Genomic DNA, 141,786 nt, shown 5'->3' on the forward strand with positions numbered 1-141,786 from the left:
AAATCTATCTTAAAGGTATAGTTGTGGCACTTACCCGATTGTCTAGTGGTTAAGACTACACCTCCAATGCAGGGGGTGCAGATTTGATCCCTGGTCTGGGAGGGAACCAAGGGGTTTCCCAGGTGGTGCTAGTGGTAAAGAACCTGCCTGCCAGTGCAGGAGACATAAGAGATGTGGGTTTGATCCTTGGGTTGGGAAGACTCCCTAGAGGAGGACATGGCAACCCACTCAGTATTCTTGCCTGGAGAATCCCACAGACAGAGGAGCTTGGTGGGTTACAGGTCATGGGGTTGCAGAGTCGGACAAGACTGAAGCAACTTCCCATGTACACCAGGGAACTAAGATCCAACATGATGCATAGTGCAAAAAAAAAAAGATATAGTTGCCATATGCACAAAGTAATGTGTATAAGGATACTCTCAGCAGTGGAAAAACTGAGAATAACCCAAATGTCTACTAAAGGATGAATTCAAGGCACATGGAATAGTATGTAATAATATAAAAGAATGAGATGGAGCTGTATATATAAAATGGAAAATTCTCTAAGATGTGAAGCAAAAAAAGTCAGTTGTGTATCAGTGCCAGTTAGTTTATTGCTCCTTAGCTCCGAATCTACCCTTCTTCATCGTGTCTTGTGATCCTGGACGTTGTAAACCTTTTTCCTTTGCCCTCTGATATGATTTTAAGCTCTACCAGTAGAGGGCGCTGGAGGAGCACCGATGAGGAAGGGGTAGTCTTCCCGGTGCCTGGGTGCTTGCCTCCTGTAAAGTTTCAACAACACCCCACCTAGCAGCTTCCTGTTGTGTTCCCTCAGCATCCTGGTACCAGCTTCCCAGAATCTCAGTGGCTTCCTGGTGAGTTTCATCAGCCCCCCGACTCAGCATTCCAGCGCATCCAGTTACCTGCCTGCCAGCCCTTCAGGGGGCAGCACCTCAGCAAACTTTGAAGAAGACTGCTTTTTAAATCTTGCTCAAGGCATGCCTGTGAACTTGTAATTCAATATATATGGAAGATTGTCAGGTGATTTTTTTTTTCCAAGAAAGAGACAAATGACATAGTAGAAGATATAGAAGTTAAGTCTCAAAAATATTCCTTAAGGAAAAAAACAAAACAAAACAGATGAGCAGGTATTATTTAGTGAAGAGGGAGAGGAAGGGCATCCTGGACCGGCATTTGCAAAGAAGAAGCATGAGGACTTCCCTGGTGGCTCAGACGGTAGAGTGTCTGCCTACTGAGGGAGACCCAGGTTCAGTCCCTGGGTTGGGAAGATCTCTTGGAGTAGGAAACGGCCACTCACTCCAGTATTCTGGCCTGGAAAATCCCACGGACGGAGGAGCCTGGTAGGCTACAGTCCATGGGGTCACAGAGTTGGACACGACTGAGCGACTTCACTTTCTGAGACAGATGGCAGCCTCTTGCGTTTGAGGAGGTCTTGTAGCACTTGAAACGCAACATGAGGACAGTCTAACTCAATGTTTTCTCCCTTAAAGCCAGTTTTTCTGTATTTTCAGCATGTTACTGTCGCAATCAGAAATCCTGGTATCACTTTAGGTATTTGGGGTGGCCAGAGGAACTCACCAGGACTCCCTCTCTGCTCTGCTTCCAGTTTGAGGGGCTGCTTAGGGAGAAGTAGTCGCTTTGAACATCCCCGTGCCTTCTTTTGGTTATTAGCCCAAACGCTGATTCACATACTGTGCTGATTCACATACTGTTGGGAAGGGATCTTGCAGAAGTAATTAAAGTCCCTAATTGACTGGCTTTGAGTTAATGTGAAGGGAGATTATCCTGGGTGGCCTGACTTAATCAGATGGAATCCCTTTAAAAAAGGGCTGGGCCCCCTCCTACCTGAGGTTAGGAATTCTAAGAGGTAGGTAGACAGACAGGTAGGTAGATCTTCTATTGATTCTGTTTCTGTTGAGCCCTGACTGATAGAATTCCTGCTATACCCAACCACTTGGCACATCCTCAGATCTGGCTACTTTAAAACCTTCTCTTCTTTTGGTCTTCCTTCCAGTTCTGGTGCATCTGGGTTCACTTGAGCCCCATTTCTTCTTGCCTGGATTATTGGGGGTTCCCTTCCAGCTGGTCTCTGTGTCCCCTGAGGTCTTGCCACACCCTGTTTACTTCCATGTAATTGCCTAGACTGATCTATCTAAACTACACATCTAATCTTATCACTCTTCCTAAAATTTGTTAGTGGCTTCCTGAAACTTTCAGGCAGAAGTTCAAAAGCCATAGCTTTTTTACATGACTCTACTTTTTTCTCCTCTCTGGCATATAGATCATATGTCTTCTGAAAATTTTTTTTAGCGGTTGCCCAAAAGTTTGCCGTATATATTTACAACTAATCCAAGCCCACTTTCAAATTATACTGTCCCACATCACGGGTAGTCCAAGTACCTTAGAGTCTTCCCACCTTCTCCATCCCATCTATATAGCATTGTTGTCATTCCTTCATTTTTTTTTTTTTTTAGGTAAAGATTTATTTATTTTATTTTTGGCTGCACTGGGTCTTTATTGCTGTGTACAGGCTTTCTCTGGTTGTGACAAGCAGGGGCTACTCTCTAGCTGTGGTGCACTGACTTCTTATTGCCGTGCCATTGTGGAGCACGGGCCGTAAGGCATGTGGGCTCAGTAGTTAACAGCGCATGGGCTTAGTTGCCCCACAGCATATGAGGTCTTCCCTTAGCAGGGATTGAACCTGTATCCTCTGCATTGTCAGGGGGACTTTTAACCACTGGACCACCAGGGAAACCATTCAGTTTTTCAAAATACGTGTTTATTTGTTTATTCAGCTGTGCTGGGTCTTCATTGTGGCATGTGGATCTTTGCACCATGTGGGATCTTCAGTTGTGGCATTCAGGACTTTTCATTGTGAAATACAAACTCTTCGTGGCATGTGGGATCCAATTCCTGACCAGGAAACAAACACGGACTCCCTGCCTTGGGAGCACAGGAGTCTTAGTCACTGGACCACCAGGGAAGACCCCATTTCTGTCTTTATCTGTGACTGTTTCTACTTCTGATGTGACCCCATGCCTCTTCTCCTGCAGATAGATCTCTCCTACCTTCTGGGGCTTCACCCACATTCCACCTCTTTTGGGAAGCACCCCCTTGATTTTTGTGATCCCGCCCCCAACTCAGCCTCCTCTCATCTTGTGTTTATTGTAGCCCTCCGTGTTATCTGCTGTTCCACAGGTGGGCTCTTGTTCCCCAGTCAAACTCAGCTCCCCAAGGACAGACCCTGTATTGTCCCTTCCCCCTGTCTTGCCCCCAGCTTGGTCATGCCCTGGGCTGGCCACTGGCAGGCACTCAGGAAACATTTGGTGTCTAGTGGCCCAGATGGGTGAAAGTTCACTGGACTCTTCCTGACCTGAGTGGGATGATGCTAGCGGCTGGGGTGAGCTGTCCATCTCCTATAGTGGGAGGTGCTAAGGGCCTCGGGAAGGTTTTGATTCTGGGGACAGTCCTCCTTTTCCTCTGTTCTGAAGTTCACAATTTTGTGTATGGGCAGGATGGAGGCTGATCTGTCTGACTTTAACATCGATGCCCCGCGTTGGGACCAGTGCACTTTCCTGGGGCGGGTGAAGCACTTCTTCAATATCACGGACCCCCGCACGGTCCTGGTACCAGAACGGGAGCTAGACTGGGCCAAAGTGATGGTGGAGCAGAGCAGGTGAGCGGCTGGGGGACAGGCCGGGTGCACTGGGGCAGCATCGGTGGGTGCCCTAGGGGAGAGGTGGAAATGGAAGATGAGGAGATAGTCAGAGAGCTCAGGGAGGCGGGGGAGCCAAGAGCAGGATGACTCAGGGTGGAGGTTGGGAGGTAACACCGGCCTGTTGTCTTTGGGTGACAGGATGGGGTCTGTGCCCCCGGGCACCCAGGTGGAGCAGCTTTTCTATGCTAAGAAGCTGTACGACTCAGCCTTCCACCCTGACACTGGGGACAAGATGAACGTCATTGGGCGGATGTCCTTCCAGGTCCCCGGTGGCATGATCATCACGGGCTTCATGCTCCAGTTCTACAGGTGCGACTGGGGAGCAAGGCAGCGCCAGGGGCACCACTTAGACCTGCTAGGGAGGGAGCCATAGTAGGATCATAGTTATAGCCACCTTTATTGATTCCTTACCAGATACCAGACACTGTGTTCAATTGTTTGCATATATCACCTCATTTAGTCTCAGCAGCCCTACAGAGAGGTACTGTTTTCATCTTCATTTTACAGATGAAGACCTGCAGTTCTACAGAGGTTATGTAACTTGCCCAAGTGCACCAGCCAGGAAATAGTGGTGCCTGGTTATATGAACTGAGGCAGTTTTCTCTAGGACTTAATGACTGAACTCTTCTGCTCCTTTAAAAAGAACTTATTCAACAATGAATTTAGTGTATTTTTATAACATAATATCCAAAAAATTAAAAAATGGGAAGACACTTTCAGTCCAGTTGGAGAAAGAACACTTTCTCTGCTCCCCTTCCTCTTTTCCCTGCCCCTCTTCCCTCCCTAACACATTCGGTTAGCCAATTGTCGAGCCAGACCTTGGACCAGATAGAAAGTGAAAATGTTAGTCTCTCAGTTGTGTCCGACTCTTTGTGACACCATGAACTGTAGGTCACCAGGCTCCTCTGTCCATAGAATTCTCAAGGCAAGAATACTGGAGTGGGTTGCCATGCCCTCTTCCAGGGGATCTTCCTGATCCAGGGATAGAACCTGGGGCTCCCGGACGGCAGACAGATTCTTTACTGTCTGAGCTACCAGGGAAGCCCACCCCTCAAGGAGCACCCAGTTTTGTTGAGACCAAGAAGGAAACAGTTAGTCTAGCTTGCCAAGTGGTAGGCTGGGGGCAGGATATGGGATGGTGGGATCAGACATCATAGAATGACTAACTGTGTCTCAGAAAGGACAGGGGAAGGGTCAGGAAGGTTCCAAGGAAGAAGAGATCTCTCCAGAGAGCAGGATTTGGCCATATACCAAGAGGCTGGGGGTGTGGATGTTCCAGGCAGAGGGGCAGCCAGTGCAGAAGAGCAGGAAACAGCATGGGAATGGCCTGGGGAGTGGCAGGTTTGATTGGTGTCCCCAAGCCCTCCCACCTCTTTGCCTCTCCCGGCCTCTCTCCTGGTAGGACGATGCCGGCAGTGATCTTCTGGCAGTGGGTGAACCAGTCCTTCAATGCCTTAGTCAACTATACCAACAGGAATGCGGCTTCCCCCACATCGGTCAGGTAGGAGGCCTGAACCCCTGGCTGTCTGTGTGGGCCTGGAGCTGCCTTCTTGCCTTGAGGGGGAGCAGCCCTTCTTAAGGGGTTCCGGGGCTGTCTGTCCTCCCTGGGTGGGGCCTGCCCTGGTTTGGATGACCAGGTTTCTTTTCAGGGTTTGGAAGTATTAGGCGGACTAGGAGAGTATCTTCTTCCTAGATGAATTCAACATTCACTCATTCATTCATGCTACAATTATGTCTAGAGTGTGTATTAGGTGTTGGATAGGGCTCTAGGGGCGGGGGATACATTTGAGTAAGATGTGTGGTCTCTGGAGTTTAAGGTCTTTTTAGGAAAATAAGCATAATGATCTCAGTCTGTGATAGCTGCCATTAAGGAAATAAATAGATGACATGCTGGAGAACAGCAGAAGGGCCTCTGTACAGATAGGCCGGTCAGGGAAGTCCTTTCTGCAGAGCTGACATTTCAGCTGAGTTTTGAAAGGTAAGGATTTAGCCATGCAAGAGCCCGGGGAAAGATTCCCAGGAGAGGGAGTGGCAGCGTGCTGAGGTTCTGAGCAGGCAGGCACTTGGTGTGTTTAACATACTGAAAGGAGCATCTGAATGAGTTGGAGGGAGATCCCAAGCTGAAGCCGAGGTTTTCAGGCAAGAAGCCACAATTCCAGCCTTTATCACTCAAGCTTTGGTCCTGCCCTCAGGCACCTGGAGTCCCCACTCCCAAACATCTCTCTCCTCCACTAGGCAAATGGGTGTTTCCTACATCACAGCCACCACCACTGCAGTGGCCACTGCTGTGGGCATGAACATGTTGACAAAGGTATGGTCTGGGGCGGCTATGGACATGGTGGTCACAAGGGGGCAGCAAAGTCCTAGGGAAAACTCTTTTTCCCCAGGTATGGGTGTTTTCCCAGACTTGAAGAGCTGAGTTTGGGTCAGAGCCTAGCCAAGCAGTGGGAAGTTCAGCAGGGCTGTCCCACACTGGTTTTTCTCGGGCCTTTGAGGGACTTTGGGTGCCCTGGCTGGGTGTCAGGATATGTGGCGGTAGTGAGGTCTGATTTCTTATTTTATCGTCCTAAAGCCCCTTCCACCCCCATCTTCCAGGGACCTGACCTACTCCCCTTGTCCTCTTCCCCCACAGAGAGCTCCGCCCCTGGTGGGCCGCTGGGTGCCCTTTGCTGCTGTGGCTGCAGCCAACTGTGTCAACATCCCCATGATGCGCCAGCAGTGAGTACAGGGAGCCCTTTTCCTCCCTGTAAGCCGCAAGGGCCAGCAGGGAAAGGGCAGGAGACCAAGGCGGAAGGTGGCTTTGGTGGCTGAGGTGGGGGTGGGCAGGGCTGCACTTCCAAAGGTTCTCCGAGGACGGGAGGCTCCAACAGTGATGGCTGCAGGAGGGACGGGTGACCTGGGTTTCGTCTGTGATGAATGCTGTGGGAGTCATTCTCTGAATGGATCTGGAGGTTTCGTGTGGACCTGCGGGGTTTGGCACTAGCTCACGTCCTTTCAACTACAACTGTATTTAAGTCGTGAACTTGGCCTACTTTCAGAGCCCTGGGGATGGCTCACAGAATGAAACGCAGCAGAGCAAGGTATCCAAAGATAAAACAGAACCAAGAGGCTCTGAGGGAAGCCAGAGGGGTAGATAGATATTTTCCAGCTGCCAGACTCTAAACTTCACAGCAGGAAAGGGGAAAGGAGAAACCCACTATGTCTCACAGCTTTTGTTCCTTGACTAGAGAAAGCGAAGATGTTCCCCTACTCTAAAATTTAATGATGTAATAGATGTAAAACGCTCAAAATAGCGCCTGGAAGGTAATATTAAGCGTTAGCTACTGTTGCCACAGTGGCCATCGATGCCTTCCTGGTCATCACTGATGTCATAAGGCACATTTTCTTAGGACTAGTAGTCAATGGAAAGTGATCACAATCACCCTTGCCGAAAGAGCACACCACAGAAGAGCCACGCATACCCTCTACTTGACTCCTCTTCCCCTCCCCCATCCAGTTGCTCCTTCCAACGAATGAATGAGTCCCCACCACCCACCTGGTCTTGGATGGAGTGCTGGCCTGAATATAACAGCCTGAGTGGCTCCTGTTTCTGGGTGGGTCATGGAGTCAGGCACTGGACCCAGCACTTGGCAGGCATCATCCCGTTTAATCCTCACTGAGTCCTATGAAGTGGCGCCATGATTATCCCCATTTTGCAGATGAGGGTAGCTGTTTCTTCAGAAGGACTAGGGAACTTGCTCAGGAGCATACACTTGCTCTGCAGCTTCCAGATCCAACCTAGGCAGCTGGGACCTGGCGCTCGCTCTCTGAACCTCTCCCCTAGATATCAGTATCACTCTCTGGAGTGGGGAAGGCTGCTCCAAGGGCCAGGCTGCAGGAGGTGGCTCCCTAGAGCTAGAATGGCCTGGCCCCGGTCCTCTCGGGTATCATATCACTGGCGGGCTTCCAACACACCCCTTTCCCGCATCCAGCACCTCCTGTCTGTGTTTAGGGAACTCATCCAGGGAATCTGTGTGAAGGACAGGAACCACAGTGAGATCGGTCATTCCCGGGTGAGCAGAGGCCTGCCCTGGGGGTGGGAGGAGGGAGTTCCCTCTCAGACCCTGTCCTGTTCTTAGCGCTCAGAGCAGGCCTGGGCTAAAAACCTTTTCCCTGGAGCCATCCTCCTTCTTCATCGATTTTCCCTCTATATCTCTGCTCGTATCATTTCTGGTCCTGAAGCCGTAAGAACTTGGCTGGGTGGGAGAGGGTCAGGTATGGTCACTTAACCCCTGACAGGTCCATCCCTTCCCCTTTACCAGCTCAGACTTGACCGTGACTCTGACCCTGGCCCAGCCCTCTGGTACAGCCTGTGGACCCCGCATAAAGTCATAACTGACAACTAACCTTTTTCTGTCCTCAGAGAGCTGCAGCCATAGGGATCACTCAAGTGGTTATTTCTCGGATCACCATGGCAGCCCCTGGCATGAGTAAGACGGGGAAGCCCTCCCATCCTGGGGGACCCTGGCTCATGTGATGGAGACCTCAGCCACACTTGGGGTGGGGGGTGGGACCCCAGCCTCTATAGGCATTCTTCTCAGACTGGTTTGCTTGAGTGTCGAGAGCCACTGGAGAGTCACACCATAAATCCTGGAATGTCAGTTAATCAAGATTTGATGGAGAAAGTTGTTTTCATTTAACAAATATTCCTTAAGTTCCTTCAATGTGTTGGGGAGATAGTGGTAGAGAAGATGAGTTCCCTGTCCTGGTTTTGCCTCCAGCAGGAACAGGTTACTGAGCAGGATACAAAACTTGCTTGAAAGATGGTTGATTGTAAGAAGGGTGCTCTGGGCCCATGATACCCATCCTCCTGTGGTTATAGGGCTGCAGGTTGAGGAGTCTGGGAAGCACCTTCTTCTGGGACTTGAGGAAGAAGTGGGTGTGGCCATGCCTATACATCCTTCTCCCCAGTGAAAACTATTTTCTGGAACTTCTGGGTGAGGAGGGGGAACCACTCAGTCTGTGATCCGACTTCAGAAGGGCAAGCATCACAGCCTTTCCTCTGCCTCTTCTAGTTCTGCTGCCGGTCCTCATGGAAAGACTGGAGAAGCTGCGCTTCGTGCAGGTGAGTGGACTCTGCTTTGCACCTTCACTGCCCGGTGGCCCCAACCACACCTGTGCTGGGGGTTCCTGACCCTCTCACCCTTCTATCTCGTTCCCATCCCCGCACTGCACTCCGGGAAGGCCCCTCCCAGTACCCTGGCTGTCTGATTCTCAGCCTTGTCTGCTAAGAGCAAGGAGACTCCCACCTCCGCTGCAGAGCCAGGGTTTCCTGCCTGTGGGTTTCTAGCTGGCTTGCCGATGGGGTTCACCTCTAAGTATGTAAGTCACGTGGGTCTCTCTTTCGTTTTGTTTCTGCACAGAGAATCCGGGTTCTGCACGCGCCTTTGCAGGTTCTGCTGTCCGGATGCTTGTGAGTAACGTGTTTTCTCAGTAGGCATCTGTGGTGGGGCACTCAAAATCTGTCTTCCTGTGTCACCCATGTGGGAAGACATGTACTCCTTTACCTGACTTCAAAAGCACCCAGGCTTGAACACCTGTGGCCCCTCTGACTTGTCCCATCTTTCCAAGGGCACTGGGCTGGCCCTGTGCACACACTGGGGTGGAAAGGAGAACCCTTGGATGTCCTCCTGTCCCCGGGGTCTCCCCTCCAACCTTAGGTCTGCAGTAGTTTTAGAGGAGAGACAACAATGATAAGATCATCCCACCACAAAAGGGAAATAAGAATTATGTGAGGTGACAGAAGGGTCAGCTCACACCAGTGGTGAATTTAGGTGACCCCAGTGGTGAAGGACTTGCCCGCCAGTGCAGGAGACATAAGAGATGCGGGTTCAATCCCTGGGTTGGGAAGGGCCCCTGGAGGGGAAGGCATGGTAACCCACTCCAGTATTCTTGCCTTGAGAATCCCATGGACAGAGGAGCCTGGTGGGCTACAGTCCATAGGATCGCAAAAAGTTGCACATGACTGAAGTGACTTAGCATGCACGCATGCACATGCCAGTTATATCTCAATACATCCGAATACGGTGAGACGTGAAAAATGACACAGCCTGGGCCCGTCACGTGTCCCAGGCTCGCACGGGCAGAAAGCACCATGACTCCCGGCAGTGGTCTTAGGTGCCTGCCCTGGACTGGACAAGTCCCAGCATTCATCGTGCTTTGTGAGGCCGTGAGCTAATGACCACAACCTAAGCTCATGTGTATTGGATGTTTCCTGTGTGCCCCCACTGTGCTGATGTTTCACGTCTATAGTTTCACCTGATTCCCTGAGCCCTCGAGGTATACATACTGTCAGCGTCTCCTTTCCCAGATGAAGAGACTTGCCCAAGCATCTCTAGTTGGTAATTTCTAGAGCTGAGATTGGATCCTTAGTAAGTCTAACGTTATGGCAGACTGTCTTCTTTTTTTTTTTCCCGCTGTGCAGGCTTTTCTCTAGTTGCAGTGAGCAGGGGCTACTCTCTAGTTGCAGTGCACGAGCTTCTCATGGCGGTGGCTCCTCTTGTCACGGAGCACGGGCTCGAGGGTGAGCGGGCTCAGTAGTTGTGACTCCCGGGCTCTAGAGCACAGGTTCGGTAGTCAGAGGTGCCTGGGCTTAGTCGTTCCAAGGCATGTGGGATCTTCCTGGATCGAGGATCAAACCCATGTCTCCTACGCTGGCTGGCAGATTCTTTACCACTGAACCACCAGAGAAGTCCCCGCCAGAGTTTCTTCTGCGAATTGATTTGCCACTGAGGGAGCGGTTACATACCATGGGCTGAATGTGTCCCATGTGTTACCTTGTTTAACCCTTGCAGTAACCCTGCCGAGTAGGGACTCTTGCCCTCCCTCCGCTGGCTCAGAGGGGGCTTGCCCCAGATGGCACAGCTAAGAAGTGGCAGAGCTGGGACTCGAACCCAGGTCTGTTAGAATCCCAGATTCTGTAAAATACAGTCCTGGGCTCACATCCTCTGAGAACTTGTGAGAATAAAGATTCAAGCCCTTTCCTGGACCTGCTGAATTAGCACTGTGTTTGAACAAGCTCCTAGAATTCCTTGTGTGCCCCATGAAGTTCCAGAGGCTCTGCCCTCACTGTTCTCCAACAACCTGGGGTTCAGCAAGTACAGGAGCCTGACCCCGAGTTCACACCCCTCCTGCTTTCCCTGAACACCAGAGGGCGCCTGTGGCTATGAGCGCCGCTGCTCACACTCTCCTGGTGTCTCCATTCCCATCTTCATCTGTGAGAATGATGGATGGATGGGGGTGAGGGGTGCAGGGGGCTGGTTTTATCCTGTGCTGGAGTGAGTCTCCAGGCGCCAAGAGACCAGGAACAGGGTTGGAGGGAGAGGAACTTCGGGTTCAGCTCCCCCATCCTATGGGGAATCTCAGCCACGGGGTGTGGATGAGTCTGTGAGATGCCAGACACTCCCTAATGCTTTGGTTTCTCCTTTCTTCCAGTCTCATCTTCATGGTGCCAGTGGCGTGTGGGCTGTTCCCGCAGCAATGGTATCAGCTGTTCATTACCCACTTGTTTTTACTGAATTGCCTGTCCCTGCTCTTCCTGACCTGCCCACTCTCCTGAAGGAGAGGGAGTGGCAGGCAGGGCAGCATCTGTTCGGGGACAAGTGTGAACTCTGTCTGTGTGAACTCTGGGCCTCTTGCCTCCAGTTGAATGGGAAACCAAAGCAGAGCTCCAAGGGGCAGAGGGATGTCGCTCACTCCCAGTGGAGCACAGGCTGCCTTGGAAAGATGGTAGGGGAACAGAGACTTCCTGTCCCTGCTGGTTGAGTTGTTAGACCCATCTCCCCTGGCTGGATCTGGTCTTTGAAATTGAACAAGAGGGTAGGTACTTACTCTGGCTGATGTTTGCTGAAGGATGGATGCCTTGGACCTCTCAGCTTCCCTTGTGTGTCCTGGGAAGGGTGCAGGGGCTGGGTGAGAAGAGATGATGGCAAAGGGACAGGGAAGCATTAGACAGGTGGCAGGGGCAGGGGGCAGGGTGGCGGAGAGGACTGACTCCAGGAGACCAGACGTAGCCTGAATGGATACAGAGAAGGTGCCCGTCTCCCTTCTCCTAGTACTCCCAGCTCAGTAGTCACCTACACCTCTCCTGTGTTCTGATCACCATGCTTGCAGTCTTTGAGAAGGTAGATGTTTGGCACTAGGGAGAATGAAGTCAGAGCTCAACAGAAGTAAAAAGCAAAAAAAAAAAGTAAAAAGCAACATACTGTGCTGTATAGAAACCATTTGTAATTCTGATGGAAAAAATGGGCAAGGGCTTCTTAGAGGTGGCAACTATGTTGGATTTTATCTCAGGGTAATTTGCTGTTTGTCCAGGTGGCAGGCTCATAACACCCTTCTCTCTTCTCAGTGAATTGCCGGTTTCCTATCTGGAACCTGAGCTCCAGGACACCATCAAGGCCAAGTATAGAGAACCTGTGCCTTATGTCTACTTCAATAAGGGCCTCTGAAGGCCTTACCCCAGCACGGACCAGTCCATACACCAGCTCCTCCTCAACTGCTGTGGATTCCTGTACCTCATTCCTCTTTGCCGACAGGGCCTGCAGGCCAGCGTGGATTCGGGGGGGAGGGTGGCAGTGGGAGGATGCCTCATGCTTCTACCCAGGTACCTGGGTTTATTGGACTCCAGGGGATAAAAGCAACCAAGAGGAGAGAGGCCAAGGCTTCCATCTGTTCTCCCCGAACCCCCATCTCCTGGAGACCAGGAGCTAAGACCCCTGCTCAGGGAGAAGGTATTAGGTCCTGAGGGTGACACTCAAGTAAACCATTTGGAAAAATTAGGAAACCTGGGATTCTGGTTCCAGCTGGGGTTGAGGAAGGGCCCCCTTTCTCTTCTTCCTTGTCTGTTCTCAGTCAAGGGCACCCTTCCTGCCAGGAGTGGGTGTGTGGTTCTGGCTCCCTCAGGAAGAAGGAGGGGAGAGGCTGGGCCACCTTGGACCTCCTCTTTGCTCTTGCCCACTTTCCTCCCCAGGGTCCCCTGGGCAGAAAGCTTCTTTAGGAGTCTTGCTAAACTTGAGAGTTTTTATCAGGCACCCAGGAGTTTTTAGTGTAAAGCACCGCCCTCCCCACCCCACCCCCCAAAAAAAAACAGGACATAGTGAGGCAACAGAGTTTTCATGGTGCTTCAAACCCTGTCTGTTGACACTGGCTTTGTTCTCCTAAAATCGTATCTGATTCTGCTTCTCTGTGTCTGAAAGATAAAACCACTGACTGTGAGTAAAAAGGACGTAGGTAAGCATTAACTGCATGTTTTAGTGGGTATAATTTCCTGGCTGCCTCCCTTCCTCAGCCTATTTGGTTAAACACCAAAGAAAGACTGGTGTGGACTGAATAGGAAAGGGAAGTTTTATTTGGACGCCTCTGAGAGGAAACCAACCAGGACCAAAGAGCCTTAAAGGACACACAGCTAAGTGCAGCCACTCACCCTTCCCTGCCAGGGTGCTCTAGGTTATTTTGGAAGCGTTTGAGGGAGAGGGGGCTGCTGTAGCCAACCTGGGGCCAATGTCTATGAGTTTTGTCTAGTAGAATTTACTGATTGATCAGAGGGTATCACTGTCAATCGAATACATTTCTTGAAAGAGCACAATGAACTGTCTGCACACTGAGTTAATAAAACCCAGACGGAAAGCAAGATCTGTTCTTACTTTGGCCTTGGCATGGAGGAGGGTATCACAACTCTAAGGGGAACCTGTCTGGTGCCCAGAGGCCATTGTTTGTCTCTGTTATTATGGAGGAAAAATCTACCTGCCTTTGCTGGAGGCTCTAGAGTGTTCGCTGGACTGGAGGTGTTGCTTGAGGGTGAGAGCTGGCAAACCATGGCTTGAGGGGCCAGATCTGCCTGTTTTTATGTTCCTGGGAGCTGAGAATGGCTTTTAAATTTTTGAAAGGTTGTGAAAAAAGAAGAATGTGTAAGACCCTGAGGGGGTGGCATACAAAACCGAAAATATTTACTATTTGGGCCCCTACACAGTGTCCCCCACTCTGGAGGAATGGTTCCAAAGAAACATGTCTGAGATTCACCCGCAGGGCTTCTCAAAACACAGGTTATAGGGCACCCTCCCTAGACTTTCTAATTCTGTGGGGCTGGGACAGAGCCTGTGGCTTTGTGTGTCTGGTAATTGTGATGCTGATGCTGTTAGTTTGCAGACCACTTTGAAGGACCACTGCTCTGAAGAGAAAGGGCCTTCTCCTTGAGGTCAAAGTACTGACAGCAGTTTGATTTTTCCCCTATTAAAAAAAATTAAAATACAATTCACAAAACATGAAATTCATCCTTTGAAAGATACAGTTAGTGGTTTTTAGCATACTCATAATGTCATGCAACTGTCATTACTCTCTAATTCCAGAGTATTTTCGTTATTCCTGAAGGAAGCTCTGTACTCATTAGTAGTCATTCATTATATCCTCATCCCCTAGTCCCTGGCAACCTCTCATCTATCTTCTGTCACTATGGATTAACCTATTCTGGACATTTCATATAGATGGACTCATACAGTATGTGGTCTTCTGTGTCTGACTTCTTTCACTCAGTATTTTCAAAGGTCAGCTTTTCTGTAACATGTGCAACTTAATTTGGGCTGATAGCTGAGCAGAAAAGCCTATGTCTTTGGAGCTGGCTTCCTTGGGACAGGAGATTTGCTTTCAGCTTTGCTCAGTTCCAAAGGCAAATAGGAAAAACATTACCAGAGCTGGCCGGAACTCGGCAGCAATTCTGAGCTGAGGTTCTTTCAAGAATCTGCAACCGTCTTACTTTTCGAGCTCCTTAAGCCTCCTGGCATTCCTCCTTTCTTCATAGATGATTACTCTTGGAAAAGTCTGGAGTAGAGAGTGACTGCTGTTTAGAGGCAGATTAGAAAGTTCATTCAAACCGCATCTCAGTTCTATCTTGTAAAAGCCTCCCATTTCTTTGAGTTGACTCCTATAGGTGTGGAACGAGGTGATGAGGGTGACTAAAATGTCTCAGGGTGAGAAGTTCTAGTTCGAATTGGGCAGGGTGTCATGTTTGTCCTGTCCTGGAGCTCAGTTCAAGCTCAGGTAAAGAGAGAAAAGGAAGTTGAGAAAGGACAGAATTCCTTTCTGTTTGTCAAACTGGAACCTTTGGAGTTGCCTATTGATAATGATATTTGGCCTTTTTTCTTTTTTTAATTAAAATTTTGTTGAAGTATAGTTGATTTATAGTGTTGTGTTAGTTTCAGGAGTCCAGCAAAGCCAATCAGTCATACATGTATCTACTCTTTTTTAAGGTTCTTTTCCCATGTAGGTCATTACAGAGTATTGAGTCGAGTTGCCTCTGCTATACAGTGGGACCTTATTAGTTATCTGTTTTATATATACTAATATGTATATGTCAATCCCAATCCCCCAATTTATCCCTTCCCCTGCATGTTCCCTATTGATCATAAGTTTGTTTCTGCGTCTGTCATTCTACTTCTGTTTTGTGAATAAGTATTTGGACCCTTTTTTTTTTTTTTTAAGATTCTACTATAAGTGACATCATATGGTATTTGTCTTTCTGTGTCTGACTTATTTCACTGCATATGACAATCTCTCGATCCATCCATGTTGCTGCAAGTGGCATTATTTTGTTCTAGTTTTTTAAGGAACCTTCATGTTGTTCTCCATAACAGCTGTACAAATTTACATTCCCACCAACAGTATAGGAGGGTTCCCTTTTCTCCACATCTTCTCCATCATTTTTTGTTTGTAAATTTTTTGGTTTTTTTTTTTTTGGATGATCATTCTGACTGGTGTGAGGGAATACCTCATTGTAGTTTTGATTTGCATTTCTCTAACAATTAGTGATGTCAGGCGTCTTTTTGTGTGCTTTTTGGCCACCCGTGATATCTGACTTTTTTGTGGAGGACTTAAAACTCCTCGAGGCTGGGATTGAGACTCTGTGCTAAGAGAATAATATGGCCCCTGCCTGTTATTCGATCTTTTCTTCTCCTCTAGGGAGTTTGATTGTGGAATGGATGCATTTCTAAGAAATTTAAGATTGGCAAAAATACTTGTCACTCTTTGCAGCACTTGGGAAAGTAGGATCAACATAGAGACAGAACCAGTTTCTTCACTTACTTGTTTCCTGCTTTGCCACCATTTAAGCCAAGAACAAACTCCCTTGGGCTCAGCTGTGGGCTAGACGCAGCCAGGCTCTAAAATGCTTTGGCAGGCTTTTGAGAGGAAGTTGTCAGCTAAAGGAAGCTGGCTTGTCTGCTGTGAGTCTTCATTTGTTTATTTTCCCAATATTGATTGAGCTCATGGTTGGGCCCTGTACATGGTTGTAGAGATTTCTTTTTAAAAAAAAAGGAAAATGAGAAAAGGAAATGTACATGGTATGGCCATACAAAAAGCTATAAATTTAGTGGGATGGGTCAGGCAGGTAGAAACTGTAGATACACTGTGTGGTGTTTTGTGAATTCAGAAGAAACAAGAGGGCGGGAACTGGGAATTTATAAAGGGGAAACTGTATGTGTATTTGGGCTTCCCTGGTGGCTCAGATAGTAAAGAATGAGCCCACAACACAGGAGACCTGGCTTCCATCCCTGAGTTGGGAAGATGCCCTGGAGGAAGGCATGGCAACCCAGTCCACTATTCTTGCCTGGAGAATCCTCATGGACAAAGGAGCCTGGCGGGCTACAGTCCATGGGGTCCCAAAGAGGGGGACACCACTGAGCTAATAAGCACAGCAAGTGAAAGTGGAGAGTGAAAAAGTTGGCTTAAAGCTCAACATTCAGAAAACAAAGATCATGGCATCCTGTCCCATCACTTTATGGGAAATAGATGGAGAAACAGTGGAAACAGTGTCAGACTTTATTTTTGGGGGCTCCAAAATCACTTCAGATGGTGACTGCAGCCATGAAATTAAAAGACGCTTACTCCTTGGAAGAAAAGTTATGACCAACCTAGATAGCATATTCAAAAGCAGAGACATGACTTTGCCAACTAAGGTCCGTCTAGTCAAGGCTATGGTTTTTCCAGTAGTCATGTATGGATGTGAGAGTTGGACTGTGAAGAAGGCTGAGCGCTGAAGAATTGATGCATTTGAACTGTGGTGTTGGAGAAGACTCTTGAGGGTCCCTTGGACTTCAAGGAGATCAGCCCAGGGATTTCTTTGGAAGGAATGATGCTAAAGCTGAAACTCCAGTACTTTGGCCACCTCATGCGAAGAGTTGACTCATTGGAAAAGACTCTGATGCTGGGAGGGATTGGGGTCAGGAGGAGAAGGGGACGACAGAGGATGAGATGGCTGGATGGCATCGCTGACTTGATGGACGTGAGTCTGAGTGAACTCTGGCAGTTGGTGATGGACAGGGAGGCCTGGCGTGCTGCGATTCCTGGGGTCGCGAAGAGTCGGACACGACTGAGCGACTGAACTGAACTGAATGTGCAAATGAAGTTAAGTGTACTGTCTAGCACAGTACGCTGAGGATCTCTTACCTGTGAGGAGTGAGCAGAGCGTGCAGAAAACGCAATGGCAGTAGGTGAGATAAAGAAGTATGCAGGGGCCAGGACACAGAAAGGACCATACTGATAAGTTTGGATGATAAATTCTGTAGGTAGTTGAAATATTTTGAGAGGGGAAGCCCTGAGACAATGGCTTTTAGGTAGTAGAGCACCCGTGTTCTGACCTGTGAAAGATATTCAAGAGGGAAGATTTAGCAACTGGCTGGGCAGCAGGAAGCCTGTCTGTATTTAGCCAGAAAATGAGAAAACAGGTTGAAACACTGGAGCTATTTCTGAGGTAGAGTGAATAGAATTTCCTCCCTCGAGAACTTGGGTTGACAAAGCACTGTGCCTTAGGTAAAGATACTATCTGACGTGGAATTAAAATTGACCCAAGCTGCTGCTTGAGCAATTTGAGACCAAGAGAGAGACCGACCCTGGTACTGGGGCTGTGCTTAAAGACAAAAGACATCAAGACATTTTTAGATTACAGCAGCCTTCTTCGAGAGCACCAGGTTACTTTCTAAAAGTAACTTATTTTCCAACACCCTTTAGAATTACCAAACCTCTTCTCTTTGCTAAACCGTGGAAATCTAGTACTTCCGCCACACTCAAGATGGTAAACACCAGACTTAGACTTTTCAACCCACGTTTTGGACGGTCCCGCCCCCCGTCGGAGGTACTTCCGCCACGCTCTGCGGAGCGGACGCATTTATACCGCCTCCCAGCCCTCAAGATGGCCCGGCTTCCTCCTACTTTCCATTGGCTGAATTTCTCCGATTTTCCGTCTTCATAAGGAGGCGGAACTTCGATTTGATCGACAGCTTTTTTAACCAATGGGCGAAGGGCAAGGGCCAATGACGCGTAGGAACTGGAGAACCACCCCAGTGTCTGGGAGGGCGTTTGGGCTGGGGCGGGGTGAAGCGGAGCCGGAAACGGGAGGGGAGAGTGAAACAGGAAAAGAAGGGAAGAAGGAAGACCAGGGAAGAGGAGAGGGAGGAGGAGGGAGGTGGCGGCGCCGTGGCGGAGGAGCAGGAGCAGGAGGGGGATGGCGAGGAGAAGGCTCCTGGGTGGCATGGCGCTCCTGCTCCTCCAGGCGCTGCCCGGCCCCCTGTCAGTCAGGGCTGAACCCCCGCAGGTAAGGGGGAGGGTCGTGTGGCGGCCGGAGGGGCCAGGCTGGGGGCCTCGGGGTCGTCGAGGCGTGGCTGGAGAGGGCCTGAAGGAACATTGTCACCAAGAGTTGCAGGCTCCTGAGACGGTCACCCATGCTTGAGTGGACAGGATCTGAGGGGGCGTCGGTGTTTAGCCGAGGAGCACCTGTGACGGTTTTGGTATCGGGGAGGCGGCAGAGGCATGGTGCCAAGTGAGTTGAGGGGCGTTTGAGGCGGCAGTTCAGTCAGGTGGGCCGGGAATGATTGTGAATGGATAGTAGTATCAAGCGGGGCGTGTGTGGGGTGCGCATTCGTGTCCTCCAGTGGAGCAGGTCTGTGAGGCAGCGGTGCCGCGTGTCCGTCGGTGCGGGTAGGGGTCCGTGGGTTATTGAGCCGGCCTGAGAGGGGCTGAGAGGATATCTATTTCCAGCTGGATCGGGGTATGTTCTAGGGGCCTCTTAGCCCATTTTAAGTGGTGTTGGAGGCGGGACTCTCGGAAGGCAGGTGGGATGAAGCAGCCTGGGACCCCTCAGCAGCAGCGCACACCTGAGCTGTAACAAGTTCTTACTATTAGGTTGACTGGACCGGGGAAGCCAGTGACTGATGTTGTCCTGGGCCAGCTCAGAGTTTTGAGCAAAGGGTGGTGCTGATGCCAATATGGTCAACAAATGGAGCACCTTAGATTTTCTTGCTAGGTGGCTTGTGCAGATTTCAGCCGCTGCTGGCATTTCGAAACTCTTAATGGGAGCGTTACTCTTGGTGCCAAGTTGGGTGGGGTGCAGTGGGGGGAATCACCCTCCTTCCCTTCTTTGCATTTGGCAAGGCTTTACCGTTCTGTTTTCTCTGTCTCTTCAGAAAGGCCTACACACACCCAGCAAGATGACAGAATCTATATAGTATAGCTTAGCACTTGAACTTGGTGTGGTCAAGAGTAGAAGCAGAATGCCAGCAAAAATACTTATCATTTTTCCTAGGAATTTATGAGCATCCTGTTATGCCCATTAGTATCCTCTATTTAAAACATTAATTTTTTAAAATTTATATAACATAAATCGTTTAAAACCATTTGACCATTTTAAGATGAACAATTCAGTGGTATTTAGTATGTTCACAGTGTTAAGCAACCACTGCCTCGATCTAGTTCCAGAGTATTTTCATCACCTGGGAAGAAAACCTTCTATCATTAAGCAGTTCCTCCCTGTTTTGCCTCCCGGCAGCCCCTGGAAAACATCAGTCTACTTTGTGTATCTATAGATTTATCTATTCAGGATATTCCATGTAAATGGAATCTTACAATATATGACCTTTTGTATCTGGCTTCTTTCCCTTAGCATAAAATTTTCAAGGATTATTCACATTGTAGCATGTATTTCTTTCCTTTTTTATGGGTGAATAATACTCCATTCTGTGGCTTTTCCGGAATTTGTTGTTTCATCTGTCTGTGGAAATATCATCTGCTCTTCTCAAAGGCTATATTTTGTATATTAGAAATAACATATGAAAGGAGTAGAGCTCATTTTCTGGCCCAGCACATTCCCTTTTCTTGGGCTGGGACTCTTCTGTTCTAGGCTTTGTTGGGGTTCTTTGTTTTCTCAGTTAAAATCATAAACTGGCAGGAGAAATAAGTTTTCTTTATTAGAAAAGTTACTGCCCTTAGGACTGGTCAAGAAATGTAGATATTGAGAGAGCAAAATATAGAACAAACTGTTGCTTTTCCTTTACACCTGCACTTAAATATCGCTAAAGACTGTTCCCAATAACCAGTAATTAGCATTACTAGGGGGTTGATTTAGGAACAGTGCAGACTTTGGAGCTGGGTTCCCTGGGCCTGTGAACTGCATCTCCCTAGTGGAGAGCAGTGATTGGCATCTGGTGGGAACCAGATCCATTTCTTTAACCGGATGGAAAATGAAGGTTCCTTCCCAGGTCATGGAAGCCTAGGAGGTGGAGAGAAGACGTGGGAGGGATCCTTAGTGTAATGTCCTAGTTGCCATTTGTGGATCACAGCCTGTTTGCTTATCATCTCTCTGGCACTTCCGATACTTACTTGAGGGACAGGGCGGCTTTTGTACTTTGTTCTGTTTGGATGGATGCTAACACTGGACGGCAGCTACTAGGTTGTTACAGGTCCTGCAGAGAAGGGGAAATTTCTGAAATGAGTAGTCTATCCCCCTGACCCTTTCCCCCTAACACTCCTGCCTTCATCTTATAGACTCTCTTTCTCAGTATCTATGGTGAGAATTGTTTTGTGAATTTTAACCTTTGAAATGGAAGTTACTCTATAATAATTAACTCTGAATCCCCCACAATTTAGTTTTTGGGTTTTGTTGATTTTTTTTTTTTGGTTTACAGAAATCAGTGAAGAAAAAAAAATTAGAGACCACTTGGTATAGAATGTACTTCAGGTACTCGCTGTCCTTGTTTCAACAAGTAGCTTCTGGCTAGCTCTGAATTGAGGAGGACTCTCTGTACTCTTTCCGTATTGAAAGTGGTATGGGTACCTCATGGCATTTTTTTTCTCTTGACATGGCTTTATCAGATACAATCTTTTTAATTGAAGTCCATTCTAAAGGAGGTCAGTCCTGGGTGTTCACTGGAAGGACTGATACTAAAGCTGAAACTCCAATACTTTGGCCACCTCATGCAAAGAGTTGACTCATTGGAAAAAACTCTGATGCTGGGAGGGATTGGCGGCAGGAGGAGAAGGGGTCGACAGAGGATGAGATGGCTGGATGGCATCACCGACTGGATCGATGGACATGAGTTTGAGTGAACTCCGGGAGTTGGTGATGGACAGGGAGGCCTGGTGTGCTGTGATTCATGGGGTCGCAAAGAGTCGGACATAACTGAGCTGAACTTATTTACAATGTTGTGTTAGTTTCTGGTGTACAGCAAAGTGATTCAATTATGTATATATGTGTGTGTATCTCAGTTCCCTGGTTGCTCAGACAGTAAAGAATCTGCCTGCAATGCAGGAGACCCAAGTCCCTGGATCAGGAAGATCCCTGGAGAAGGAAATGGCCACCCACTCCAGTATTCTTGCCTGGAGAATTCCATGGACAGAGGAGCCTGGTGGGCTACAGTTCATAGGATCGCAGAGAATCAGACAAGACTGAGTGATTAACACACACACGTATGTGTGTATAGAAACGTGCATATATACACACACATAAACGTGTATGTACATTTGTGTGTACACGTGTGTGTATATACCTATGTGTATATAAACATACATGCATATATGTATATACAGATAAATTGTTTTTCATAATACAATCTTTTTTAAAAACTTGCATTTCATATCAGATAATATTTAGCAGCTTTCTTTCTCTGGTTCCAGCTCTGCACTGGAACAATTATCCTGGCCCAGATAAGTTCATCAGTTTAAGTCCCTCTGTGATTAGGAACTTAGACTTAATTCTCCTGTAGATCCTTGCAATTCAGATGTGATTCTGTGAATCTATAAAGGATAAAAAAAGCCATGGAGTCTTCAAACAGAAAGGCCTTGACATTTGTCTTTTTCAGTTGAATTATGATGGAGATACAGACTTTCTTTCTTTCTCTTGTTGGTTAGATTCAGCTGGAAAAATCTGACTGTAGTATTTAAAGTTTTAGTAGAAATGTCTTTTTCCATAAAGTGATCCAGCTGATGGATTGGGCACAAATCTGTAGAGATGTGGTCCTTACCTTCCCTCTGCCATGCTTCAGACTTTGAGTTGGACAGGGGCCCTAGCTCATGATTTGTTTTTTCCCACCACACCCCGCAATAATGTATCCCTTCCCCCCACCTTTACTTATCTCTGCTGCCCTAGTTCTCAGTACAGAAGCCCTGCTCCACTCTTCTTTCCTAACTACAGCATTATAGTGTGACCACACTCATTCCTTCTTGTAGAATAGTGAGTTATGAGACTTTCAAATTCTTAATCCTCTTTCTTTTTCTTTCTTAGCCTATTTTATACACCAAAGTGAGCAGTTGTCTAAAATCAACACCATGAGTTGCTTATGTAAATCCTTTCAGTAGACTCCAGCAAACATTTACTGAAACGTTCGCTCTTTGCAGCAGGCTATTATTATTCCTAGGCACTGCTGCTGCCGCTAAGTTGCTTCAGTCGTGTCCGACTCTGTGCGACCCCATGGACTGCAGCCCACCAGGCTCCCCCGTCCGTGGGATTCTCCAGGCAAGAGTACAGGAGTGGGGTGCCATTTCCTTTTCCAGTGCATGAAAGTGAAAAGTGAAAGTGAAGTTGCTCAGTCGTGTCTGACTCTTAGCGACCCCATTGACTGCAGCCTACCAGGCTCCCCTGCCCATGGGATTTTCCAGGCAAGAGTACTGGAGTGGGGTGCCGCTCGGCACTGGGAACCCTCAAATGAGTAACCAGCGCCCTGTCCTCAAGGAGATGATAATCTTGTGAGAAAGACAGATAACAAACACTGATTTGTAATCTGGAGGGATCAGTGCTGTAATGGTTGTTCAGTTGCTCAGTCATATCCGACTCTGCAACCCCGTGGACTGCAGCATGCTAGGCTTCCCTGTCCTTCGCTGTCTCCCAGAATTGGCTCCAACTCATGTCCATTGAATCAGTGATGCCATCCAGCCATCTCATCCTCTGTCATCCCCTTCTCTTCCTGCCTTCAGTTTTTCCCAGCATCAGGGTCTTTTCCAATGAAAAGCTCTTTGCATCAGGTGGCCAAAGTATTGGAGCTTCAGCCTCAGTCCTTCCAGTGACTATTCAGGACTGATTTCCTTTAGGATCAACTGGTTTGATCTCCTTGCTGTCCAGGGGTCTTAAGGAATGTAACAAGTCCTTATAATGGGAGTACATGCAAAGGACTATGGGACCATGGCTAGGACTGGGCGAAGGTGGGGATTTAGGGAGTGCTTCATAGAGGGAGAGGCATTTGGACAGGGCTTTCTAGGTTGATAACATTAAGTAGGATGTCTGTGGACCAGGAGGTGGGGGCTGGTGGTGGTTATTCCAGTATGAAAGAGTGGGAATGGAGTTTTTTGAAGAGGCACACAGTCTGTGGTGGAAGCTTTGCCTGTGGGTGTACAGAGGACTGTGAGAGTAGGTTGAGACTTGTGGGCTGCAGTTAGATGGTAAGGAGGCCTTTTATCCATTGTTGAAGCAGTGCTGTCCAATAGAACTTATATGATGTTGGAAATCATCTGTATCTGTGCTGTCCATGTGTGGCTACTAAACACTTAAAATGTGACTAGGATAACTGAGAAACTGAATTTTTAAAGACATTTAATTTTTTCATATCAACTTTATTGAGAGATAATTCACTTGGCAAAGGATTCCATCCTTTTAAAGGGTACAGAAAATATATTTTTTTCAGTAAGTCACAGGGTTGTGTAAGCATCTCTACTATGTAATTTTAGAACATTTTCATCGCTCCACACAAAAACTCCATAACCATTAGCACCCCTTCCCCATTACACCCCTTCCTCCTCCGGCCCCTGCAACTGCTAATCTACCTTCTGTCTGTTGGATTTGCCCATTGTGGACATTCTGTATAAATACAGTCATATACCATGTGGTCCTTTGTAACTGGCTTCTTTCACTTGGCATCATGTTTTCAAGTTTCTTCCACGTTGATGTATTGGTATTTCTTTGCATGTATCTGCATTTCATTCCCTTTTGTATGGCCAATAGTCAGTTGTATGAATGTACCACATTTTATTTGTCCATTCATCAGTTGATGGACATTTGGGCTGTTTCCCCTTTTGGGCTATTATGAATAATGCTGCTGTGTACATGCATGTACACGTTTTTATGTAGATATGTTTTCATTTCTCTTTGGTATATACCTAATAGTGAAATTGCTGGGTTTAATAAGTCTTTATGTAACCTTTTGAGGAACTGCCAGACTGTTTTCCAGAACTCTGGATTGATATGGTATATTGTGGCCACTGACCACCTATTAGATAATGCAGATCTAACAGTTTTCCAGTGTGGAGCTGGAATATGGTCTAATGTAGTGGTGGAGTCATGGGCTGTGGGGGCAGACTACCTGAGTTCCAGACTTGATTCTTCCACTTACTATGCTTGAGCAAAGTATTTAACTTCTTTGTGCCTTAGTTTCCTCATCTGTAAAATGGGGATAGTAATAGCATATACCTTATAGATTTGTTGGGAGGTGAAAAGACATACTGTATGTAAAGCTTTTGGAGTATACTTAATGGTTATTAAATATAATAATACTTATCCCATGGACAGAGGACCCTGATAGGCTACAGTCCATGGGGTTGCAAAGAGTCGGACACGACTGAGTGACTTCACTTCACCACTACTATTATTTTTGAGGGTCCTCAGAGTTCATTGTGATTGGTAAGTTGGTGTTACCTCTCAAACTAGGTTTAGAAACTGAGATTTGGGGAGTTTGAAGTGACTTCCTTGATCCTGTTCTTTATCTGAATTTAAGTTTGATTCTGATCTTTTACTTGTGTAGGTAACTTTTCATGGTGAACCTGTGTAGAGTAGTATTCTCAATTGGGAACAATTTTTCCTGAGGACATTTGTCAGTGTTTGGAATCTTTTTTTTTTTTTTAAAGTATTTATTTTTGGCTGCATCGAGCCATAGTTGTGGCACTCTGGCTTTCTTGTTGAAGTACTCAGACTCAGTTATTGTGGTATGTGGGCTTGCTCCAGGGCATGTGGGATCTTAGTTCCCTGACCAGGAATGGAACCCACAAACCCAGCACTGCATGAGTTTCTTAACCGCTGAACCACCAGGAAAGTCCCTGGAAGCATGTGATTGTCATAACTCAGGAGCGCTACTGGCATCTGTTGTGTGAAGGCCAGGGGTGCTGCTAAACGTTGAGGGTAGTCCCCCCACAACAGAGAATTGTCTGGCCCAAAATGTCAGTAGTGCCAAGGTGGAGGGACCCTTGTGTGGTACCTGCTGTCCCCTTACCGGCTCCTGTTCAGAATCTTGGGATTTTTGAGGTCAGTTTTCCTATGAAGAGATGTGTGTGAAATCACCTCTGACAAATTTCAGGTGGGACAGTTTAAAGCTTTGATGTCCTGAATCTTGATTACTCTGTCGTGTTGACGTGCCTTACCAGTCAGCTTCGCTTTATCAGCCAACATCAACAGTTTTGACAGAAGCACATTTTTTTCAGTCTGTGGTTCAGTAAGCAGGTGAGCCTCCCTCAGTCACCCCATCTTGAACTTTCTTTCCTCTCACTTTGGTCTACCCTTGTGGTTTCACTTTAAGAACATGTTTGTTTTCGCCCCAGTGAAAGCGGGATGGCCAGTTACTTCCTTTTCTGTGTCCTCCATGGTCCCGTAATCACTCTGAACTGAGTCATGTTCTTAGAACTTTTTCCTTTGCTCATTCCAAGTCTTCGCTTTCCTCTCTCATTTTTGGCCTCACAAATATTAGTTCTCACACACGCTCAGCCTGCAGAAACCATTAGATGTCCTCCGGTCGCCACAGTGGAAGCTCACGGTCCTGGACCTCAGCAGGGCTGTGTCTGGAGGAGAGTCCTTTTTGCCAGGCCCCAGGACGCAGCTCATCTGTGGATACCGGGCACAGGCTGACTACTCTGTGGGTGCTGTGGGGAACTTAGATGGGTTTGGATTTAAAATTCCAACTCCGATAGAAAGCCTGACCAGGTCACGCACCTCTTTCTTTCTTGCCTAAGCAGCTGGACTGATGTTTGAGGGACCGTGAAGACTGGGTAGTCCAGTGACGCGGGTTCATTCCTTGCCCTGCAGCCTCAATGGTAGGCTTTGTTGGGGCCACCGAGCCTACTCTGACCACACAGCGTGGCCACTGGGGGACGAGGAGTGGTGACAGTGGATCTGGGTGGCCTGTCTGCTCAGCAGCAGACAACAGACAGCCGTGGGCACCGCCCTTTTGGCCCATCCTTTACAGATCCACTAGGTGGAGCAAAGTCTGGCCAAAAACCCACATGCAATATGGAAACCACAAACAAAGAAATACAAATAAATCCAGAATACTGCAACCTGGGAGGTAAGGAAAAGGGAAACAAATCTCATTCTATTGAATTCTGCAGCTTGTTGATACAATTCTGGGCTTTCCCAGTGTGGGAATTAAAGTCCGTCATCCTCTCATATTGTGAGTCTTGCCTGGATGGGGTTTTTTTGGATCCTCTCACTCACTCAGCTGCATTCCCATAGCCGGATTTATTTACTTTTGGTTTTCATCTTTCCATACTTTCGTCTGTGGGACAGCAGATGAGCTGTGTATCTTCTATTCCTGGTGCCGTCGTCACTCTCATAGTGTCACGGCTCAGTTTTGATTCACGATCTTAGGTGTTTTAAAGAATTTAAATTTGTGTTTGAAGAGATGAGAGTGAGTGTAAAATGTTGTAAGAATATTTGTGGCTTGGAAGCGTGGATCTTAGAGTGAAGTTATGAAAAAATATCTGTTTTGATTTTTAAATATGGAGCAAGACAGATTGTGTTGTAACACTATTTTATACATTCTTATAGAATGTAAAGTATACATTCTTATACATGCCTTTCATGGAGAAAATAATCATTTTTCATAACTGTTCTTTGTTCGCCATTTAAAAATTATATTCTTCACCTAAGATTTCACCTGGCGATTTCACTCTGGTTGTGTTAAAAACCAATCAAACACAGAATGAAAGCACCATAGCTTAGTTTGGATTTACATATTTGTGGTTTATTTGGGAGAGAAAGTTAATATGTGGCTTTCTGCACTGGGATGTTGGAGCACTGTAGCTCTTTGGGACTTAAATATAGAGTTAAATAGTGTAAGAATACTTCCTATTTTCTTAGGTCCCTGGTTTGTAAATATGCAAATCCCCTTGCTGCTGCTGCGGTGGATGGGGCAAGGAGCAGAAAACCTGCTCTGGCCTGATGTGGCAGAAGGTCCACTCTGGCTGTCTCTCCGTTGCCTTTCTTAGACCTGATTGCTGCTTTTCTTTGGGCTTTAAGTTACCTTTTCATTTCAGTTTTTAATTATACAAAAATAACAATGGCTCATAACAATGGTAAGTAACAGAGAAATACAAAAATACTTGGAGGAGAAATTGAAAGTTTGTGTTTTGGTGTGTATTTTTGGTGGTTTTTCTGCTTATGCTGCATATTTATAGATACAGTAATGTAACTCCTATGTATAAAGTTACATACACATAAAATACATGAAATGGTTGGTATGGGTAGCATTCTTTGTTTTCTTTCATTTGTTTTTTAAATTTTATTGGAGTATGTAATTTTATTGAATTTACAATATTGTGTTAGTTTCAGGTGTATAGCAGAGCAAATCAGTTTTACAAATACATATATCCATTATTTTTTAGACTCTTTTCCCATGTGAGCCATTAGAGTATTGAATAGAATCTTTCATTTGTTTTTGAAACAAAAATGGATACTTTACATATAGTATTTTAACAATATGCACTTCTTTCAAACCTTCATATATTATAGACTTATTTATGCCTTGTGATTTTTTTTTTAATACCTGTATGTTACAGCTTGAGAGCATAAGTTATTTAACCACGCCTCCATTAATGAACATACATTGTGTCCAAGGTTCTGCATTTTCACACTGTGCTATAGTGACCATTGTTGCACTTATTTCTGTCTGCAGTTTGCTAGATTCCTAGAAGTGGAATTGGGGGTTATCGGGTTATAACATGTGGACATTTGGAATTCAGGGCCAAGAGTGCCAAGTTGCTTCCCAACATGGTTTTATCAGTTCACATTCCCATTAGTAGGGCTTACTTCCCCACACACATGAGTATCATTTCTTCACCTGCACCTGCTGCTTATCCTTGAAGATATGTCTTCTGATTCTTAACACAGGCTCCTGGAGAACATTTCAGTTTACTTCCTCAAAGGTGTAGAGGTCTCCTCCCTGTCTGCAAACTGGTTGCTCCTTTTGCTGTGTAGCAGAATTCACCCAAGGGCAGTGAGCCTGTAGCCAGAGGAGGGTAGAAATGCCTGCCCATCTGCTAAAAGAAGTGGTTTGTGGTCCCCTCCAGAATGTCAGGCAGGTGGCCTGGAGCTGTTGGCCAGTTGCTGTGAGGCACACAGGTTTAATTTCAAGCCCAAACTACCACCCTTCCCTGGTAGTATCCCAGAAGAAGAGATGCTTGAAACTAGCATTGTTGAAGAGTGCAGACTCTAGAACCAGATTACTTCCATATAACCTTGGGCTAGTTAGTTAACTCGGTATCCTCATCTGTAAAATGGGATATTAGCACCTAGCCTATAGGCAGTACCTGCCACATAGTAATTACTAGGCAAATATTAACCTTTGTTGTTGTTATTATTAATTATTTTAGCTCTGGTGAACATTAAGGCTTCCCTATTCCCTTACTGACCCAAGACTTATTTTCGGTGGAGGGATTTAAGAATACATTTTGATTTACTCCTTGTCCAAAATGAACATGAATCACTTTACATATCATCCCCCTTGGCAATCAGGTGAGAGGTGTTTTTTCGCAGTTTTATTTTGGACAGGGAAGTAGGACTTACTGGTGGGTATGAGTAAGGAGGAGACAGTGCCATGGCTCTCACAAGCGCAGGGGCTGCCATTTGTCCAGGGGGCCATGATTAGGGATGTATTTGACCCCACAGCCATCTGGGGTGAGCCGCTCTTCTGTGCGCGTGTTTTCATCCTCATTAAACTTAGTGAATCCCCACTTCTTGGAGATGTGGATCTTCTGATGGCCAGGGAGCTTGAACTTGGCCCCGAGGAGGGCTTCAGTCACATGCTCCTTGTTCTGCTGCTTGGTGCTGATAGACGTTATAATTTGGCCAACGTGGACCCTGACCACTGTGCCCTTTGGAAGGCCACTGGGGCCTTCCAAAGACACTGAGCATACCTGTCTGGAACCTTGATTGCAGACAGCATGCCAGTCTTGAAGGTCTTGGAAAGGGCTGTCTCCAGGATCCCTTTGAGCAACCTGCACAGACAACAGGCTGCATACACTGCTGAGGAGGCTGCTGTTTGCAGCCATTGCACCAGGCCCCCATGATCAGCTTAATTGGCTGCAGAACAATTGGTTTCCAGTAGTAAAGTGTGAAATTATTTATTCTTAGAGCAGGTAAGTTAGGATATATGCTGTTATTCTGATATACACACCATTGTACCCCCTTACTCCTTGGAAGAAAAGTTACGGCCAACCTAGATAGCATATTGAAAAGCAGAGACATTACTTTGCCAACAAAGGTCCGTCTAGTCAAGGCTATGGTTTTTCCATTGGTCATGTATGGATGTGAGAGTTGGACTGTGAAGAAAGCTGAACGCCGAAGAATTGATGCTTTTGAACTGTGGTATTGGAGAAGACTCTTGAGAGTCCCTTGGACTGCAAGGAGATCCAACAAGTCCATTCTGAAGGAGATCAGCCCTGGGATTTCTTTGGAGGGAATGATGCTAAAGCTGAAACTCCAGTACTTTGGCCACCTCATGCAAAGAGTTGACTCATTGGAAAAGACTCTGATGCTGGGAGGGATTGAGGGCAGGAGGAGAAGGGGACGACAGAGGATGAGATGGCTGGGTGGCATCACTGACTCGATGGACGGGAGTCTGAGTGAACTCCAGGAGTTGGTGATGGACAGGGAGGCCTGGCATGCTGCGATTCATGGGGTCGCAAAGAGTCAGACACGACTGAGCGACTGAACTGAACTGTACCCTCTTGGGCAAGGAAGAGAGTGGGGGGTTTTGGATCATCGTTCATTCTGTCCCCAGCACTGCCACTTGCAGATCTGGCTGCTCTCAGCTCACAGTGTACTATACTGAGCTGAGGGGCTCCCTGAAGCTTCTTGACACCAGTCCCCAACCTCCATTTGGTACTTCCTGTTCTGAGCTGAGAATGCTTTCTGAGGCTTGCTTTTATTTTATTTCTGTAATACAGCTTTTGTTGTTGAGTCACTCAGTCGCGTCCAACTCTTTACGACCCCATGGACTGCAGGATGCCAGACCTAATACAGCTTTATTGAGATGTAATTCACATACCATACAATTCACTCTTTTGGAATATACAATTCAGTGAGATAATTCTAGTATATTCACAAGTTTGGGCCACCATCACCACTATCTAATTTCAGAACATTTTCATCAATCACAAAAGAAGTGCTGTTACAAGCAGTCATTCCCACCCCTCCTTCCAAGATCCCCCAAATCCCTGACAACCACTAATTGACCTTCTGTCTCTGTGGACTTGTCCATTCTGATCAGTTCATGTAAATGGAATCTTATACCATGTACTATTTTATGACTGGCTTCTTTCACTTGGCATCATGTTTTCAAGGTTCATCTGTTGTAACGTGTCAATAAGTCACTCCTTTTAAAAAAATTTTTATTGGAGTATAGTTGATTTACAATGTTGTGTTTCTCCGTGTGTGTGTGCTTAGTTGCTCAGTTGTGTCTGACTCTTTGTGACCCCATGGACTGCCAGGCTCCTCTGTCTGTGGCATTTTTCTAGGCAAGAATACTGGAGTGGGTTGCCATTTCCTCCTCCAGGGGAGCTTCCTGATCCAGGGATTGAACCCATGACTCCTGCATTGCAGATGGATTCGTTACTGCTGAGCCATCAGGGAAGCTGGTGTTCATTTCTGCTGTACAGCAAAGCAAACCAGTTATACAGATACCTATATCCACTCCTTTTTTAGATTTTTTTCCCATGTAGGTCATTACAGAATATTGAGACAATTTCCCTGTACTATACAGTAGGTCCTTATTAGCTATCTATTTTATATATAGTAGTGTGTATTTGCCAGTCCTAATCTTCCAGTGTATTTCCTGCTGGTAACCATAAGTTTGTTTTCTGCATCTGTGACTATTTCTGTTTTGCAAATAAGTTCATTTGTACCAATTTTTTAGATTCCGCATATAAGTGATGTATGATATTTGCCTCTGACTTCACTCAGTATGACGATCTTTAGCTCCATCCATGTTGCTGCCATATGTCATTCCTTTTTTATGGCCAATTGATATTCCATTGTATGTATGTAACACATTTAGTTCTTAACTGATGGACATTTGGGCTCTTTCCACTTTGATTTGTTATGAATAATGCTGCTTTGAACATGAATATACAAGTTTTGAGTGGACATATGTTTTCTTTCTCTTGGTTATATACCTTGAAGTGGAATTGCTAAGTCATATGATCACTCTCTTTAACTTTTGAGGAACTGTTTTTCATAGCGGCTGCACCATTATATATCCCTACTACCAGTTTGTGAGGATTTTAGCTTCTCCACATACTCTTTAACACTGTTGCCTTTTTTTTTTTTAATAATCATAACCATCCTGGTGGGCACATCCCACTGTGGTTCTCATTTGCGTTTCCCTAATAACTAGTGATGCTGAGCATCTCTTTGTGTTGTTATTGGTCATTTGCTTATATTCTTTGGAGAAATGCCTGTTCAGTCCTTTGCTTATTTTAAAATAAGCAGTCTTAATCTGACTGAAGGGACAGCAGTCTTCCCATGGAATCCCAGTGAGTGACTGCTCAAGGAGAGATTTTCCTTTAAAACCAGACTTTGTTAGGTTTCTGGCACTCTACACCTAGCTATATTACCTCTGATTCTCATGACCCGGGGCCAATTACTTGAGCTCGCTTAGAGCTGGCTCTGAGACAGTCATTTCTACTGTAAGAGGCCCACAGAGTGTGCCTTCCTCTTGGTCAGAGTCTTCTACCATCTCTTGTGGAGATTCATGATGCATGTGTTCTACAGTTAAGCCTCTGAAGAATCCCACAGTTAACACTTATCAGATATCATTATCTAATATCTTATCAGATAAATGGTTTGCAAATATTTCCCCGCTCCCCCGTTGATTTTTTTTTTTCCCCACTTTGTTGATGGTGTCCTTTAAAATACAGCTGTTTTAAATTTTGATCAATGTCACTTTATGTTCTTCTTTTGTTACTTAAGCTTTTGGTGTTCCCTAGTTCTTTTAGGGCTTTCTAAACAATATTTTTAGGGTAAAAAATGGACATTATTCAGAATAAGATCCTTTATTTATTTTACTGTGGAGCATTTTAAACATTTACAAAAATAATGCTAAAGAGAATGGTATAATATAATGAAGTGCCTATGTACCTACCTCCTAACTTCAGCAGTTTAGCATTTTGGCCAGTCTTGTTTTTACCTATATCTACTTTCACTTCCATTCATCCCCACTGCAATTATTTTGAAGCAAGTTGCAGACTTCTGTCATCTCAACCATAAATAGTTCCGTTTGAATCTCTAAAAGGTAAAAGGACTTTGTTCCAGAACATAACCGCTCTCCCATACCACACCCTAAAAACTTGACAATAATTCCTTAACATTACAGGAGAGGATCTTGCATGTGAAAATTTAATTTGGATCTAGAGGTAAAAATCCAGTGAGAAAATTCAGCTAATTGTGACAGTTCTTCTGTTTTCATAAGGAATTATCCAGAAGAGTTATACCACTTTAAAAAAGTTATATTACCCAGTGACACCCTTCAGTCCTATGAGTATCAAAAAGTGCTCTTCCAACCACAGGTCTTTCTTTTTTGACTTGAACAGCTCTAGTGGTAAGTTTTAATCATGGCAGTCCTCTCCTTTATCCCTCTGAAATCTTTGTCTTTTTTTTAGGGGGTGGGGGACACATGCATCCATTTCTAGCCTCTGCCCAGTATATAAAGTGAAAGATTAACTTCTGATTAACTTTTGCCCTCAATTTCTAGTGTAGGGAGAGGTTTTGGGGAAATCCTGTTCTTATCAGAGGTTGCACAGAGGTTCAGAGAAACCCGGGGAATAGAGGAGACCAGCCCGCATGGCTTGTCTTTCAGCTGTCCAGAGCACAGTGTCCCCCATCCAGAGCCTGACTGACTACGCCTGCCCTCAGGGTACAGTATGGGGGGGGCAGTTCACGACTGATGAGCAGAGATGGAAAATAGAATTTGGAGGCTGAAAGACGCGATAAGATAATGATTCTATGAACAGATGTTCAGTAAGAAAGGCTGTGCTGTTTGAAGTGTAGGAGGCTTAGGGTTAAAGAAGCTGCTTAACTGTGGGACCCTTCAGAGGCTTAACTGTGAAGCACATGCACCGTGAATCTCTAAAAGAGACCATAAACGTCTTCAACCATGTGAGCATCTTATCACAGAAATAGCTGCCTTGGAGCGGCCTCTGGGTGATGCTGATAGAAGTAATGAAGGCTCAGAGAGGTGAAGTAACTGGCCCAGGGTCATGAGGATGAGTGGTAGAGTCCCAGATCCCTGACAGTCTAGCTTGCAGGGAAATCTGCTTGTATAGGCGGTCACTCACTGGGATTCTACGGGAAGACCTCTGCCCCTTCAGTTAGAAACCGTCGGTCTAGCCCTAAGTCACCTGGCATTTTCAGACCTTCGGTGTACGGTCCGGCAAGCGGGAGCGGTAATAACTGCCTGGCCCCATCATCAGCTGATGTAAGGAACAATGAAAAGATGTGAAAGTAGTTTATAAACCTTGAATTCTTTGCAAGAATGATGCTTTATTGTGTCTCTTAGTGGTCAGTGCCTCCTTTTCTATAATACTGAGCGCCCCTTGCCAAGGATATGCATCTTGAGCAAAGTGAAGGACTTTGGAATGGTGAATATAAAATAGGATATTGGTACCTGCTGCTTTTTTTCCCCGAGAGGTACAGTAGCCTGCACTGACTTCTTGCTGTGATGGGATGCTTTCTCAAAGGCCCTTCCAGCATTTTCTCCGCTAGTCATTAGGCATAGAGAGTAGGGCCTGCCTGCCCACCTTTGCTTTGCTCTCATGCTTGCTTCATGATTTGGGCCCATGGTCAAAATGTCTTTGAAGTCGGTTTACATACTGCTGTCATCCTGTGTTGCTTCATCCTTTGTGGCCTGGGAATCCATAGGGTTCAGGTGTGGCCTTGGTTGGCCATAATGTGATGAAAGGTCCAGCATCCTTGGCATCTAGTGTGATTCCCCCTCCAGTTTCACCACCTTGAGTCATCATCTTACTTGGGCTATGGATGTGCGTGTTCCAGAAGTTTCTGCACTCCCTACATCTTCTGGGAAGGTCTTAAAGTTTTCTGCTGGTGTTTTTGACCATGAAATCTTAGACCTGAAGAAAGTTTGGTTACCGAATAGCCTAAGGAAGGAGGAAGTAATATTTGATTTACATAAGATCTAGGAAATGAGAAAAGGCTTGGTGCCAGGAGCTGTGTTTCCAGCTAGGCCTTATTAAGTCTCATAGTCCTTTAAGCAGAAAAGGTGACTTCCTGGTGTTGCTAATGGAATTTCTGGTGAATGGGAGACAAAACCAGGACCCGCTTCATCCCATTCCCCATAACTGAAAAACTGTTGCTGGGGCGTTCAGTCATGTGCCAGCTGTACCTTGAGAAAGGGAGTTTGGCTTTTGAGGTGGCTTAAGTGCTTTAAATTCCTCAGCTGAGAAAATTGGAGGTGGATAACCAGAGGGTTTCCCAATCCCTTCATCAAGCCTTATGAGCTCAGAGTACCGTCCAGGTGCTCTCCTTATGTCTCAGCTGTTTTTCAGGTTTCTATGACCAGGAAAAAGTCACCTGCCCTAATGTTTCAGGTTTAGCTGTATTAACTTCATTTTTACCATTTTCTCTGTAGTTGTCAATTCCTTCATCCATGTGACCATCTTTTCTTGAAGGCCTGCTTTGTGCGATGCATTGCTTGGTACTGTGAGGGACACAGAAATGAACGTTATATACCTTGGCCTTTCGTTGCTTATACTATACAAGAGGACATAGGCCTGAGAATAAATGACTTTGCTGACACATAGACAAGGGAGCGGATCTTCTTATAAAGCACAACCAAGATCTTACTTTGGAGAGTCTGCACAGTTGCTCTTATGACTTTGCACCCAGAGAGCCCAGAGCTGCTTGCAGGTCCTCAGAGTTGAGGTATCGTGAGTAAAATGACATGCTGTTGGCCCTTCCAGGGGCCTGCCACCATTTCACCAAAAGTGGGTTGAGTCTCTCTTTGTCCTACCCCTAAGTGGAAGCTGAAATCAGATTTAGTGGAGGCCTTGAGGACTAATTTTCCTAAATGAGGTTCTCTTTCCAGGTCACATGTGTGTGTGTATCATGTATTTGGTGTGACCTAGGTCCCCCCTTTTTTCTTATTCTGATCTTTGGTTTAGAGAGCAGTTTGTGAGGAGACATGAAATCTTTCTGGGGACAGCCCTGAGTTGTAGCTTGCTGATTTTCATGTAATTCTTGGCTACTTGCCAGTTTGGTTGAGGTTGAACTGTTTTCAGGGCAGGAAGAATGAACCTAGCATTTTGGTATAAAAACAAACAAGGCTGCTGTTGTACTTGATAAAGCTAAAACTGTAGACCCAGCAGCAGCTCATTAACCATCAGTGACAGCTCCTGGTTAGTGGTGAGTTTCAGAGACCCCTAGACTCTCCAGAGGAGGCAGTAAATATTTATCCACGAAGGTAATAAATACCAACAGAGTGATTGATTGTCAACAGAAACGGATTTTCTTGTTAAGGGGCAGATAAGCAGGAGGCAGAAACCTTAGGAAGCTGTTGTAAACCAGTTTCAGCTTCTGCTACTTTGACTTCTCTATTTAAAAGATTAAGGCTGTACCATTGCATGGATGTCTTCCATGCACCTTCCACATCCCCCCACAAAATCAGATTCAAGATTTATCATATTTTAGGAGTAAATATAATTAAACAGCAAGAGAACCAAGATACTTAACAAAATAAAAATTCCTGCCCTTGACATTTATAGTGCTACCATAATCATCAGAAAGAAAAAATGTGCCACTTACAGGTATTCAGTAAACAAACACATATGTGCTGGCCTCTGCACTATACTGCCAGCTGATCTTTGCTTCATCTTCAGCCTTTCTTGAATGCCCCGTGTGCCCTTGTTTTCATGCTTTTGGTTGCGCTTGGCCTTGCTTAGCGCTTTCATCTTCTCCCCCAAACCCTACTTTTTTTTTTAGTTAGCTATCTCACAGTGACACTTTTTTGGCCAGTCTGTCCCTCAACAGCTTCCTTTCTTCAAGCTCTTCTTACACTTCTGGCTCTACCCCTTCCCTCGCTTTTATTATAGGGTGCCATTTGTTTCTCTCTGAGGTCTTTGCTCCCTCACTGTGTAACTGAGTAAGTCACTCCTTCAGGGCAAGGCCAGTTCATCCAGTAGTGATCTTTCTCATCCCCGTGGTCTATCCTGGTGGCTGGGCGTGACTGTGACTATCATGTCACAGAAGAGGGGGAAGTGACGGGTGTAATATCAAAACACTGTGTCCATGCTTGTTCAAGCCATTTTGTCCAACCACACAGGTCTGGCTGAAATGCTGGCTCCAACTGCCTACTAGGTGTGTGTTTTTGAATGAATTACCTAACTACACTGAAGCGCATGTTTTTCATCTGTAAAATATGAGATAGCAATATAGGTTCGGGTTCTCCCTCTCTGAAATATATCATCTGATGTTTAACAAGTGAGTGTGTACTGCAGTTGAGGGCTGTTTACCCAGCCAGTTTCTGGGAAGATTCAGGAAAGTAGTAGGAGAGCATCCCCAGGTTTTCATGGAGGCCTTGTAGAAGAAACAAGCCCTGTGCCTTGTAGAACTCCGTGTCCCTTTTGGAACCCAGGAGAGGTGTGTTACCTTGCCTCAGCAGGCTTGCTCCTCGTCTGCCTTTGTCCAGCCCCAGGACACAGATAAGTTAGTATTCTTGGTTTCTGGCAGCTGAGCAGTCTTTAACATTTCTACTTGGCAAGGTTCTGCCAATCTTTGTTCTGGGCTTGGAATTCTTCCTATGGCATTCCCCAAAATAATTACTTCAGGATCCTTTTATTGATGCCCAGCCTTGCATTTGTGACATGATGTCTTGGTTTGACTTTGATTGTGGCGCTCCTGTCAATCTGGGGTTTGGGTTAGTATTCATGTCTGCATTTTTTGAGTCAGAACACGAAGGCATTTAAATGTGCTTGTGCACAGCCTGCGAGTGATAAGAAAGGTCTTTTATTTTTATCTTAGATGTTCTGTGTCTGTGTTGAAGCCTCTACTCAAAGCATCTGGAAATAAAAGGCTTTAGGTCTGGAGATTACCTCTTGCCCTGGAAGCTGGCAGTTGCTATCCTGTTCTGACAAAACCTTCTTTCTTCAGATTCTTTGATTGCGAAATAAGAAACTCAGAGCCCTCAGCCCTAGTCTCCTTTAGCCTCTGCTGGCCGATGAACACTTCACCAGATTACCTGAGATCCAAGGCATGGAAGACTTTCCATGCCACCTTGCTCCTTGTGTGGGGACCAGTTCCATGTTGGGAACTTTTGAGAACTTTAGGACTGTCCTAGTCTTTTACTTCATGGAGCTCAGGCCCCAAAGTTGGTCAGAATGAGAGGCCCTGACCCTATCCTTGGGAACACCACTGTCAGATTCAGTGTTAAGTGACAGTCTTACAGACAGGGTTCTGGAGCACTGACTAAGGACATGAGTGTCTGCTTAGCGTTTAGCTGACCGTCAGTTCCAGTTTTTGCTTTACCGGTAACTTCTGGTTTAATATCATGACTCCTGTATTATTGTAAAGGAAAGAGTCTTTGGAGCCAGAGACGTCATTCAGATCCTTGCTCTTACTCTGCCTGCTCTGTGACCTTGGGCAGGTCTCCATATGCCTCAGTTTCTACAGCTGAGCAGTAAGGATATTAATACCTACATGATGATCATGAGATGTTGGTTAAATGAAAGTTCTTAACATAAAGGCTGGTTTCATTGTCAGTACTAGCAAATAACTTCTCTCACTCTGCCTCTTTCCCAGACTTTCTTTTTAATATTTATTTTTAAAGTTTTATTTATTTGGTTTCGGCTGTGCTGGGTCTTGGTTGCTGTGCAGGCATTCTCTAGTTGCAGTGAGCAGGGGCTGCTCTATAGCTGCTGTACATGAGCTGCTCATTGAGGAAACTTCTCTTGATGAGCACACACTTTTAGCATGCAGACCTCAGTAGCTGCAGCTCATGGGTTCAGTGTCTGCGGCTCCCAGGCTCTAGAGCACAGGCTCAGTAGTTGTGGTGCACAGGCTTAGTTGCCCCTTGGCATGTGGAATCTTCCTGGAGCAGGGATCGAACCTGTGTCTGCTACATTGACAGGTGGATTCTTTACCACTGAACAACCAGGGAAGCCCTTCCTCGGAATTTAAGGATTATAAATGCATAGGCTGCCTAGGAAAATGTTGCCAAAAGATTCTTAAATCAACTATAGTAAAGGAATGAATTTCACTAGCTTTGAACATGTATTATGTTGCAAGGAGTGAGTGAGTGAAAGTCGCTCAGTTGTGTCCAACTCTTTGTGACCGCATGGATTATACAGTCCGTGGAATTCTCCAGGCCAGAATACTGGAGTGGGTAGCCGTTCCCTTCCCCAGGGGATCCTCTCAACCCAGGGATTGAACCCAGGTCTCCCACATTGCGGGTGGATTCTTCACCAGCTGAGCCACAAGGGAAGCCCAAGAATACTGGAGTGAGTAGCCTATCCCTCCTCCAGCGGATCTTCCCAACCCATGACTCGAACCAGGGTCTCCTGCATTGCAGGCAGATTCTTTACCAACTGAGCTATCAGGGAAGTATAGCTGTTGCAGTGTGTCTTCTTTAATAAATTAATCCAAACGGTTTCAGCATTATCTTTGTCACTACTCAGGGCCATAAACAGTTATTAAACTAGAACATTTTGACAGCATAATCCTGGTCAGTTCTGGTTTAGTGTGATTTGCAGCATGTAGGATCTTAGTTCCCTGACCAGGGATGGAACCCATACCCCTTGGCAGTGGAAGCACAGAATCCTAACCACTGGACCACCAGAGAATTCCCCCTCCCCACCTTTTTTTAAGTTGGTGAATTCAGCATTGAATCAAATTCTACATTGTGTCAGGGAGATGACTAAAATGGTTTGAAGATGGATTTGACTTAGCTTTGGTCTACCGTGTATGAACCTGGATCATTTATATAAAAGAATCTTTTTTTCAGACTAGTAGAAACTACTGATTATCATTTTGCTTCTTAAATCCCCAGACTGACTACTTTGTCCCTGGGTTGTGGTAATATTTGTAAGTCATGGCAAAAAGTGAACTTGCCTTCCTGGGAATGCTTGCATTTGCCGTTTCAGCTGCTCTTTCTCCTCATCCTCCAAATTTTAGAGCTCAGTGAGGGTTGGTCAGGGACTAGGGGCAAGGAAAAGTAGATCAGTGAGGAAGATACCATTCTTAGTAGTCACTTTGTTAGAGTATATGATGTTGTTTTCGGTTTAATGCTGCCTTGTACACAGAATCTTATAATCTTGTAAGAAGATAAAAGTTGACAAATGCTGATTAGAAACACTGTCTTGAGTAGCATCCTTAATAGAATGATTTATTAGGTTGCAAGGAAATTGGGAAGCCTGTGTTGCAATTTTGATCATTTAGACTGAACTTTGACAAAATTATTTTTGAATTTCTAGTAATCTTGTGGCAGTTCCACTTAATCAGAGATGACTGCTGATAAATATTATTTAGAAATGTGGAAAGTTTCCTTTGTCCATTAGAGCAAGGATTCTTGACTGTCTTGCTCACAGAGGTACCTCCAGCTCCTATACCAGTGCCTGGCATACTGTGGGCGTTCAGTAGGTGTGGAATGAATGAATGAATAGTATGCTTACGCCATGTACCCTTTCCATAGAGCTGTGGGTGTCATGCTGTCTTGTCAGGTAGGTTCAGAGCGGAGTTGCCCAGGAGGAGTTGAGGATGCCTTTTCCACTAGTTTTATTGTCAAAGTTAATAATGCTGGGTGTGTTTGAGGATGGTCTACGTTTGAAGAAATGAAAAGAGGGTGTAGAAAGCTGTCTCTTCTCTCTTGCCCAGAGGGATGTGTCTGAGTGTCCAGGCCTGCCTGCCTGGCTGGCAGTTCATCCTATGTGTGAGGGTAGAAGCAAGGCATGGGCTAGACTAGATGACCGCGTCTTGAGGGGACATATTCGCTGACGAATGGCTTCCTAGTCCCCAAACACCTGCAGTGGCAGAAGCCACTTCACCCCTCTTCCCTTCTCCATAGCAGTGGGGCTGCTAGTCATTTCTTTGTGAGACTCCAGGAAATGGCCCAGCTGGCTTGGCTTATTCATTTCCTTGTCAGGAAAGTCGATGTGACCTTGACCGTCAGTGGGAGACCTGTAGCAAGTACATTGTGTGTCTGGCTGGATTCGCTAATGATTGAAAAGTACTTTTGGCAAGTCACCTTGCTGTAAGTGTTATATACTGCTAATTTATTGTCCTCAGTAGAGGTGAAAGATAATAGAGGTGAAAAATAATTTGCAAGAATCATTTCTGATTTACCTGGGCCTGCCCAGCACAGTGCCAGTCCCACAGGGGCCTTTGCTGAGTATCACTGAAAGAAAACTGTTGCAGAAAATAAAAAGATGAGATATACTTGCTTTGAGTGATGGAAATATCATTAATCTGCAGCCTAGGAAGTTATTAGAAAGTAACTTTGGGTTTACAATGTTCCTCTGAAGATTGTTCTCATTGTGAGTCATTTCTGCAAGTCCAAATCCAAACACAAATGCTTGCTACTGTTGTCTTTGCTAAAGGTTTCATGGCTGGAGGGAGGGAGTGTGACCTGCTGTTAAGGGAACACTAGCCAGACAAGAGCTGGCTTACACCGCTGACTGGGAAAAGTCAGGTGAGGACGCCAACCCCATGGCCTTTGCTTCCTGTACAAAAGCTTACCTTAGAGAGCCATTTCTCCATAAACTGCACTTAGAGAAGAAAGTCTGACAAACCTAAGGTAGTGAACTTTTCAGAAGCAAGAGTCGGTTTAAATATAGAGATCTGCTTCACTGGCAACTTGGAGGCTGCGGTGGGACTTGTTGTACCTTTTGTAAGACAAGTGAGGAAAGATGTTGGCACCTGTACATGCAGTCTGTTTATGAAACATAAACTCTCCTGTCAGAGCGAGGGCTCGAGAGGTCAGCACCCAAGGTAACATGTCCTACCTTCGCTGGGAAAGAGGTGCCTCTCCCAGCCCTCTCTGAATTGCATCCGTCCCTTGAGAAAGTTGGAACAGCCAGGCGCGGAGCACTGTCGGTTCTGGCAGAGGTGGGGTGGGAAAATTTCTGTGAAATTGACAGCTCCTGGGCCCTGTTTTCTTAACTAAGGAGGAGAAACAATTCCCTGGGAGCTCTTAGAATCCCATCATTATTCAGAGAAATGTAGCTCTTTGCAGCATTAAAGCCTTGATTTATGTACAGTCCAGCCTGCTCAGAGCCGAGGGGAGCAAAGGGGAGCAGGCAGCCGCCTTGTCCCCCCTCACTGTCGGCTCCAGCCCTAGGTGGGTCCAGGGCTGGACTTCATGGGTTTGCAGCACATCCTTCTCAGTATTCTACAGCAGCTGTCTGGAGTTTTTTCTGCCGTGCCTGAACTGATGTCATTTCCCCCTTGGCAGACAGCTTCAGCTTTGCTGCGTCTGAGATATGTCACGAGAAGGTGGGGGTGGGTCAGAGCCAGGCTCGGGGAGCAGCCAGGAGAGCAGGAGGAAGAGTGCCCGCTTGGTCCCAGGACTCTGTTTACTTTTTCTTCTTTGCTAAGGAAGGCCGGGTAACCGGGAACGCTGAGCACCAGACCCGCCAGGGGAAATGCTCCTTCCAAGACCTTAACTTTTCAAAAGCGCTTTGTTCCCAGCGTTAGTGTGGACGATGCTCTTGCAGGATGCCTTTCCTTTTGGGTCTTAGACAGGTAATGGAACGGGTGGTCCGGATACTGGGTTTTGAAAGGGAAGAGGGTGGGAGCTTACTTATCCTACTCCTGCTTTGGGTGGAGGGAGCCTTTTAGAAAATGTCTCGCAGTTGCAGCAGGCCAGCTCCCTCACAGAATTTTCCAGGCTTTTCTTCCTGCTTTCTAGTTGCTCCTTACTCCCCTGGCCACGGGGTTCTTAACCCCCCTGTATCCCTGAGATCTTGCTGGGGTGTCTGTTCTGATTTTCCATTAGACACCGTAAAACCATTGCCAAGCCCTTAGTGAAGAAACAGTTGAGGGGTGAGGCCTGGAGGGGGAGAGGCGGAGCAGGATTCCTGATCAAAACCCCTTTTATTCCTTCTCCATTTTGATTGGGTTAGTTAGCAGAGACTTCTTCACAGTTCTCTGCTTCTGAAGAGATTCTGAGTTGGGGTGGGGGACCTTCTTTTAAAGAGAAGGGCTCCTTTTAGAGACTTTCTCCTTTTAAGCCTGTGGTCAGGGCTGTGGGTCCGAGGGACGTCCTGAATGTCTCAGGGGTGGGGGTGGGACTGACCACATTCTGGTCTTCCTGATGGAATTTTCCAAGCCAGCAGACCCCTGTGGCAGAGACTTGATTACTTTGCGAGCTGCCGTTTGAAGTAGGGGCACTTGAATTATAGCCGGGAACCTAGTGTGGAATGAGAAAACAGTAGCGACCAACTGCGGTCTTCTGAGAACACAGCTGTTGCCAACTATTTGTTCCAGGGCTTCAGAGCTCAGGCCACCCCCACCCCCTCTTTGGTCTGAGAGGCATGTCTGTATCGGAATGTGTAGCTGTAATCAGCAGCGGCTGTAAGCGGGGGTGGGGACAGACAGACACCCTTCTGCTGCCTGTTCCTGGGTGAGAAAAAGCCACAGATGTGATCAAACCAGAAGTCTTACAAAAGAAATATATATGCTTCTAGGGACTGCTGGTTTAACCGCACGCTTAGAAAAGGGCTAGAGTGTCCCTTGGGTGGCCTGAAATTCTTCTAAAAGTAAGCTTTTCTGAAAAGCTCCCCATGTTCTAGTACTGCTTTTGTTACTGTTCAGAGTTCCTTTGATGCAGAGATAGGCAGAGAGAGTGGGGACCCTACTGGAGCACCTCCTCTGTCCCTCAGGAAAGGCTGTCCTTTTGACTTGTGGGCAGAGTAAGCCCTGGCGAGGATTTTGAGCAGTGTTGGAAATAGGAAGCATCTCATGCTATGTCAGCAGGTGGGGAATAGCAGCTGGAAACTGCCTGGTACAGTGGAAAGAGTGGGACTGGGGAGCCAGAAGACCTGCCTCTGTATCTTGGCTCCCCCGCAGGATCTCAGAGGCTGCATAACTGCTCTGAACCTGGTCTTAAAAATAATAGAATCTACTGGAAGAGTTATTGGGAGAATTTGATGGAAACATGTATTTAAAACACTAGCACTTTGGCTAAATTAGAATAGGCATTTAGTAAAAATGTTAGGAAACTAGAAGCTAGAGGACTGGTTTCTAGACAGAGGTGGAGGCTATAATGGCAGGAGCTCTTGCCCTGGGATTTGGACATTGTTTGTTGACTGCGACTTGGGAGGCCATTGCTTACTGTCATCTGTACTATAGTAATTACTATAATCCGTGCTCACGTCCAGTAACCTCCGCACAGTTGAGTGAGAGGATGCAGCACTGGGTGGCGTGGCGTGAAGGACTGGGTTGGTTGGGGGGAGTATCTCAGAGGCTGCACAGCAGGGGTGAATCTACGTTCTTCTTTCTGAATGGGTTCCTGCTGGAGGGCTGGACTTGAGGACCTCCTGAGGCCCTTTCTGCCCCAGCCTTCTGTGATTCAAACCTTGCCTGTGAAAACCCTGGGTATCTTTGGTAACATAATTTTGTATATTTTCAGTATTTCTGTGTCTGACAGTGAAGCTGTGTTCTTTATTGGAGCTATTGTAAAAGCCAGCCTTCTAAAAATTACTTGGTGATAATTCTGTTTTTAAGAAAATGACACAAAACAGATATGCTGTTAGTCTTTATCATACATTTTATATGTGTGTGTATATATATATATATATATATATATGCGCTGCTGCTAAGTCGCTTCAGTCGTGTCCGACTCTGTGCGACCCCATAGACAGCAGCCACCAGTCTCCCCTGTCCCTGGGTTTCTCCAGGCAAGAACACTAGAGTGGGTTGCCATTTCTTTCTCCAATACATGAAAGTAAAGTCGCTCAGTCGTGTCCGACTCGTAGCGACCCCATGCACTGTAGCGTACCAGGCTCCTCCGCCTATGGGATTTTCCAGGCAAGAGTCCTGGAGTGGGGTACCATTGCCTTCTCCGACACACACACACACACACACACACACACACACACACACACACACACACACACACACGCTTTCATATATTATTTCCCTCTTAATACACGTAACACACCTATCTTATGTGGATTGTGATTCTGTTTCTCTGATAGTTGTGCTGAGGCTTACAGAAGGTAAGCCGCTTGTCCAAGGTTGATCAACTAGCTAGAGAAACTAGCTAGGTCATTAATGTTTATTTGTTTTTGACTTCTTTTGTTTGGTTGGTTGACTGGTTTGTTTTGTTTTAAAATTTTCAAACCGAGGCATTTTGATTCCAAAGCCTGGTGTTTTCCTCGCTATCTACCGGTGTCTATGAAAGTGGCGTTGGATTAACACATTGCTCGCGCCGAGGCATGTATTCTGAAGTTTATTTCTAAGTGGCCCAGGTACCAGATGAGACACGTGTCTCTGAGTGCCCGTTTGCATTTTTACTCTGTGGAAGATCTCATGCATGTTGCATCTACTGAATAATGCCACTGCACTTAATGAATGTGGACCTGGCACAGAGGAGAAATAAAGCACCGTGCTTATTCCTAGAAATCACTCTAGTGCAGTAGTTCTCAAATGCATAAAAGTCACCTAGGAGTGGAGTGATTAGAATATAGATTCAGTAGGTGTGGGTCCAGGGCCCAGAATCATTTCTGTTAAGTTCCCCAGGTGGTTCAGACCTGGTAATATCTGGCCACACTTCGAGAGATTCCGCCTCAACTTGGCTCACACCCCTCACCCCCTTCCCTGCACTTTAGTAGCTTGGATATAATTATAAGACAGTGTGCTAAGCCTGAAACAGAGGATCCCCAGGGACTAGGACCGCAGAGGGTGGGAAAGCATCAGGCTTGGGGAGTGGGATGGGCATGGAAGGCTTTCGTGAGAAGTGATACTTGACCTGAGTCTCGAAGGATGAGTAGGAGTTTACCAGACATATGAGCTGGGAAGGAGCATTCCAGACAGATCAGGTTGGGAGTGTTGTTTTTGTTTTCTCCTGCAGATGAGAAACTGTCATCTATGAGTCTTGGTGTTAGGTATGCCTGAGATAAGACAAGGCCCTTGCTTCAGCAAGTATTGGTGTCCTTTGTGACACAGAGAAGGAAGGAAAGCATGAGGGGCCTCAATCTAATAACGAGTGTGGCATGACTTCAGTGTCTGTAAAGGGCAGCTAGGCCTTGTTGTTGTTTAGTTGCCAAGTTTTATCCTGCACCTCTGACTCTTGCAGCCCTAATGGACTGTAGCCCACTAGGCTCCTCTATCCATGGGATTTCCCAGGTGAGAACACTGGAGTGGGTAGCCATTGCCTTCTGCAGGGGATCTTCCCAACCCAGGGATTGAACCCATGTCTCCTGCATGGCAAGCAGATTCTTTACCACTGAGCCACCAGGGAAGCCTTAGGCTGTGTTAGTTCCTCCAGTTAAAGGACAGCTAAGACAACCCCTGGAAGCTACAGGGTTGACTAGAGAATAGTGGTTTTGTGCTTACTGGGGCTGAAGTTCTGAAGAGAATCACCTGCTGTACTTGGGGACTGTGGCACCACATGGCACATTTTAGGTATAACATGTAGTGGAGCATGCCATCCCTTCCTTCTCTGGCAAGATCAGAAAATGAGTTTTCTGGTTAAGAGGGAATCTATCCTGTATACCTAGCAGATGGATTACTGATTTTCAAAGAACAAGATTACAACAGAATGATCTTGGTCTGCTGATTTGAAGGAATTCTATTTCATGTTTAATTCAGAAGGTATTGATTGTATAATGCTGGAACTTCTTGTGACCAACATCTCTACCTGAAAAGTATTGAGCGCCTGTTCTACTCAAAGCATGTTGTGGATACAAAGGGGTAGAAACTTTATCTCCGTCCTCACAGGTAGGGGGCATAGAACGAGCTCACAGATGATGGAACTTTACGCAGGTGGCGGCGAGTGACATTAGGAGCGGAGTGGCACGGTTCACGGGTGGAAAGGTGGCTTTTGCAGGTGGTCCTTTCCACAGTCCGGTGGTCTCTGTTGTGGCACAGTAGGTGTGTGGAAGGACCAGTGCAAGTTCTAATTGCTAGAATGCAGCCTGGATCCATCAAGACTTATAATTTATGTTCTGTACCTCGAATGTTGCCTTTCTCTAGGAACATTATCCCCTGAGATGTCCTCATTGATGAAGTGTGATGATCCCTGGTACTGAAATAAGTCATCTCCAGTGAAGCTGTGGTGGGTCTGGGGCTCTTTCGGGCAATGTGCCCTTCCCAGGTTGGAATGTATGGGGTAGAGGCACAGGGGCCGTTTACTTGTTTTTCTTTTTTTTTTGAAGATTTATTTGTTTATTAGCTGCACTGGGTCTTGGTTGCTGCGCGGGCTTTCTCCAGTGGGGCCGAGCAGGGGCTACTCTTCGCTGTGGTGCGTGGCTTTCTAGAGCACAGGCTCAATAGTTGTGGTGCAGGGACTTAGCTGCCCCGCATCATGTGAGACCTTCCTGGAACAGGGATCAAACCCATGTCTCCTGCACTGGCAGGTGGATTCTTAACCACTAGACCACAGCGATGTTCTGTGTTAGGCCCTTGCGTGGCCTGATGCTGAATATGACAGAGTAGCCAGAGTGTTGAAGCCTAGTTACTCCCTGGACACAGTCAGAAATCCTCGGGACTCCCAGGACAACACTGAAAGTGCTGTGAGGGAGCCGCAAGTGGGGAGGGCATGCCCAGGGAGAGGCTGAGGGAATTTGCTCACTTCTAATTTAACCCCTACACTGCCGGACGTGATACTTGGATTATTTCATCATGACAGCCACCCATGAGGTAGGAGTTCTTATCTCCTTTCTCCTATGACGCAACTGAAACTAAGAAGTTAACTCTTGGAGATCACAGAGCTCTGGTGCAGCGGTGGCAACTCTGGAGGCAGACGTCCTCAGTGTTGTCCTGCTCTTGCATGTCATAGCGGGAGTTTCTGCAGCAGATCTGCTGTCAGACTGCCTCCCCACGGCCGTCTTCCTCGTCTAGGATTGAGTTTCCCAGTCACCATTACTCTCCTGTATGGGCTTTTTATCCTTGAAAGTTATGACCAACCTAGATAGCATATTAAAAGGCAGAGATATTACTTTTCCAACAAAGGTCCATCTAGTCAAGGCTATGGTTTTTCCAGTGGTCATGTATGGATGTGAGAGTTGGACTGTGAAGAAAGCTGAGCGCTGAAGAATTGATGCTTTTGAACTGTGGTGCTGGAGAAATCTCTTGAGAGTCCCTTGGACTCCACGGAGATCCAACCAGTCCATCCTAAAGGAGACCAGTCCTGGGTGTTCATTGGAAGGACTGAAACTCCAATCCTTTGGCCACCTCATGTGAAGAGTTGACTCATTGGAAAAGACTCTGATGCTGGGAGGGATTGGGGGCAGGAGGAGAAGGGGATGACAGAGGATGAGATGGCTGGATGGCATCACCAACTCGATGGACATGAGTTTGAGTGAACTCCGGGAGTTGGTGATGGACAGGGAGGCCTGGCGTGCTGCAATTCATGGGGTCGCAAAGAGTTGGACCCGACTGAGCGACTGAACTGAACCGAACCAGGTTTAGCACATAGTAAGCGAGACCCTGCTGGAAGGTAACTGGCTTTATATAATGCAGCAGACACCAGGGTAGCACTTGTTTGTACTACTAGAGGTGGAAGCTGAAATTCGTATTGGAACCGATTTGTAAAAATCTGTGAATACTACAAGCGAGAGCTCCATAGAACACCTCACTTCCCTGCTGTCACCTAACAGAAAGGGTGGTTCTCATCCAAGCCTTTCAGGTGACTTTTTTAAAGCACACCCCACTCCCCCCAACGACCGTCTCTGTTGCAAGAAGCTGCTTTTTTAGAGAAATGGGTTTTTTTTTTTTTTTTTTTTATCACATTGCTGTTATCAAAGCAAAGAGAAACCAGCAGACTGGACAGTAACTCAGTGGAAAGGAAGACTGTATCTGCTGATTTTGAAACTTTTATCCAGAATGGGGCCAAAGAAAACGTTCACTTCCTCCATAATATCCCAGGAGTTTGATCCACTGCTCCCCTCCTTTTCCTTGAAGAGGTAAATTTTAGTCTAGGAAGAGAGTAATATGCGGCTACTTGGGAATAAAAACCAAACTGTGCTATAAAATTCATTCCCCTGCCCTGACTCCCTAACGCCTGGGTGACAGTTCGTCCTTGACACTAATCTTGATTCTGTTTGTTGATTTGTAACAACAGTGAGTTGAAACGCCCTGCAAATATGACCTGGTTTAGCCATTTCTGTGCTTGCTCTGTAGCCATTGCTCCTCTGGAAAGGGCTCAACTGGACTTGAACCTGGACCTACCTCAGGAGAGGCATCTGTTGCCGAAAATGGAGATTCAATCTGAAGTCACTTGCTTGACCTGTCTTGTTCTTTTAACTGAAAGAGATAGGAGGGACAGTGGCAGAAAATACACATCTCAGGAGAGAGGGAGACAGGCTTTGAAGACCAGCAGCTGGAGTGTGACACAGTGACTTCTTTTCCTGCAAGTGGTGAATTGTTTGCTGGGGCTGAGGTGCATAGAAGACATTGGTTCCCTCGGGCATTGAATAAAGGGATTCAGAGTATTCTTTATTGTTTGGTCTCTTGGTTAACACACATGTTCTCAGGAGCTTCCACTGAACTGTGACGCATGGTCTCGTTCTTGGTTTCAAATATTGCACAGCCTATCCTATGGTTTTCTTCAAGGGTTTGGAAATCCTTGGGTTTCCTGGCCCCCAGGCAGTGGTGTGAATACTTACGACCTTCCACTCCTTGGGGTGTGATTCTGGAGTGTGGTCAGGCAGCCTCAGATAGGCTGGGATGGGCTGCCAACAAAAATACGCAAATATGAACGTGCAGTCATTTCCCTGTCTTGGAAGTAAGATTCCGGGTTGATGAACCAGGCTCAGATTGTACTGGGTTACTGTAATCCCAGGGAGCCGTGGGTCGGTGTCAAGTTATCATGTGAAATTATGTTGCCACAGCCCTGGCCTAACCCTTGGAGGATCCCTTCACGCTGCTGCTTGTACAGGGTAGCTAAGAGGCATGGGGAACATGGGGGAGGAACAGCCCATGGGGATACTTCATCATCAAGTCACAAGGATGAGTACTTTCTGAAAGTTTTTGCGTGTCTAATCCTTTGCTGAATAGGTGCACTTGTCAGATTGACCTCATCCTTCTCTTAGGGAATTTACAGAGTGGTTGGGGAACCCAAAGGACAATCAGGTGACAAAGACTGGATGAAACACGATTCTGCACTGAGTTGTGTGGTTCAGTTTGGCTGGAATGGTGGTTCTAAACTAAGGGCAATTTGTCCCCCTCCCCAGGGGACTTTTAGCAGTGTTTGGACGTTGTTGATTGTCGCAACAAGTAGCCAGGGGTGGAGTGGGGTGTTGATACTGTCATCTAGTGGATAGTGGCCAGGGATGCTGCTTAACATCCTGTAATGCACAGGAGGGTCGCTGCAGCAAAGAATTATCTGACTCCAAATGTCAGTACAGTTGTCCCTCAGTGTTCACAAGAGTTTGGTTCCACAAGCCCTGCAGGTAACCAATCTCTTAGGCTGCTCAAGTCCTCCATGTAAAATAACTGTGTACACTTGGCTTTCAGCACACGTAGGTTCTGCATCTGTGGGTTCAGCTCGTCTGGGATTGATCCTGCGGGTACCAAGGGCTGATGAGCCAAGGTGGAGACAGGATGGGCAGAAAACTACTGCTACATAGTGCGTGGCACTCTGCTCAGGAGGCAGTCACAAGCCACAGGCCTCAGGGTGGGTGAGCTGAGATGTTTTAATAAAGAGGAAGGAAACAGGGGTACTTTTTCCTGCTGCTTTCTAAGCAATATGCATTATCTGCCCAGAAGTTTAGAATCTTAACATCTTGGTTGCCCCAATCAGCAGAAACTGTGCCTTCTCAAGGACAGGTTTAGAGCTCACTTTTTATGGCCAATAGATAAGATCAAACCCTTTTAGAACTGACATTTTATCTCTGAAAAATCTAAACAACCACCTCCAGAAGGGTAGAATCTCAGAATTGCCCAAATATCAATAACTTTATACAGCTTAAAGAACAAGGGTTGTTTAGTCACTCAGTCATGTCCAATGTTGTGATCCCACTAACTATAACCCCCCAGTCTCCTCTGTCCATGTGACTTTCCAGTCAGGAATTCTGGGATGGGCTGCCATTCCTTCTCCAGATCTTCCCAACCCAGGGATGGAACCTGCATCTCCCACTTGACAGGCAGATTCTTTACCATTGAGCCTCCTGGGGAGCCCTAAAGAACAATTAAGCTACAGTTATTTTAATAACAACCCATATTTCAAGCTGGATGCCTGTTGCTGTGGCCCTTGTTGTTCAGTCACTCAGTTGTGTCTGACACTATATGAACCCATGAACTGCAGCTCTGCAGGCTTCCCTGTCCTTCACCCTCTCCTGGAGTTTGCTCAAACTCTGTCCATTGACTCCGTCTCTCTCCATTGAGTCGGTGATGCCATCCAACCGACTCATCCTCTGTCATCCCCTTCTCCTCCTGCCTTCAGTCTTTCCCAGCATCAGGGTCTTTTCCAATGAGTCGGCTCTTCCCATCAGGTGGCCAGAGTATTGGAGTTTCAGCTTCAGCATCAGTCCTTCCGATGAATATTCAGGATTGATTTCCTTAGGATTGACTAGTTGGATCTCCTTGCAGTCCAAGGGACTCTCAAGAGTCTCCTCCAGCATCACAGTTCGAAGGCATCAATTCTTCAGCACTCAGCCTTTTTTATTGTCCAGCTCTCATATCCATACGTGACTACTGGGAAAACCATAGCTTTGACTATATGGACCTTTGTAAGCAAAGTGATGTCTCTGCTTTTTAATACGGTGTCCAGGTTTGTCATTGCTTTTCTTCCAAGGAGCAAGCGTCTTTTAATTTCATGGCTGCAGTCACCATTCACACTGATTTTGGAGCTCAAGAAAATAAAATCTCCCTGTTTCCATTGTTTCCCCATCTGTCTGTCATGAAGGGATGGGACCGGATGCCATGATCTTTCATTTTTTGAATGTTGAGTTTTAAGCCAGCTTTTTCATTCTCCTCTTTCACCTTCAATAAGAGACTCTTTAGTTCCTCTTCACTTTTCTGCCATTTGGGTGGTGTCATCTGTATATCTGAGGTTGTTGATATTTCTCCCAGCACTCGTGGTTCCAGCTTGTGCTTCATCCGGGAGGGCATTCCGCATGATGTACTCTGCATAAAAGTTAAATAAGCAGGGTGACAATATTCAGCCTTGATGTACTCCTTTCCCAATTTTGAACCAGTCCATTGTTCCATGTCCATTTCTAACTATTGCTTCTTGACCTGCATTATAATCTATCGTTGATAACAGAAAAGGGGATACTAAATTCCCCTTCTTCTAAATCACCTGATGTCTCTTTTAATCTTTAGATGTCAGGTCTTAAAATTCAGAAAATTCTTTAAGGTTATTCAATATTTTGAAGAAAGCCTCTGGATTCTGAAGATTTTAAGAAGTCTTGTATCTGTTCACTCAGGGGTAACATTTTTAATGTAACCCTTTGTTGAGGTAAAAGCCAGTGGTTTCCTTGAACTTTCTACTGGCAATAAATCTCTGGTACTGGTCTCTAGTGGAGGAGGGCATGGTAACCTACTCTAATATTCTTGCCTGGAGAATCCCATGGACAGAGAGCCGCAGGCTACAGTCCATTGGGCCACAAAGAGTCAGATGTGAGTGAGCACTGGTCTCTAGACAGTCAGGCTCACAGGATATGTCCCATTATTATTAACATTTCTTTTGCCACCAACAAAAGCTTGGTGCAGTGGGGTGGAACTACTGACGAAAAAACGAGGTTAAATTTAGAATTTTGCTTAAAGTGAAGAAGGGCTCTGAGACCCCACCTGTCCTTCGCTGTCCAGTGAAACTGTAGTGAGTCTTTCTCAAAGTACATTAGCAACAAGTTAACATGTACCTTCAATATTTCATATCCCCTTGAAACCTGCACCTCTTTTTGGGCAAAGTTGATTTCATCAGGAGCCATGTTCAAGGTAAAGCAATGACTTTGATGAGCTAGAGCCCAGTCGTGGAAAGAATACTGAACAGAAAGTCAGAAGATCCGAGTTTTGACAGTCTCAATTCATCTGCAGCCTTAGGCTAGGTGTCAGTTCCTCCTTTGTAAGATAAGGGTGGTAGGACTTCTGATCTCTTGTTGGGTACTGGCTGGCAGGCTCAAAGGCGAGGCTGACTGTTGAAAAGCGTTTGAGACCTGTAAAACTGTGTATTATATAAACTGACTAGATTGTGTGTTGTGTATATAACCATCATTGCTTCAAATTATGACGCTGAGGTTTTGCCACATTATTAGAGGGAAAAAAAAAAAAAGGAATGAATTCTGTTGATTAGACTGTATTTGAGGCACAAAATGAACCTGAATATTTTAGGAAGATTTTCAGCAATAAGAACTCAAACAGAAGCTCTTTTTTTTTTTTTTTTTACCCTAACAGTTTACTAATTACAAAGTTCCTCAAAGGCAAAGTCCATGTCTTATCTGTCATTTTTGTGCCTGTCAGCATCCAGCATGAAAGTTTAGGATAACTGCTAATCATTCAGGTTTTTTTCCCACTAAAATTTCAGCTTTAGATCCAGAAAACTTGTTCTAGCTGTGTGATCACTCTGAATGTCGGTTTCCTGGTTTCCTGTACAAAGAGAGGAATATGTAACTTGGATAAAAACGCCCAGCCAGATGCTTGATAAACACAGGCACCAGGCAGAGCTTGGTTCTCTGTCTCATTTCCTGAGTGTTGTGGCTGGAGGTTTTCCTGACTGGCTAGAGATCTTCTCCTCAGTCAGAGAAGAGGGACCCTCCTTTTTGTCTAGGTAGCTGTTTTGCGTGGCACGTGTAAGATGTAGCTGGAGCCTCGGTCTAGAGAGTTCAGATGTCTGCCATTCATATTTGGGCCTCTGAGCAGGCCTTAACCTCAGAGTGAGAGGATGAATGGGGTATTACTGAACTTGAGAGCAGGAGGAGCTCATCAGTTGCCCACAGGGACTAGGCAGTGACATGCTTGAGTCAAGCAGATGGGGTTTTTGGACAGTAGGGGTTTTGGGGAGGCTGAGGTGGAGCTAGAGGCCATGTGCGTTTGTGACCTTATCTAATATGGCCCTGGGATTTTCAGAAGCTGGAAATCAGAATTTCTGTATGAATCCTTTTCATTTTAAGATGTTGACAGTTATTTTCTTTCTTTTTTTTTTAATTGTAACACGAAGGTACCACATGGACATAGAACTCAGTAGTGGGCCCATGGGCCAGCAGTTTGCAATCCCTGCTTTCAAACAGGAGGGGCAATGATCCAGCTAATACAGAAGGAAAGGACTTGCCCTCCTGGCCAGCTGTGCAGACACTGTAGTAGAACTGCCTTCCTGCTCTCTGAGTGCTGCTTGCTTTGTCACATGCTCCCTGCTACTTTGTCCCTCAGCTTTGCACCAGCCCTTGCTGAAGATGGCATACTTCTCGGTGCATTTATTCTATGGCAGAAGAAGCCAGTGATGAGGGATTGCCAGGATACCTCAAGGGAGAACTGTTTTTCCTTGTAAGTGTCCAGGGGTGAAAGAGTGGCAGGTTAACCCAGCGTCTTGAGCTGCTCCCACCGGCCAGACCCCACAGGCCTGCAGGCACGGGGACATCGACAAGTAGCCTTTAATAAAACCATGGTCTGTGTTGCAACTTCCGATCTTTGCTCTGGGATTTTCCTACCAGGATCAAGCGGCTTTTTCTGAGTTTGTTATTCAGGTTCCTAATCCAACGCAGGAAATGGATTTTAATTTCTTTGCTGGCTGCTCTCTTGGGGGCTGCTTAATGAGGCTCCAGTTGCAATGCAGCAGGACTGGTGTGGATAGCAGCTTACTTGACCTTTCACCTTTTTAAAAAATTACGATTATGATCTCTTTGTATTTTTTTATGAAATGAGGCAGGAGAGTATAAGTAATTTTATGGGCTTTGTTTCTAAGTGACAACTCTTCAGGGTAACTGTTGGGATGTGTTTAAGACTATAGAAAGAGATATAGTGGATGTCTATCTCTTCCACTTTTAGAGGTAAAGAAATGCATATGCTGTATATTTGTTATAAATTTATGGCAATGGTTGTTGAATTTAAATATATGTGAGCATAACCAGGGGAGTTTGCTTTTTTTTAAAGAACTTTTTATTGTGTAGTACAGTGTAGGTGATTAACAATGTTGTGAGTTTCAGGTGGACCGCAAAGCTGTACGTATACATGTATACACTCAGGGGAGTATATTTTAAAAGGCAAATCTTCAGTCTCTAGCCCCAGAGGTTCTCAGTCTACATTCTTCACAAACATCCCAAGTGATATGGGGTCTATGGACCATACTTTGGGAAATGCATCTCTATTTTGTTGCCTTTGTTGTCTAAATGTGTTCCTGGCCACTGGAGGGCAGATTCACTTATTTGTGAGATGCCCTGGTTTTTTCTGATTCACTGTGCTGTGCTACCTCAGATTCTTGGAGAGAGTCAGTCTCTGAGAGTCCTAGAGAGAATTGTTCAGGAGACCCTCACAGGTTGGCATACAGGGACCAAATCCCTACTGCAGCAGGGGTCCCAGAAACTCTTCTTCAGCAGCACATACTGCCGCCAAATCTTGAAGCAGCTCCCCACATTGGTTGTAGGCTTTTTCCAAGTGTGTCACTAGCTCCAGGGTTTAGCTTTCCCCTTTAAAGTACTTTACAACCAGCGTATGGGAGACTGGGTGCTCCTAAGCCAGACAGCTGGAGCTTTGAGTCCTTAAGGGGAAAGCACGCTATCAAATCTGAGGGGTGAGGCTGAGTCTTACCAGATTAGATTTATTGGCTTGATTAGAGAAGCATGCCCAGGCTGTTTGTCCTTCCGGAAAATGACTGAGCTCAACAAAGTAGCATAAAAATCCATTCCTAGTACCCTAGTGCATACAAAGCAGAATTTTGGTTTACATCTTAGCAGGGCCTTGCCCCTTATTAGAAAGGAAAAAACCATAGCTAGCAAAGCTTAAAGGAGTAATTGTCATGTGTAGTATACCTTGGGAAGAATACAAAAGGAGAATGTGACAGTCCCTACCATCAAAGGGAGATTAGAGTAACACCTGGGAAACAATGGGCCACGACTCCTGTAGAATCATCCCTCTGCCTCACTTTACTTTCCTTCATCCCCAGCTCTTCTGTGATGTCCTCCCACCCTTGGGGACTTCCCTAGTGGTCCATTGATTTAGACTCTGCTTCCAGTGCAGGGGGCATGGGTTCCATCCCTGGTTGGGGAACTAAGATCCTGCATGCTGCACAGAGCAGCTGGGGGAAAAAAAGGGTGGGGGGGGACCTTTGAGCAGTTACTGTTTCCTTCAGCTCTTCAAACAGCCTTAAAACTATTAGTAGGAGAAAAGTGATTTTAACTTCCTTATTATAAAAATAGAGGTAAATTCACAAAACTTTATAAACAGTGTATTTATATTTTATGACCACTTGCAAAGGACGTGAAAGTGTTTCGTTTTTAGAATTTAAAGATTCTGTCTCGGCGTGCGAGTGTGTTCAGTCACTTCAACTCTTTGTAACCCATGGTCTGTAGCCTGCCAGTCTCCATCCATGGAATTCTCCAGGCAGGAATACTGGAGTGGGTGGCCATGCCCTCCAAGAGTCTGTCTAGGATAGAAGAAAGATAGCTGATTCTGAGTTAAAGGTACTTCTCTGTTGTACAAGGCATATGAGGTCTGGCCTCATTCTGAATTCTCAGTACTTCCTTTCACACTATTCTTCCCTAGATTCACTGTGCTCAGCCATGCTAGCCTTCTGTCTTTTCCTAGAGCACACCAGTTTCATTCTTGCATTGGTGTCTTGGCATGTACTTTACATTCTTTCTGCCTAGAACACATTTCCCACAGATTTGCTTAAGCTGGCTCCTTCTCATCATTCAGGGCTCAACTCAGACATCACCTTCTTAAGGAGGCCTTTCCTGACTGTCCCATCTAAAAGCCTTTGTCCTATTATCCTGTTTTAATATCTTTATGAAGCTTATTAGTACTTTAAATTCTAATTTCACTTGTTAATTTTCAGTCTTCCCTCACTGGAATATATTTAAGATCTTTTTTGTCTTGGTTGGTCTCCAGTTGCAAACAACATGCCCAGATGTGAGTTTATTATTGTCTGAAAGTTCCATCTTTAATCTGTTGTCTCTTTAAATATTGACTCCATTTTCTTCTTTCCTTCTTTAGCACCTCATTTCTTATTTTCCATTTCTGTGTTTCCTCTTAATCGGTAGAAGCTGGTTGCTGGTAATATTCTCAGATCTGCTTTCCCGTCTACTGATTCTCTCTTTCACACGGTCTAATCTCTGTGTAAACCACCGGCTGAATTTTTAATTTTAATAACTATTTTTCTACAAGTTGTATTTTTTTTCCTGAAATCCATTTGGTCATTGTTTCTTTTTTAGTACGTTCTTTTCTCATGTTTTTCATTTTTTCTTTTTGGCTTTAATCATTTGAAATATGTATATGTATTACAGTTTATCTGATAGTTCTGTTAAGGTTTTTTTTTGGAGAGTCTTACCCTGCTCTTAATTGAATTTCCCACATCTTGTTTGTATTTTTACATAGTTTTTACATTTTGCTTGAGCTCATCTTCAGCAGAGAGCTTTATTTGTGGGCATCTTTCCTGCTGTGATTGAGGGTAGGTCTCTTTAGAATTTTACATTTCCTCTGCCAGATGTCTCATTCTGGGACTACTTTTTGTGTTAAACTTTTGGCCTGGGGATTCTCAGACTATGTAGCTCAATTGAGTTCAGTCCTTCAATCGTGTCCGACTCTTTGCGACCCCATGGACTGCAGCACTCCAGGCTTCCCTGTCCATCACCAGCTCCTGGAGTTTGCTTAAACTTATGTCCATTGCATCGGTGATGCCATCCAACCATCTCATCCTCTGATGTCATCCCCTTCTCCTCCCGCCTTCAATCTTTTCCAGCATCAGGTTCTTTTCCAGTGAGTCAGTTCTTCACATCAGGTGGCCAAAGGATTGGAGTTTCAGCTTCAGCTTCAGTCCTTCCAATGAATATTAAGGACTGATTTCCTTTAGGATTGACTGATTGGATCCCCTTGCAATTCAAGGGACTCTCAAAAGAGTCTTCTCCAACATCACAGTTCAAAAGCATCAATTCTTCGGCACTCAGCTCTCAATAGTTCAGATCTCGATAGCCTGTGGAAAGGCTTGTAGTTACAGATTATTAGAAGAGATACTTTTTTCCCTCTCAATTCAGACCTTTCTTATTGTTGCTGTGTGCCAGTGGGCTCTTTTTTCTAGTCTGCTTTCTCTCTTTGAGGGTCTTCACCTTACATTGGAACTCAGTTCCAAGTGCCTGTTTTAGGTGGACTCAAGAAAATAAAACAGCTCCTTTCCACAGCAACTGGAAACAACACCAGCTGATCTCATTTATCACTGTAGTTTCTAGTTCCCCACCACCACCATTTTTGGCCCTGGGGTTCTTTCTTGCTTTCAGCTATATAATTGAAATAATGTTATTTTTTAAGTTACCTACTCAGCTATATCATCAGAAGCAGGATCTTTTCCCCTAGAGTCTCTTGCTCAGTGCAGTAGCTGTAGCATCTAACACAATGCCTGGCTTGTGGAGAAAGTGATATCAATACATATTTGTTATTCAGTTTTAGAAATGGGTGTTTCCGTTAGGAAATCATTCCTCTTCCCTGTAGAGAAGGCCAGAGATGGTACTCCAAATTCACTAGTATCCAACAGCCAAGAGGTTTAGCGTTTGTGATTTAGCAACTTGTGAAGGATTTTAGTTTTCCTATTTTTCACTATTAAATGTTAATGCTTTCCTAAGGGCATGAAGATGCTGTTGCCAGTTGCTAGCAGGGTTTTCCAGCCCCATAAATTGGCAAATTAAAACCATCCCTGGGGAACTATTATTGCCCAGTGTCTCTTTTTATGCTGGCATTTTGAAAGTTCTTACACTGATTAAATTGACCTTTACAGTGGCTCAGCTAAGAATAGCAACTCAAAGACATGGAAACTCTTCAGGAAAATGATGTTAGTCCCATAGTTTATGCTGCCGCCAAAGATGAGATAATTTTTTGCATATGTGCAAAGGCATACTATTCATCCTTTTCCATTGTAAAAAATGTTCTTTCCAGTTCAGTGTTGGTCTTGCTTACTGGTTCTTCCTGCCTGTGCGTTTTGTTTGGTGACCATATATGCCCTGTTTCTTAGAGCAGCTGGTCACTGTGCTACCAGGAGTCACACCGATAACAAATCAGAATTTTGAGGGTCATCACCACAGTTATTCTGAGGTGAAAGACCTCAGCATAAGAGCATGTGTTATTCACTCAAAGTTCCTTTTTAACAAGTCTACATTTCTTGTATTTTTGGGCCAGGAGTTTGTGCAAATGGAACATTGCTGAGAAGTAGCTTTAAAATGCAAATCTCATCTCACCCCCACTCACCTAACTTGCTACCTACTTTTTCAAGCATCTCCAGCTGAAGGACTTTCCTGGTACTGTTTCCTCTGTTCTTCCCACCCGTCTTCCTTGGTTACTAACTTTCTAACCAAACTGGCAATCTCAGTTCAGGCTTACCTTCCTCACAGCTGTCTGGACCTCCTCAACTAGTTTCTAGTTAACTAGTTTCTGTTGTAAACTCTTACCAAATGAGGTGTTTTTCTTTTCTACTTGCAATTTTATCTGTATGATTACTTTATCATCTCATTAGACTTTAAGCTCCATGAGGGTAAAGACCATGACTCTTCTGGCCGTTATTTATTTATTTTTAAGCTTGTTTTATTTTATTTTAACATTTTATTTATGTATTGTTGCCTGTGCTGGGTCTTCATTGCTGCATGCAGGCTTTCTCTAGTTGTCGCAAGTGGGGACTACTCTCTAGTGGTACCTGGACTTCTCATTGCAATGGCTTCTCTTGTTTCAGAGCACGGGCTCGAGGGTGCTCAGATTTAAGTAGTTGCAGCAGGCAGGCTCAGTAATTGTGGCGCATAGACTCTAGAGTGTAGACTCAGTAGTTATAGTGCATGGGCTCAGTTGCCCCACAACATGTGAAATCCTCGGACCAAGGATTGAACCCATGTCTCCTGCACTGGGAGGTGGATTCTTAACCACTTGTCCACCAGGGAAGTCCCACTTTTCACCTTTTATTTGCCCATTGTGCCCCACTGCTATTTCAGTGTTGGTGCAGGGTAGGTACTCAATAAATATTGAAGGAACAGGTGAAGGCCCCATGTTCCACAATGCGATGAAACACCATTTTACTTTGCAGAAAATTTGTGTGTGAAAATAATGACCTTTCAAGCAAAGAAGGGAGGAGCCCCAAGCATGTTGCCCCTCCTCACTGTCAAGTAGAAAGTGTTCCCAAAGTCAAAGAGCTCCTTAAGGGCAGGGACCTTATCTTTTCCATCAAAGACAAAATGTTGATTGTATTCGGGGATTTTAGTGGATTTATTTAGGCATATTCAAAAGCAGAGACATTACTTTGCCGACTAAGGTCCGTCTAGTCTCAAGGCTATGGTTTTTCCTGTGGTCATGTATGGATGTGAGAGTTGGACTGTGAAGAAGGCTGAGCGCCGAAGAATTGATGCTTTTGAACTATGGTGCTGGAGAAGACTCTTGAGGGTCCCTTGGACTGCAAGGAGATCCAACCAGTCCATTCTGACGGAGATCAGCCCTGGGATTTCTTTGGAAGGAATGATGCTAAAGCTGAAGCTCCAGTACTTTGGCCACCTCATGAGAAGAGTTGACTCATTGGAAAAAACTCTGATGCTGGGAGGGATTGGGGGCAGGAGGAGAAGGGGACAACCAAGGATGAGATGGCTGGATGGCATTACGGACTCGATGAACGTGAGTCTGAGTGAACTCTGGGAGATGGTGATGAACAGGGAGGCCTGGCGTTCTGCGATTCATGGGGTCGCAAAGAGTCAGACACGACTGAGCGACTGGACTGAACTGAACTGATTTAGGCATCTGAAGTGTTAAAAGCAAGTGAAGAAGTATAACTTAAACCAAGGATGTTCTAGTTTATTAGTTAAAAGCTCAGGCTCTGGAGTCAGATGAATTAGCTAGCTGCATGGCAAGTTACTTAGCCTCTCTTGACTTCAGTTCTCTTTTACTACCCACTTCATCCTCTTGTAAGGAATTTAGAACAGTGCCTAGTACATAGCAGGTACTCAGTATTATTCACCCCAGCTCATTCTGCCTTCATGGAGGCTGCATAGCCATTGTTTCATTCACTAAACCTTTGTGTGCCCAGCACTGTGCCCATTCTTGGAGTTAGGGATGGGGATTAAAGAGACAGAGCTCTTGCCCATAGGAAGGGCACAGTTTATTCTCTCATTCACCTTTGGGGAGGGGAGAGGAGGGGTGGGATATTAACTTCCCACTGGAGACAGCCTAAACAATGTAATTTGTGTATAGACCTTGGAGACGTTTGAAAGAAAAGCAAAGGATACTTATGAAGAGTGCTGAGAATTTTTCATATTTGAACTTTCCATTGCATTCTCTCCAGTTCCTTTTTCTATTCTTTATGTGTCTGGAGCAGCCCACATTGGCAGTGAGCTTTACTGTTCTGAGAAATAGTTCTAAGTGAATCCACAGTACTCTTTATTGAATGGTCTCTCATTGAATGCAAAGTGCTTGTTATTGAATGGTCTTTCATGCCCAGCAATAATGACTCAGAATAACATTGATATTAAGAGCTCAGAGAAGTTTAGTTACTACTGAAGTTACCACAGTTAATAAGCATAGAGTGAGAACCAGACTTTGAACCCAGATCTGACTGAATCTTAACCATTTGGATCTTGAGCTGCCTGGAGATCCCTGAAAGTCCTCTGGGTGACTTCCTCCTACAGGAAGGGTAGAAGAGCACCAAGCAACATTTGCATACCTCTATTCTTTGCTTTGACTGAGAGGAGACATAGGTTACAGGGACTTTTGCATTGGCTACTGCCAAAAGGCACCCCACTCCAGTACTTTTGCCTGGAAAATCCCATGGACAGAGGAGCCTGGTCGGCTGCAGTCCATGGGGTCTCTAAGAGTCGGACACGACTGAGCGACTTCCCTTTCACTTTTCACTTTCATGCATTGGAGAAGGAAATGGCAACCCACTCTTGTGTTCTTGCCTGGAGAATCCCAGGGACGGGGGAGCCTGGTGGCTGCCGTCGATGGGGTCACACAGAGTTGGACACGACTGAAGCTTCTTAGCAGCAGCAGCAGCAGCTGCCGAAAGGAATGGGAGGTGGGTAGGCTGGTAGACTCTTCAGGTTGAAGGAGACATGAGTGAGCATCTTAACTAACTCTTCGGCCACTGAGTGAGTGACTCAGAGTCCCAGAGTCCTGTTCCTCGGTAATGGCAGAACTAGGACCAAACCCAGGGCTTCTGAATTTTCTTCTCCTCTACCAGTAGGTCTTTCTCTGGAGGAGCTCATCATGCTCACATCTCGCTATGCTCTTAATCCATCATTGAAGTGAAGTGAAGTGAAGTCACTCAGTCGTGTCCGACTCTTGGCGACCCCATGGACTGTAGCCTACCAGGCTCCTCTGTCCATGGGATTTTCCAGGCAATAGTCCTGGAGTGGATTGCCATTTACTTCTCCAAATCCATTATTTCTTCCTTGTAAAGGTCCCTGAGTATGTCTGTTCTTTAACTGCCCACCTACTTTCCTTCCTCCTGTAGCAGAAAATGACCGTTCCCATAACCAAGACCATCCTAGACAACTTGGGGACTCTATTTGGGGAGAGGAGAACAGGGGATGAGATATCCTAGGTAAAAAGTATTTGGGAAACTGAGTTACATGATGCTGCCACAGTCTGCTCTCCTTGGGAAAGTGGAAAGAGAACAGGGAAAAGAGCAGGGTTCTGTTTATACCAGGCTTCCTATCTTGGTGAATGGGAAAGCCAAGAGAAAAGCTGACACCAGTAGGTCATTAAGATGCCACATGTTTAGATTTCAAACACATTCCATTTATTGCCTCACAGAGGACCAGTTGACCACCCTGTGTTCCAAGCCTGGACCTCATCTGATAAATTTTTTTGAGGCAGAAGTGTCACTGGATTCTTTCATGTGTTGAAGTATAGGCAACACAGCCTCTTTTCGAAACTATGTGGACAGTTTGAACTGTGCTCTTGTGAGCCAGGCCAGAAGAATGGCATTTCAGGGACTGGTAAACTTGGGAGAAAATTTTTCATGTCCTTAGGAAAGCAGTATTTTGCTCTGAAGTCAGAGGAGGTGTGTTCTGGCAAAAGCATCGAGCACAGATCTGTTTTCTCCACATGCATCAGGCCTCAGAGGAGACATCCTAGCAGACAGCCATCTTACAGGTGTGCCATTTTACTTACGGTGGACGTGGGGAGGCAACAATAGGATTCTGTGTGCAGTGCTGTTACAAAACTGTCGTTGTCAGAATCAACAAGTATCTTGCCCACGTTTCCTTCTTCCTAAACCCCTTTGCACCAGGGTGTAAGGCTCTTAAAGACCAGGAAACACCTGAGGATGTGGTGGAAACATGCTTTGAGCCAGGGATCTGAGTTTTAGCCGTGCCCTTTCTTTTGTCTTCGCCCTGTGGCTTCAGGTCCCCAGCCTCTAGCCCTGTAGACAGTCTTTGGATTGCTTTGTTTATATCCTTGGCCAAGTAGACAGCATAGTAGAGCAGGGCCCAGAGAACAGGAACCAACTATGTGGCTTGAATTTCCACTGGCAGATGTCCGCCCGGATGTACACTGTGGGCAGGGTCAGCCTGAGTAGCAGCAAATACAATACTGTGGTTTTAGTTTCTTTGCTGAGCAGGGTTTTTTTCCCTTCCTAACTGTGCTTCTTGAGGTTAGGGACAGTGTCTTATTCATCTTCACGTCTCTCATACCTAGCCCAGTGTTCGGCACAGAGACGGTGTCCAGTCAATGATTGTGTTGCTTCTTTAGGATAAAGAAACGTTGAAAGCCACATCTTAATAGGTCTCATGTACTGTGGCCCAGAGGACATTGGAGGCTGAAGTTTATTTAAGTTATTATAAACTTATTTATAAATAATAATAAACTTTTTATAAATAAGTTATAAAGCTTATTTATAAACTTACTGAAGTTTATTTAAGATTCATATCTTAACTGTGAAATATAAAATAAACCCTTCCACCTTTATTCCCATCCACCAGTGCTGTGAATAGAATTTGGCAAAATGCTAGATGGTTACTCAGCAGTGCCCTTTCTATAGCTGTCCCTGACAAGGGACAGTGTGAATTCTAGATCCAGTCAAGATTATTAAGAGATCATCTGATAAGCAAAAAAAGGTCTAGCAAATTGAAACTGCATTAGGTCACCTAAGCAAGTCATTCTTAAGACTGAAGAATTTTAGTAGCAGGTTTTTTAGCCTTCTTTTGAATCACGCTGTAATTAACCTTGGAGATTATATGTTTTAAAGGGAGGATGGACTGGCTGACCAGATGCTAATCCTAGAGTACGTACTGCCTTAATTATTCCAGGAACTTTCACAGAGAAGCTGGTTTTATTTAAAATGTACAGCCAGTTACAGGAGAATCATGACCGTCTTATGGGCTAAATTAGCATCAGAACATGGGGTGCTTCAGCTTGGACATCAAGCAAGGAGGACTCTGCTCTGTTTTTCTCTCTGAGAACTCTGCTCTTCACCACTTGGCTTTGTGTACTGAATCTTCTTCCCTCTTTAATATTATTTTTCTTAAATCTGCTGTTGTTGCTTGGTTTTTCTTTTTTTCTCAATGGAGTAAATATTGGTACAGACTGTTTGGTGGAGGATGGATAGGTGACCAGAAAGAGGGGGATAAGAAGAAAGTATTAGTCGCTCAGACGTGTCTGACTCTGTGACCCCATGGACTGTAGCCCGCCAGGCTCCTCTGTGCATGGAATTCTCCAGGCAAAAATACTGAAGTGGGTTGCCATTTCCTTCTCCAAGGGATCTTCCTGACCTAGGGACTGAACCCAGGTCTCCTGCATTGTAGACAGATTCTTTACCAACTTAGCCACCAGGGAAGCCCTATGAGAAGAAAGGTGATATTTAAAAGCTATAATTTAATGTGCTAAAATTTTGAATTTCTTTTAGGATAAGGAAACCTGCGTGGGTACCAACAATCAGAGCTACATCTGTGACACAGGACACTGCTGTGGACAGTCTCAGTGCTGCAGCTACTACTATGAACTCTGGTGTAAGTCCTTGCCTGGGGGTTTCTTGGTGTCTAGCCATCTCAGTTCACCGCCTCTGCTCATTGGGAAACTGAAGGCTGGTCAGCCTTGTTCCTACTCTCTCGGTGGCAGTGTTGGCGAGCAGACTCTGCTAGGTTCTGGAAGCAATCCTTCTGTAGAGGAGGAGTGCTTCGGTGCTCTTTGGACACCATGAGCTAAAGACTGGAAAATATGGTCTGAGCCCCTCCTAAGAGGCCATGGTTAGCAGATCTGCTGCAGAAGCTTCTGAGTGGGATTCTCTTGGATGCCCTCTTCAGGGTGTGCCAAACAGTGATAGCAACTTATGCCCTCTCATGGGGCAGCCCAGCTGCCTCCCAATCTTTGCAAAGAAAGGTTTGCAACAGTCAAGCTGCTGTGGATGCCGGGCTGCTCTCTGGATAGCTGTAATGCCATTTTCTTGTTTAAAAAGAAACAAAACACCAGGACTTCCCAATTCCTCATAGATCCTCAAGGAGCTGCCTCTGTTTCTGAGGGTCCCTCTCGGTGGGATAATCTTTCCTTAGGTCATGGCCAACAGAGCCCTCCTGGAGAGGAGGAATAGAGGTTCAGCCCCCTTTGTTCCTTCCCCAGATCACAAACTGAAGTGTCTGGAGGCTTCTCAGTCCACCTAATCTGTTACTGTTAGCTCAGAGCCATTTAGAGTTGTCAGCTCCACCACCTTGTCACTGGCTCGGTGGAGGCCAGGACCACTTGCATCTTCTTGAGTTGTGCAAGGATGGGGACATTGCCCTGGGCTTCAGGGAGTGACCTACACTTAGAGAGTTCACTGAAGCACTTTGTATTCTGATCTTCCTGAAACTCAGATGAGACACTGGGGATACTGGACAAAGAAGGGGGGAGGATGGGAGAGTCCTGAGGGCAGAGCGTTGCCAGGTGACCAGCACTACAGTGGTTCTCAAGCTGTCCGTTGATAGAGGGGGCAGTAGATTGTTTTCCCGGAGAATTATAAGCCCCCATCACTCCCTCCATGTGGAGACAACCTTTGCCGCTTGCTTCACATCCTTGCCATCACCTCCACCTCTGCCCTTTTCCCCCTTCTCCTTTCTGATCTCCCCATTCACCCCACATCAGGTATATGTCAGAAAGCAGCTAGAACGGCTGTTGTTTAAAATGGAAAGGAAATTAGACTCTTGGCTGGGAAGCTTCTCCCTCTGGATGCAAACGATCTTGTAGCCAGTGGGAGTGGTTCCTACAAAAAAGACGTCTCCTCACCCTCGTACTTCCCTTTTGATGACTGGCTCTTCTGCCTCTCTGAGGAATTCCGGGGTGATTAAGGGCAGACTCCTTCCCAAGGAGAGAACAGAGTTCAAAATGTCCCCATCAGTCTTCCAAGTACATAAGCAGCAGCAGCAGCACAGGCAGGCCTGGAGTTGTTGGTGCTATTTTAGAAGGGGTGGGGCTGAGGGACTCACTGGAGAAACACAAAGTGCCAGGCAGGTGGACAGACTGTTTAAATGTTTTAAAACGCAGATAACCACAGGGTTCAAATTCTCCCTCTCACCCCTTATTAAAACAAAAGTCAAAGCTGGGCTGCCAAAAAGCCACTGAGCTGCGGTTTGTTTTTCTGGGGCCCGGCCCAGGCGGCGTCAGTTGCAGAAAGGATGGAGTTGCTAATGGCCCCCATCTCAGATTGACAGAGCCTCCTGAGGTGTTGGCGGAATAGACTCAGTAGCCACCAGAGTTGGGTCATGAATGCCAAGGCTGGAGGGGGGTGATGGGGACAGGGAGATGCGAGATACAGGTGTCAGGGAGGCAGGTGGTCTGGGAACCAGGCACTTCACCCCACGGGCCTAAGGAAAGCCAGGGGAAGAGCTGCACAGTGGCTAATCATTTCTCCAGTCGTGGTTAGCTGGGGAAAGAAGGAGGCCAGACAGAGACCAGTCTGGCCGGGGAGGAAAGATTCACCCCTGTACAACTTGGCCGTTGCTTGCCAAGTTCTCAAGAGACAGAGACTAAAAGCCCAACTTCCTCTTTGTGCCCAGAAATGGCTTTTTGGTCAGAAGATGCCCAGTGAGCGTTCCGCCTCTCTCCGGAATTCTTGGTTTTTCTCCTTCTTGAGGGCCTGGCCTCGGCCAGATGTGGAGAGGAGGGAGGTCAAGTGTAGGAATGAGCCCTTTCAGTTCTCATCAGAACTGTGCTTCTGGTCACTTTGAACCCTGTTCTCTCTAATTGCCTCTGAACTCTGCCTGAAAATAATGGGCTTTGGGTTATTCTTTTTTCTTTTTCCTTTGGAAGGAAAAGATCTCAGCCAGGAAACCCTTGGCAGAGTTTTTGTCAGACAGAGTACCTTTTTAACCATAGTTGCCTACTGGGAAGGCCTCGGGGAAAAATAAATGCCATTTCCATCAACCCTCATACCACCGCTAAGCCAAATTTTCCTGTGTGCTGAGGACTGGCACACACACACATGAGAGCCCACTTTGCACAGACACACAAGCACATCATAAACACACAGAGACCTAAACTTCAACCAGCACCCTTTCTCCACTGTCTCTTTAATCTCTCGTAACATAGGCCATTGTCATCAGTGGGTCTGCATCAGTTCAGGAGTGAAAGTCCTGTTTTACCACCGCCATGTTTGAGGCTTTAAGACCTGGCCTTATCATCCCATGCGTTTTTATGGCTCTTGTACTTTCAATCATCATTCAGTCGTTTATTCAGCAAACTCTTATTCCAGTGGTTTCAGACTTTGGCAAGTGTCTGCGTTTCCTGGAGGGCTTATTAAAGCGTGGATTTCTGGGCCCAAGTCCTAGAGTTTTTGATTCAGTAGGTCTGAGGTGGACCTGAGAGTTTGCAATTCTAACCAAGTTTCTGCTGGATGAGGTGGCCTCCTCTGTGTTAAAATGTGTAGGGAGACAGAATCCTTGCCATCAAGAAGGGAGTCTCTAAGCAGAGAGAGGAAATAATACAACATGCCTCACTACTAATGCAAAGTAGAAAGTGGAGTGTGTGTGCCAAGACCACTGGGTATGTGCTAGAAGAATTTGCTTTCGCTGGACAGAATTCAGGCAGGCTGCATGGAGGTGGTGGCATTTGAAGTAGGCCTTAAAGAAAGGGTGGATAGGATTTAAATACATGGAGAAGGATAAGATGACTTCTCAGGCAGAGGAACGCCAAACACCATAGGTCAAGGCTTCATGGGAAAGAAGAGAGCATGCATCACGTTAACCTTTTCCCTGGGATCGTGGGGTTCACTCAGGAGATGAGGGTGCTGGTGTGCATAAAACTCTGCTGTGGGCTGGGCACCCAGTAAAGTCTGCACACATGTCAGCTCAGCCTGCTCTAAGGACAATCCTGCCAGATATGCATAGCCCATTTCTCAGGATCTGGGATGTTCAGTCACCAGTCAGTCAGTTGTAGTTGAGTCGTCGGGTTAGTGTGCCTCACACAAAGCTACCCCCTTCCAGAACTCTTAAGTGCCAAGCCACAGGGTGGTGGGCCCAGATTGTGGAGGGTCTCGAATGTTGAGGTTTGAGAACTCTGCATGTGGACATTAACTCAATTATCCTCACAATGACCAAGTAGGTAGAAACTGTTATTCTCCCCATTTTACAGATGAGGGAAGTCAAGACAAAATGACCAGGGTGACAAAGCTAGAATATGAAACTTGTCCAGTCTTTCTGATGAAGTTGCAAGTCCTCTGAAGTCTTCATTTCCCAAATTCAGGCCTTGTCCACAGTGGAAAAGGCGATCCTTTTCCACTGTGGAAAGAGCTGTCAAGGGCTAAGGAGGATACCCACCATCCTATGGGGTAGGAGGAGAGCTAGTAGACAGTATACTTTGGCTTCCTAATGAGGAATTTCCTGCCAGTTGGGGAGTGGTGTTTTCCCAAGTTTATAGTGAACTCTGGGGGCACATGACTCAGTTCCTACACTGGACTGTGATTGTTTTTAAAAACATGTTTTCCATTTTGCTTAGCATGACAAGCGTGCCCCACAGTGAGGTCACAGCTTTCAAAGGTCATTGGGGAATGTAATCTGTGGGTAGATGTGTGTTTGGGGAGGAGGGCATGCTTCTGTCTTTCTCTGTATGGCTCCTTCTTTTAGGTTTTCCTTTTAAAAACTTTCCTCCTTGTTTGAAAACTAGTGAAAAGATCAAAAGTTTGCACAGCTCCATAGGGACTAGTCTAGATGGTCCCCCTTTTAAAGATGTGGGGACGTGGCTTTGACTAGAATCCAGTAGGATCTGTTGTGTGAGGGCCAGACAAGAATGCCTTCTGTCTTCCCACATTAACTCCATCAAGTGGGACCAGTCCTTAGGGGGCTTTTCTGGACCTATGCTAATGCCCCATTACTCCACTTGGCCCCTCTGCTCCCACATCAGTTTTCCCCTAGTTTTGATCCATACTGTCACTTTGTGATACTGTATTAGAAATGCAGAAATTGGAATTCAGTTTGAGACTTTATATAATATACAAATGGTACATAGTAGGGAGAGTTTTTCTACCCATGCTACCACAAGAAAAGAAGCAACTGATGGAATTTCAGTAGACATACGAGTTTTCTGGTGCTGTTAGATATGACTGCGGTAAGGTAACCCTTTGCCAAAGGGTGACAAATGCCTCTACTTGTCTCATTTCTTCCCCCAATCTCCTTCCACCCTGCCTCATTTTTCCTTTAAAAAAAATAAAAAAGACAAGACCTCTTTTTCTATTACACTTCTAGTTCAGTGGAACTTAGGCTTTTTCTGGAACAAGGATTCTCTTAAGAATCTGATGAACATTTGCAATCTTCTCTTCCAGAAGAGCCTATAAAGGATCAATCTGGATAGGCTAGAGGTTATGCTCCGTAATAAACAAGTCCAAACTCCTGGAGGTCCTAAAACAACACGTTTATTGCTCACACTCTGTCCATCACAGATTGGACGGGAGCTTTGTTCCTACTTCTTTATCCTCTGGGGCCAGACTGACACTGAAGTCAGTCTAGAATGTTATGACTTGCTATAGCAGAAGGGAATCTAACGGAAGGTCTCACATTAGCAAGAAATGTTCTGGCCTCTTAGTGACATCTGTTACTTCCAGTCTCAATTTGTTAGTTAGAAGTAGCCCCAAAATGTCACCTAATCATAATGGGGCCAGGAAATTCAAGCCTACCCACATGCCAAGAAGGGGGAGAACCAGAAATATTTGGCCATCATGAAAACCATGAAAAAAATCTCTGCTGTAATAGCTAAGAAGTTTTGCCTTCGATCATATATAGTGCAGCATTAAGGTTTCAAGTTAATTTACCTTTAGGTAAGAAGCAATTGGAAAAGTGACAGGAGGGAAAAAGTAGAGTTAGGTGCTGATTATCTCATGGGATAATGTACTTTTAAAATTATCAGGTAACACAGAAGCATAAAGAATTGTGATATGATGCTGGGCAAGTTAATGTAGGTAATATAAAAAAGTGGTTAGCCCAGAATCTTTTAGACTTGACTCTAAAATATTCCCTGGTGGCTCAGAGGGTAAAGCGTCTACCTGCAATGTGGGAGACCTGGGTTCAGTCCCTGGATTGGGAAGATCCCCTGAAGAAGGAAATGGCAACTCACTCTAATACTCTTGCCTGGAGAATCCCATGGACGGAGGAACCTGGTAGGCTACAGTCCACAGGGTCACAAAGAGTCAGACACGACTGAGCAACTTGACTTTCTTTCTTTCTTTTTCTAAAATGTTCTCAGAGAAAGGCTCTTTAGCAGAGTGCATTTTCCTTGCTTATGCCGCCTCCCTTGGGTGTGACCTAACCCTGCAAGGCTGGGAGCTGACCGGACCATAGAGGCAGGAGATGTTACAGGGCAGCAGTGGGAGGCCAGTTCACTCCCAGAGCTCCTTTCTGGCCTCAAAACCCCTCCCTGAGGGCTCCACTAACAGTATCCAGTCTCCGGTCAGCCAGTATTGAAAGGAGGGGAGTGTTTAAATTAGATTAAGCAAATGTCTGCTGTGACTCTGGGAAGGACCACGAGGGAGACTTCGGACTTAAACTTAACGTCTGTGTTCTCTGGTTAGGATTGGGGTTTTTCTGTCTGCTGATGGGAAAAGGGGAAAAGATCCTCTCCTCATTGTTCTCCGCCTCTTCTGTCACCAGACCTCAGCAGAAGTTTCTGTTGAACTGTGACATGTGCTAAAAGCAGCAAGGTGCAGCAAGTGGTGTTGCCAGCCTGCCAGGGCTGGAAGGCAGTACTGCTGCCCTGTCTTACCCTGTAGGGGTGGCTCTGTGGGTAGACTGAGAGAGGACACCCCTGGGGGACAGAAAGAAACACCCTGGGTGTTGCCAGAGGCCACACCCTAGATTTCAATGGGCTCTTTAAATTTATTGTGTTCTGGTACAAAAAGGAGAAGAAAATCAGGGATTTATTCATTTGTAATTGTTTACCAAGAGAGAGAAGCTTTTTTTTTTTTTTTTTAATATTCATTCTGATAAGAGTTATAGAAATACTTAACATGTTCTAAACACAAACTTATAGTTACAGAACAGATGATTAAAAATAATATGTAACATTTATAATGGAAAAAATTGAAGTTCCTCAGAAATAGGGAGCAAATGAAAAATAATTTAGTCTCATTTAATAAAAACTCACCTTAAAACTACTCCTCAGATTTAATTGAGAAAAAGTATTTTTTTTTTCCCAAAGAAGTACACGTTCATCTTAGAAAATGCAGGAATTGCAGATAAGCAAAAAGTAAGAACTGGTAACAGAAAATCCTGTTGTCCAGGAATAATCTCATGATTAACTTCCTTATCATCCCTCTGGATATTTATACTTTTTTTAAGCAAAAGTTGGGGTTATATTTTATGCTGTTTTGTAATTGCTTTTTTTTCTATTTAGTATTTGAAACGTCTTATTATGTAAAAAATAGTATTCTGTGGATAATTTTTTAAATGATTCATATCATTTCATTGTATGAAGACATTCCCAGAGGAATTTTTAAGCCTATTCAGAAATGTATTAATTTTTTTAACCCAGAAAAAATAAAAATTAGTCACAGATATTTTTAAGTTTTAACTTACTTTGTTTCTAGTTTTATAATTTGAAAGAAGAAAATAAAAATTGGGATAAAATTTCTTCTCATAATCCCACAACTTAAAGATGTCACTGTTTTTGTGTTTTTATTTCCAATCTTTTTTTCCCCTCTAATCTGTATTTATTTTTTAAAGCAAAATTCCTCATTTATTAAACAAATTAGAACCCTTTTCTGTATACATGTGAAGATTGGAGAGGGGTTCTTATATTAGGGTTTGCCAGGATTCTCTAAATATGATCAAAGAGAACATCAGTGGGAAATGAGAAGAAACAGTCCACCTGGGGAAAGGAGAGCTATGGGCTTCTCCCCTGCTCCTCTACTCCTCTCTGGAGCCAGGAGGAAGAAAGGGAGACCACTGATGCTTCCCAGTCTAAGCCAGCTGCAGGCAAAGCAAGGTAGGGGAGTGGATTGTTAGTGATGATGTGAGATGGAATTGTACCAGCTCATGTCAAGAGCAGAGGAAGTTGTTTATACTCTCCAGGGAAGTAATGGGCTGAGGCAATTAGAATTTTTCCGCTTCTAATTTCCGTGACTCCTGTATGATGGAGGCAAAGTGGTAGAGGAAAAAACTTTTATCAGGCGGTCCCTCCGGGGTCCTCTGCAACTGCTTTCTGCTGAGTTGTGGGGATTCTGAGGGGCTCTTCATTCTTGGTGGGGAGCCTGGGAGCCATCCTTGTGGGCCAGGGCTGGGGAGGGGAGATGGGCACCAAGAGAGGCTGAAGCATTTTCTCAGATCTCTTAAGAGAGGAAGGGCACATTGTCCTGAAAGGTAAGCATACTTAATGCCCACCAGACCAAAAATATAGGAGAACCTGGGGTGCTAGACGAACACCTCAGCACTCCTCCCCTCTCCCAAGAGCCTGGAGGCACCCCGGAGTGAGTAACCTCTTTTAGGGTCACTTTTCTTAACATTCTTGCCCTCTTCCATCCCACATATCTTTCACTCTGGTACAAACATTTATGAAAATTGAATACAGGTTCTGAATGCAACTGCCGGGCAAGGCTCAGCAGTACTAGCTTCGGCTAGGTGCGCACCGTCCCAGAGTCGCCCTGTGCAGTGAGCAGCCCCTCCAGCTGGTGTCCCACTGGCATTCACGGTGTGCCTGCCCCTCTCTGTCTTTCCTTCCCTCCCAGGGTTCTGGCTCGTGTGGACCATCATCATCATCCTGAGCTGCTGCTGTGTCTGCCACCACCGCCGAGCCAAGCATCGACTTCAGGCCCAGCAGCGGCAGCATGAAATCAACCTGATCGCCTACCGGGAAGCCCATAATTACTCAGCGCTGCCATTTTATTTCAGTACGTACTCCAGAAGCCACCAAACCCACTCTCAGAGGGAGCGGGAGGGTGGGGGGTATGACACATAGACTGTGGGCCTCAGGGCTTGGCCTCTTTGTGCCTAGAGCAGGGTCTCAGAAGTGGGAACAAGAGGGTGTGCACCTTGAGCACGGAGAGGCCAGGGCTGTGGATGTAGCCCCTGGGCTGCTCCATTCCACACTGGCTGGATTCTCACTGCATCTCTACTCCTTTAGATTTTTGTTAGGCATGTTGTTGAATGGTGTATGATGTGAATGAATTGAGATTTTGAGGTCAGTGGGCTTGAAATCTCTCCATTTTGCTTCCTGCCATGTGATATGCCTAAGCAGAGGCTGCCATAAAAAGGGCAGGAATGGGAGGTGATATTGGGATTTCCTGAGAACCAAGAAACTCAATGATTCACTGAAGGGCACACTCACCTGACATCCCTGGGGTTCCTTCCACTGATCTCTCAAAGGATTGGTGGAGGCCCAGTGGTACAGCCTGTCCAAAGGCATTCTGCAGTGTGTTCCACAGAATAAAATAGTTATGAATTTAGAATTCCTCATCTAGAAGAATTAAGTGCTTAGCACAGTGGCCGGTGTATAGTAAGTGCTCAGTAAATGCTAGCAATCACTGTTATAATTAGATCATCTGTGTCTCAAAACAGAAGATTACTCACCTGCCATATTCCTAATAAGCCTTGATGACAGGTCCCTCATCCTGCATTGGTAAGCCACCTGCTATTGGTCTGAAGCAGGATGAGGTTTAGTGTGTCTTTCCAGCCGTACCAGGGTGAGAGGCAACACAGATTTCCAGCCTCCCAGAGAAAGGCTCTCTTCATGATAAACATCTGGAAAATCGGGGAAGTGGGTGCAAAATGGGAGAAAGAAGTGTCAGGATGTTTTAAGTTAGGGCCCCTAACCCCAAGGCCTATGGGAGACAGATGGCAGACACAATCTGAGCCAGAAACATGAGACCCGGGTGTATGTAGAAACAGGTCCCTTCCAGACAGAACTCTCTTGGCCGTTCACCACATTTGCTGAACCTCTTCTTTAACTCCAGATGAGCAAAAGTCCTTGCCTGTGAAACAGCTTTAGGAGCTCTCAGATTTCAAGAAGCTAACATAGGTTACTCTTAGTCTGTCCCTCTTTCTCTGCAAAGTCACTCACGGCCCTTTGTCCTGCCTGCACCTGAGAGTTGTCATTTAGTGGGTATGCTGCGGGTGGGATGAGATACCTGTTTAGTGTGAGCCTGCAGTCTGTCCTGTAACAGTTGCCAGTGCAGTAATTTCTCCTCCCTACCTCCCCATTTTAGGGTTTTTGCCAAACTATTTACTACCTCCTTATGAGGAAGTGGTGAACCGACCTCCAACTCCTCCCCCACCATACAGTGCCTTCCAGCTCCAGCAGCAGCAGCAGCAGCAGCAGCTGCCTGCACAGTGTGGCTCTGCAGGCAGCAGCCCCCCAGGCACCGACCCCACCAGGGGCTCCCAGGGGCCTCAGAGCAGCCCCTTGTCCGGGCCCAGCAGAAGTAGCACGCGACCCCCAAGCGTCACTGACCCTGAGCCCTCTGACGTGCCAGCAGACCCAGCAGCCACCAAAACCTCTGGCATGGAGCCCAGCGGCTCTGTGGCTGGCCTGGGGGAGGTGGACCCCACGGCCTTCCTGGACAAGGATTCCGAATGTAAGGAGGAGCTTCTGAAAGAGTACAGCTCCGAGCAGGGCAGTGCCCTCCCTGACAACAAAGACAAGACACCCGGCAGACACCGCCGCTTCACGGGTGACTCAGGCATCGAGGTGTGTGTGTGCAACCGGGGCCACCATGACGATGACCTCAAAGAGTTCAATGCGCTCATCGACGATGCTCTGGACGGGCCCCTGGACTTCTGCGACAGCTGCAACGTGCGGCCACCTGGCGACGAGGAGGAAGGTCTCTGCCAGCCCTCCGAGGAGCAGGCCCAGGAGCCCGGGCATCCACACCTGCCAAGGCCGCCTGCCTGCCTACTGCTGAACACCATCAATGAGCAGGACTCCCCAAACTCCCAGAGTAGCAGCTCCCCCAGCTAGAGCAGGTCCTGGCTATACCTGAGAACTTGGCGATGCAACCAGGGTAGGGGAAAACCATGCGAGAAGCATTAAGTAACTGTGTTCCTTTCCCCGCACCCCCTGCTCCTGCATTTTCCTGCATCTCCAGGTACAGTTTGGGGTGTGGGTGGCTTGCCCCCTACAGAAGCACAGTGCCGTGGAGGGCTGAGAAGTTATCCTATGACTCATTCCTCATACCCACCCCATTCCCCTTTACCTCTTTTAAAGTCACATCTCACTACCTGCTTGGGTCAGGGAGATGTGTGTTCAGAAGCCCCCAAGGAGGGAACGAGACCGTGCCCTGAGGTGACTCTTGGTGATGGAATGGATGTGCTTTCCGGTGTTAGTTTATGAGAACCTTGCTGCATCTCTGTCCAGAGGAGGTGGCTAGTCTCAGCCCTGGATGAAGAAGGAAGCTCACAGAGGCCCAGGGATTGTCGCCCCTTGCTACCAGCATCTGTGGAGCCAGAATTGTGTTCTGCTGTGGTGGGGAGGAGAGTTGACTGGCAGTTGTGTGGTGGGTTGGTGAGGGACTTGTGCTCTCAAATTCCAGGTGACGAGCTCCCGGTGCCAGGGTGTCCTGGAGGGGCCCCTCCCTTTTCAGCAGGATCTAGCTGGCTGCAGGCTGGTTCCAGGCTGGAAGATTATATACCTGCCTTTTGTTTTGTTTTGTTTTTTAAAGAAAAAAACAACAACAAAAGCAAGCTGAAAACAAGAACTTGACCAATGGGCAGGCAAGAATTCTGTTATGGAAAAGGGAAGTTTATGTCTTTTTCTCAACTTGGCCTTCAAAGAGCCTGGCTATAGTTGAGCCAGGAGATAAATAATGTGCAGGCTTGGGTGGGGGCTGTCTCTGGAACTCCTGTGGATGAGCAGGAGGCCCTGCAGTGTGGCAGCGGACGGAGGTGCAACTTCCCATTGTCTCTGCCCTTTGATCTGCACCCATGGGTGACCAGTGCCCTCCCTGCGTCCCAGACACACGTCTACGGGCCTGCACATCTCACTGTTCTCGACGAACAAATGAGGCTGTGGGTCCTGAGAAAGGGCAGGCCCACAGTCGGGCTCTCACACAGTATTTTCTCTTGATTCTGAATTAAGTTGTTTTGTTTATTTGTTTGTTTTTTCAAACTGACCACTTGGAAAAAAATGCCTTGGTTATCTGTGGTTTTCATGCCCTTTGCCTGCTCCGCAGCACCCCTTGAGTGGGGTATCTAATTTTTGTAGCCTATGTAAAGAGTCTCAGTGGCCCATATAGGAGGGTGTAGGCAGCCCTTCTGAAGGACCACAGGATCCTTAATTCCTGTAGTTTTGCTTCAGAAACCAGGTGAGCTTTGATAAGAATAATCTGAATGGAGAAAGCAAACTGCCGAAACTAACATTCCCTGCCCAGCCCTGTTCACATGAAGAATAATGATATTCAGAGTAGGCATTGATGTTTTGGTTAAGAAAGGAAGGCATATATCTGTATATATATGAATACACACGTATCTATGTGTATGTGTATATATATGTATATGTATATAAACACATACACACAAAATAGACAAAGCTGAGGCTGTGAGGTGAACAAGTGTCTGCATTTGGAGTCCACAAAACCAAAATCCATGTTGAACAAGTGCAGTCTGTATACAATGACTTTTCCAGTAACCTGTGTGTCTGTCCATTGTGTGTGAGCCCCCAGCCCTGTTTTCCTGTGAATATACTTTGAGCGGCAGCCACTCTGTTCACATTACCCATGCGTTCGGAGCAGGCGCGGCCCTCTCAAGGTAATTTATTTTACGCATTTACTGTTTACTGAGCAAATGTCTGACTGTGCACTTGGGTGTCAGCAGTGCTGTTGACGGCAGTCCCCACGTTTGCCAGAGATACTGTGCTCCAAGTAGAGGTTTTACTCTACCCCTCACTGCAATTTGCACATTGCTCCATGGACACGCGGAAGCCTGTGTCCTGTTCCCTGTAAGCGGAAAGCGCTCTGAACCTGTCCGCTTTCCCCAGCTGCTCCCAGCCCTCGGCATCGGCCCCCAGGAGGGTCCAAACCCCCTCGGAACAGAGGGCCAAGGTGGAACCTCAGACAGAAGCTTGACTGGATCTTCGCGGTCCAACTCAGACGGGCTTTGGCCCAGGCATCGGCCCTACCCAGAATTGCCAGGAGGCTTTGATGGCCACCACAGTGCCCTAGGGCTTACCTCCCTCTGCTGAGGGTCCAGCACATGGCCGATGTGTGGCCAGAGCAGGCAGGAGTGTGCCTGCAGCCCCCCTCAGATGCCTTTCCTGACGCCTTTTTTTTTTAATCCCACACAACTCACTGAAGTGTCTCAAAGGCTATCAAGTTTTACCAAAATGAACCCTGTTTGAGTTAACTGGTTAAAGGGGTGGATTCTGGCCCTCTGAAGATTCCTTCTCCAGTCAGAGTGGGGAACTGGTCTGCAGGTTTACTGTTGGCTTCACTGCAGTGTCTGACCCTAAAGGCATGAGAAGAAAATGAAAATGCGGCGGGTGGAGCTGGACTCGAGTCCAGTGTCACCGCCTGGCCCCTGCTACATGAGGCTGCCCTGCACATGGAAGCACGGGAGTAGGGAGCTGAAGGACCCTTGAGGGGCCGGGGAGATTTGAGGGAGCCTGGTGTTCCAGGCAAATGAGAAGAAAGGGATGGGTCAAGGGTTTGGTGCTACAGTCGGAAGATTTGCAATTGCTAACACATTCCTGTGTGAGGCACATCACCCTTTGTCAGTTATTGTGAATATGTGTATTTTAAGCAATAAGATTCAGCTGGTCAGACTTTTCTGGGCAGTCTTGGTGACACATTTCCTGTGCTGTGATTGTTCTGAAGACAGAGTGGCTCTAACCACTGTGAGAAGCCCAAATAAAATCCATCCCCAAAACCTGATTATGCTTTTTCCTTGCAATGCTTGTTCCTTTTTCCTCCTCCCCTTGAGATTCCTCACCTTCTCCACATAGAGGCTAAGAGACATCACAGCCGTCAGGACAGGCACTTGCGCTGAGGGCACTTTCTGTCCTGAGGACTTCCCCTCAAACCCCTTGCTCTGCCAAGAGGATATTTCTGAGTTCTTCATAAAGTCCCACAAACAGGTTAAAAGCAAACCCCTCCAAAAGCAAAAACACATTTTGTTAGAGACTCCGTAGCTAAGACATTTAAAGGAAGCGAACCCTTCTGGGGAACTCTTGTATTGGTACGGTAGAGTTGTGGGTGGGTGCTTGGCCTCGGAACTTAATACACACAAAAATGCAACATGGAGCCCCTATTTTGTGCTCAGCACTGTGCTGGGTCCTGGGGAGAATGTGAAAGAAATGTGTAAGACAAGGCTCCTCTTTCTGGAAGTTCAGTTACAGTGGAGAGGACGAAGCAAACTCATGTGAAATAGCTAACCAGCAATGTGAGGGCGGTTGAGAGGAAGTGGGCACTACAGGTTCAGAGAAGCTTGAGGAGTGTGGGGGGTAGTGTAGGGCTTGCCTTCCAGGCAGGGACCAGAGAACTGATTTTCAGGTGGCTGGGAGCCACTGGTGTGCCGACATCTGCCATCATGGGCCCATGAGCCTTCCTTCAGACTTACTGTCACTTTCCCCTCTGCCTAAGACTGTCCTCTTAGCACTTTGAGTCAGTGGTATTAAAGTCCCTTCTCCAAGACTGGGAAGGAAAAGCTTCTGCCTCTACCCGGATGGGGGGAACACCCCGACCCAGCGAGACTTCTCTGGGCCACATGCAGGTGGGCAAAGCAGGATGATGAGTACCCACAGAACCCTCCCTTGAGGCCTTGGCTCCCCAGGTGGGGTGATGGGCCAGTAGGGTATGCTGGCAGAGAGCGTTGTCTTCTCTAGCCCCTGGGTTTGCCCAGCAGTCAGCCGTGTGGTTTCTGAGAGTCCAGTAAAGCCAGGCATGCTTCCGACCCCATTTGACCCTGGGCCAGAGGATGCTACCCTGGCCCTTCAGTGACTCTGGTGGGATGGTTGCCACCTAGTTCCTTTTAAACTGCTGGGCTCCTCTAGGTAACCCCAGGGGAGCCATTTAGCATCTAGGGACAGTTACATTCTGAAGGCACAGGAAGGAAGTGGCAGAGCATATCGTTCTTAGCTTTTAAGCTAAGGTCTGAATGGCACGAAAACATAATGGTACAGCTATTGCAGGGTGCATACCAGAGGCTGTTCGTGTGCTCTTACTGCCCAGGTCATTAGCGACCCTCGCACAGCACCCCCGGCTCCTGAGTCACTGAGATCCTGATTTCTCAAATGAGGTGCAGCATTTGCTGTCTACCACGCCTGGTGACCAAGTTCAGGTGGGGACCATACCCGTTCCTGAAAACACAAAACAGTAGATTTGATGAACAAGAATTTCAAGAAACACCCCCTACTGTCCAATTTCCTATATTTTCAGCCGGGGGCAAAAAATCAAGGTTTAGCTCAGGAGAAGGAGCAGGAAGTGGGTTTGGCTGACTGTTGAAACCTGCTGGAAACCTGGTTTTTGTTGAAAAGGGCTGTGGGTCTTGGGAGATGTTTGGGATACAGTTCCCAGCTGGGACAGGTGACTGGACTTCCTTAAGAGCTGAGCACTTAAAAGCACCTATCATGTGCTAGGCACTGGGGATGTAATATGCCTTAGACCTGGCCCCTCTTCAGAAGACCGAATAATAGTCTATCAAGGGAGAAAGGCACATGAACAGTTTTAGCAGTACATGGTAAGTACCATGAAGCATGTGGACACAGGACGCTGTAGAGGAGAATGTAGCCCACCTGAGGGTTCAGGGCAGCCTTGCTGGATCCGGGACCTCTAAACTGAGCTTGCCAGGTGAAGAAAGGTGTAAGGGCAATTCCAGGCAATCAGTCTGCAGATTATTGAATGCCTACTGTATGCCAGGTGCTGAAAAGCACACAAAGAAAGTGTGGGAAACCTAAAACAAGAGAATGTGGTGTCATGTCTAAAACTGAGCAGTTTCATCCCTCTAGGTAATTGCCTTCTGGAAAGCGACAGAAGATGAAACTGGAGAGGTAAGCTGGTAATAGAAAGATTTTCATGTGTCCTTATTTATTGACTTTATTAACCCAGGTCTTTAGTATAAGCATCTTACCTATATTATTTTAGCCTCAAAGCAGCCCTCTGAAGTACAGACTGTTAATTATTCCTGCTTTATTAATGGGGATGAAGCATTCAGAGGAGTTAATTAACTGGTCCAAGATCACACGGCTGGTGGAGTTGTGGTAGAGCCAGGATTAAAACTCACATCTGTTGATTGCCAAACTACTGCTTAACTAGTTGGCCAGAGAGTGGAGAGTTGTATCGTTTGGGCTCACAAGCTATGTGAAGAACTTTTTATTTTCAAAGGTGAGAGGGAACCAGAGAAGGATGTGTTGAGCAGGGGAGTAACGTGGTAGCAATCGAATCAGAAACGGCTTCCTCTGGAGCTACTTTATTCCCTCTTCCTCTCCCCTTGCCTCCTTATGAGCCCCCACAGAGGCCCCACACCCAGGCAGCTTTCACCTAACAGAGCCCCTCAGTGCTGAAATGGCACGTGGTATCTGCTTCAGTAACCCCTTGGAAACACTAAAAGATTCAGGAGTTATTTGGACCTTGTTTGTATCTCTTCCTTGCAAGAGTGTTTTGCTCTGCCTTGGAGATAAAAAAAAAAAGCTTTTGTGGCAGTTGAGAGGGAGAAGAGGATTTTTGTTTGAGCTAAAATTTCTCCTCTTTCTGTATCAGCCTGCTCCTTGCCACAATTTAACTTTCCATTGTGCATCTTCAATCTAAGGAGTCTCAAGAAACCTTATCCCACTGGAAAACATTACAGAACACCCTGGTTTTGGAACTGTGCAAAGTTGTCTTTGAGGTCTCCACCCACTTCCCAGTTGCCAGCCTGCCCTGGCTCCAGCAGGAAAGGGGGCAGTGGGCAAGGCCATCTGGAGCTGCAAGAGGGGGCCCTCCTGTGGTCCTGTCCTGCAGACACCCATTTGGATACCTGCTCCCCTCCCTGACGAAGGCCTGACGAAGCTGGTAGCTTTTGGGAGGGTTGTGTAAAACCCTTAGAGAAGGCCTGATTTGGTGGGTCTGGACATAGGCACTAATAATAAAACCAGAATCTGTTAAGGCACTGAACAGGAAATGCAGATTCATATTTGGTCCTTAGCAAGCCTCTGAGGTAGGTGGTGCTATTTCTACACACCCATATTACAGATGAGAACACAGAGGTTCAGGAAGCCCTAGTCAGTGGCCTATGCTCACTGGTCCATAAATGACGACTCTGAGAGAACTTGCTCCTGCAGCCTGACCTCTTATCTTTTGTAACTTCCAACAGTGTGGACCTCTCTTCTCACACAGCCCTTTCTGCTTTTCTTCCTCACCAGAACCTCAGATAATGGCAGCCCAGGTGGTAAGTTACCCCACTTTCCCAACGAGAAGCCAACAGTGAGCCTAAGAGTCAGAGCCTGAGATCCCTGGGGACCAGAACCCGGGGCCTCCTCTTGCAGGCCTCCCCCCACCCCTCTAGAGCCTCTGTGATTAGATTCCTGTCCTGAGATGGGTGTTTGTCCCCATGAGCGTCCCTGGAGAGAGGGCTCTTTATATGCTGCATGTTTAGTGGCCATCAGAGGCCGACCAGAACATTCACACACTCACCCACCCACACCCCACAGCTAGGTCACCAGCGAGGGGCTCTTCTCCTCCCCACAGAACGGGGACTTTGGGGAACCACTCTTCTGAAGGACAGGGACAACCTGTTTCTCCTGCGAAGGCTAGCTCTTAACAACTCCTAAAAACTGATCATTAAACTTTCAGGAGTTTGTGAGCTATTTAATCAGAAAACTTATATAAGCTTGCAATTGAGTAAATTATATGTAAAACAAAGGTAATAAATATACAAAACTGATCATTTCCTAATTATTTTGCTACATTGCTATTATCTACGCCCTTGAGGTAGGGTGGGAATACTGTATAATGGTATCAACTGTGTAATATAATGGCAAATAGTATGTTATGCTACTGTGAGTCTCTTCCCCAGCTCCTGTGTGACATTATATTGGTGGCTTGAAATTGGTCACGATGGAAATGTTCATACCACCGTGATCGGCAAACACTGCAAATCAGGGCTGTTTCCTCTCACCAGCACCAAGTAACTTGTGTTGTTTAATGTTTGTTTGCCATCACACCACTATCCTGGTTAAGGGCAGTCTGAGGCTGAAAAGGTGGCTGTAGGGTCCTGATGAAGAACTTCGAGCTTTGCCAAAGATCTGGATTTCCTTCTGCATAAGGAGTTAGGGTTCTTTAATCACCAGACCAATTAGTTGAGTGATGTAGAGCATCTGACTCATTTCTCTTGTGTGTCTGACCTTCTGCTTGTCAGGTCGTCATTCAGCCAAAAGAACACAAGAGGGCTCAGTCTTGAATTCCAGAGATGCTGGGGCAGACAGTGTCCCTGGAGGTCTCCACACCCATTTGCAGCCCAGGCAGGTGCTCAGATGCACATGCGATTCCACACCAAGGAACAGAAGCTGAGCACTGAAAAGATTTAGGTCGCTGGGAAAAGGCCTTCCAGGCAGGGGAAGGGCAGTTTGGGCAGGTGTCAGAGGTCACTTCCTGAAAGGACACTCAACTCTGTACTCTCTCTCCCCAGCCAGACAGCCAAGCCCTTCTGCACAGAGGCAGAAGACCTGTCGGGAGAGCGTGCTGGCTCCTCATTCCACATCACTGAAATATTCTGGGTTCTTGCCCTTAGGGCACGTCATCGCCCCACATTCTCCTCTTCGCCTCTCATTTCACGGCCAGTCAATGGTCTGAATCTAGTTGGGGAGTGGTTGATTCCATCCCGGTTACACTTGCCCACCTCTTCTAAAGGGGATGTTGTTCACCTGTTCCTTTCAGAGTCAGAGCAGATTGGAGCACTTCCCTCCTCCAGCTGGGCCGCTCTCCACTTTCTGAGCCGAGGGTTGCTCAGCTCTGGATCAGCAACCAGCCGATGGGGTCAAGGGACCCGGGAGAAGGAGGGGGCCATCTCCAGTTTAACCCCATTCTCAAGCTCACGGGTGGTGTCATCTCTCTTGGCTGCCTGTGCTCGGGGCTAAGTCAGCCACAGCTGCCCACTGACTCCTCTGGGCTCTTTAGTAAGGCCTCAGGGTCATGGGCCAGGGAAGGCTAGGACTGAGTTGGGGGCCAGGAGTCAGGTACCCCTGGATTAGCAAAGCTCTTTGAAGGAAGAAGATGCTGCTGTGATGGAAAACGACCCTCCCTCCTTGTGGGGCTCCCTTGATTTCATCTGTCTGGAACTTGGCCAGGAGGGTCTCAGGCTTGCCCTGCCAGCCGGTCCAGAGCCCTTCTCCAGTCGGAAGGATTGGGTCACTGATGATCTGACCCTGGTCTGGCTGGCGCCAGGGAGCTGTGGTTGGGGCCTCTGTCTAGGCTAAAGAGCAAGGGCCAGTTTCTCCCAGGGCATCTCAGGACATCGTTTGCTTGCAGACTGGCGAGCGGCCAAGGTTTAAAGATGCTGGTTTGAAGGTTTGAAGAAAGTTCTGTTTTCTAGTAAGGCATTTACAGACGTCCTGGGGTTTGGGGGTGGGGAGTGGGGACAGAGCCTCGGTGCTTCAGCAGAAGACTGCTGTGGAAGCCCTTCCCTGGTCGTGGTTACTCCAGTAGAGAAGAAGGCAAAGGAGACCTGCCAGTCTGGGGAACAAGACAAGAGGGAGGGGTAGTGCTGGGTTGAGTTTGTGGATTACAGACACCTCTCCCAAAGACAAACCTTTGAGGTACACACAGCAATCACTGGATCAAAGCCAACATGACCTGCTGCTCTACTTTCAAAGTGTAAACTCAATCCCACTACTTGCCATCTCCACTGCCATCCCCAGGGTGTAAGCCACCATCGTTTTGCTCTCAGGGACCAGCACAACCTCCTCCCCCAGCCCCACTCTCATCTCTGCAGACCAGTTTCCACTTGGATGATTTTTTTAAAATATGAACCAGATATTTCCACCTAAATGTATAAACCCTCCTATGACTTCCTCTCATATCTGGACTAGAAACTGAAACTCCTTCCTCCCACTTAGAAACATTCCATGGGACCTGGCCCTGCCTGCAGTCTGACTTCATCAGGGACCATTCCTCCCCTCATTGGCCCGAGCAGAGGCTGTAGACTGCGGCGTGGCCTCTCCTACCTTGAGAACCTCTTCCCTGTTGCTCCCTCAGCAGGGGGCTCCTCCCCCCAGTCTTCATGCCTCCCTCACCGTTTCATTCACAGCAGCCTTCACCACCTCGGCCATTCCCCTTACATCATCAGCACTGAATATAATTGACTCCAAATTGACTCCAAAGCACTTATGAGTCTCTGGAATGTTCATTTGTCAGCCCTCATTAGAATTTTAAGTTTCATGAAGCCAAGTAGCCTGAGGGTCCAAAGACAGTGAGTGAGCGGCACGTAGTAGGTGTTCAATAAAATACTTGTTGAAAGAAATGAGTGAACAAATGAATGAGCTGCTCAAGGACCTTTGGAGAAAGAAACTGTTTTATGCACATCACTGCCAGGGCTGCAGGCTGGGAAAGAAAGCAGAGGGGGCGGGGAGGAAGAAGGAATGGTGGGAGAGGGTGGGGGAGCTCCTCTAATTGTGTGGGGTGGGGGTCACATAGGGTGGAGTCATGAGGTGCTACCCTCAGCCTGGGCTTCCTTCCAGGCCTGGCGCACCTCGATCTTCACCTTGAAAGGTTTGATCTGCAAGACGAGACTGGGATTGCCCTCCAGAGAGGGCAGCTTCCCATCATCCGGGATCTCCAGGTTGAACCTCTGCAGCAGCCGGGACATGAAGAGGAAGAGCTCCTGGCGGGCTAGCATCTCACCTACACAGGAGCGGGGTCCGGCTCCAAAGGGCAAGTAGCTTAACGATGGCGAGATGAGTTGCGTACCCGTGGGGTCCAAGAAGCGCTCTGCAGACACGAGGAGCCATCAGCCAGGGGCCAGGCCAGGGTCAGTAGAGGAGTAGGGGGAAAGAAAGCCCTGCCTGGGGAGCCCCAGTCTGGGAAGGTGGACAGCCTTATTTGGGGGGGGGTGGCAATCTTAGGAGAGAGAAATGCCCTGCTCTCAGGTAGCCCTTAATCTCACAGAGAAGATGGAATATTCAGAAAGGATGAAAAGGTGTATTAAACAGATGAAAATGGCACCATCCAACAGGAGAGGGGGCTGACTTCACAGGAGACATATGCCTATGGGCCTTCTTAGAAGAGGAGCCTTGCAGTTGGTGGAAGGAGAGTGGGAAACCCAGCTGTGAAGAATCTGGGTAAGTGTCGGGTAGGCTAGGGGTGTCAACAGGTCCATGTAGTGGGAGTCAGGAGTCTTCTAGTAGGAAGCTTGGCAGAAGGGAAGCAATGCTGGAGAGGTGGGCACAGAGGGGGCTGTGTGGCCAGGGGGCAGGACAGAACAGGGACTCACCGGGCATGAACAGGTCAGGCTGCTGCCACTCCTTCTCATTGTGATGCAGTGCCCACAGGTTGACCACAACGTCTGTGCCCTTGTCAATGGTAAGGTCGCCAATGCTGCGCCAGAGAGGGAGAGGAAAAGAGGGTCTGGAGTATTGTCCTTCCCCACCTGCTCTGCCCCAAGTCTCCGTGGTCCCTACCCTGGGGAAAAGAGTCCTTTGCTCCCTCATGCCACTCCCTCATGCCCACTCCTGCATCTTCTCCCCAGCTTCTGCCAGATGGAATGTGAATCCAGCCCTCTCTTCCTGACTAGCACTTGGGATCAACACTTGTGTGTCTGTTAGGGCCTGTGGGTGTGCATATTGAGCTGCTGCGTGTGTGCATGAATGTGTGTGCGTGTGTGTGTGTGTGTGTCGCAGCTTTTGGATTGGGTAGGAGCACATGTCTCCCAGGCGGCAGGCAGCTTCTGAGGGAGGTCAGGTCGATGCGTGAGTGAGTGTCAGTGGGTAGAAGACACACTGGTCAGTAGGGTCATGGGTAGGATGATCGGTTGTCAGTGGTTGACTGTAGGTGGACCAGCCAGCTGGAAGAGTCAGATGCTGGGGGAGGGCGCAGGTGGGTTGGATGTTCCTGGGAGGAAAGGCACACCTGGAGTCAATGATAGCCTTGTGGGGGATCAGCATAGGGGCCACAGGCCGGATTCGGAGCACCTCTCGGATGGTCGCCTCCAGCAGGACAAGGCGGTTCCGGTCACTGATGGTTGGGGTGCGATTGAAACCTATATTCTGGTCAATGCTATCCTGGATCCTCTTCTTCAACTGAGGGCCAGAACAGGGTGGATGTTACCAGGGTGTATCAGCCCAGGAGAAGCAAGGGCTTAGAAGAATCCTACTGTCACATCCAAAAGGGCAAGACCCTTCCCAGTGGTGGCTCTACAACCCCGGCTTTGCTTGCAGAAGATGGGGCAGCTCCACCGAAGGACGAGAGCCAACCACTGCTTGGGCAAAGGGTGCTTCAGCCCAGGCATCCTGCAAAGAAATCCCGAGGTACTGACTCTCCCTTTCTCTGGAGCAGAAGTGAGAGTGCCTGGGGTCAGGAGTGCTTGGGAAGGCTCGGGTGGAGAGAAACTCACCGAAGGATGGTGTAGCAGGTAGGCCACGATCCACTTTATCACAGAGGTGGTGGTCTCTACACCAGCCCCGAAGATGTCCGCTATGGTAGCGAGCATGTGTCTGTTTGAAAGCAGCTTTGAATCCTGGTCTGGGCCAGCGTTGTTATTGTCTGCATTCACCTTGGCTTGCATCAGTATGTGCAGCAAGTTAGTGATGGAGTCGCTGGTGAAGTTCTCCTGGTTGGGTGAGATTGGGAGACGATGAAGAGGAAGGAGCCCCATCTGCAACCCCTGCCATACTCTCACCCAGACTGTAGACACAAAGGCTTCTCCCACTTGGAAATGAGGGAGTGGAGGAGGGAGGCTCGTCAGGACCCATGAACTTGTGGAAGTGGAGAAAACACTGGGCCCTCTTTAAATCTGCGGGGTGGACGGGACCCTTCAGCGTCCTCTTCAGTTCCTCACTTCTCTACTCCTATTTATTAGTTAAGTCAGGTTTTATTGAGCACCTACTATATGGCAGGCTCTCTGCTAGGTGCTGGAGCTGCTACACTGTCCAAAACGGACCCTACCCTGCTCTCCTGCCACTTTCCACCTAACTCGTCATCTCTTCTGCTTCATCACCTACCTGACATTTTTCAAGGATTTCATTCAGCAATTCATTTCGCGTCTCAACACAACCCTTCATCTTTTCCATGGCTTTGCTGGGGAAAATCTGCAAAGTAGAAATGTTAGATTCTCCCTGGCCGTCCCTGGTGAGTTCCCACTCTGACCCCAACCTTCAGCCAGAATGGAAAGCAGGATAGGGACCCGGAATGGGAGCATCAGTGACAACCAGGACAATTCCAAACAAGGGAGAAAGGAGTCACCTCCACTTCCCCTTCCCCCTTCAATCAAACATCTAGCAATGACTGAGTCTTTACTCAGTAGTAACACAGACATGAGTCTCAAGGCGTGATTAAGTTCCTTAACTTTTTGAAGCCTGTATTTTCATCTGCATGGGGATAATAAAGCCCACTTCCAAAAGGAATGCGTGATTAATGAATGTGGAGCTTTGGTACTGGCACATGGCATTTCCCAGTTGCTCAGCGGGCAAAGCCTCTGCCTGCAATGCAGGAGACGTGGGTTCAATCCCTAGGTTGGGAAGGTGCCCTGTAGAAGGAAGTGGCAACCCACTCCAGTGTTCTTGCCTGGGAAATCCCATGGACAGCGGAGTCGGGTGGGTAACAGTTCGTGGGGTCGCAAGAGTCAGACACGACTGAGTGACTAAACCCCACCACCACCATTACCATGAGTATCACAGTGCACAGCGTAAAAGCTAAACCTATTTCTGTAGAGAAGCAGCAAGATTTTGAAGAGTCAGAGGAGGCAGAGGTCACAGTAATTGAGGTAGTCAGGAAAAAATGCGGGTCTGGAGTGAACTGTAAGAGGAAAGAACTGGGGATACTGTCAGGGTGTGCTGAGGTCTGCCCATAGGGCCTGGCCCTATCCTCACCTTCAGCGCAGGGAATATGTCTAACAGAACTTCCTTGCTCAGAACCTCCAGGATGCCATCATTGACATTTTGTATGGCCTTCAGGGCAGGATCCTCATTCTTGAAGGAGAAGTTGAAGCAGATAAAGCTGATTATGTTGGTGACCGCCAGAGAGAGAGGCTCGGACAGATCTATGGACTGTCCATGCTGGGTAGCCAGGAAATCACACAGCACGTTGGCTTCCTGATTAACTGAGCAGAGAGGGGGGTGTGAGGGAGGAATTGAGCCATCCCTTCACCCCCATCTCGACCAGTTCCATCTGAATCTAAGACAGCAGATGTCCAGTAGATGGCAGTGGTAGCCAAGAAAACATGGAATGGAGGTACCCAGACCCCTCCCCTTCCCCAACCCTCTGCAGGCTCCTTCAGCCCAGGGCCAGCCAGGCACTCACTGATCTTCTCTAACTTCAGGTTGCCATCCTTGAACAGGGCAAAGGCATTCAGTACCAGCTTCCGATGCAGCTGCCAGTGGGCACCATGGTCGGCAAAGGCAATGCCCTTTTGGTTGTCTGACAGGATGTCTAGAGTGGCCTTTGGAAAGCAGGAAAGGACATAGGACAAAGGACTCAGGCACCATCCACCTGCCCTCACCGAGGGCAAAGAGGCTGGTACCTGTCATCAGCCTCCTTGTAGAGCTCCCTGCTTCACTCCACCCTGACTGCAAGGCCTTGGTAGGACAGAACCTATGGCCTGACACTCCCAGCTCCAACAGAGAGACAGAGTAAGGCGAAAGAAAGAACCCTGAATTAGATTGTTCAGATCAATGACAGGGTGAGGCAGCTGTGATGGGATGGACTCTCTAAACTTGTAGGAGCAGAGACTGAGGACACACCAGGCCCCTGCCCTTCCCTGGGTCCTCTGGGGATGGGGGCTGCTAAAGGCACAGCAGCTGAGCCCCCTTTAGTTCTCCCTTCTGTTAGGTAGGTAGAATAGGGAAAAGGAGTCCAAAATGGTGGTGGCTAAAAAACAAGGAAGGGCAAAGGTAGGTCCGAGGACCAGAGTGAAGACTTCAGGTAGAACAGACAGCACTCCTGCTAAGCCCAATTTGCCTGGGGCAGGCCCAGGTGGAGGAAAAAAACATATAAAAGGAAGAGCCAGAGCACTCTCTCTCTTTCTCTCCCGTGTGCGTGCACTCTTTCTCTCTCTCTCCCTCTCCCTCCCTCTCTCCCTCCCCCATGCACCCCTCCACTCTTCTCTTCAAGTCTTTGGGTTGGCATGCCCTCACACTTTGAGGATGGATTCTCCTGCTATCTTCTAAATAAAATAGAGCTGTAACACTGATTTGCCTAAGAGCTATAACACGGTTTGTCCAAGACCCGAGACCTGTGACGCGCCAAGGGCTTTAATGTCCATCCCGCCAAATCTTTGTTGGGACGAGACAGAGAACCGAGGAACATACACGCGCGTGACACTTCCCTTGCCAGCTGTGTGCCCACTACAGGGCCACATCGGGAGAGGCACATGTCTTGTCCACCCGGCCGGGACTTGGGCCAAGCTGCTTCTGCCCAGAGGACCCCCAAAACTATACAGGTCCCCCCAGACCTGCCCTCTTCTATCCCCGGATCTGCAGGCCCCATCAGACTAGCCGCCTCCTTCCTCTTTGCCCTGGAGAGAAGCCCTGCAGAGATGGGAGAGGGTAGTTGGCCCACAGACCAGGCCGACTGGCCCAAGCAAAGAAGAGTCAAGCCTTGGTCTGATCAAAGATAAGCAGCCAGGGGGCCTTGCCCAGGACATTCAGGGGAGTACCCTGCAGCCAGGTGCTGTGTCAGAGGCCGGCAGTGTTGCTAGATGACTAGCTCCCACTGCCTTCTGCCCCCAGGAGCAAACAGGAAGCTCGACAGGTTGAATCTTCAGCGTCCTCCCTGAAAGTGCTTGCATAGGTCAGCTCCCCAGGGCTGGAGCAGCTCCAGGAAGCTCCAGGAAAATAGTGATCCCAGCCCTCCAAGAATCAGGGTACTTCCTCCTCACAACTCTTTGTGGAGGACAGGAATCACTAACCCGTTTTCCATGTGAACTCTGTTCATCAAGGCTAGTTATTGAGAACTTCCAGCACTGGCCTAAATGCTTTACATACACTCTTTCAGGGAATCATGAGAGCTCAGATTTCAGGCTCAGAGAGCTAGACTCCTGGGCTTCCCAAGTGGCTGAGATGGTCAAGAACTTTTCCACAATGGACGAGACCTGGGTTCGATTCCTGGGTCAGGAAGATTGCCCAGAGTGGGAAATGGCAACCCACCCTAGTATGCTTGCCTGGAGCGAGGAGTGTGGTGGGCTAGTCCATGGGGTCACAAAGAGTCGGTCAAGACCGAGCGGCTCACACTTTCACTTTTTCAGCTTTTTCCCTGACCCCCTCAAACCACTACCCCCACCCTGTCCCATCTCCAGAAAAAGCCAGAAAATAAAGTCTTCCTTTAATTCTTCCTGCCTAGTTTAGAGGCTGGGTGAGGTCTGAGGGGTCACTCCGCACCCATAACCCCACCAGTCTTGTTACTGGAAGAATCACAGGTTGCTGGAACTAGAAGGGGCATTGCAGGCATGGCCTTGGCTGAAGAGCTCGACATGCTCAGGGGCTGGTGAGGGGAGGGATGAGAGGCATTACTTACCACTTTGGGACGCCCAGAGAATTCCTTGCCCTTCTTGAGAAGCACCTCCCTGGCCAACTGGTGGTGTCCAATCATCACAGTAGTCTTGGAACCCAAACGAAAGGAATAGATGGGGCCATATTTTTCCTGCAGCTTGAAGAAGTTCTCGTGTTGCTGGCCACGTCTGGGGAGGAACGGCAGGCTGCCCACCAGGGGCAGGGATGGGAGGCTCCTGGGGTACTTGGCACCAGAGTGCTTGGTCTTGGGCCAAAATAAATAGGCGAGGGTGAGCAGAAAGACAGCCAAGAGCACCCACATTGTGTCCGGGTGGCAGCAGGCAGGACAAAGAGCTGTGGAGTGGCTTCACCCACCTTAGGGTGCAAGAAGGCCTTTTTAAGGGCTCCCCTGACCTTCTCCTTGACTTTATGTTATTGCTCGCCTTGGTGGAAGTTTATCCTGCAGCACAGCCAGGAGTTGTCTTCCAGAATGGGGAAGGGAGAGAAGGCTTCTTTCAAGAGCTGGCTCCACACCAGGGCAAACCCTTGCTCCCTGTCCATCAACGTCTCCAGAGTGGGCCAGAAGCAAATGATATCTGGGTCAGGAATCACGGCTCGGGACTCTCTGTGTTACGAAATCATAAACAACAGACAGCTATCCTATTTTATCAGCTGAGGAAAGTGAGGCCTCCCAGGGTCAAGCTTATATAAAGGCACACAGATAATGATGGCTTGAAGCAGTTCTCTTTATTCCTAGTTTGCTGCTTTTGCCAGGGGGAGTGAAACCCTTGCATTAGAGCAGGGCCCCTATTGTCATATGGGTTTAGGCTCAAATTCTAGCTTAACCGCTCTCTAGCTATATGACTTAAAAGGTTTAGCATGAAGTTTACCATTTGAGTGTACAGATCAGTAGCATTGAATATGCTTCACAGTGTTGTACAGCCATCACCACTGTCTACTTCCAAAACTGTTTTCATAACCTTTTTGTGACTGAACAACATTCTGTTCTTTTGTGACTGAACATTCTGTTCTTTTGTTTGTTCATTCATCAGTTAATGGACACATAGGTTGTTTCCACTTTTGGCTACTGTGAATAACGCTGCTATGGACATGGGTGTACGTGTCCACAGCATGAACATAGTATCTACTTGGGTCCCTGTTTTCAATTTTGGGGGTGGAAAATACCTAGAAGTGGAATCGCTGGGTCAGATAGTAACTTTATGGTTACTTACCTGTTTTAAGTTTCAGTTTCTTCCTCTATAATGGGAATAACAGTGGCATATACTTCTTTTTCTTTTTAAGTTTAATGTTTATTTATTTATTAATCAATTCTTTAACTATTGGCTTCTAAGACCTTAACTTTTAAAATGGGGATGACCCACAGAGATGTTATGGGGAGGGAGGTGGGAGGGGGGTTCATGTTTGGGAACACATGTAAGAATTAAAGATTTTAAAATAAAAAAAAATAAAAAAAAAATAAAAAGCCCTTCGTTCCCAGCGTTAGTGTGCATGATGCTCTTGCAGGATGCCTTTCCTTTTGGTCTTAGGTAATGGAATGGGTGGTCCCGGGATTGGGAAAGGGAAGAGGGTGGGAGCTTACTTATCGCACTACTGCTTTGGGTGGAGGGAGCTTTTTAGAAAATGTCTTGCAGTTACAGCAGGCCAGCTCCCTTACAGAATTTTCCAGGCTTTTCTTCCTGCTATCTAGTTGCTCCTTACTCCCCTGACTGCTGGGTTCTTAACCCTCCTGTATCCCTGAGATCTTGCTGGATTATCTGTTCTGATTTTTCATTAGACACCGTAAAACCATTGCCAAAGCGTTGAAGGGTGAGGCCAGGAGGGGGAGAGGCAGAGCAGGATTCCTGATCAAAACTCCTTTTATCCCTTCTCCATTTTGATTGGGTTAGTTAGCAGAGATTTCTTCACAGTTCTCTGCTTCTGAAGAGATTCTGAGTTGGGGTGGGGGACCTTCTTTTAAAGAGAAGGGCTCCTTTTAGAGACTTTCTCCTTTTAAGCCTGTGGTCAGGGCTGTGGGTCCGAGGGACGTCCTGAATGTCTCAGAGGGGTGGGGGTGGGACTGACCACATTCTGGTCTTCCTGATGGAATTTTCCAAGCCAGCAGACCCCTGTGGCAGGGACTTGATTACTTTGCGAGCTGCCGTTTGAAGTAGGGGCACTTGAATTATAGCCGGGAACCTAGTGTGGAATGAGAAAACAGTAGCGACCAACTGCGGTCTTCTGAGAACACAGCTGTTGCCAACTATTTGTTCCAGGGCTTCTGAGCTCAGGCCACCCCCACCCCCTCTTTGGTCTGAGAGGCATGTCTGTATCGAGAGGCATGTCTGTATCGGAATGTGTAGCTGTAATCAGCAGTGGCTGTAAGCGGGGGTGGGACAGACAGACACCCTTCTGCTGCCTGTTCCTGGGTGAGAAAAAGCCACAGATGTGATCAAACCAGAAGTCTTACAAAAGAAATATATATGCTTCTAGGGACTGCTGGTTTAACCGCACGCTTAGAAAAGGGCTAGAGTGTCCCTTGGGTGGCCTGAAATTCTTCTAAAAGTAAGCTTTTCTGAAAAGCTCCCCATGTTCTAGTATCGCTTTTGTTACTGTTCAGGGTTCCTTAGATGCAGAGATAGACAGAGAGAGTGGGGACCCTACTGGAGCACCTCTGTCCCTCAGGAAAGGCTGTCCTTTTGACTTGTGGGCAGAGTAAGCCCTGGCTAGGATTTTGAGCAGTGTTGGAAATAGGAAGCATCTCATGCTATGTCAGCAGGTGGGGAATAGCAGCTGGAAACTGCCTGGTACAGTGGAAAGAGTGGGACTGGGGAGCCAGAAGACCTGCCTCTGTATCTTGGCTCCCCCGCAGGATCTCAGAGGCTGCATAACTGCTCTGAACCTGGTCTTAAAAATAATAGAACCTACTGGAAGAGTTTTTGGCTCCATCCCTTCATTCTTTCTGGAGTTATTTCTCCACTGACCTCCAGTAGCATATTGGGCACCTACTGACCTGGGGAGTCCCTCTTTCAGTATCCTATAATTTTGCCTTTTCATACTGTTCATGGGGTTCTCAAGGCAAGAATACTGAAGTGGCTTGCCATTCCTTTCTCCAGTGGACCACATTCTGTCAGACCTCTACACCATGACCCCCCCGTCTTGGGTTGCCCTGCAGGCATTGCTTAGTTTCATTGAGTTAGACAAGGCTGTGGTCCTAGTGTGATTAGATTGACTAGTTTTCTGTGAGTATGCTTTCAGTGTGTCTGCCCTCTGATGCCCTCTTGCAACACCTACCATCTTACTTGGGTTTCTCTTACCTTGGGCGTGGGGTATCTCTTCACGTCTGCTCCAGCAAAGCACAGTCGCTGCTCCTTACCTTGGATGAGGGGTATCTCCTCCCGCCACCCTTCCTGACCTTCAACGTGGGATAGCTCCTCTAGGCCCTCCTGCCCCCGCACAGCCACCACTCCTTGGACGTTAGGTGGCTCCTCCCGGTCGCCCCCCTGGACACGGAACAACAGACTGGTTCCAAACAGGAAAAGGAGCACATCAAGGCTGTATATTGGCACCCTGCTTATTTAACTTCTATGCAGAGTACATCATGAGAAATGCTTGGACTGGAATCAAAATTGCCGGGAGAGATATCAATAACCTCAGATATGCAGATGACACCACCCTTATGGCAGAAAGTGAAGAGGAACTAAAAAGCCTCTTGATGAAAGTGAAAGAGGAGAGTGAAAAAGTTGGCTTAAAGCTCAACATTCAGAAAACGAAGATCATGGCATCTGGTCCCATCACTCCATGGGAAATAGATGGAGAAACAGTGGAAACAGTGTCAGACTTTATTTTTTTGGGCTCCAAAATCTCTGCAGATGGTGATTGCAGCCATGAAATTAAAAGACGCTTACTCCTTGGAAGAAAAGTTATGACCAACCTAGATAGCATATTCAAAAGCAGAGATATTACTTTGCCGACTAAGGTACGTCTAGTCAAGGCTATGGTTTTTCCAGTAGTCATGTATGGATGTGAGAGTTGGACTGTGAAGAAGGCTGAGCACCGAAGAATTGATGGTTTTGAACTGTGGTGTTGGAGAAGACTCTTGAGAATCCCTTGGACTGCAAGGAGATCCAACAAGTCCATTCTGAAGGAGATCAACCCTGGGATTTCTTTGGAAGGAATGATGCTAAAGCTGAAACTCCAGTACTTTGGCCACCTCATGTGAAGAGTTGACTCACTGGAAAAGACTTTGATGCTTGGAGGGATTGGGGGCAGGAGGAGAAGGGGAAGACTGAGGATGAAATGGCTGGATGGCATCACTGACTTGATGGACGCGAATCTGAGTGAACTCTGGGAGTTGGTGATGGACAGGGAGGCCTGGCATGCTGCAATTCATGGGGTCGCAAAGAGTCGGACATGACTGAGCGACTGAACTGAACTGAACTGAAAGAGTTATTGGGAGAATTTAACAGAAGAATGTATTTAAAACACTAGCACTTTGGCTAACTGAGAATAGGCATTTAGTAAAAACGTAAGGAAACTAGAAGCTAGAGGACGGGTTTCTAGACAGAGGTGGAAGCTATAATGGCAGGAGTTCTTGCCCTGGAATTTGGACATTGTTGACTGTGACTTGGGAGGCCATTGCTTACTGTAATCCGTACTATAGTAATTACTATAATCCATGCTCACATCCAGTAACCTCCGCACAGTTGAGTGAGAGGATACAGCACTGGGTGGCGTGGCGTGAAGGACTGGGTTGGTTGGGGGGAGTATCTCAGAGGCTGCACAGCAGGGGTGAATCTACGTTCTTGTTTCTGAATGGGTTCCTGGTAGAGGGCTGGACTTGAGGACCTCCTGAGGCCCTTTCTGCCCCAGCCTTCTGTGATTCAAACCTTGCCTGTGAAAACCCTGGGTATCTTTGGTAACATAATTTTGTATATTTTCAGTATTTCTGTGTCTGACAGTGAAGCTGTAATCTTTATTGGAGCTATTGTAAAAGCCAGCCTTCTAAAACTTATTTGGTGATAATTCTGTTTTTAAGAAAATGACACAAAACAGATATGCTGTTAGTCTTTGTCATACATTTTATATATATATATATATATATATATACATATATACATATATATATGCTGCTGCTAAGTCGCTTCAGTCGTGTCCGACTCTGTGCGACCCCATAGACAGCAACCACCAGGGTCCCCCGTCCCTGGGATTCTCCAGTCGAGAACACTGGAGGTGTCACTCTAGTGCAGTAGTTCTCAAATGCATAAAAATCACCTAGAAGTGGAGTGATTAGAATATAGATTCAGTAGGTGTGGGTCCAGGGCCCAGAATCATTTCTGTTAAGTTCCCCAGGTGGTTCAGACCTGGTAATATCTGGCCACACTTCGAGAGATTCCGCCTCAACTTGGCTCACACCCCTCACCCCCTTCCCTGCACTTTAGTAGCTTGGATATAATTATAAGACAGTGTGCTAAGCCTGAAACAGAGGATCCCCAGGGACTAGGACAGCCGAGGGTAGGAAAGCATCAGGCTTGGGGAGTGGGATGGGCATGGAAGGCTTTCGTGAGAAGTGATACTTGACCTGAGTCTCGAAGGATGAGTAGGAGTTTACCAGACATATGAGCTGGGAAGGAGCATTCCAGACAGATCAGGTTGGGAGTGTTGTTTTTGTTTTCTCCTGCAGATGAGAAACTGTCATCTATGAGTCTTGGTGTTAGGTATGCCTGAGATAAGACAAGGCCCTTGCTTCAGCAAGTATTGGTGTCCTTTGTGACACAGAGAAGGAAGGAAAGCATGAGGGGCCTCAATCTAATAACGAGTGTGGCATGACTTCAGTGTCTGTAAAGGGCAGCTAGGCCTTGTTGTTGTTTAGTTGCCAAGTTTTATCCTGCACCTCTGACTCTTGCAGCCCTAATGGACTGTAGCCCACTAGGCTCCTCTATCCATGGGATTTCCCAGGTGAGAACACTGGAGTGGGTAGCCATTGCCTTCTGCAGGGGATCTTCCCAACCCAGGGATTGAACCCATGTCTCCTGCATGGCAAGCAGATTCTTTACCACTGAGCCACCAGGGAAGCCTTAGGCTGTGTTAGTTCCTCCAGTTAAAGGACAGCTAAGACAACCCCTGGAAGCTACAGGGTTGACTAGAGAATAGTGGTTTTGTGCTTACTGGGGCTGAAGTTCTGAAGAGAATCACCTGCTGTACTTGGGGACTGTGGCACCACATGGCACATTTTAGGTATAACATGTAGTGGAGCATGCCATCCCTTCCTTCTCTGGCAAGATCAGAAAATGAGTTTTCTGGTTAAGAGGGAATCTATCCTGTATACCTAGCAGATGGATTACTGATTTTCAAAGAACAAGATTACAACAGAATGATCTTGGTCTGCTGATTTGAAGGAATTCTATTTCATGTTTAATTCAGAAGGTATTGATTGTATAATGCTGGAAATTCTTGTGACCAACATCTCTACCTGAAAAGTATTGAGCGCCTGTTCTACTCAAAGCATGTTGTGGATACAAAGGGGTAGAAACTTTATCTCCGTCCTCACAGGTAGGGGGCATAGAACGAGCTCACAGATGATGGAACTTTACGCAGGTGGCGGCGAGTGACATTAGGAGCGGAGTGGCACGGTTCACGGGTGGAAAGGTGGCTTTTGCAGGTGGTCCTTTCCACAGTCCGGTGGTCTCTGTTGTGGCACAGTAGGTGTGTGGAAGGACCAGTGCAAGTTCTAATTGCTAGAATGCAGCCTGGATCCATCAAGACTTATAATTTATGTTCTGTACCTCGAATGTTGCCTTTCTCTAGGAACATTATCCCCTGAGATGTCCTCATTGATGAAGTGTGATGATCCCTGGTACTGAAATAAGTCATCTCCAGTGAAGCTGTGGTGGGTCTGGGGCTCTTTCGGGCAATGTGCCCTTCCCAGGTTGGAATGTATGGGGTAGAGGCACAGGGGCCGTTTACTTGTTTTTCTTTTTTTTTGAAGATTTATTTGTTTATTAGCTGCACTGGGTCTTGGTTGCTGCGCGGGCTTTCTCCAGTGGGGCCGAGCAGGGGCTACTCTTCGCTGTGGTGCGTGGCTTTCTAGAGCACAGGCTCAATAGTTGTGGTGCAGGGACTTAGCTGCCCCGCATCATGTGAGACCTTCCTGGAACAGGGATCAAACCCATGTCTCCTGCACTGGCAGGTGGATTCTTAACCACTAGACCACAGCGATGTTCTGTGTTAGGCCCTTGCGTGGCCTGATGCTGAATATGACAGAGTAGCCAGAGTGTTGAAGCCTAGTTACTCCCTGGACACAGTCAGAAATCCTCGGGACTCCCAGGACAACACTGAAAGTGCTGTGAGGGAGCCGCAAGTGGGGAGGGCATGCCCAGGGAGAGGCTGAGGGAATTTGCTCACTTCTAATTTAACCCCTACACTGCCGGACGTGATACTTGGATTATTTCATCATGACAGCCACCCATGAGGTAGGAGTTCTTATCTCCTTTCTCCTATGACGCAACTGAAACTAAGAAGTTAACTCTTGGAGATCACAGAGCTCTGGTGCAGCGGTGGCAACTCTGGAGGCAGACGTCCTCAGTGTTGTCCTGCTCTTGCATGTCATAGCGGGAGTTTCTGCAGCAAATCTGCTGTCAGACTGCCTCCCCACGGCCGTCTTCCTCGTCTAGGATTGAGTTTCCCAGTCACCATTACCCTCCTGTGTGGGCTTTTTATCCTTGATACCAGGTTTAGCACATAGTAAGCGAGACCCTGCTGGAAGGTAACTGGCTTTTTATAATGCAGCAGACACCAGGGTAGCACTTGTTTGTACTACCAGAGGTGGAAGCTGAAATTCGTATTGGAACCGATTTGTAAGAATCTGTGAATACTCCAAGCGAGAGCTCCATAGAACACCTCACTTCCCTGCTGTCACCTAAGAGAAAGGGTGGTTCTCATCCAAGCCTTTCAGGTGACTTTTTTAAAGCACACCCCACTCCCCCCAACGACCGTCTCTGTTGCAAGAAGCGGCTTTTTTAGAGGAATGTGCTTGTTTTTCATCACATTGCTGTTATCAAAGCAAAGAGAAACCAGCAGACTGGACAGTAACTCAGTGGAAAGGAAGACTGTATCTGCTGATTTTGAAACTTTTATCCAGAATGGGGCCAAAGAAAACGTTCACTTCCTCCATAATATCCCAGGAGTTTGATCCACCCCTCTCCCCTTTTCCTTGAAGAGGTAAATTTTAGTCTAGGAAGAGAGTAATATGTGGCTACTTGGGAATAAAAACCAAACTGTGCTATAAAATTCCTTCCCCTGCCCTGACTCCCTAACGCCTGGGTGACAGTTTGTCCTTGACACTAATCTTGATTCTGTTTGTTGATCTGTTTGTTGTTGACAGTGAGTTGAAACGCCCTGCAAATTTGACCTGGTTTAGCCATTTCTGTGCTTGCTCTGTAGCCATTGCTCCTCTGGGAAGGGCTCAACTGGACTTGAACCTGGACCTACCTCAGGAGAGGCATCTGTTGCCGAAAATGGAGATTCAATCTGAAGTCACTTGCTTGACCTCTCTTGTTCTTTTAATCGAAAGAGATAGGAGGGACAGTGGCAGAAAATACACATCTCAGGAGAGAGGGAGACAGGCTTTGAAGACCAGCAGCTGGAGTGTGACACAGTGACTTCTTTTTTTGCAAGTGGTGAATTGTTTGCTGGGACTGAGGTGCATAGAAGACATTGGTTCCCTCGGGCATTGCATCAAGGGATTCAGAGTATTCTTTATTGTTTGGTCTCTTGGTTAACACACATGTTCTCAGGAGTTTGTACTGAACTGTGATGCATGATCTCATTCTTGGTTTCAATTATTGCACAGCCTATCCTATGGTTTTCTTCAAGGGTTTGGAAATCCTTGGGTCACCCCCCAGGCAGTGGTGTGAATACCTATGACCTCCCACTCTTTAGAGTGTGGTTCTGGGATGTGGTTCTGGACTGTGATGAGGAAGCTTCAGATAGGCTGGGATGGGCTGCCAACAAAAATAGGCAAATATGAACATGTAATCATTTCCTTGCCTTGGAAGTAAGATTCCGGGTTGATGAACCAGGCTCAGATTGCTCTGGGTCACTGTGAGCCCAGGGAGCTGTGGGTCGGTCTCAAGTCATCATGAGAAATTATGTCGCCTCAGCCCTGGCCTAATCCTTGGAGGATCCCTTCACGCTGCTGCTTGTACAGCGTAGCTTAGAGGCATGGGGAACATGGGAGAGGAACAGCCCATGGGGATACTTCATCATCAAGTCACAAAGATGAGTATTTTCTGAAGGTTTTTGCGTGTCTAATCCTTTGCTGAATAGGTGCACTTGTGAGATTGACCTCATCCTTCTCTTAGGGAATTTACAGAGTGGTTGGGGAGCCCAAAGGACAATCAGGTGACAAAGACTGGATGAAACACGATTCTGCACTGAGTTGTGTGGTTCAGTTTGGCTGGAATGGTGGTTCTAAACTAAGGGCAATTTGCCCCTCTCCCCAGGGGACTTTTAGCAGTGTTTGGACGTTGTTGATTGTCGCAACAAGTAGCCAGGGGTGGAGTGGGGTGTTGATACTGGCATCTAGTGAATAGTGGCCAGGATTGCTGCTGAACATCTATGATGCACAGGAGGGTTGCGGCAGCAAAGAATTCAGTTTAGTTCAGTTCAGTTGCTCAGTCGTGTCCGACTCTTTGCGACCCCATGAGCTGCAGCACACCAGGCCTCCCGGTTCAACACCAACTCCCAGAGCCCTCCCAAACTCATGTCCATTGCATCAGTGATGCCATCCAAGCATCTCTTCCTCTGTCGTCGCTGAATTATCTGACTCCAAATGTCAGTACAGTTGTCCCTCAGTGTTCACAAGAGTTTGGTTCCACAAGCCCTGCAGGTAACCAATCTCTTAGGCTGCTCAAGTCCTCCATGTAAAATAACTGTGTACACTTGGCTTTCAGCACACGTAGGTTCTGCATCTGTGGGTTTGGCTTGTCTGGGATTGATCCTGCGGGTACCAAGGGCTGATGAGCCAAGGTGGAGACAGGATGGGCGGAAAACTACCACTGCATAGTGCATGGCACTCTGCTCAGGAGGCAGTCACAAGCCACAGGCTTCAGGGCGGGTGAGCTGAGGTGTTTTAATAAAGAGGAAAGAAACAGGGGTACTTTTTCCTGCTGCTTTCTAAGCAATATGCATTATCTGCCCGGAAGTTTAGAATCTTATCATCTTGGTTGCCCCAATCAGCAGAAACTGTGCCTTCTCAAGGACAGGTTTAGAGCTCACTTTTTATGGCCAGTAGATAAGATCAAACCCCTTTAGAACTGACATTTTATCTCTGAAAAATCTAAACAACCACCCCCAGAAGGGTAGAATCTCAGAATTGCCCAAATATCAATAACTTTATACAGCTTAAAGAACAAGGGTTGTTTAGTCACTCAGTCATGTCCAATGTTGTGATCCCACTAACTATAACCCCCCAGTCTCCTCTGTCCATGTGACTTTCCAGTCAGGAGTTCTGGGATGGGCTGCCATTCCTTCTCCAGATCTTCCCAACCCAGGGATGGAACCTGCATCTCCCACTTGACAGGCAGATTCTTTACCATTGAGCCTCCTGGGGAGCCCTAAAGAACAATTAAGCTACAGTTATTTTAATAACAACCCATATTTCAAGCTGGATGCCTGTTGCTGTGGCCCTTGTTGTTGTTCAGTCGCTCAGTTGTGTCTGACACTATATGAACCCATGAACTGCAGCTCTGCAGGCTTCCCTGTCCTTCACCCTCTCCTGGAGTTTGCTCAAACTCTGTCCATTGACTCCGTCTCTCTCCATTGAGTCGGTGATGCCATCCAACCGACTCATCCTCTGTCATCCCCTTCTCCTCCTGCCTTCAGTCTTTCCCAGCATCAGGGTCTTTTCCAATGAGTCGGCTCTTCCCATCATGTGGCCAAAGTATTGGAGCTTCAGCTTCAGCATCAGTCCTTCTGATGAATATTCAGGATTGATTTCCTTAGGATTGACTAGTTGGATCTCCTTGCAGTCCAAGAGATTCTCAAGAGTCTCCTCCAACAACACAGTTCGAAGGCATCAGTTCATTGGCACTGAGCTTTTTTATTGTCCAGTTCTCATATCCATACATGACTACTGGAAAAACCATAGCTTTGACTATATGGACCTTTGTAAGCAAAGTGATGTCTCTGCTTTTTAATACGGTGTCCAGGTTTGTCATTGCTTTTCTTCCAAGGAGCAAGCGTCTTTTAATTTCATGGCTGCAGTCACCATTCACAGTGATTTTGGAGCTCAAGAAAATAAAATCTCCCTGTTTCCATTGTTTCCCCAACTGTTTGTCATGAAGGAGTGGGACTGGATGCCATGATCTTCGTTTTTTGAATGTTGAGTTTTAAGCCAGCTTTTTCATTCTCCTCTTTCACCTTCAATAAGAGACTCTTTAGTTCCTCTTCACTTTTCTGCCATTTGGGTGGTGTCATCTGTATATCTGAGGTTGTTGGTATTTCTCCCAGCACTTGTGCTTCCAGCTTGCGCTTCATCTGGGAGGGCATTTCGCATGATGTACTCTGCTTAGAAGTTAAATAAGCTGGGTGACAATATTCAACCTGGATGTACTCCTTTCCCAATTTTGAGCCAGTCCATTGTTCCATGCCCAGTTCTAACTATTGCTTCTTGACCTGCATTATAATCTATCGTTGATAACAGAAAAGGGGATACTAAATTCCCCTTCTTCTAAATCATCTGATGTCTCTTTTAATCTTTAGATGTCAGGTCTTAAAATTCAGAAAGTTCTTTAAGTTTATTCAACCTTTTGAGGAAAGCCTCTGGAGTCTGAAGATTTTAAGAAGTCTTGTATCTGTTCATTCAGGGGTAACATTTTTAATGTAACCCTTTGTTGAGGTAGAAGCCAGTGGTTTCCTTGAACTTTCTACTGGCAATAAATCTCTGGTACTGGTCTCTAGTGGAGGAGGGCATGGTAACCTACTCCAATATTCTTGCCTGGAGAATCCCATGGACAGAGAGCCGCAGGCTACAGTCCATAGGGCCGCAAAGAGTCAGATGTGAGTGAGTGACTGAGCACTGGTCTCTAGACAGTCAGGCTCACGACTGGTAAGTCTCATTTTTATTAATATTTCTTTTGCCCCCAACAAAAGCCTGGTGCAGTGGGGTGGAACTACTGACGAAAAAACGAGGTTAAATTTAGAATTTTGCTTAAAGTGAAGAAGGGCTCTGAGACCCCACGTGTCCTTCACTGTCCAGTGAAACTGTAGTGAATCTTTCTCAAAGTACATCAGCAACAAGTTAACATGTACCTTCAATATTTCATATCCCCTTGAAACCTGCACTTCCTTTTGGGCAAAGTGATTATTTGATTTCATCAGGAGCCATGTTCAAGGTAAAGCAATGACTTTGATGAGCTAGAGCCCAGTCATGGAAAGAATACTGAACGGAAAGTCAGAAGATCCGAGTTTTGACAGTCTCAATTCTGTCATCTGCAGCCTTAGGGTAGGTGTCAGTTCCTCCTTTGTAAGATAAGGGTGGTAGCACTTCTGATCTCTTGTTGGGTGCTGGCTGGCAGGCTCAAAGGCGAGGCTGACTGTTGAAAAACTTTTGAGACCTGTAAAACTGTGTATTATATAAACTGACTAGATATATGTGTGTGTTGTGTATATAACCATCATTGCTTCAAATTATGACCCTGAGGTTTTGCCACATTATTGGAGGGAAAAATAAAAGGAATGAATTCTGTCGATTAGACTGTATTTGAGGCACAAAATGAACCTGAATATTTTAGGAAGATTTTCAGCAATAAGAACTCAAACAGAAGCTTTTTTTTTTTTTACCCTAACAGTTTACTAATTACAAAGTTCCTCAAAGGCAAAGTCCATGTCTTATCTGTCATTTTTGTGCCTGTCAGCATCCAGCATGAAAGTTTAGGATAACTGCTAATCATTCAGGTTTTTTTCCCACTAAAATTCAGGCTTTAGATCTAGAAAACTTGTTCTAGCTGTGTGATCACTCTGAATCTCAGTTTCCTGGTTTCCTGTACAAAGAGAGGAATATGTAACTTGGATAAAAACGCCCAGCCAGATGCTTGATAAACACAGGCACCAGGCAGAACTTGGTTCTCTGTCTCATTTCCTGAGTGCTGTGGCTGGAGGTTTTCCTGACTGGCTAGAGATCTTCTCCTCAGTCAGAGAAGAGGGACCCTCCTTTTTGTCTAGGTAGCTGTTTTGCGTGGCACATGTAAGATGTAGCTGGAGCCTCGGTCTAGAGAGTTCAGATGTCTGCCATTCATATTTGGGCCTCTGAGCAGGCCTTAACCTCAGAGTGAGAGGATGAATGGGGTATTACTGAACTTGAGAGCAGGAGGAGCTCATCAGTTGCCCACAGGGACTAGGCAGTGACATGCTTGAGTCAAGCAGATGGGGTTTTTGGACAGTAGGGGTTTTGGGGAGGCTGAGGTGGAGCTAGAGGCCATGTGCGTTTGTGACCTTATCTAATATGGCCCTGGGATTTTCAGAAGCTGAAAATCAGAATTTCTGTATGAATCCTTTTCATTTTAAGATGTTGACAGTTATTTTCATTTTTTTTTTTAATTGTAAAACGAAGGTACCACGTGGACATAGAACTCAGTAGTGGGCCCATGGGCCAGCAGTTTGCAATCCCTGCCTTCAAACAGGAGGGGCAATGATCCAGCTAATACAGAAGGAAAGGACTTGCCCTCCTGGCCAGCTGTGCAGACACTATAGTAGAACTGCCTTCCTGCTCTCTGAGTGCCGCTTGCTTTGTCACATGCTCCCTGCTATTTTGTCCCTCAGCTTTGCACCATGCTTCCCTGGTGGCTCAGAGGTTAAAGCGTCTGCCTGGAGTGCAGGAGACCCGGGTTTGATCCCTGGGTTGGGAAGATCCCCTGGAGAAGGCAATGGCAACCCACTCCAGTATTCTTGCCTGGAGAATCCCATGGAGGGAGGAGCCTGGTAGGCTACAGTCCATGGGGTTGCAAAGAGTCGGACATGACTGAGCGACTTTACTTACTTTTGCTGAAGATGGCATACTTCTCAGTGCATTTATTCTATGGCAGAAGAAGCCAGTGATGAGGGATTGCCAGGATACCTCAAGGGAGAACTTTTTTTCCTCGTTAAGTGTCCAGAGGTGAAAGACTGGCAGGTTAATCCAGTGTTCTGAGCCTCTTCCCTGCTGCTTTCTCAGCAGGGGGCACCTCCCCCCAGTCTTCATGCTCCCCCAGCCTTTCATTCCCCGCACATCATCAGCACCCAGTATAATTGACTCCAAAGCACTTATGAGTCTCTGGAATATTCATTTGTCAGCCCTCATTAGAATTTTAAATTTCATGAGGCCAAGGAGCATGAGGTCCAAGGACAGTGAGTGAGCGGCACGTAGTAGGTGTTCAATAAAATACTTGTTGAAAGAAATGAGTGAACAAATGAATGAGCTGCTCAAGGACCTTTGGAGAAAGAAACTGTTTTATGCACATCACTGCCAGGGCTGCAGGCTGGGAAAGAAAGCAGAGGGGGCGGGGAGGAAGAAGGAATGGAGGGAGAGGGTGGGGGAGCTCCTCTAATTGTGTGGGGTGGGGGTCACATAGGGTGGAGTCATGAGGTGCTACCCTCAGCCTGGGCTTCCTTCCAGGCCTGGCGCACCTCGATCTTCACCTTGAAAGGTTTGATCTGCAAGACGAGACTGGGATTGCCCTCCAGAGAGGGCAGCTTCCCATCATCCGGGATCTCCAGGTTGAACCTCTGCAGCAGCCGGGACATGAAGAGGAAGAGCTCCTGGCGGGCTAGCATCTCACCTACACAGGAGCGGGGTCCGGCTCCAAAGGGCAAGTAGCTTAATGATGGCGAGATGAGTTGCGTACCCGTGGGGTCCAAGAAGCGCTCTGCAGACACGAGGAGCCATCAGCCAGGGGCCAGGCCAGGGTCAGTAGAGGAGTAGGGGGAAAGAAAGCCCTGCCTGGGGAGCCCCAGTCTGGGAAGGTGGACAGCCTTATTTGGGGGGGGGTGGCAATCTTAGGAGAGAGAAATGCCCTGCTCTCAGGTAGCCCTTAATCTCACAGAGAAGATGGAATATTCAGAAAGGATGAAAAGGTGTATTAAACAGATGAAAATGGCACCATCCAACAGGAGAGGGGGCTGACTTCACAGGAGACATATGCCTATGGGCCTTCTTAGAAGAGGAGCCTTGCAGTTGGTGGAAGGAGAGTGGGAAACCCAGCTGTGAAGAATCTGGGTAAGTGTCGGGTAGGCTAGGGGTGTCAACAGGTCCATGTAGTGGGAGTCAGGAGTCTTCTAGTAGGAAGCTTGGCAGAAGGGAAGCAATGCTGGAGAGGTGGGCACAGAGGGGGCTGTGTGGCCAGGGGGCAGGACAGAACAGGGACTCACCGGGCATGAACAGGTCAGGCTGCTGCCACTCCTTCTCATTGTGATGCAGTGCCCACAGGTTGACCACAACGTCTGTGCCCTTGTCAATGGTAAGGTCGCCAATGCTGCGCCAGAGAGGGAGAGGAAAAGAGGGTCTGGAGTATTGTCCTTCCCCACCTGCTCTGCCCCAAGTCTCCGTGGTCCCTACCCTGGGGAAAAGAGTCCTTTGCTCCCTCATGCCACTCCCTCATGCCCACTCCTGCATCTTCTCCCCAGCTTCTGCCAGATGGAATGTGAATCCAGCCCTCTCTTCCTGACTAGCACTTGGGATCAACACTTGTGTGTCTGTTAGGGCCTGTGGGTGTGCATATTGAGCTGCTGCGTGTGTGCATGAATGTGTGTGCGTGTGTGTGTGTGTGTGTCGCAGCTTTTGGATTGGGTAGGAGCACATGTCTCCCAGGCGGCAGGCAGCTTCTGAGGGAGGTCAGGTCGATGCGTGAGTGAGTGTCAGTGGGTAGAAGACACACTGGTCAGTAGGGTCATGGGTAGGATGATCGGTTGTCAGTGGTTGACTGTAGGTGGACCAGCCAGCTGGAAGAGTCAGATGCTGGGGGAGGGCGCAGGTGGGTTGGATGTTCCTGGGAGGAAAGGCACACCTGGAGTCAATGATAGCCTTGTGGGGGATCAGCATAGGGGCCACAGGCCGGATTCGGAGCACCTCTCGGATGGTCGCCTCCAGCAGGACAAGGCGGTTCCGGTCACTGATGGTTGGGGTGCGATTGAAACCTATATTCTGGTCAATGCTATCCTGGATCCTCTTCTTCAACTGAGGGCCAGAACAGGGTGGATGTTACCAGGGTGTATCAGCCCAGGAGAAGCAAGGGCTTAGAAGAATCCTACTGTCACATCCAAAAGGGCAAGACCCTTCCCAGTGGTGGCTCTACAACCCCGGCTTTGCTTGCAGAAGATGGGGCAGCTCCACCGAAGGACGAGAGCCAACCACTGCTTGGGCAAAGGGTGCTTCAGCCCAGGCATCCTGCAAAGAAATCCCGAGGTACTGACTCTCCCTTTCTCTGGAGCAGAAGTGAGAGTGCCTGGGGTCAGGAGTGCTTGGGAAGGCTCGGGTGGAGAGAAACTCACCGAAGGATGGTGTAGCAGGTAGGCCACGATCCACTTTATCACAGAGGTGGTGGTCTCCACACCAGCCCCGAAGATGTCCGCTATGGTAGCGAGCATGTGTCTGTTTGAAAGCAGCTTTGAATCCTGGTCTGGGCCAGCGTTGTTATTGTCTGCATTCACCTTGGCTTGCATCAGTATGTGCAGCAAGTTAGTGATGGAGTCGCTGGTGAAGTTCTCCTGGTTGGGTGAGATTGGGAGACGATGAAGAGGAAGGAGCCCCATCTGCAACCCCTGCCATACTCTCACCCAGACTGTAGACACAAAGGCTTCTCCCACTTGGAAATGAGGGAGTGGAGGAGGGAGGCTCGTCAGGACCCATGAACTTGTGGAAGTGGAGAAAACACTGGGCCCTCTTTAAATCTGCGGGGTGGACGGGACCCTTCAGCGTCCTCTTCAGTTCCTCACTTCTCTACTCCTATTTATTAGTTAAGTCAGGTTTTATTGAGCACCTACTATATGGCAGGCTCTCTGCTAGGTGCTGGAGCTGCTACACTGTCCAAAACGGACCCTACCCTGCTCTCCTGCCACTTTCCACCTAACTCGTCATCTCTTCTGCTTCATCACCTACCTGACATTTTTCAAGGATTTCATTCAGCAATTCATTTCGCGTCTCAACACAACCCTTCATCTTTTCCATGGCTTTGCTGGGGAAAATCTGCAAAGTAGAAATGTTAGATTCTCCCTGGCCGTCCCTGGTGTGTTCCCACTCTGACCCCAACCTTCAGCCAGAATGGAAAGCAGGATAGGGACCCGGAATGGGAGCATCAGTGACAACCAGGACAATTCCAAACAAGGGAGAAAGGAGTCACCTCCACTTCCCCTTCCCCCTTCAATCAAACATCTAGCAATGACTGAGTCTTTACTCAGTAGTAACACAGACATGAGTCTCAAGGCGTGATTAAGTTCCTTAACTTTTTGAAGCCTGTATTTTCATCTGCATGGGGATAATAAAGCCCACTTCCAAAAGGAATGCGTGATTAATGAATGTGGAGCTTTGGTACTGGCACATGGCATTTCCCATTTGCTCAGCGGGCAAAGCCTCTGCCTGCAATGCAGGAGACGTGGGTTCAATCCCTAGGTTGGGAAGGTGCCCTGTAGAAGGAAGTGGCAACCCACTCCAGTGTTCTTGCCTGGGAAATCCCATGGACAGCGGAGTCGGGTGGGTAACAGTTCGTGGGGTCGCAAGAGTCAGACACGACTGAGTGACTAAACCCCACCACCACCATTACCATGAGTATCACAGTGCACAGCGTAAAAGCTAAACCTATTTCTGTAGAGAAGCAGCAAGATTTTGAAGAGTCAGAGGAGGCAGAGGTCACAGTAATTGAGGTAGTCAGGAAAAAATGCGGGTCTGGAGTGAACTGTAAGAGGAAAGAACTGGGGATACTGTCAGGGTGTGCTGAGGTCTGCCCACAGGGCCTGGCCCTATCCTCACCTTCAGCGCAGGGAATATGTCTAACAGAACTTCCTTGCTCAGAACCTCCAGGATGCCATCATTGACATTTTGTATGGCCTTCAGGGCAGGATCCTCATTCTTGAAGGAGAAGTTGAAGCAGATAAAGCTGATTATGTTGGTGACCGCCAGAGAGAGAGGCTCGGACAGATCTATGGACTGTCCATGCTGGGTAGCCAGGAAATCACACAGCACGTTGGCTTCCTGATTAACTGAGCAGAGAGGGGGGTGTGAGGGAGGAATTGAGCCATCCCTTCACCCCCATCTCGACCAGTTCCATCTGAATCTAAGACAGCAGATGTCCAGTAGATGGCAGTGGTAGCCAAGAAAACATGGAATGGAGGTACCCAGACCCCTCCCCTTCCCCAACCCTCTGCAGGCTCCTTCAGCCCAGGGCCAGCCAGGCACTCACTGATCTTCTCTAACTTCAGGTTGCCATCCTTGAACAGGGCAAAGGCATTCAGTACCAGCTTCCGATGCAGCTGCCAGTGGGCACCATGGTCGGCAAAGGCAATGCCCTTTTGGTTGTCTGACAGGATGTCTAGAGTGGCCTTTGGAAAGCAGGAAAGGACATAGGACAAAGGACTCAGGCACCATCCACCTGCCCTCACCGAGGGCAAAGAGGCTGGTACCTGTCATCAGCCTCCTTGTAGAGCTCCCTGCTTCACTCCACCCTGACTGCAAGGCCTTGGTAGGACAGAACCTATGGCCTGACACTCCCAGCTCCAACAGAGAGACAGAGTAAGGCGAAAGAAAGAACCCTGAATTAGATTGTTCAGATCAATGACAGGGTGAGGCAGCTGTGATGGGATGGACTCTCTAAACTTGTAGGAGCAGAGACTGAGGACACACCAGGCCCCTGCCCTTCCCTGGGTCCTCTGGGGATGGGGGCTGCTAAAGGCACAGCAGCTGAGCCCCCTTTTAGTTCTCCCTTCCATTGCCAGCCGTGTGCCCTCTACAGGGCCACATCTGGAGAGGCACATGTCTTGTCAACCAGCCTGGACTTGGGCCAAGCTGCTTCTGCCCAGAGGACCCCCAAAACTATACAGGTCCCCCCAGACCTCCCCTCTTCTATCCCCGGATCTGCAGGCCCCATCAGACTAGCCGCCTCCTTCCTCTTTGCCCTGGAGAGACCAGCCCAGCAGAGATGGGAGAGGGTAGTTGGCCCACAGACCAGGCCGACTGGCCCAAGCAAAGAAGAGTCAAGCCTTGGTCTGATCAAAGATAAGCAGCCAGGGGGCCTTGCCCAGGACGCTCTGGGGAGTACCCTGCAGCCCGGTGCCGTGTCAGAGGCCGGCTTGTTGCTAGATGACTAGCTCCCACTGCCTTCTGCCCCCAGGAGCAAACAGGAAGCTCGACAGGTTGAATCTTCAGCGTCCTCCCTGAAAGTGCTTGCATAGGTCAGCTCCCCAGGGCTGGAGCAGATCCAGGAAGCTCCAGGAAAATAGTGATCCCAGCCCTCCAAGAATCAGGGTACTTCCTCCTCACAACTCTTTGTGGAGGACAGGAATCACTAACCCGTTTTCCATGTGAACTCTGTTCATCAAGGCTAGTTATTGAGAACTTCCAGCACTGGCCTAAATGCTTTACATACACTCTTTCAGGGAATCATGAGAGCTCAGATTTCAGGCTCAGAGAGCTAGACTCCTGGGCTTCCCAAGTGGCTGAGATGGTCAAGAACTTTTCCGCAATGGACGAGACCTGGGTTCGATTCCTGGGTCAGGAAGATTGCCCAGAGTGGGAAATGGCAACCCACCCTAGTATGCTTGCTGGAGCAAGGAGTGTGGTGGGCTAGTCCATGGGGTCACAAAGAGTCGGTCAAGACCGAGCGGCTCACACTTTCACTTTTTCAGCTCGGAGAGATGATGTTGTAAGGGCTCCCTGACCCCTCAAACCACCACTCCCACCCTGTCCCACCTCCAGTAAAAGCCAGAAAATAAAGTCTTCCTTTAATTCTTCCTGCCTAGTTTAGAGGCTGGGTGAGGTCTGAGGGGTCACTCCGCACCCATAACCCCACCAGTCTGTTATTGGAAGAATCACAGGTTGCTGGAACTAGAAGGGGCATTGCAGGCATGGCCTTGGCTGAAGAGCTCAATGTGCCCAGGGGCTGGTGAGGGGAGGGATGAGAGGCATTACTTACCACTTTGGGACGCCCAGAGAATTCCTTGCCCTTCTTGAGAAGCACCTCCCTGGCCAACTGGTGGTGTCCAATCATCACAGTAGTCTTGGAACCCAAACGAAAGGAATAGATGGGGCCATATTTTTCCTGCAGCTTGAAGAAGTTCTCGTGTTGCTGGCCACGTCTGGGGAGGAACGGCAGGCTGCCCACCAGGGGCAGGGATGGGAGGCTCCTGGGGTACTTGGCACCAGAGTGCTTGGTCTTGGGCCAAAATAAATAGGCGAGGGTGAGCAGAAAGACAGCCAAGAGCACCCACATTGTGTCCGGGTGGCAGCAGGCAGGACAAAGAGCTGTGGAGTGGCTTCACCCACCTTAGGGTGCAAGAAGGCCTTTTTAAGGGCTCCCCTGACCTTCTCCTTGACTTTATGTTATTGCTCGCCTTGGTGGAAGTTTATCCTGGAGCACAGCCAGTAGTCCTCTCCCAGAATGGGGCGGGAAGCGGAGAGGAGGTTTCTTTCAAGAGCTGGCTCCACACCAGGGCACACCCCTAAGGGAGGGGCTAGGTAAGGGCACAGACAGCTAGTCCCTGTCCCTTGCTCCCTGTCCATCAACGTCTCCAGAGTGTGCCAGAAGCAAATGATATCTGGGTCAGGAATCACAGCTCGGGACTCTCTGTACTATGAAATCACAATCAACAGACAGCTATCCAATTTTATCAGCTGAGAAAAGTGAGGCCTCCCAGAGTCAGGCTTGAATAAAGTCACACAGATAGTGATGACAAGAATCCAGTTCTCTTTATTCCTAGTTGCTGCTTTTGCCAGGGGGAGTGAAACCTTTGCGTCGAGAGCAGGGGCCCTATTGTTAGATGGGTTTAGGCTCAAATTCTAGCTTAACTGCTCTCTAGCTATATGACTTAAAAGGTTTAGCATGAAGTTTACCATTTGAGTGTACAATTCACTAGCATTGAATATGCTTCACAGTGTTGTACAGCCATCACCACAGTCTACTTCCAAAACTGTTTTCACAACCCCAAACAGAAAGTATATCCATGAAGTAATAACTCCCCCTTCCCCTCCCCCCAGTCCCTGGTAAGCTCTAATCTGTCTGTGAATATGCCTATTTCACATAAGTGGAATCATATAGCATCTGGTCTTTTGTGACTGGCTTGTTTCTCTAGGCATGATGTTTTCAAGGTTCATCTACTTTGTAGCATATGTCAGAACTTCATTCATTTTCTAAATATTTGTTTATTTGGTTGTGCTGGGAGTTAGCTGCAGTACTCAAGATCTTCAGTCTTCATTGCAGCATGTGGGTTCTAATTCCCTGGCCAGGGATTGGACCTGAGCCTCCTGCATTAGAAGTGTAGAATCTTAGCCACCGGACTACAAGGTAAGGCCCCTCCATGCCTTTTTGTGACTGAACAACGTTCTGTTAAGTGGGTATACCACCTTTTGTTTCTTCATTCATCAGTTGATGGACACTTAGGTTGTTTCCACTTTTGGCTACTGTGAATAACGCTGCTATGGACATGGGTGTACATGGCCACAGCATGAACATAGTATCTACTTGGGTCTCTGTTTTCAATTTTGGGGGTGGTAAATACCTAGAAGTGGAATCACTGGGTCAGATAGTAACTTTATGGTTACTTACCTGTTTTAAGTTTCAGTTTCCTCCTCTATAATGGGAATAACATCTTTTTTTAAAAGTTTAATGTTTATTTTTAATCAGTTTATTTACTGTTGACTGGATCCTCATTGTTGTGCAGACTTTCCTCTACTTGTGGGTAGCAGGGGCTACTCTAGTTGCAGTGGGGAGGCTTCTCATTGCAGTGGCTTCTCTTGTGGAACCCAGGGGACTCAGGCTCCAGTAGCTGCTGCACATAGGGTAGTGGCTGCAGCTCCGGGGCTCTAGAGCACAGGCTCAGTAGTTGTGCTGCATGGGCTTAGTTGCTGCATAGCATGTGGGATCTTCCTGGATCAGGGATCAAAAGACTGTGTCTCCTGCGTTGGCAGGCGGATTCTTTACCACTGAGTCACCAGGGAAGCCCTGGGATATACTTCTTAAGGCTGTCGTGACTCACTAAGATAATGCATGTAGAAGTGCTGCCTGACATTAAGTACATGCTCATTCAGTATTTACCAGAATCATTGTTGTGTCAAAATGGCCTTCCTCGTTTTTCTGAGTTCTTATTAGTATATCTTCCTAACAAACAAAATCCTCATCTTCTGCTGTACACCTTCAGTGGCTCAATCAGTATTTATCAATGATTTGATAATACCAGGTAAAGGCACAGTCACAAGAGAGTGTCAGTCATCACCAAGGGGACTCCTGGTGTCATTCATCGTAGAGGAGGTGGGTCCTCAGGCAAGTAACCATGACCCACTGAGTGAGACTCGCAAAGGTGAGAGATGGAATTTCTGCCCCTCTCTGGGGGTGATCTGCCAGTGTTCATACTTTGAAGAGTATTGACTTGTATAAGGGCTGCTGGAATTAAGCAGGAAGGCAGCAGGGCAGGGAGCTCAGGATAAAGATGAATCCACAAGGCCTTGTAAAGCAGACTGTCTCGTTGCCCACTACTTCAACAGTTCAAATGTTGTTCAGACTTTTAGGGCCATTTGGAGTCAGAGGTATGAGCTGGAGTAGTCTTCATGAAAGCAAGGGGATTTGAGCTAAGCCTTGAAGGAGAGATTAGGATGACTTCATAGGCAGAGGCAGGGGGAGAGGGGAGGAGGGGCACCATTGGAAGGGAGAGCAGTGGAGTCAAACACGTGGAAGCTAGAAGAGGTACAGTGTGTGAGATGGTCTTGATTGCAGATTGAAGAGGGTGTGCAAGGGGCAGTACCTGAGAAACAAGATCTGACAGGTACATTGAATCAGGCTCCGGACGCCTGAATTGGAAAGCTAGCGCGGGTGGGGAGCCATTGAAAGTTCCATAGCAGGAAAGCAACAGGGGCACAGTGGAGGGTGAATCTGGCCTCAGTGCTAGGCAGACTGGATGAAATCTTGTATACCGTTTGATAACTCGGTGGGAAGTGGTGAGGCCTATGATTCAAGCAGGGCCCTAAGTGGGGTCAACCAGCTGGTGGAGAAAAATGAAAGGACTTTCTGTCCCTCAAGCGAATGCCAAGGTGATTCTCTGATATTTCACATCCAAACACAAATAAGAAACAGGAATTTTTAAAAATTGTTGCTTCACATCCTGATCACTATATTATAAAAGTTGTACATGATAACTGCAAAAAATCTGGAGAATACAGGTAGCTAAAAAATGAAAATTTCAAATATATTTTTAAACTTAATGATGCTATATGCATTTTTTGGCATGGATAGTTTTCTATGTTATTAAAAGCTTTTCTACAGCATTATTTTTAATGGCTGCATATTATTTCATGGTCATGTGTATTTAATATGTAGAGCATAGCTTAACTGACCCTGTTTTGTATTATTGGACATTTTATGTTGTTTCTATTTTTGTCTTTGTTGTTGATATAAACAACACTAAGGAATAGCCTTGTGAAAACTTCGGATATAACTGTTATATCTTCTTAGAATAGAATTCAAAAAAGTGGAATTGTAGGTCAAAGGCTATGTATACATATTTTTAAAGACTCTGACAAAGACTGAATTATTATTAGATGCATTATATTAGTAGATTTCTTAGTATCCTGCCATTCCTAGGATGCTAAGTTTATTCAGTCATGTCCAATTCTGTGCAACCCTGTGGATTATAGACTGTCAGCCTACTCTGTCCATGGGACTCTCTAGGCAAGAATAACGGAGTGTGTTGCCAGGCCCTCCTCCAAGGAATCTTCCCAATCCAGAGATCGAACCCACATCTCCTATATCACCTGCACTGGCAGACAAGTTCTTTACCACTAGCACCACCTGGGGAGCCCTAGAATAATACTAACTTATCCAAAGAATTGTCTTTTAATACAGATTGGATTCTCTTTGTAATTTACTTAGGATTTTCTTTCTGTTGCATCTCTAGTCATATGAAAAAATGGGTTGTAGTTTTCTTACTTATGGATTGTCAAGTTTTAGTATTGTGATTTTGCAATCTTTTTCTATGTCCTAAAGCAGATTAAATAGCATGGGAATTGTCTATTTTTTGAAGCTCTAAAGAAAAGTGACCGTGAGAAGTGTTGGTCCTTCCCGCTTTTGGGGAGAGATAATTCTCTAACATTATTTTCCAGTTTCTTCAGTAATTATTGATCTCCTCAACTCTTCGAGACTTCCTGAGTCCATCTGGCAATTAATATTTCTTAAATTTTTTTTCTGTTTTTTTCTTGACTTGTCAGAACTTTTGTTAATCTTTTCAGTGAATCTCTCCTTGGGTTATTCATCAAGTCTTTGATTGTTGTGGTCTTATTTCATTCTCAGTGTGGATAAATGACCAATGCAAAACATGTATAACTTCATACTAGGATTCAGACTGAAAGCTTGTATGAATTCCGCTTCCCCTGCATCCCTGTTTTCCTTGTCAAAAAACATAAGACCCATTATCTACTAGAACTTATGACCTGGGAACTCTATTCTTAGGTGTATAACCAACAGAATGTGTACATATGTTCATCAAAAGGCATGTCCAAGAGTGCTCATAGCAGCACTGTTTATAATACTCCCAGACCAGGAAAAACCCAAATATTTATGGATTGTAGAATGGATGAACTGTCATCCATCATAAAGTGGGCTATGATATAGACATGAGAACGAATGAAGTACAGCTCCATATACCAATGTGTATGAACTGCCCAAACATAATACTGAGTAAAGAAACCAGGCTTATAAGAATGCATCCTGTATAATTCTACTTATATAAAATTCAAAAACAGAGCAAACTAGTCTATAGTTATAGGAGTCAGGATGGTGGTCATCCTTGCAGGATGGTTCATGGCTGAAAGGTAGGGATTCTGAGGGACAGGTGATGTTCTGCTTCTTGATCTGGTTTCTGGTAACACAAGCAAGTTCACTTGAAGTGGGACACCAATTATTCATATGTATGTTATACTTCAATGAAAAGTTTACTTTAAACACAACACTGCAAATCAACTACACTCCAATATAAAATAAAAAATTTTAAAGTAACAAAATATACATGAAGAAAAAAATTTACTTTCAAAAGTTGGGGTGTCTATGGAGTTTGTGACCTCCTGAGATTGCATGCAACATTTGCAGGTACATATAAATAAATATTTTTCTGGAGACAGGATTCATAGTTTGCATTAACTTCTTACAATAGTGACTTTATCATTGGCTCAGGGATTCCTATATCCTCACTTAGTCCTACCCTAATCTTGCTTTGTCAGTCTCCTCCTTTGTGTATCTTCCCATCTCTTCTCCCCCTCTCTCTGAGAATTTTCCCCTGACTGCTCTGGTATTCTCTCTTTCTAGAACAAGCATACTTCCTTACTTTCCTTGTTTTGTGATTCAATGTTTACATATATTTCAAAATGATGACCATGATATCTAATTGCAATCTATCACCATACAAAGATAATACATATTTATTACCTAAATTCCTCACACTGTACATTTCACACCTGTGACATATATTTTGCAGCTAGAAGTTTATACTTCTTAATCTCCCTCACCTATTTATTTCCTCTTTCTACCCCCTTTCCCTCTGGCAACCACCTCCTTCTTCTCTGTATCTATAATCCTGTTTCTCTTTTGTTATGCTTGTTCATTTGTTTTGTGTTTTAGCTTCCACAGATAAGTGATAATAGTACCAAATTTGTCTTTCTCTGCCTGATTATTTCACTTGGCATAATACCCACTGGGTCCATCCATTATCCATTTCATTGCAAATGGCAAGATTTCATTCATTTTTTAAATGGCTGAGTAGTATTCTTGTATATATATATCAGTTCAGTTCAGTCGCTCAGTTGTGTCCGACTCGTTGCGATCCCATGAGTCACAGCACGCCAGGCCTCCCTGTCCATCACCACTCCCGGAGTTCACTCAGACTCACGTTCATCGAGTCCGTGATGCCATCCAGCCATCTCATCCTCGGTCGTCTCCTTCTCCTCCTGACCCCAATCCCTCCCAGCATCAGAGTCTTTTCCAGTGAGTCAACTCATCGCATGAGGTGGCCAAAGTACTGCAGTTTCAGCTTTAGCATAATTCCTTCCAAAGAAATCCCAGGGTTGATCTCCTTCAGAATGGACTTGTTGGATCTCCTTGCAGTCCAAGGGATTCTCAAGAGTCTTCTCCAACACCACAGTTCAAAAGCATCAATTCTTCGGGGCTCAGCCTTCTTCACAGTCCAACTCTCACATCCATACATGACCACAGGAAAAACCATAGCCTTGACTAGACAGACCTTAGTCGGCAAAGTAATGTCTCTGCTTTTTAATATGCTATGTAGGTTGATCATAACTTTCCTTCCAAGGAGTAAGCATCTTTTAATTTCATGGCTGCAGTCACCATCTGCAGTGATTTTGGAGCCCAAAAAAATAAAGTCTGACACTGTTTCCACTGGTTCCCCATCTATTTCCCATGGAGTGATGGGACCGGATGCCATGATCTTCAAGCCAACTTTTTCGCTCTCCTCTTTCACTTTCATCAAGAGGCTTTTCAGCTCCTCTTCACTTTTTGCCATAAGGGTGGTGTCATCTGCATATCTGAGGTTATTGATATTTCTCCCGGCAATCTTGATTCCAGCTTATGTTTCTTCCAGCCCAGCATTTCTCATGATGTACTCTGCATAGAAGTTAAATAAGCAGGGTGACAATATACAGACTTGACGTACACCTTTTCCTATTTGGAACCAGTCTGTTGTTCCATGTCCAGTTCTAACTGTTGCTTCCTGACCTGCATACAGATTTCTCAAGAGGCAGGTTAGGTGGTCTGGTATTCCCATCTCTTGAAGAATTGTCCACAGTTTATTGTGATCCACACAGTCAAAGGCTTTGGCATAGTCAATAAAGCACAAATAGATGTTTTTCTGGAACTCTCTTGCTTTTCCAATGGTCCAGTGGATGTTGGCAATTTGATCTCTGGTTCCTCTGCCTTTTCTAAAACCAGCTTGAACATCAGGAAGTTCACGGTTCAAGTATTGCTGAAGCCTGGCTTGGAGAATTTGGAGCATTACTTTACTAGCATGTGAGATGAGTGCAATTGTGCAGTAGTTTGAGCATTCCTTGGCATTGCCTTTCTTTGGGATTGGAATGAAAACTGACCTTTTCCAGTCCTGTGGCCACTGCTGAGTTTTCCAAATTTGCTGGCATATTGAGTGGAGCACTTTCACAGCATCATCTTTCAGGATTTGAAACAGCTCCACTGGAATCCCATCACCTCCACTAGCTTTGTTCATAGTGATGCTTTCTAAGGCCCACTTGACTTTACATTCCAAGATGTCTGGCTCTAGATTAGTGATCACATCATCATGATTATCTGGATCGTGAAGATCCTTTTTGTACAGTTCTTCTGTGTATTCTTGCCACCTCTTCTTAATATCTTCTGCTTCTGTGAGGTCCATACCATTTCTGTCCTTTATCGAGCCCATCTTTGCATGAAATGTTCCCTTGGTATCTCTAATTTTCTTGAAGAGATCTCTAGTCTTTCCCATTCTGTTGTTTTACTCTGTTTCTTTGCATTGATCGCTGAGGAAGGCTTTCTTATCTCTTCTTGCTATTCTTTGGAACTCTGCATTCAGATGCTTATATCTTTCCTTTTCTCCTTTGCTTTTCGCCTCTCTTCTTTTCACAGCTATTTGTAAGGCTTCCCCAGACAGCCATTTTGCTTTTTTGCATTTCTTTTCCATGGGGATGGTCTTCATCCCTGTCTCCTGTACAGTGTCATGAACCTCATTCCATAGTTCATCAGGCACTCTGTCTATCAGATCTAGTCCCTTAAATCTATTTCTCACTTCCACTGTATGATCATAAGGGATTTGATTTAGGTCATACCTGAATGGTCTAGCGGTTTTCCCTATTTTCATCAATTTGAGTCTGAATCTGGTATATGTATATATATATCACAACTTCTTTGTCCATTCATCTATTGTTGGGCACTTAGGTTGCTTCCATATCTTGGGTACTATAAATAATGCTGCAATGAACATAGGGCATGTATCTTTTCTAATTAGTCCTTTTGTTTTCTTCAGATAAATTCCCAGGAGTGAAATTGCTGGATCTACAAGAACTAACACCCAAAAAAGATGTCCTTTTCATTATAGGGGACTGGAATGCAAAAGTAGGAAGTCAAGAAACAACTGGAGTAACAGGCAAATTTGGCCTTGGATTACGGAATGAAGCAGGGCAAAGGCTAACAGAGTTTTGCCAAGAGAACGCACTGGTCATAGCAAACACCCTCTTCCAACAACACAAGAGACAACTCAACACATGGACATCACCAGATGGTCAACACCAATATTAGATTGATTATATTCTTTGCAGCCAAAGATGGAGAAGCTCTATACAGTCAGCAAAAACAAGACTGGGAGCTGACTGTGGCTCAGATCATGAACTACTTATTGCCAAATTCAGACTTAAATTGAAAAAAGTAGGGAAAACCACTAGACCATTCAGGTATGACCTAAATCAAATCCCTTATGATCGTACAGTGGAAGTGAGAAATAGATTTAAGGGACTAGATCTGATAGATAGAGTGCCTGATGAACTATGGAATGAGGTTCATGATATTGCACAGGAGACAGGGATCAAGACCATCCCCATGGAAAAGAAATGCAAAAAAGCAAAATATCTGTCTGGGGAGGCCTTACAAATAGCTGTGAAAAGAAGAGAAGAAAAAGCAAAGGAGAGAAGGAAAGATATAAGCATCTGAATGCAGAGTTCCAAAGAATAGGAAGGAGAGATAAGAAAGCCTTCCTGAGCAATCAGTGTAAAGAAATAGAGGAAAACAACAGGATGGGAAAGAATAGAGATCTCTTCAAGAAAATTAGAGATACCAAGGGAACATTTCATACAAAGATGGGCTCAATAAAGGACAGAAATGATATGGACTTAACAGAAACAGAAGATATTAAGAAGAGGTGGCAAGAATACACAGAACTGTACAAAAAAGATCTTCACAACCACGATAATCATGATGGTGTGATCACTCACCTAGAGCCAGACATCCTGGAATCTGAAGTCAAGTGGGCCTTAGAAAGCATCACTATGAACAAAGCTAGTGGAGGTGATGGAATTCCAGTGGAGCTGTTTCAAATCCTGAAAGATGATGCTGTGAAAGTGCTCCACTCAATATGCCAGCAAATTTGGAAAACTCAGCAGTGGCCACAGGACTGGAAAAGGTCAGTTTTCATTCCAATCCCAAAGAAAGGCAATGCCAAAGAATGCTCAAATGACTGCACAATTGCACTCATCTTGCACGCTAGTAAAGTAATGCTCCAAATTCTCCAAGCCAGGCTTCAGCAATACATGAACTGTGAACTTCCAGATGTTCAAGCTGGTTTTAGAAAAGGCAGAGGAACCAGAGATCAAATTGCCAACATCCACTGGACCATTGGAAAAGCAAGAGAGTTCCAGAAAAACATCTATTTGTGCTTTATTGACTATGCCAAAGCCTTTGACTGTGTGGATCACAATAAACTGTGGACAATTCTTCAAGAGATGGGAATACCAGACCACCTAACCTGCCTCTTGAGAAATCTGTATGCAGGTCAGGAAGCAATAGTTAGAATTGGACATGGAACAACAGACTGGTTCCAAATAGGAAAAGGTGTACGTCAAGCCTGTATATTGTCACCCTGCTTATTTAACTTCTATGCAGAGTACATCATGAGAAACGCTGGGCTGGAAAAAGCTCAAGCTGGAATCAAGATTACCGGGAGAAATATCAATAACCTCAGATATGCAGATGACACCACCCTTATGGCAAAAAGTGAAGAGGAGCTGAAAAGCCTCTTGATGAAAGTGAAAGAAGAGAGTGAAAAAGTTGGCTTAAAGCTCAACATTCAGAAAACGAAGATCATGGCATTTGGTCCTATCACTTCATGGGAAATAGATGGGGAAACAGTGGAAACAGTGTCAGACTTTATTTTTTGGGGCTCCAAAATCACTGCAGATGGTGACTGCAGCCATGAAATTAAAAGACACTTACTCCTTGGAAGAAAAGTTATGACCAACCTAGATAGCATATTGAAAAGCAGAGACATTACTTTGCCAACAAAGGTCCGTCTAGTCAGGGCTATGGTTTTTCCAGTGGTCATGTATGGATGTGAGAGTTGGACTGTGAAGAAAGCTGAGCGCCGAAGAATTGATGCTTTTGAACTGTGGTGTTGGAGAAGACTGTTGAGCGTCCCTTGGACTGCAAGGAGATGCAACCAGTCCATTCTAAAGGAGATCAGTCCTGGGTGTTCCTTGGAAGGACTGATGCTGAAGCTGAAACTCCAATACTTCGGCCACCTGAATATTCAGGATTGACTTCCTTTAGGATTGACTGGTTTTATCTACTTACAGTCCAAGGGACTTTCCAGAGTCTTCTCCAGCACCACAAGTTGAAAGCATCAAGTTTCTGGCACTCAGCCTTCCTTATGATCTAGCTCTCACGTCTGTACATGACTCCTGGAAAAAACATAACTTTGACTATACGGACCTTTGTAGGCAAAGTGATGTCTTTGCTATTTTATATTATCTTGATTTGTCATAGCTTTTCTTCCAAGAAGCAAGTATCTTTTAATTTCATGGCTGCAATCACCACACACAGTGATTTTGGAGCCCAAGAAAAGAGTCTGTATTGTCTCCATTTCTTCCCCATCTATTTGCCATTAAGGGATGGCACCAGATGTCATGATCTTCGTTTTGTGAATGTTGAGTTTTAAGCCAGCTTTTTCACTCTCCTCTTTCACCTTCATCAAGGGACTCTTTAGTTCCTCTTCACTTTCTGCCATATGGGTGGTGTCATTTGCATATCTGAGGTTGTTGATATTATATTTCTCCCAGCAATCTTGATTCCAGCTTGTGCTCCAGGAGGGCATTTTGCATGATATACTCTGCATATAAGTTAAATAAGCACGGTGACAATATATAGCCTTGACATACTCCTTTCCCCGTTTTGAACTAGTCCGTTCTATGTTCTATGTCCGTTTCTAACTGTTGCTTCTTGACCTGCATACAGGTTTGTCAGGAGGCAGGTCTGGTAAGGTGGTTTGGTATTTCCATCTCTTCCAGAATTCTCCACAGTTTGTTGTGATCCACAAGCTATGGTTTTTCCAGGAGTCATGTATGGATGTGAGAGTCGGACCATAAAGAAGGCTGAGTGCCAGAAAATTGATGCTTTTGAACTGTGGTGCTGGAGAAGACTCTTGAGAATCGCTTGGACTGCAAGGAGATCAAACCAATCAATCCTAAAGGAAATCAACCCTGAATATTGATTGGAAGGACTGATGCTGAAGCTGAAGCTCCAATACTTTGGCCACCTGATGTGAAGAGCCAACTCATTATAAAAGACCCTGATGCTGGAAAAGATTGAAGGCAGGAGGAGAAAAAGAAGACAGAGGATGAGATTGTTGGATGGCATCACTGCCTCAATGGACATGAGTTTGAGCAAGCTCTAGGAGATGGTGAAGGACAAGGAAGACTGGTGTGCTGCAGTCCATGGGGTTGCAAAGAGATATGACTGAGTGACTAAACAGCAGTCAATGAATCAGAAGTAGACATTTTTCTGGAATGCCCTTGCTTTTTCTATGATGCAGTAGATGTTGGCATTTTGGTTCCTCTGGTTTCTCTGCCTTTTCTAAATCCAGCTTGTACATCTGGACGTTCTCAGTTCACATACTATTAAAGCCCAGCTTGAAGGATTTTGAGCATTACCTTGCTAGCATGTGAAATGAGCACAACTGTGTGGTAGTTTGAACATTGCCTGGCACTGCTCTTCTTCGGGACTGGAATGAAAACTGACCTTTTCCAGTCCTGTGGCCACTGCTGAGTTTTCCAAATTTGCTGGTGTTTAGAGTGTAGCACTTTTAACAGAATCAGCTTTTCGAATTTGAAATAGCTCAGCTGGAATTCCATCACCTCCACTAGCTTTGTTCATAGTAATGCTCCCTAAGGCCCACTTCACTTCACACTCCAGGATTGGAGTCTGAAGACTCCACCTAGAGTCTGGCTCTAGGTGAGTGATCACACCATCATATATAGATCTAAATTTTTTGTGTACATACATTTTGAACCAATTATTCCAACTCTGGGAATTTATACTGCAGATGGCTCACGGTTCAATATACAAAATGAACAATGTACAGCCTCCATCAATAGGAAACTGAAATAAAATGCAGTCAAGAAAAAGAGGAAACACTTTATATACTTATTATGGAAATCTCTCTCAAATATGTTGTTAGGTTTAAAAAAACAAGAATGATGTGTATTGAATTCCCCCAACTATGTGAAAAAGAAGAAGAATATATGTACTTTTTTGCTAGTATATAAGGTGTCTCTGGAAGAACACTCAAAAAGCTCGTGAATTTGGTTGTCAATGGGAAGAAGAATTAAGAACACACAAAAGCTGGGGGTATGGTGGTGGTGGGAAGAAGAGTTTTCAGTGGCTACCCTTTTATGCCTTTTAAAATATTGAGAGGATTTACCTGGTGGTCCAGTGGTTAAGACTCTGACTTCCACTGCAGGGGACGTGGTTCCATCCCTGGTTGGGGGAACTAGGATTCTACATGCGGTGTAGCCAAAAACAGCACTGAACCATGTAAATGCATTACCATTTCAAAGTTGAGTTAAACATTAAAGCAAGAAGAAAAAGAAGAATAGAAATAGAAACTGTATTAACTGACTGTGTTAATATATTTTTTGAAAAAATTGATGCCTCCACCTACCTCCCTGTTCCCTCAGACCTCCCAGAGATTCTTGTTTCATTCATCATTTTCCTCCTGCATCTTCAACTCACCCTCTTGGTTGGCTTTTTCTCCTCAGTTGACAAATACGCTTAAGACTTTTATCTCAAACAAAATTTTAATATCCTCCACTGATGTTATGTTCCTCTCTAATTTTCCTTTAATTTCTGTCCTCCAATTTGCAATCAGACTTCTTGGTAGAATAATATGATGAACATTTGTGTTTCTATCTTATTCCCCATTCATTGTACACTTGTAGTCTGGCCTCTGACCCACTACACTGGTAGATCCATAGGATGTCTTTCAGACCTTCTATCCATCTATCTATGTATTAATTATTGAGATATAGTTGATATTATAATAGTTTCAGGTATATAACATGGTTCAAAAAATTTTTAAAGGCTATATTTCATTTACAATTATGAAATATTAGCTAAATTCCCTGTGCTATACAATATATCCTTGTAGCTCTTTTAATACATAGTAGTTTGTACTTCTCAATCCCTTATCCCATCTTGCCCCTCCCCTCTTTTCTCTCCCAGTGGTAACCACTAGCATGTTATCTATACCTGTGAATCTGTTTCTTTTTTGTTATATTCACTAGTTTGTTTTATTATTTTAGATTTCACATATAAGTGATATCATACAGTATTTATCTTTCTCTGACTTATTTCATTTACTGTAATACCATCCAAGTCAATCCATATTGTTGCAAATGGCAAAATTTCATTCTTATTTGTAGCTGAATCAAATACCATTGTGTGTGTATATATATATGTATATATTTATATCCCACATCTTCTTTATCCATTCATCCATTGATGGACATGTAAGTTGCTTCCGTATCTTGATTATTTGTAAACAATGCTGCCGTGAACATTGGGATGTATCTTTTTTTTTTTTGACTGCACTCTTGCAACTCATAGCACCTTAGTTCTCTGACCATGAACTGAACCCTGCCGTCCCCAGTGAAAGCACTGAGTCCTAACCCCTGGAGAACCAGCGACATGCCCACAGGTATCTTTTTGAATTAGTGTTTTCCTTTTTTTTCAGATACATTCCCAGAAGTAGAATTGCTTGTTTATATGGTAGTTCTACTTTTAGTTTTTGAGAGAAACTTCCATAGGTACCGTTTTTCACAGTGGCTGCACCAATTTACATTCCCACCTACAGGGTACAAGAGTTCACTTTTATCCACAGCCTCACCAACGTTTGTTATTTGCGATCTTTTTGATAACAGCTATTATGAATGGCATCACATTGTGGTTTTAATTTACAGTTCTCCGATGGTTAACAACATGAGCATCTTTTTAAGTGCCTGTTGGCCATATGTCTTTGGAAAAAAGATCTATTCAGGTCTTTTGCCCATTTTTTAATTGAGTTGTTTGTGTTTTTTTTTTTATGTTCAGTTGTATGAACTGTTTATATATTTAAGATATTAATACCTTATCTGTCATATTGTTTTGCAAATATTTTCTCCCATTCAGTAGGTTGTCCTTCTGTTTTGTTGGTGGTTTCTTTTGCTGTGTAAAAGCTTTTAAGTTTAATTAGGTCTCGTTTGTTTGTTTTTGCCTTTATTTGCTTTTCCTTAGGAGACAGATCAAAAAAAAATTGCTACAATTTATGTCAAAGAATGTTCTGCCTATGTTTTCTTCTAGGAGTTGTATGGTTTCCAGTTTTACAGTTAGGTCTCCAATCCATTTTAAGTTTTTTTTAATATAGTGTTAGAAAATGTTCTGTGTGTGCTAAGTCACTTCAGTGGTGTCTGACTCTGCGACCCTATGGTTTGTAGCCCAACAGGCTCCTGTGTTCATGGGATTCTCCAGGCAAGAATACAGGAGTGGGTTGCCATGCCCTGCTCTAGGAGATCTTCCCACCCCAGGGATGCAACTAGCATCCCCTATGGTTCCTGTGTTGCAGGTGGATTCTTTACCACTGAGCCGCTGGGGAAGCACAACTTCATCCCTTTACATGTAGGTGCTTTCAGACATTCTCTTGTAAAGACTCTCAATTAGCATTATCAGTTATTTTCATCTTCTTTACACCTTCTAATATGAAATATCACATAGCTCTGGATTCCTGGTAATTCTTTTGTTTCTCTTCTAGTTCCTCTTGTCTTCTCATGGATGTCACGTTTCCCTAGTCAGCTGTCTTTGGCCCTTCTCCATCTACATTCTGCCTGAATGATCTCACACTTTCAAGGTTCTATCTATCATCAATACTCAATCTTTTTTTTTTTTAAATGATCATTTTTCTACCAATGTTCAAAGTTTAGTAAATACTTACTGCTTTTGACCCTCACAGAGTTTAGAGATGTCTGTCATTGCCTCCCATACTCATCTGACTTCACCCAGTTTGTACATTTGTGTCTTGTGACCCTGATTGAAATAGGAGGATATGGCCAAAGGGGAATCTATTCTCAGGCTCAGTTAAGACAATCAAATTATTTTTGGGAACTTGACCCTGCACCATCAGGAACAATGCTGATTTAACAACCCTAGTCACAGTGTGGTCTGGCGGTACATTTTCCTTTACATCCTTGTTAGTCGGATGGGCATGTCCAACTCTTTGCTACCCCATGGATAGTATCTGTCCATGGGATTTTCCAGACAAGAATACTGGAGTGGATTGCCATTTCCTTCTCTAGGGGATCTTCCCAACCCAGAGATCAAACTTGGGTCTCTACACTGCAGGCAGATTCTTTACCAACTGAACAACCTGCAAAGCCCATTTCATCCTTAGGTATCAGTTATACATTTATCATCTGACTGTTGAAAAATCTTATTTATGAAAACATTTGCATTTTAATTAACTTGTAAAAAATAAAGCTACGTTTTCAAAATTAAAACAAAAATCCCCCCAAACAGTGGTCTATCAGTATCCATGGGGTGTCAGTTCCAGGACCCCCTTGGATACCAAAATTCACAGATGCTCAAGTCCCTTACATAAATTGGCATAGTATTTGCATAGAATCTACTCACATCCTCTTGTAAACTTTAAAATATCTCTATATTACTTATAATACCCAATACAATGTAAATGCTATGTAAATAGTCACTGGGCTACAGCAAATTTAAGTTTTGGTTTTTAGAACTTTCTGGAATTTTTTCCCCCAGGAATATCATCTATATGAGGTTGGTTGAATCTGTGGCTGTGGAACTGGTGGTTGCTGAGGACTGGTTGTACCTTTAGTCAAAACAAGCTTTTTCAGAAAGGCTGATTGTATAAGGTAGATGATAAACTGATCTACTCAATAGTAAGGCAAGAATCACCTGTTTGTCAGTGTAAAAATCCCTTCCAAGAGTACATATATACCTGGTGAGGGGTAATTATGATCTCTGTTTTCTAGATCAGGAAAAAGAAGCTCGGAGAGATTAACTAGATCTGTTCAAGACTGATCCCACAGCTGGAAAATGAGAGTGCCAAGGTTCAAATCCAGGGCTGACACCAAAGCCTGTGGTCTTAACTACTATGCTTATGGTGTGGCAGCAAGAGAATCAGGAACAGGTGAGAAGTCACACTCCTACATATAAGAAGGCACACTGTGCACTGCTCAGCCTCCCAGCCTTCCCCCAACACAGCTTCCCCTCCCATTCATTAGCACCCAGACGGAAAGGCAGAAAGGAACTGGAGCTGCTTCTCATAAAGGCTGCCCCCAACTAAGATGGACACCAAGCAAAGTCTTTGGCAAATATGTTTACACAGAAGAAGAATGCCAAGGGCCATGCTTCCTGCCCTCAGAAAGCTTGGTCTAGTTTATACCCAAAGATCATGTCCTCAGATTGCCCACAAATACATGGTGTGCTCAGGGACTGTAATACATGTGCACGTATACGTCAGTGTGTGTAGCAGATCTAACAGTCAAGTAAATGCACATGTATGTGGAGAGCACTGTAGATTTTCTCTAAAAATACCCTAGCAGCTCCATTCTACTTAATAATGTAATACTTCACATAGCTGAGCTAAATGGACTCTCAACCTAGCTATGAGAAAAATAAAAAAGGTTTACTAAATAAGAGTATACCTAAGCTTTAAGGGTTACTGGTTAAACTATTAAGGACTCCTTCAAAGTAACCTCAAGCACTTAGAAGTTTTCCATTTACATGCAAAACCAAGACTAAGGAAATTGCAAATTCCTTAAGGCTCATGCTAGGTAATATGTGCTTTATGTTTTTTATATATACATATACACACAAATGAAAATATAACATTCTTTGAAAAACACTGTATTTAAGATTTTAAGCTAGTTAGTTTAGGCTTCTCTCTACTTCCTCAAATATTGCAAGTTAGTATGGATTTATTACACATGATGAAATTTCAGAAAGAATCAAAATTCTAAGAGTTAAGCAATGATGAAAAGTGGGAGATTAGCATAATGGAGATAATTAGTTATCACAGCTTAAATTCTAAGATCATATACCACAATTTAAATATGAAATGTGGAAGTAATCCAAAAAAATAATAAAAACAAATATGTATTTTAATCAGTGTCTTACTTTCTCTCATTAATTATTTCTATCCCATTTTAGCTACAATTTCACAAGGGAGACAAAGTGATAAAAAGGGACCACTCTTGAAAAATTAGAAATTTCCTAGGACCACAGTGAAAAACATAAAAATCTGGTCTATAGGTGTTCAGAACAAGCATCCCCCAAATGGGCTACTCTTCAGTTCAGTTCAGTTGCTCAGTCATGTCCGACTCTGCAGCCCCATGAATTGTAGCACATCAGGCCTCCATGTCCATCACCAACTCCTGGAGTTCACCCAAACTCATGTCCATTGAGTCGGTGATGCCATCCAGCATCTCATCCTCTGTCGTCCCCTTCTTCTCCTTCCCCCAATCGCTCCCAGCATCAGAGTTTTTTCCAATGAGTCAACTCTTCGCATGAGGTGGCCAAAGTATTGGAGTTTCAGCTTCAGCATCAATCCTTCCAAGGAACACCCAGGACTGGTCTCCTTTAGAATGGACTGGTTGCATCTCCTTGCAGTCCAAGGGACTCTCAAGATTCTTCTTCAACACCACAGTTCAAAAGCATCAATTCTTCAGTGCTCAGCTTTCTTCACAGTCCAACTCTCACATCCATACATGACCACTGGAAAAACCATAGCCTTGACTAGACGGACCTTAGTCAGCAAAGTAATGTCTCTGCTTTTCAATATGCTATCTAGGTTGGTCATAACTTTCCTTCCAAGAAGTAAGCGTCTTTTAATTTGATGGCTACAGTCACGATCTGCAGTGATTTTGGAGCGCCAAAAAATAAAGTCTGACACTGTTTCCACTGTTTCCCCATCTATTTCCCATGAAGTGATGGGACCAGATGCCATGATCTTCGTTTTCTGAATGTTGAGCTTTAAGCCAACTTTTTCACTCTCCTCTTTCACTTTCATCAAGAGGCCTTTTAGTTCTTCTACACTTTCTGCCATAAGGGTGGTGTCATCTGCCTATCTGAGGTTATTGATATTTCCTTGATTCCAGCTTGTGCTTCTTCCAGCCCAGCCCAGCGTTTCTCATGATGTACTCTGCATAGAAGTTAAATAAACAGGATGACAATATACAGCCTTGACGTACTCCTTTTCCTATTTGGAACCAGTCTGTTGTTCCATGTCCAATTCTATCTGTTGTTTCCTGATCTGCAAAGAGGTTTCTCAAGAGGCAGGTCAGGTGGTCTGGTATTCCCATCTCTTGAAGAATTGTCCACAGTTTATTGTGATTTACACAGTCAAAGGCTTTGGCATAGTCAATAAAGCAGAAATAGATGTTTTCCTGGAACTCTCTTGCTTTTTCCATGATCCAGTGGATGTTGGCAATTTGATCTCTGGTTCCTCTGCCTTTTCTAAAACCAGCTTGAACATCTGGAAGTTCACAGTTCATGTATTGCTGAAGCCTGGCTTGGAGAATTTGGAGCATTACTTTTCTAGCGTGCAAGATGAGTGCAATTGCTGTGGTGGTTTCAGCATTCTTTGGCATTGCCTTTCTTTGGGATTGGAATGAAAACTGACCTTCTAGTCCTGTGGCCATTGCTGAGTTTTCCAAATTTGCTGGCATATTGGGTGCAGCACTTTCACAGCATCATCTTTCAGGATTTGAAACAGCTCCACTGGAATTCCATCACCTCCACTAGCTTTGTTCATAGTGATGCTTTCTAAGGCCCACTTGACTTCACATTCCAGGATGTCTGGCTCTAGGTGAGTGATCACACCATCATGATTATCTTGGTTGTGAAGATCTTTTTTGTACAGTTCTTCTGTGTATTCTTGCCACCTCTTCTTTATACCTTCTGCTTCTGTTAGGTCCATACCATTTCTGTCCTTTATTGAACCCATCTTTGCATGAAAGTTTCCCTTGGTATCTCTAATTTTCTTGAAGAGATCTCTAGTCTTTCCCATTCTGTTTTTTTCCTCTATTTCTTTACATTGATCGCTGAGGAAGGCTTTCTTATCTCTCCTTCCTATTCTTTGGAACTCTGCATTCAGATGCTTATATCTTTCCTTTTCTCCTTTGCTTTTCGCCTCTCTTCTTTTCACAGCTATTTGTAAGGCCTCCCTAGACAGCCATTTTGCTTTTTTGCATTTCTTTTCCATGGGGATGGTCTTGATCCCTATCTCCTGTACAATGTCACAAACCTCCATTCATAGTTCATCAGGCACTCTGTCTATCAGATCTAGTCCCTTAAATCTATTTCTCACTTCTACTGTATAATCATAAGGGATTTGATTTAGGTCATACCTGAATGGGCTACTCTAACGCAAGAATTATTTTGAACTAAATGCAATACAGACCCTGTGGGTTCAGGAGAAATCCACTGCTCCTGTCTTAACTACCTAGAAGAATTTAAATTGGAGATTTTTCCTAGAAAAAGTATTTACCAGAGGTAAAATTTATCTTAGTGGCCCCATCTTTATGACAGAACAAATACCTACTTATTAAATATCTGCTGTTCTTAATCTCCTGAGAATGACCCTCCTGTCCTTGGAAGACCTAGACCCCCAGTTCATTCCTTAGCTCAGGATGGCATAAGTACCTCCTTTTACCTTTCTGTCACACTTCTGTGGAGTCTCTGACCTCTTATGTGTGTGCATTCCTATATATATGAAGTTAAATTTGATTTTCTCCTGGTAATCTGTCTCATTTAATTCTTAGACCAGCCAGAAGAACCTGGAAGGGCAGAGGATAGTTTCTTCCTTCCCGACGATGCTCAGTCCTTGAAAAGAGAGATCTCTTATTCTCCAACAAGAATGCAAATTCTCCATTTGGTTGGAGGACATAATAAAAAAAATGAGAAGGTACATTTCAGTGATTTTTAAAGTTCGACATCCTCAACAATCATTCAAAGTACTGCCCATTAAGGAGGGGACTAAGACACCCCCCTCACACCTCACAAATCAAAAAGGGGGAGGGGCTCAGGATTACACTAAAGATTGCTTCTCTACATTTGAAACTCAGTATGAAGGGTTGGTGAGAAATGTTCAAGATTGGGAATTTGGCTTGTTCGTGCCTCACCTCCTTTACTGACCTTGTGCCCTGTCCACCTGAAAGCCCAGTGGACTTGAAATGTAAGGGGCTGTGATGACTGTTATTATAAATGACACTGTTCCTATCATCACTAATTACCTTCAAAGAACCAGGTTTCCTGGAGTTTAACAAATGAATAAAGAGGACATTGAAAAAAAAACAAAACCAAAAAACCAAAGTATCTCTAGTGTTTCATCTTCTTAGTGTAGTTACCCATGATTCACTTCAAATAAGAACTCACATAGAACAAATATTTTTTCTTCCCTGGCATAACAGACAAACCTCAATTAAATTTTTCTTTTTTTTTTTTTTGCTGAAGTATCCTCAGGAAAAAAATGGAAGAAAAAAGAACACCACAGCTAAGTTTTTAGGTAAGAAAAAATTTATGCACTGATGGGAGTAGTTTTCTTCAGGATCTGTTCAAGATGACCACAAAGATAATGGAAGTTTCTCCCCTGCTCATCCCAAACATGTTGCCAGGGCTTCAGTGATAATGGTTTCCTCATCTACACAGAAGTGACTCAGGGGAGAGTACTTGAAAAGTACTCCTGTTTACCTAATAAAATTCAATGTTCAGAATTATAATTGGGCCTGTCTCATATCACCCTCTTTGAAAGGACTCATTCACAGGTGGCTCCTGGAGCAACTGAGAAGTCAGTCACAAGTCATTAAAGCCTCCCTCCCTGGGGAACAATCTTATTGATCAAAGCACCATCATGGTTTCCATGCTGAGCTCAAGAATCTTGTCTCTAACTGTAGATGGAATGATTACTTTCTTTCATGTTGTTTTTGGGTTAAGCTTAAAACTGCCTGAAAGATGGAAAGAATTTTATGATGGAAGATAATTTCACTCTATTCAAGCAACCTTGGTGAAGTCAGCAAAGAATGAGCTGAATGCACTGTATGCTCTAAGTTGGTTGCAGAACCTAGATCCTCCCTACAATTGTATGTCACCTTGCCTGTGTGCATATGCACATTCTTCTGGGAAAAGCACACAATTTTGATAGAATTCTCAGAAGATGAAAACAAAACTTCTTAAAGAACTGTAGACCTAGAGGTGTCCTTTGTGAGTGAACAAAAGCACTTTCATAGAATGTGTGTCATTAACTTTTGTTTGTGCTTTTGAACATCCACAGGTTTCCACCCAAAAGTATTAATACCACTGACCACAGTGAGAATTTGGGGGCCAATCTGTACAACCCTTTCCAATTTTCCAAATCAAGGAATCTAGTACGTACAGTGGGTTCCTAACAACATGCCTCCAGAATGATCTGTAGCCATAGTTCAGGCCTTCACACTGAGGCCTCACAGAGAAGCTCATGGACTCTCATCTCTGACTCCTCTGGTCTTAGTCCCTCTCAAGCCTCAGTCAGTCAGTCAGTTCAGTTGCTCAGTCGTGTCTGACTCTTTGTGACTCCATGAATTGCAGCACACCAGGCCTCCCTGTCCATCACCAACTCCTGGAGTTCACACACACTCATGTCCATCGAGTCGGTGATATCATCCAGCCATCTCATCCTCTGTTGTCCTGTTCTCCTCCTGCCCCCAATCCCTCCCAGCATCAGAGTCTTTTCCAATGAGTCAACTCTTTGCATGAGGTGGCCAAAGTATTGGAGTTTCAGCTTCAGCATCAATCCTTCCAAGGAACACCCAGGACTGGTCTCCTTTAGAATGGACTGGTTGCATCTCCTTGCAGTCCAAGGGACTCTCAAGATTCTTCTTCAACACCACAGTTCAAAAGCATCAATTCTTCAGTGCTCAGCTTTCTTCACAGTCCAACTCTCACATCCATACATGACCACTGGAAAAACCATAGCCTTGACTAGACGGACCTTAGTCAGCAAAGTAATGTCTCTGCTTTTCAATATGCTATCTAGGTTGGTCATAACTTTCCTTCCAAGAAGTAAGCGTCTTTTAATTTGATGGCTACAGTCACGATCTGCAGTGATTTTGGAGCCCCAAAAAATAAAGTCTGACACTGTTTCCACTGTTTCCCCATCTATTTCCCATGAAGTGATGGGACCAGATGCCATGATCTTCGTTTTCTGAATGTTGAGCTTTAAGCCAACTTTTTCACTCTCCTCTTTCACTTTCATCAAGAGGCCTTTTAGTTCTTCTACACTTTCTGCCATAAGGGTGGTGTCATCTGCCTATCTGAGGTTATTGATATTTCCTTGATTCCAGCTTGTGCTTCTTCCAGCCCAGCCCAGCGTTTCTCATGATGTACTCTGCATAGAAGTTAAATAAACAGGATGACAATATACAGCCTTGACGTACTCCTTTTCCTATTTGGAACCAGTCTGTTGTTCCATGTCCAATTCTATCTGTTGTTTCCTGATCTGCAAAGAGGTTTCTCAAGAGGCAGGTCAGGTGGTCTGGTATTCCCATCTCTTGAAGAATTGTCCACAGTTTATTGTGATTTACACAGTCAAAGGCTTTGGCATAGTCAATAAAGCAGAAATAGATGTTTTCCTGGAACTCTCTTGCTTTTTCCATGATCCAGTGGATGTTGGCAATTTGATCTCTGGTTCCTCTGCCTTTTCTAAAACCAGCTTGAACATCTGGAAGTTCACAGTTCATGTATTGCTGAAGCCTGGCTTGGAGAATTTGGAGCATTACTTTTCTAGCGTGCAAGATGAGTGCAATTGCTGTGGTGGTTTCAGCATTCTTTGGCATTGCCTTTCTTTGGGATTGGAATGAAAACTGACCTTCTAGTCCTGTGGCCATTGCTGAGTTTTCCAAATTTGCTGGCATATTGGGTGCAGCACTTTCACAGCATCATCTTTCAGGATTTGAAACAGCTCCACTGGAATTCCATCACCTCCACTAGCTTTGTTCATAGTGATGCTTTCTAAGGCCCACTTGACTTCACATTCCAGGATGTCTGGCTCTAGGTGAGTGATCACACCATCATGATTATCTTGGTTGTGAAGATCTTTTTTGTACAGTTCTTCTGTGTATTCTTGCCACCTCTTCTTTATACCTTCTGCTTCTGTTAGGTCCATACCATTTCTGTCCTTTATTGAACCCATCTTTGCATGAAAGTTTCCCTTGGTATCTCTAATTTTCTTGAAGAGATCTCTAGTCTTTCCCATTCTGTTTTTTTCCTCTATTTCTTTACATTGATCGCTGAGGAAGGCTTTCTTATCTCTCCTTCCTATTCTTTGGAACTCTGCATTCAGATGCTTATATCTTTCCTTTTCTCCTTTGCTTTTCGCCTCTCTTCTTTTCACAGCTATTTGTAAGGCCTCCCTAGACAGCCATTTTGCTTTTTTGCATTTCTTTTCCATGGGGATGGTCTTGATCCCTATCTCCTGTACAATGTCACAAACCTCCATTCATAGTTCATCAGGCACTCTGTCTATCAGATCTAGTCCCTTAAATCTATTTCTCACTTCTACTGTATAATCATAAGGGATTTGATTTAGGTCATACCTGAATGGGCTACTCTAACGCAAGAATTATTTTGAACTAAATGCAATACAGACCCTGTGGGTTCAGGAGAAATCCACTGCTCCTGTCTTAACTACCTAGAAGAATTTAAATTGGAGATTTTTCCTAGAAAAAGTATTTACCAGAGGTAAAATTTATCTTAGTGGCCCCATCTTTATGACAGAACAAATACCTACTTATTAAATATCTGCTGTTCTTAATCTCCTGAGAATGACCCTCCTGTCCTTGGAAGACCTAGACCCCCAGTTCATTCCTTAGCTCAGGATGGCATAAGTACCTCCTTTTACCTTTCTGTCACACTTCTGTGGAGTCTCTGACCTCTTATGTGTGTGCATTCCTATATATATGAAGTTAAATTTGATTTTCTCCTGGTAATCTGTCTCATTTAATTCTTAGACCAGCCAGAAGAACCTGGAAGGGCAGAGGATAGTTTCTTCCTTCCCGACGATGCTCAGTCCTTGAAAAGAGAGATCTCTTATTCTCCAACAAGAATGCAAATTCTCCATTTGGTTGGAGGACATAATAAAAAAAATGAGAAGGTACATTTCAGTGATTTTTAAAGTTCGACATCCTCAACAATCATTCAAAGTACTGCCCATTAAGGAGGGGACTAAGACACCCCCCTCACACCTCACAAATCAAAAAGGGGGAGGGGCTCAGGATTACACTAAAGATTGCTTCTCTACATTTGAAACTCAGTATGAAGGGTTGGTGAGAAATGTTCAAGATTGGGAATTTGGCTTGTTCGTGCCTCACCTCCTTTACTGACCTTGTGCCCTGTCCACCTGAAAGCCCAGTGGACTTGAAATGTAAGGGGCTGTGATGACTGTTATTATAAATGACACTGTTCCTATCATCACTAATTACCTTCAAAGAACCAGGTTTCCTGGAGTTTAACAAATGAATAAAGAGGACATTGAAAAAAAAACAAAACCAAAAAACCAAAGTATCTCTAGTGTTTCATCTTCTTAGTGTAGTTACCCATGATTCACTTCAAATAAGAACTCACATAGAACAAATATTTTTTCTTCCCTGGCATAACAGACAAACCTCAATTAAATTTTTCTTTTTTTTTTTTTTGCTGAAGTATCCTCAGGAAAAAAATGGAAGAAAAAAGAACACCACAGCTAAGTTTTTAGGTAAGAAAAAATTTATGCACTGATGGGAGTAGTTTTCTTCAGGATCTGTTCAAGATGACCACAAAGATAATGGAAGTTTCTCCCCTGCTCATCCCAAACATGTTGCCAGGGCTTCAGTGATAATGGTTTCCTCATCTACACAGAAGTGACTCAGGGGAGAGTACTTGAAAAGTACTCCTGTTTACCTAATAAAATTCAATGTTCAGAATTATAATTGGGCCTGTCTCATATCACCCTCTTTGAAAGGACTCATTCACAGGTGGCTCCTGGAGCAACTGAGAAGTCAGTCACAAGTCATTAAAGCCTCCCTCCCTGGGGAACAATCTTATGGATCAAAGCACCATCATGGTTTCCATGCTGAGCTCAAGAATCTTGTCTCTAACTGTAGATGGAATGATTACTTTCTTTCATGTTGTTTTTGGGTTAAGCTTAAAACTGCCTGAAAGATGGAAAGAATTTTATGATGGAAGATAATTTCACTCTATTCAAGCAACCTTGGTGAAGTCAGCAAAGAATGAGCTGAATGCACTGTATGCTCTAAGTTGGTTGCAGAACCTAGATCCTCCCTACAATTGTATGTCACCTTGCCTGTGTGCATATGCACATTCTTCTGGGAAAAGCACACAATTTTGATAGAATTCTCAGAAGATGAAAACAAAACTTCTTAAAGAACTGTAGACCTAGAGGTGTCCTTTGTGAGTGAACAAAAGCACTTTCATAGAATGTGTGTCATTAACTTTTGTTTGTGCTTTTGAACATCCACAGGTTTCCACCCAAAAGTATTAATACCACTGACCACAGTGAGAATTTGGGGGCCAATCTGTACAACCCTTTCCAATTTTCCAAATCAAGGAATCTAGTACGTACAGTGGGTTCCTAACAACATGCCTCCAGAATGATCTGTAGCCATAGTTCAGGCCTTCACACTGAGGCCTCACAGAGAAGCTCATGGACTCTCATCTCTGACTCCTCTGGTCTTAGTCCCTCTCAAGCCTCAGTCAGTCAGTCAGTTCAGTTGCTCAGTCGTGTCTGACTCTTTGTGACTCCATGAATTGCAGCACACCAGGCCTCCCTGTCCATCACCAACTCCTGGAGTTCACACACACTCATGTCCATCGAGTCGGTGATATCATCCAGCCATCTCATCCTCTGTTGTCCTGTTCTCCTCCTGCCCCCAATCCCTCCCAGCATCAGAGTCTTTTCCAATGAGTCAACTCTTTGCATGAGGTGGCCAAAGTATTGGAGTTTCAGCTTCAGCATCAATCCTTCCAAGGAACACCCAGGACTGGTCTCCTTTAGAATGGACTGGTTGCATCTCCTTGCAGTCCAAGGGACTCTCAAGATTCTTCTTCAACACCACAGTTCAAAAGCATCAATTCTTCAGTGCTCAGCTTTCTTCACAGTCCAACTCTCACATCCATACATGACCACTGGAAAAACCATAGCCTTGACTAGACGGACCTTAGTCAGCAAAGTAATGTCTCTGCTTTTCAATATGCTATCTAGGTTGGTCATAACTTTCCTTCCAAGAAGTAAGCGTCTTTTAATTTGATGGCTACAGTCACGATCTGCAGTGATTTTGGAGCCCCAAAAAATAAAGTCTGACACTGTTTCCACTGTTTCCCCATCTATTTCCCATGAAGTGATGGGACCAGATGCCATGATCTTCGTTTTCTGAATGTTGAGCTTTAAGCCAACTTTTTCACTCTCCTCTTTCACTTTCATCAAGAGGCCTTTTAGTTCTTCTACACTTTCTGCCATAAGGGTGGTGTCATCTGCCTATCTGAGGTTATTGATATTTCCTTGATTCCAGCTTGTGCTTCTTCCAGCCCAGCCCAGCGTTTCTCATGATGTACTCTGCATAGAAGTTAAATAAACAGGATGACAATATACAGCCTTGACGTACTCCTTTTCCTATTTGGAACCAGTCTGTTGTTCCATGTCCAATTCTATCTGTTGTTTCCTGATCTGCAAAGAGGTTTCTCAAGAGGCAGGTCAGGTGGTCTGGTATTCCCATCTCTTGAAGAATTGTCCACAGTTTATTGTGATTTACACAGTCAAAGGCTTTGGCATAGTCAATAAAGCAGAAATAGATGTTTTCCTGGAACTCTCTTGCTTTTTCCATGATCCAGTGGATGTTGGCAATTTGATCTCTGGTTCCTCTGCCTTTTCTAAAACCAGCTTGAACATCTGGAAGTTCACAGTTCATGTATTGCTGAAGCCTGGCTTGGAGAATTTGGAGCATTACTTTTCTAGCGTGCAAGATGAGTGCAATTGCTGTGGTGGTTTCAGCATTCTTTGGCATTGCCTTTCTTTGGGATTGGAATGAAAACTGACCTTCTAGTCCTGTGGCCATTGCTGAGTTTTCCAAATTTGCTGGCATATTGGGTGCAGCACTTTCACAGCATCATCTTTCAGGATTTGAAACAGCTCCACTGGAATTCCATCACCTCCACTAGCTTTGTTCATAGTGATGCTTTCTAAGGCCCACTTGACTTCACATTCCAGGATGTCTGGCTCTAGGTGAGTGATCACACCATCATGATTATCTTGGTTGTGAAGATCTTTTTTGTACAGTTCTTCTGTGTATTCTTGCCACCTCTTCTTTATACCTTCTGCTTCTGTTAGGTCCATACCATTTCTGTCCTTTATTGAACCCATCTTTGCATGAAAGTTTCCCTTGGTATCTCTAATTTTCTTGAAGAGATCTCTAGTCTTTCCCATTCTGTTTTTTTCCTCTATTTCTTTACATTGATCGCTGAGGAAGGCTTTCTTATCTCTCCTTCCTATTCTTTGGAACTCTGCATTCAGATGCTTATATCTTTCCTTTTCTCCTTTGCTTTTCGCCTCTCTTCTTTTCACAGCTATTTGTAAGGCCTCCCTAGACAGCCATTTTGCTTTTTTGCATTTCTTTTCCATGGGGATGGTCTTGATCCCTATCTCCTGTACAATGTCACAAACCTCCATTCATAGTTCATCAGGCACTCTGTCTATCAGATCTAGTCCCTTAAATCTATTTCTCACTTCTACTGTATAATCATAAGGGATTTGATTTAGGTCATACCTGAATGGGCTACTCTAACGCAAGAATTATTTTGAACTAAATGCAATACAGACCCTGTGGGTTCAGGAGAAATCCACTGCTCCTGTCTTAACTACCTAGAAGAATTTAAATTGGAGATTTTTCCTAGAAAAAGTATTTACCAGAGGTAAAATTTATCTTAGTGGCCCCATCTTTATGACAGAACAAATACCTACTTATTAAATATCTGCTGTTCTTAATCTCCTGAGAATGACCCTCCTGTCCTTGGAAGACCTAGACCCCCAGTTCATTCCTTAGCTCAGGATGGCATAAGTACCTCCTTTTACCTTTCTGTCACACTTCTGTGGAGTCTCTGACCTCTTATGTGTGTGCATTCCTATATATATGAAGTTAAATTTGATTTTCTCCTGGTAATCTGTCTCATTTAATTCTTAGACCAGCCAGAAGAACCTGGAAGGGCAGAGGATAGTTTCTTCCTTCCCGACGATGCTCAGTCCTTGAAAAGAGAGATCTCTTATTCTCCAACAAGAATGCAAATTCTCCATTTGGTTGGAGGACATAATAAAAAAAATGAGAAGGTACATTTCAGTGATTTTTAAAGTTCGACATCCTCAACAATCATTCAAAGTACTGCCCATTAAGGAGGGGACTAAGACACCCCCCTCACACCTCACAAATCAAAAAGGGGGAGGGGCTCAGGATTACACTAAAGATTGCTTCTCTACATTTGAAACTCAGTATGAAGGGTTGGTGAGAAATGTTCAAGATTGGGAATTTGGCTTGTTCGTGCCTCACCTCCTTTACTGACCTTGTGCCCTGTCCACCTGAAAGCCCAGTGGACTTGAAATGTAAGGGGCTGTGATGACTGTTATTATAAATGACACTGTTCCTATCATCACTAATTACCTTCAAAGAACCAGGTTTCCTGGAGTTTAACAAATGAATAAAGAGGACATTGAAAAAAAAACAAAACCAAAAAACCAAAGTATCTCTAGTGTTTCATCTTCTTAGTGTAGTTACCCATGATTCACTTCAAATAAGAACTCACATAGAACAAATATTTTTTCTTCCCTGGCATAACAGACAAACCTCAATTAAATTTTTCTTTTTTTTTTTTTTGCTGAAGTATCCTCAGGAAAAAAATGGAAGAAAAAAGAACACCACAGCTAAGTTTTTAGGTAAGAAAAAATTTATGCACTGATGGGAGTAGTTTTCTTCAGGATCTGTTCAAGATGACCACAAAGATAATGGAAGTTTCTCCCCTGCTCATCCCAAACATGTTGCCAGGGCTTCAGTGATAATGGTTTCCTCATCTACACAGAAGTGACTCAGGGGAGAGTACTTGAAAAGTACTCCTGTTTACCTAATAAAATTCAATGTTCAGAATTATAATTGGGCCTGTCTCATATCACCCTCTTTGAAAGGACTCATTCACAGGTGGCTCCTGGAGCAACTGAGAAGTCAGTCACAAGTCATTAAAGCCTCCCTCCCTGGGGAACAATCTTATTGATCAAAGCACCATCATGGTTTCCATGCTGAGCTCAAGAATCTTGTCTCTAACTGTAGATGGAATGATTACTTTCTTTCATGTTGTTTTTGGGTTAAGCTTAAAACTGCCTGAAAGATGGAAAGAATTTTATGATGGAAGATAATTTCACTCTATTCAAGCAACCTTGGTGAAGTCAGCAAAGAATGAGCTGAATGCACTGTATGCTCTAAGTTGGTTGCAGAACCTAGATCCTCCCTACAATTGTATGTCACCTTGCCTGTGTGCATATGCACATTCTTCTGGGAAAAGCACACAATTTTGATAGAATTCTCAGAAGATGAAAACAAAACTTCTTAAAGAACTGTAGACCTAGAGGTGTCCTTTGTGAGTGAACAAAAGCACTTTCATAGAATGTGTGTCATTAACTTTTGTTTGTGCTTTTGAACATCCACAGGTTTCCACCCAAAAGTATTAATACCACTGACCACAGTGAGAATTTGGGGGCCAATCTGTACAACCCTTTCCAATTTTCCAAATCAAGGAATCTAGTACGTACAGTGGGTTCCTAACAACATGCCTCCAGAATGATCTGTAGCCATAGTTCAGGCCTTCACACTGAGGCCTCACAGAGAAGCTCATGGACTCTCATCTCTGACTCCTCTGGTCTTAGTCCCTCTCAAGCCTCAGTCAGTCAGTCAGTTCAGTTGCTCAGTCGTGTCTGACTCTTTGTGACTCCATGAATTGCAGCACACCAGGCCTCCCTGTCCATCACCAACTCCTGGAGTTCACACACACTCATGTCCATCGAGTCGGTGATATCATCCAGCCATCTCATCCTCTGTTGTCCTGTTCTCCTCCTGCCCCCAATCCCTCCCAGCATCAGAGTCTTTTCCAATGAGTCAACTCTTTGCATGAGGTGGCCAAAGTATTGGAGTTTCAGCTTCAGCATCAATCCTTCCAAGGAACACCCAGGACTGGTCTCCTTTAGAATGGACTGGTTGCATCTCCTTGCAGTCCAAGGGACTCTCAAGATTCTTCTTCAACACCACAGTTCAAAAGCATCAATTCTTCAGTGCTCAGCTTTCTTCACAGTCCAACTCTCACATCCATACATGACCACTGGAAAAACCATAGCCTTGACTAGACGGACCTTAGTCAGCAAAGTAATGTCTCTGCTTTTCAATATGCTATCTAGGTTGGTCATAACTTTCCTTCCAAGAAGTAAGCGTCTTTTAATTTGATGGCTACAGTCACGATCTGCAGTGATTTTGGAGCCCCAAAAAATAAAGTCTGACACTGTTTCCACTGTTTCCCCATCTATTTCCCATGAAGTGATGGGACCAGATGCCATGATCTTCGTTTTCTGAATGTTGAGCTTTAAGCCAACTTTTTCACTCTCCTCTTTCACTTTCATCAAGAGGCCTTTTAGTTCTTCTACACTTTCTGCCATAAGGGTGGTGTCATCTGCCTATCTGAGGTTATTGATATTTCCTTGATTCCAGCTTGTGCTTCTTCCAGCCCAGCCCAGCGTTTCTCATGATGTACTCTGCATAGAAGTTAAATAAACAGGATGACAATATACAGCCTTGACGTACTCCTTTTCCTATTTGGAACCAGTCTGTTGT

General features: G+C 45.7%; 3 protein-coding genes and 1 pseudogene across 8 annotated transcripts; 2 read left to right on the forward strand and 2 right to left on the reverse strand.

Moving 5' to 3' along the window:
- Positions 1-3,506: 3,506 nt before the first annotated feature.
- Positions 3,507-12,204, forward strand: LOC128071176 (sideroflexin-2-like). The gene is made up of 11 exons (XM_052664143.1): positions 3,507-3,676; positions 3,857-4,027; positions 5,121-5,219; positions 5,954-6,029; positions 6,351-6,436; positions 7,710-7,770; positions 8,121-8,187; positions 8,773-8,822; positions 9,121-9,170; positions 11,192-11,239; positions 12,105-12,204. Exons 1-11 carry the CDS (start codon positions 3,507-3,509, stop codon positions 12,202-12,204), a joined length of 978 nt encoding a protein of 325 aa, XP_052520103.1.
- Positions 12,205-18,176: 5,972 nt separating this feature from the next.
- Positions 18,177-77,845, forward strand: LOC128071174 (WW domain binding protein 1-like). 2 transcript variants are annotated; one of them, XM_052664141.1, is made up of 4 exons: positions 18,177-18,335; positions 64,441-64,543; positions 72,715-72,876; positions 74,191-77,845. In XM_052664141.1, exons 1-4 carry the CDS (start codon positions 18,246-18,248, stop codon positions 74,940-74,942), a joined length of 1,107 nt encoding a protein of 368 aa, XP_052520101.1. In that variant the 5' UTR covers positions 18,177-18,245; the 3' UTR covers positions 74,943-77,845. The 2 variants fall into 2 exon arrangements, with proteins under 2 accessions (XP_052520101.1, XP_052520102.1); XM_052664142.1 differs by lacking the exon at positions 18,177-18,335 and adding an exon at positions 41,801-42,008.
- On the reverse strand, positions 29,233-29,351 carry LOC128071177 (uncharacterized; annotated as a pseudogene).
- Positions 77,846-84,422: 6,577 nt separating the features above from the next.
- On the reverse strand, positions 84,423-111,229 carry LOC128071173 (steroid 17-alpha-hydroxylase/17,20 lyase). 5 transcript variants are annotated; one of them, XM_052664140.1, is made up of 9 exons: positions 111,088-111,211; positions 110,738-110,977; positions 109,010-109,148; positions 108,580-108,809; positions 107,713-107,799; positions 107,106-107,321; positions 106,622-106,791; positions 105,987-106,090; positions 105,037-105,484 (listed from the first exon to the last, which is right to left on the reverse strand). In XM_052664140.1, the coding sequence occupies exons 2-9, from the start codon at positions 110,810-110,812 to the stop codon at positions 105,198-105,200; spliced, it is 1,308 nt and encodes a 435-aa protein (XP_052520100.1). In that variant the 5' UTR covers positions 110,813-110,977; positions 111,088-111,211; the 3' UTR covers positions 105,037-105,197. The 5 variants fall into 5 exon arrangements, with proteins under 5 accessions (XP_052520099.1, XP_052520097.1, XP_052520098.1 ...); XM_052664139.1 differs by lacking the exons at positions 105,037-105,484; positions 105,987-106,090; positions 106,622-106,791; ... (2 more) ...; positions 108,580-108,809; positions 109,010-109,148 and adding exons at positions 84,423-84,873; positions 85,376-85,479; positions 86,011-86,180; ... (2 more) ...; positions 87,969-88,198; positions 88,399-88,537 and having other exon boundaries at positions 110,738-111,229; XM_052664137.1 differs by lacking the exons at positions 105,037-105,484; positions 105,987-106,090; positions 106,622-106,791; ... (4 more) ...; positions 110,738-110,977; positions 111,088-111,211 and adding exons at positions 84,423-84,873; positions 85,376-85,479; positions 86,011-86,180; ... (3 more) ...; positions 88,399-88,537; positions 90,610-91,079.
- Between the last annotated feature and the right edge of the window lie 30,557 nt (positions 111,230-141,786).

The sequence above is a fragment of the Budorcas taxicolor genome, unplaced genomic scaffold (genome assembly GCF_023091745.1).
Source record: "Budorcas taxicolor isolate Tak-1 unplaced genomic scaffold, Takin1.1 scaffold275, whole genome shotgun sequence".
Taxonomy (NCBI): Eukaryota; Metazoa; Chordata; class Mammalia; order Artiodactyla; family Bovidae; genus Budorcas; species Budorcas taxicolor.

What these genes read in the sequence shown, in the direction of transcription:
- LOC128071173 (XM_052664139.1), bottom strand. Translation starts at nt 111,034, where the DNA reads ATGTGGGTGCTCTTGGCTGTCTTTCTGCTCACCCTCGCCTATTTATTT. An exon ending in CCTGAAGTTAGAGAAGATCA is followed by an intron (nt 88,199 to 88,398) that starts GTGAGTGCCTGG and finishes CTCTCTGCTCAG; the next exon opens with TTAATCAGGAAGCCAACGTG. An exon ending in GCCTGACCTGTTCATGCCCG is followed by an intron (nt 84,874 to 85,375) that starts GTGAGTCCCTGT and finishes TCGTGTCTGCAG; the next exon opens with AGCGCTTCTTGGACCCCACG.
- LOC128071174 (XM_052664141.1), top strand. Translation starts at nt 18,246, where the DNA reads ATGGCGAGGAGAAGGCTCCTGGGTGGCATGGCGCTCCTGCTCCTCCAG. An exon ending in TCAGGGCTGAACCCCCGCAG is followed by an intron (nt 18,336 to 64,440) that starts GTAAGGGGGAGG and finishes AATTTCTTTTAG; the next exon opens with GATAAGGAAACCTGCGTGGG. An exon ending in CTACTACTATGAACTCTGGT is followed by an intron (nt 64,544 to 72,714) that starts GTAAGTCCTTGC and finishes CTTCCCTCCCAG; the next exon opens with GGTTCTGGCTCGTGTGGACC.
- LOC128071176 (XM_052664143.1), top strand. Translation starts at nt 3,507, where the DNA reads ATGGGCAGGATGGAGGCTGATCTGTCTGACTTTAACATCGATGCCCCG. An exon ending in TTCATGCTCCAGTTCTACAG is followed by an intron (nt 4,028 to 5,120) that starts GTGCGACTGGGG and finishes CTCTCCTGGTAG; the next exon opens with GACGATGCCGGCAGTGATCT. An exon ending in GCTTCCCCCACATCGGTCAG is followed by an intron (nt 5,220 to 5,953) that starts GTAGGAGGCCTG and finishes CTCCTCCACTAG; the next exon opens with GCAAATGGGTGTTTCCTACA.